The 125,784-nt window shown below is 35.7% G+C and overlaps 1 protein-coding gene across 3 annotated transcripts; it reads right to left on the bottom strand.

Moving 5' to 3' along the window:
- Nucleotides 1-33,593: 33,593 nt before the first annotated feature.
- Nucleotides 33,594-109,245, bottom strand: LOC149565587 (cell division protein ftsH). Of its 3 annotated transcripts, XM_089819111.1 has the most exons (6): nt 109,149-109,236; nt 108,851-109,114; nt 105,978-107,630; nt 60,726-61,049; nt 60,270-60,570; nt 33,594-34,227 (listed from the first exon to the last, which is right to left on the bottom strand). In XM_089819111.1, exons 3-6 carry the CDS (start codon nt 107,232-107,234, stop codon nt 34,031-34,033), a joined length of 2,079 nt encoding a protein of 692 aa, XP_089675237.1. In that variant the 5' UTR covers nt 107,235-107,630; nt 108,851-109,114; nt 109,149-109,236; the 3' UTR covers nt 33,594-34,030. The 3 variants fall into 3 exon arrangements, with proteins under 3 accessions (XP_089675237.1, XP_089675236.1, XP_089675238.1); XM_089819110.1 differs by having other exon boundaries at nt 108,851-109,245; XM_089819112.1 differs by having other exon boundaries at nt 108,930-109,229.
- Nucleotides 109,246-125,784: the final 16,539 nt, after the last annotated feature.

Here is a 125,784-nt window from a genome sequence, read left to right as displayed (position 1 = left end):
AGACACCTAAATCTGATTACATTGTTTAAGTAATTATATTTAGTCATCTCATAAGGCATAATTGATTAAGTATTTAATATTTAATTAATTCAATGTCATCCCTTAGTTAATTTATTTATTTAATTGACTATAGTTCAATTGATAAAATCAAATGATAATCAAAAGTCTAATTATCAATGATTTAATAAATTATTTTAAATCAAATCCCCAACCTCTAACTATTCCTAAATCTCTATCATTAGCTAAATCCAACCCATTCACCCATACTAATCTTGTTTAATCAAATAATTAAACCCACTTAAGTGGCTAGCCTACTTGCATCCCTCTAACAAGTCACTTGCCTCCTAATCCCCTCCTAAGCTAAGTCTGATCTTCTACCTAAACATGTGCACAACTTTAAGCAAGGGTTAAGAATTTCTAAGCCAAAGTGAAGTCAAACTCTCATCCCATCCCTCTTACATTCCTATCCATATACATTAAACGCTCTTACATGCATTAAAGGTTCTTACATAAATATTTAAAGCCTCTTACATCCCTCTTCCACACTTCATCTCCCTCATAACTCCTTTGACTATCCATTTTGCCCATCCTCTCACATCTAATCTCCTTTTGACACTTGTCACAAGGCTATGGATTTGAGAAAGCACAATACATGTGTGTCCCTCTCCTTGAATCCTAGCCTTCCCGCATCCCTCATCCATCCTTACATCTCAGCCCTCCATCCTCCCATCCTTGACTTATAAATGAACTTCTCCCCCTTCACAAAAATGAGGAACTCTTATGCAAACTTATAATGCCCCTTTGGAGAGCAAATCACAAAATCATACCCTTACCATGTAGGAATCCATACTCACCTCATACACCATAGTTTATCCCTTCAAGGCTCTCATCCATTGAAGGCTTGAAGCAAACTTAGAGCACACATATCACCATCTTGGGCACATCTACTCATCAAAGGAGGCTTGGAATGTCGATCATGTAGTTTGTATTCTCTTTTACCTTGTTTCCTTTTGTCCACTCATAGGGGTTAACCTTATTGTTTGTGTTAAATTATTTATTTAACCATTGCATTCCTTTGACACTAACAATTTGTAGGTGATACAATTAACACATGACTCCATCTCTTATTAGAATAAATGGAACACTTAGCACTCATTGGATCTAGGTGATACTCACAGAGGTGAAGCATCGAGACTTCCCGGGAGGTCACCCATCCCAATGCTACTCCAACTTGAGTGCACTTAACTATAGATTTTACTCCATGGTTAAACCCACTCTTCTTGCAACCCCATTTGCAAAATCTTCACCAAGTGTTTAGTCATAAAATTAGAAGATAATTTTTTCATAAAATTGTTTATCACATGTAATACTTACATAACGAGAGCTTTTTAATACTGAAAGAGGGGTACAAATTTATTAAGAAAAATGGAGAAACAAGAAGAAGAGCTCAACAAGGAGTTATATCCTCAGCAACAAGGTCATCTAACTCACGTGACAGATCCAAGGGTAGTTGCCCCCTATCCACAATATTTCAATTTTGAACATGATCAAAAGCCCATTTGGCCAAGCAATCAACAACTCTGTTCCATTCTTGTGGAATGTAATTAAAACTAATAGACTCTAAGGAAGTAAAGAAGAGAAGAGGTTGATTAACAACTGAAGCCAATCGAAAACTAACATCTTCAAGCAACTGCAAAGTAAGCAAATTCACCACCACTTGAGACTCAGATTCACAGATAAGCTTGTGCCATCCCCTCAAACAACATTGCTCCACAACATATAAAATGGCCAAGGCCTCCATGAGATTGTTAGTATGCCAACCCTTATGCACTGAGAAATGAAATTGAACTTCTCCATAGTTGCATTGAGCCACACCCCCAATGCCAACAGGACCTAGAATCCCCCAAGAGGAACCATCAGTGTTGACTTTAAGAACTCTAGATGGAGGAGGTGACCAATGAACCACACAGTTCACCCATCACTTCCTTTGACATCTAGGATGGTTTGGAACATTATGATACCATTGACCTGCAGCCCCTAACAACTCATCCTAAAAATGAAAGTTAAGGCGACTACAAACAACAAGGTCACAAGGATCCATGCCTCGTAACTTACAATTAGCTTGAATAGTTTCCTTAAGAGAGCGGTAAATCTTCCACCAAATATGCATGACTCCAATCCAGAAATCTTGAAATATGTGTTAGTTTCTCTCCAACTAGATATGCCAAAGAATAAAAGAGGGGCCAGCAATCCATAAAGCCTGAAGAGGAGAAGCCTTGGAGGGGGCATTCCCCAAGCGATCCCAAAACTCTAGCAAGGAGGAAGCATGCCGACAAGAGAAATCCCAAGCACTCCACCAAGATTTTTCATAATAATATTTTAGATCATATTTATAATCTATTATCCTGCTTAATATATAAAATATATATATGAAGTAAATTTTGCAATTTATGATGAGATTAAATTTGAAATGTTTATATTAAAAGATGAAATTTGTATATCCATGTTAATTTTTATGTGTTGGGCTTACTTCATTTTTATTTAATTATAACTTTATAAGTCATATATTAAATTATTATATTTTTACAATTTATATGAATAATGTCATAGCTTTTGGACTTGATTGTGTAACAAACATTATTGTCAATTTTTGGAATCACATTTTGTGATCTATTAATCGCACTCTATGATCCGTCATTATGCTCTCTTGCATGGGTGAGATTTGAGATATTGATGATAAAAAAATATCATAATTAAATCCAAAAACAATAACAACAAGTGATATGTGTTTTTGTATAAATTCACTAATGATATGATCATGTATTAATATCATTGTCAACAATCCTCACAAATTGGTCGTGATCCTTAGATCTTCCATTCCCCATAAATGGTCCTAATAGGATTATTTGTTCCCAAGATTTTAAAATTTGAAATCAAGTTATATTTTCTTACTCATCTTAGTATTTATGAAGAGTTGACCTATTTTATCTTTATATTGATACATGTGTTAGTGTGTTGTATTTGATGAAATGCATTTATTTGATTAAAGTTTGTGTTAGGAACCTAGAAGAGATAGACAAACAAGAGCTCTGAGAGAGCTGAAGTACATGCCTTAAAGGAAGAGTTGGAAGGTATGTCATTGTATAAACTTATTCAGAAGTAAAAATAATTGGGAAATAATATAAAATGATCAATGGATGTGATCTATATGATTTATTTGATAATATTGGATATGTGATAATTAATATAGAACATTAATAAAATTTAATTATATTTTTTTTTCATAAAACTAAATGAATGTTAAATCAAAGATATTAAATTTTTAAAATTAAGACAAGGAAAAGAGTGAAGATAATTAGTAATAACAACATATAAGAGTAAATATATCAAATTTAAGAATATATGCCATGATCAAATTTAATACAAAAAAATGTTTCAAATTGTTTTCTATTACAAAATTATTTCAAACTATATCTTTGCATACAATTCAACTAAAATGGAACAAAATTCCTTAAATTATTTATATACATTTTTATTTTCTTTAAATTATTTATACATAATTTTCTATTAGAATTTTGATAAACAATTTATAATTGTTTCATTCTAATTATAATTCAAATTCTTCCAATTTAGAGAATGGAAATCATTTTTAAACTCTATACTTTAGTCCAATCCTAGACTGATCCCAATATTTAGCATGAATCATAGATTGTGGTTTCAATGTTTTGGCTTTCTGATTTGCACTAAAAGGACACAACCTCATTTTTTAAAAAAATAACACCATCGTTACATAAGAATTTAGTATGCTGCATAGTTGTCCTTGCTAAAAGTGGCCTTCACTAAAAAAATTTATACCCGGCATCCACATTGGAAGACAACAGAATTTTGCTTTGTGTCACACGTACTTTGTATTCCTGTCAATTTTGTCAGTGCATTTAAGTCATGTCTATCTTTTTATGTCTTTTTTTTTAAATTTCATTTATTACAATGTTAAAACCCCAGCAAAATTATTATTGACCAATCAAAAATTTGAAATTTTTACAAAGAAATTATTTTTTAAATAAACATACACGAAACTTTATGGTTTTTTATTTTTTGAACTCCAAAAATTAATTGAAACGTGCAAACTGGGAACATTAGTTCCCTGCCTTATATAAGGCAAAGACTAATAATCAAATAACATGCATATACAAATAATCAAATAACATTCATATTAAGTCATTATAGCTACACTTATCAAATCATGGCCTATCGTAGCTATCCAATGTGCTTGTTTATTATCTTTAATCTTGGTTGAGGCATTGATTAATTTACCTAGGCATGGGTCTAACGAAGTAGAATATAAACATTGCAAATCAATAGTGTTAGTAAATTATTTTTCTCAAATTGTTTTGTATGCAAAATAGAGAAAAATGTAAACCAACAAATGAATTCCTTTACAGGACTAAGGAATTCTCTGCTTAAAGTTTCTTCAATAAAACACAAGCAACTACCTTTATTGCAAATAATGATTTTGATCTTTTAACTCAATAGAAAGATCTTTTTCGAAATACAATCTGCTGACAATGTTGAATCAACTTATTCTATCTCATCAATATAAAATAGATTTTTATGCTAAAGAACCACTCGATCTTAACTATCAATATTATCCACATAATTGAAAATTAAGTAATCGAGCAGGCAAATTCAATAAAACTCACTTCTCATAGCTTCCCATATTTTGAATTGGCAACTTTAGAATTGACAAAAAACACAAAAAAGCTTTTATATAAATAGTGTCTTCAAAACTACTGATTCAAACAAGTAGATAATAGTATCTACTTCCAAAGCTTTTAACAAAATCAAACTGCAAAGTTTTCTTTGTATTTGCTGAAATCTGAAATGCTACTTCTAAAACTTAAGATTAAGCCTAAAATAAAAATAGTTTTGTCTATTGGTCTACTGGAGATTAACCCTATGCCATACTAATTATTACATATTTATAAGGCATGGGGTTGGACAGTTGCCAAAATTACCCTGCCAAGAGTAAAATAGTCTTTTGGTTAACACAATTGTGCTAACCGAAATGCAAGAAAAGTAAAACAACAAAAAGAAAAACTAAGTGACTATGTGTAACTATATCTTTTGATCAGGTAGCACCATCCCCACTGGCCACGTTTCTTGCCACTTTCCATGCTTTGTAAGTAGTTGAAAATTCTGAAATAACAGACTGATGTGGTAGACCAATGCAGGCAAACCATTGCTTCCAGATTTCCTTTTCTTTCTTCAATTCTACTATCTTTTCTTCATGCATTTCCAAGTGTTTCAGATTAATTATCAACATGGCTTCAGTGTGTGCTACGTTCGAGAAGTCTTGCTTAGTTGGTGTTTTCTTGTCTTGAAGTTCTCGAAATTTCTTCTAAACCTCTTTGATCACTTCCTCAGATTGGGCAAAGGAGTCTTCTTCTTTTCCTATGAAGTGCTTGATAAACCACTTAAGGTCTTCCCAAATTATTTGGTGTATGACCTAAAGTTCTTGCAATGTTTCTTTGATTTCAATCATGCCTTGTATTAATGCTTCATTCCTCCATTCAATACAATCTTTGATCATGTACAAGGCTTTTTCATCTAAACCTACCATAGGACACTCAACCTGGAACTTCTGTAGTCCAAACTCTTAGATATCTTCCAGCCATATCACTATCTTCACTCGATTGTTTCTTTCCTTCTCATATCCTTCATTGCTTAGTTCCACCTTTTTAATGATGGTTGATATTTCTTTCAAAGCCTTATCTAGGAGATCTATATGTTTCATAGTGTCATCCAGAATGCCTTGCACCCATTCCCCTATTGTTTTGGCAACTACTTTGCATTTGTTCAAGTTATCAAGAGATTGTTGGTTGGTTGCAGATAACACATCAACAATCACTGACATCTCACTAATAAGTTTTGCTTCAAGATGAAGGATGGCATTGATCTACTGTGCCATACTCTTTATTGTCTCTTTCGTCTCCTATTTATCTTGTCCATCCTTCCATACCATGTGTGCAATTTTCTTGTTAGAGGCTTCAAAGAATTCCATATCCACTTCATGGTTTCCTTTTCCCAAATCAACCTTTGTTATCTGGTAGTCCTGAGGTGCCAGGGATTCACGTGAGCTTCCATCTAGTGGCATGGCTATTTCAGCTTACCAATGCCCTAAGTTTTTATCAAATCTAATCCTTGATTCTATCCTGGTTTTTTTCACCTTAGGTGTTTTTCCCAAGCATTTATTGACTAAATCATCAATTGGCATGGAAAGGGGAACCATGCTTCGCTTCTTTTCAACAAAAATCTCCAACCATTTAGGTGTGACTAGTTCTTTATCGATGGCAAAGGAGAACTTGGCTAAGGCAAGATTACTCTCTTGGCCTTCAGTATTCACCAGTGACTTCTGAGGTTTAGGTACACTGTCTGCCATAGGTGGTTCTTCTGCAACCTCGAGATCAATTGTCACTATACTTTTGCCTTTGGATTTTGATGCCTTCTTTTTGCTTGAATGGTTCACCCTTTTATTTTTAGGGGTCCTTGCTTGAACTTGAACTTGAAGTGGTTTTGGAACTGCTTCAACTTCAACTTCAACCAGACCTACAATAGGACCATGAATATCTTGATTAGTGATCACTTTTTTCTTTTGAGGAGCCTTTTTACCTTTGGTTTTTGAAGACTTCCCAGTCAGGTCAGGGGTAGCAACAATTTTTTATTTTATCCAATTTGCAATCCTAGCCAGCACATCTTTAGTGTGAGAGAATACATCATCCTCTTCTCTTCTTCCCCAATCAATTTCGGGAATAGGCATGCACTCAATCTAGTCAATGTAAAATGGGTCAAGCACCTGTTTAGAATCTTCCTCTTTTGGCCCACATGTATCAAGATCTAAATTAAACATATTGATTTGTTTAATTGTTAGCCTCAACCACAACCTTTTCCTTACTTCAAACTCATTAGGGCAATTTGCCCAGTAGTCTTCTAACTATGGTGTATGAACAAGAGAGACTGCATTTTTAACATTATTCTTGACAAACCCTGTATAATCAAAATCTTCCTGAGGGGAGAAGGGTTTAAAGAAGAGATGGGTCAATGATGCTTTTGTTAACATGACTTGCTTTAGACCAAGACATCTAAAGTGGCCAATTTCAATAGGAAAGAATATAAAAGAAGACCTCTTGGAAATCTCAAAAGACTCTATCACAGGGACAAATTGTCTGCACATTTTAGATATTAAAACAATGGAGTCTAAACAATAATGAGGAAACTTCAATGGTTCACTAGAAAAACCACCCATCCTGAGATATGTGAACCTAGGGAACTGAATGTAAAAGTAGCCATAGACTTGTATAGCTTGCATGGCTTCTTCAGATAGTCTATTGTTTTCATGACCTTGAAATTCAAAGGCCAGCCTTCCTAGAAAGACATCATAACCCTTCTGAACTCTTTACATGAAATAGTTTCTTGAAGGTCACTGTAATATTGGTAAATGGGCATTTCATCTATCCATGGTGAATGTGGGAGGTTTTCCCATTCTTTAGACACTGCTAGGACATAAATCAAAAAGGAAGACAAGAAAAATGGACCAAAGTTGTTGACAGCCACTAAACCCTTGTGTAAATTCTCAGCAATTAGGTCTACCTAGTCAATGAACCTATCTCCCTCTACAATCTTTTGGATGAAGAAATACATTCATGTCTCCCAATGAAATGCATGTTCATTTCCCTTAATTATGTTCAACAGAAGTACAATGTCTGTAATTTCCTTGATGAAATGCTCAATGGTTAACGATTTGGGCAACCTTGAACCACCCTCTGTTGGTTTAAGAAGCCAAGACTAAGCTACTTTATTATCATAATTACTCTTTCTTTTGGCATATAGGCATTCTGCTTCCAAATGTCCATGGTTCATAGGGTTCTTTGTGAGGGATCCTAAAGGTCGAATAAACACTGGTTCTGTTGATCTTAACTATCATTTGCCCAAAAAATTTCTTTATACACCTTGTGCTAGGATCATAATGATTTGCACACTCGATAACTAGCTCTAGGCATGTGATTGTTGTGGGAAAGGCGGCGGCTTCAAGTAACCCACTATTAACTAGTCTTTGGTATATCGGACCTAACTAGGTGTTTCTGGCTCTTTCAATGACATTCGTTAAGTTTTTATTAACCAAAAATGTGTCACAAATTTCAGGCAAAGAGCTAAGGAGGCATGGCTTTTCAAATTTGGGCATTTTGGGGCGAAACAATGCCATGGATTGCTATAGGATGATAGCGTCTAAAAGATACAAATGGAATATTTAAAAAAAAAAGTAAGCACAAATAAAATTGCAGAGGGCAATGGCGATACACTTATAGTTTGACAGAGCTATATCTTGCAACTCATTCTCCCTACCAAATGACACTAGAATTTCTTTTACAAATGGTAGAATGAGTAGTGAAATGGCAAAATAAATGCATTTAAGGGGTCACTTACAAAGGAAATTGTAGTACAGATATGGCAAGTAAACATAATAATTACTATTCATGTGTCGCACATCAAAAAAGACCCTTTGAGTGATATGTTATAAATGCTCATCAAATTTGCACGCCTATTAATGCTCCATGTCATCATGAAATGACAAATTTTCCTTTTTGCCAAATCTTGTCATATTAGAACACGTGCCACTTTAATGTTCTTATTTATTATCTCACATGCCTTGGGAAGTGTCTTTATTGGGACCCACCTTGCTCTTTTTTAATTCAAAGATTGAATGCCTACATGAAAACATAACATTAGTATACAAAATTGATATTGAAGTTGAAGTTGAAGTTTGAGATGATCGGACTTCAACTTCGACTTCGACCTCACTAAGACTGACTCAGGCGAAGTAAGTAAACTTTTTCATATGGAAGATAGAAGGGAGCTTGAACTTGAACTTGAAGTTAATTGAAACTTCAAGTTCAACTTCACGATTAAGAAATGACTCACTAATGAACTACCTTAGGATACGAGAAAAATATAAGTGGTAACAATTGGCTCTAGCTGGGGAATAAGATTGGAAGGATCATAGATGAACTCAGGATCTTTGGCTTTGCAGACAGACTCAAAAAGACAAAAACAGAAGAACAAAACAAGGAAAGAACAAAACTCAAAAAGATGGTATTTACAATGAGACAAAAAATAGACTTAAAATTGGTAGAGCTTGAGGTCTTGCCCGTTATAGGATAGGGGAAGATCATATCCATTAAGATACTGCAGCTTGAAGGCATTTGAGCCCAATTCCTCAGATATTACAAATGGGCCTTTCCATAAGCTTTTGAATTTGGTGTGAGCTCCTTTAGGTTCCTTCCTCTTGTCTCACAGTAGTACCTAATCTCCTTTGATGAATTTTCATGGCCTTTCTTTTCGATCAAAAATTCTTTTGACCCTTGCTTGATGGTTGGTGATATGATCTACCAACTCCCTTCTTTCTTCTTCTATTTTTTGGAGATAGAGTATTCTTTTTTCAATGGGGGAATGAAACACTTCATCTTCAATTGCTTTTTGTAAATTTAAGGTAGCCAATTCCAAAGGCAAGGAAAATTGTGCTTTGACTTCATACACCAGTTCAAAAGGTGTCATGTCTATGGCTCTTTTGGGAGAAGTTCTATTAGACCAAACTGCTTCAGTAGCTTTTTCATAATATTCACCATTTTTTTGTTCATGGACTCTGCCTATCCATTGCTTTGAGGGAAATAATTTGAAGCATGAGACAGCTAGATACCATGATCATAACAATACAATTGAATTTCCTGGGAAGAAAATTTTTGTGCATTATCAGTCACTATTTTGTTAGGTGTACCAAAACGGGTCAAAATATTTTCTATTAAGAATTTACACACTACTTGTGATGTTGTTGCTTTAACAAGAACTGTCTCCATGCATTTAGTAAAGTAATCAGTAGCAGTAAGGATGTGTGTATGTCCTGCACTTGAATTTGGATTAATAGGCCCTATAAAATCCAATCCCCACTATTGAAAGGGTTCTTCTATAATCATAGGTTTTAGAGGAAGAGCAGCTAATTGTGGTTTTCTAGTAAACAATTTACATTTCTCACAATTTCTCATCCAATGGTAGGTAGCCCTAAACATACCTGGCTAGTAGTATCCGCTTCTTAAGATTTTGAAGGCTGTCACTATTGATGAAAAATGTGCTCCGCGGGCCCCATCATGGAAGGTTTTCAATAGTTTCTCCTGCTGGTCAACATCAACACACCTTAAAAACATACCATCTAAGCCCTTTTTGTACAAGACATCATCAATGATCAAAAATTTGGCTACTCTAAGTTGAAGACTCCTTCGATCCTTTCCTTTTAAATGGTCTGAACATCTCCCATATGTCAAGAAATAAGCTATGTTAGAAAACCATTCATCTTTCAAGCCAACAAACAAACAATTGGGATATGATTCTTCTTTTGCTCCTTCTGCATAAGTTTACATAGTCCTTGCCCTTGAACCAATTTAGTTGGCCAAATATCCAAGTCAAATTCTTGCACTTTTGCTGCCCAAGTTGCTCGATTATTAACTACTACATCTTGTTGTGTGAGGATACTCTTGACTGCAGTGGATGGTACATACACTAAAGAATGTGAATGCAAAATATAGTACTGGAAATATTTCACTGCTTTCACAACAACAAAGGCTTGTTTTTCAAACAAGGAGTAATTCAGCTCATGTTTCTTCAATGGGACACTCATAAAAGAGATAGGCATTTCTTCTCCTTTGTCATTCTTTTGAAGCAATATTCCTGACATGGTATATTCTGATGCATATTAGTACATTATAAAATCTTTTTTGAAATCAAGATGAAAAAGCATTGGAGCTTTAACAATAGCCTCTTTTACCTCTTTGAATGCTTTGGATGCTAGTTCATCTCATTTGAAAATTTTCTTCTCACTTAACAACTTGGCCATTGGTTTGACAGTCTCTACAAAATTAGGTACAAATTTCCTAAGGAAATTGATCTGCACAAAGAAGGATTTAACACCATTACGATTTACAGGAAGACACAATTGTTGAATAACTTTTACTCTCTCTGGATCAATTTTGATTCCTTCTTTTGAAACCATGTGCCCGAGCAACTTTCCCTCAGTCATAGAAAAATTTGATTTCTTAGGGTTCAATGAAATTTCGTGTTCCCTACATTTTTCAAGTGTTTCTTTCATCTTCTACAAAAAATTGTCATGTCATCAAGATACACTATGATGCATCTATCCAACAAATGACCAAAGGTTGAATTCATGGCTCGCTAAAAGGTGGAACCTGCATTTATTAACTCGAAATGTATCCTTTTATAGGCAAAAGTGCCCCAAGGTGTTGTGAAAGTTATTTTGTGTTGATCTTCCTCAGCAACTTCTATTTGATTACAACCTGAGAAACCATCTAAAAAGGACATCATCTCTGAACCAGCAACTATTTGGAGAATTTGATCCATTATAGGTAAAGCAAAATTTTCTTTCAGGCTTGCTTGATTAAGGTTTCTAAAGTCAACACAGATCCTTATCTCTCCTTTCTTCTTTCTAACTGGCACTATATTTGCCACCCAGGTGGAATGATGAATTGGAAAGATGATGTGAGCTTTAAGCATTTTGTCTATCTCTTTGAAAATTACATCAGAAACCTTTGGATTGTACGTTCTCAAATTTTGACTAAAAGGGGTAGTACCTAGTTTTAGAGTGATATGATGCTTGAATTGGCCATTTAAAAAAAAATTTAAATCTTAATAAGACCAAGCAAAGACATCCATATATTCCATAAGAAGTTTTATGAATCTTTCTTTCTCGTCTTCTCTGCAATAGGTTCTCAAGTTGATAATGTTGGGATTATGTTTATCTCCCAAATTGACCTTTTCATAATCAACATTTGGATCTTCTTTAGGTGATAAGTTTTGGACTAGGAAAGCATCTCGCCTATCAAAGAGTCTTTCAAGCTCAATTAGTCCTTTAGGTATCACATTTCCTTTTAATTGTAACACATCACTTTCATCAGTGAGATCAGGACAAAACTCTCTACATTCAGAATTTGAACCTTCAAAATAATTAGTATAGAATTTTTCAATACTTTATAAGAAAGCAGTAATGTGAGCATCATCCTTAAATACTTGCCATGAATTGTTATTGTCTAGGACACTTGGCCTATGAATGATCTCAACTAAATATTTGTTATTTATGAAGTCTGGGTGAGGAATCAGTAAAGAGGCTGATATTGCTAGAGAGTCTACTTTATCATTTAATTCTCTAGGTATCGCTTCAATTGCAAAAGCTTCAAAATCCTCAATCTCATCCCACACATAATTCCTACAATGTTTTAGTCTTTGATTCTTTACTGAGAACATGTTTTTAACTTGCTTTACTATTAATTCAACATCCCCCCTTATTTTTAGCAGCTTAATGTTTCTTCTCTTGGCTTCTTCTATTCCTAGAAGTAAGGCTTCATATTCTGCTATATTATTGGTGTTTTCAAAAGTAAGTTTGTAGGAGGAAGGAAAATTTTGACCATCAGGAGATATTAGCACTATGCCAGCCCCAAATCCATTAGAGTAGCAGCTCCCATCAAACTCTAAAGTCCATAGTGAGTCTTCAACTTTTGATTTCTCACATATTTTCTCATTTTCAGACAAAATCAAATAGTTAGCAAAATCAATTTCTTGATAAAGGATCTGAGATTTGGGATCATCAAATGGAAAGACAGTATATTTGGATTTGGCTTCAGGTAACAAGGTTACTTTTTCTTTCCCCACAGGTATAATATCTTGAGACCAATCTATTTTAACTTCCCCTCCCAGGTCTCGGCAGAAAGTTCAGCTAAGAAGCATACCATAACTAGTAGGAATGTTTGCCACTAAAATAGTATGCTTAATTATTTTTTGAGGATAATCTGCTAACGAAACTTGGGCATCTTTAATCTAACCTATTAAAGGGACTTGTTTGGAATCCATGGAATAACACTTACCAAAGGTTTTAGTTAAAGGAAGATCAAGATCTTTTGCTACTACAACTGGCATTATGTTGTCAAAAGCACTTGAATCTGTGATGCAATTATTTAGCTTAAAACCATGAAGGAAGAGGGATACATAGAATGGATCGGGTTTTTGAGAAAAAGGAGCTTCAAGGCTAACTTTTTCTGGTTGAAGTATCCCTTCCTAGTTATCAGATGCTTGGGTTTCACATTTCTTTGCCTGAGGAATTTCACTTGTTTGCTTAGTAGACATTTCATTGTTCTCTGATACCCTAGTTTCATTTATTTGTTTAGTTTCTAAATTAGGGGAAGATTGATGAACATATTCAATCAGTTTATTGAGCTCTCCAAGGTTCATCCTTAAGTATTCAGCAGGGGAAATCTATATTTTAGATGCTTTAAAAAACTCAACAATGTCAAATGAAGAATCAAGATTGGACTTTTTCAAGATTTGGGGTGTCTTTGACTGCATGGGTGATGACTTATTTTCATTTTCTCCCTTTGTCTTTAATATTTTTTCCTGAGTAGGGGCTGCATTATTTTTAGAATCATCAACTTTAGTGGCCCTCTGCCCATGGGTTAAGACTGAGCATGCAACTTCTTCTCAGGTTAAAAGGATATCACCACTTCTATCAAAATCATATTCATATTCAAGATAATAGCTCACGGAATTGACAGGTTCTTTAGAAAGTTCTTCCTCTATTTTTTAGATTAGCTAAGGCCCCTTTTTCTGCTTCAAGTTGTTGATATCTTATATTCTCAGGACAAGAACTTCCCTCATGATCATTTCTAAGATGAAAAAAACACATGTTATTTTTATTAGGTAGAGCTTCAATCTGCAACCTTTGTTGATTTGGGGGCAAATTAATTTACTTTCCTTGAAAACTACTTTGGCCTGGATATTTTCTTGGAATGTCTATTATTGAGTGTTCATCTTAGGAATTTTCTTCTTGATAGTTATCACATCATTCATGAGTTTCTAAACTAATGGGTCTAATTTTTCAGAAGCAGATGGTTGTGACTTTGAAGTTTGTGGCTAAAAGATCATTCTCTAATTCAACAACTAGTCTTTGAGTAGCATCAACATCCATTAGCCTATCTCTCCTTAAATGAACACATGCCACCTTAATGTTCTTATTTATTATCTCGGATGCCTTGAGAAGTGTCTTTATTGGGACCCACCTTGCTTTTTTTTTTAATTCAAAGATTAAATGCCTACATGAAAACATAATGTTAGTATACAAAATCAATATTGAAGTTGAAGTTGAAGTTTGAGATGATCGAACTTCAACTTTGACTTCAACCTCACCAAGACTGACTTGGGCATAGTAAGTGAACTTTGTCATATGGAAGATAGAAGGGAGCTCGAACTTGAACTTGAAGTTAATTGAAACTTCAAGTTCAACTTCACGATTAAGAAATGACTCACGACTGAACTGCCTTCGAACACGAGAAAAATATAAGTGGTAACAAAAAGATTACTAAAAGATGTTTTAAAACACTGCTAGAACCCCTTATTGCATACTAGATATCAAAGTGAAAAAACTAACTTAGCAACCATTTTTTACTAGTTTATTTCTAGGAATATAGGTTCAAGTTTGCACACTAGCTCATTTCTACATGAATATATATAATTTAGCCCTAAATAACCTATTTGTAGATTCCATGGAAAATACGTACTTAAACTTTGAAATATCTAATATACTAATGAATTAATTCTTTATATATTTAGCATCATTTTCCCCTTCAAAATTCATCTAAATGGTACTTTTTGAAATTGCATGATTAATTTCAATACTAATCTCATCTTATACATATCTAGGTTAAATTTTCTTAAATTCCTTTTCAAATTTTGACTAATTTCTATTATTTTGTGTAATTTAATCTCTTAAATTTTTACTCAACCAATATTTTTGCATGACCTAGGAATTAGGTTACACACCTTTTTATTTTGATCATATTTCATTTATTTTATTTTTTATAAGGATTAATTGCATCTACCCTCATGCTTTATTGATTTAAGTTGATTACGTTTTAGGCTATTATAGCTTATTATCTCATTGATCCTAACCCTACTTGCGCTCTTCTATGCATTTTCATTGATAGATCTTTATTATGGATGTTTTCTCCCCATTTCTTACTAAACACACTTCGTTAAGTCACCAATATTTATTATTATACATATTTTTTGGCCTATGATAGTGACTTAGCTACCATCTACACACTTGTTTAAGAAAAGAAAGATATTGGTATATTATATACATCTCATGATAGTTCTCCTCTATTTACCTCTCATGATCCTTTCTTCCTCTTGAGTTCCATATTATGCACTTCATAGATGCATTAATTTATTATCACTTATATATGATGGTTATGCACATTTTCCCATATCTAGTATTGTATGCCTCTTTATGATGATCATCCTAGTGATGAGTTTTATAATGATTATGATAAAATGCATTTATCAGCAAAGCAATATGCATATACATAATTACACATTGTTAATGTTCACCTTCGCATAGGTTGCCACCCCATGTGGCTCATTATGATCCTTCTTCTTTATCATGTGGTCATGGTCTATTAATTATATGTTTAGTGATGAGCATACTTAAATTGTATTTATCTTCACATTATGAAGTTGATAGTTTTTCTTTTTCTTTTTGCAATGATTTGATGTATGATGTGGAACTTGATTGTGATCTATGGAATTTTTAATATTTTAATTTTTGTAACTTATCTCTTTAGATTTTAATGGTTGGGGGGGGGGGGGGGGAGGCACAGGGTGGAAAAGGAAGAGATAAAAAATGTAAAGAAAAATTATAATAAGCCTACACCAAAATGCAATCCTTCTACAACACTTTAAATCCTTTCTCATTGCAAAGCATAGTGTAATCAAAATCATAATATTGCAAGTGATAAAAAAAATATAGGAGATGATATTCTTATCCAAAAATTTATGCATTTTCATAAAAGTTGAGGCAAATTAAGAAACAGATAGTGGTGCTCATGAGTTCTTACAACACAAAGTGCCTTGGTATAACTATAAGACAAAAATAATACAATGTAGAGGCTAGAAGAGGAAAATTTGTTGTATTAATTCATGTTAAGAAATAATTGCAATGTAAATATCTCTAGAATGGAGTTTTTTTTATCGATAAATTTCTAAGTATTCTCAAGTGAAGTGTATCTAACTAGTCTCACTACTAAAAGGATATAGAACCCAATTTAAGATAGAGCCTAAATCTTCTTTTTTCAAATGAATAATCCCAAGCTTGAAAAACATAACCCAACAAAATACTCCCTATGTTTTTTCACTGGTAAAGAAACACTATAATTATGGACATTTTTCAATCAACATTGTCAATCCTTATGAGATGGTAATTTTAACAGGAGGAGATTAATGTCAAGATTGCAGATTTCTTATTTCTTTATAGGACCCCTACTTCCTACAATTAAAAGTATTAAACCATTAGAATATCATTATCATTCACTTTGGCTAACCTTATGAAAGTTCAACACACATTCATACATAACTGATGCAAGGATAATTGTGAAAGGGAGGAATAAGAAAGCGATAACTCAACTTAAACCCACCAACACTTCCCTACCAGAAGTTACACATGAAAGTTGTACACAAATTCATATAACAACAAAGAACACAAGGCCAGATGCAACATATTCATAGGTGTAATTATTTAACTTCACATACAAAACAACAACATGCCTGGCTGTGAGGCCTTCAGGGTTGCAACCTTATACAATATTAAGAATTACAATTTCAGAGTCTTAGCTCCCATCTTCTATTTTTATTCCTCTAAGAATGCTACTTTGCTACATTTATCTAGGCTTCTTATATATCTAGCTAAGCCACAAGTCGGCTAGTCAGAAATTTAATTACAATATAGGTCCGGTCTTGGAAGAGTAAACCAAAATCCAAGCAAAGAACAATGTAAAATCATGCACATTTAAAGGTAGGTCCACACGTGTGTTAGGAGTTATCTCCCAATTGCAAAAGACACCATGTAAACATAAGAAACCATTCCAAATGAAGCAACATGCCTCACTAGATGAAAACAACAAGAAATAGGGACTATAAATAATAATATAGAACTCAAGAAATATGAAACATTAGAACTCACACACTTAAGACAAGGATCTAGGATAGGTTCTCGACATGATATCAACTGCACACAATGAGAAATCAAAAGTAACAATGACTACTTTGTGAATAGAAGATTGGTATAGAAAATAAGAAATATTTTTGGTTGATTCAAGATCATTGTTGGCTATTTTTGCCCCCATGATAAATAACTGATATGAGAGATCTTCAATGGGTTGGATTCTTTGTAGGGGGTTAACACATCATATTTTTGGTTAGCATTTGTGTTGTTCGCGCTTCTCTTTCACCAAATTGCTCGATAACTGGCTCAATTTTTTCTTTCACTAAGTGGCTCAGTTTGTTTTGTTATTGAGTGGGTAAATTTTGGTGAAAGTTTAATTGAGTGTGTGTTATCCCATTGTGCTATTTCGTAGAAGCTCACTTTTGGTAGCTTGCAAAATAGAGAAAGTATTTTGTTGTTTCTTCCACCATTTATAGGGAATTGTGCCAACCATAAGATTTTAAAGTTTCTTCATCTACAGTTGTATTTTAATCATTCATTGCAAAGATTTAGCAACATCTGGGCCATCCATTTCAAAAGAAGGATCTACATCAATGGTTCCCCACTTTTTGGAGTAGATTCAATATTTTCCATGCAGGTCAACTCTATAGGTGTATGCGGGTGGGTTAACACTGCAGGTTATCCCTTCCCTCATTTTTTGACAGTGACACAATTTGACTTCTTACAACCATGTCACGTTAATAAGGACTATCTATTTAATGTAGAATGAATTTTGGAGCCTTGTAATAGTGACATTAATGCCTCCCTATGCTCATTTAATGTTCTTTGTGAACAAATGATTGTCCTTTCAACTATCAACTACATTCTTTTGGCACCTTTTGTCACATCTACAAATCAAGTTGCAATGAAAATTAGATTTTTATCCAATTCTTCAATTATTTATGCTCTTGTTAGAAATAGATAATACTGAGGGGGGTGGGGGAGGGTAGGGGTGAATTAGTATTCTACAAACTTTTGCTCACAACTGAATATTGTTACTTACTTTATAACTTGCATATGAAAGTAAACCAATAATGTTGAATAGTAAATATAACCATGCACATAGATAGCTCATAACACCATTATTTGTTAACTAAGAAACTTTGGCCAAGGGAAAACCCTAGTAGGGATGATACCTACTAGAAGATTCACTAAACAATAGGATCATGTTAAGGATATTGACCCTGTTAGGAGTATATGAAATACATATAGTGTCTCGAGTCCCTGTTAGGAGACTAGGCCTTGTTAGAAGCCTCAACCCTATAGGAGTTGGTAGAACAAATACAATGTATGCAAGAAGAGCCACTTCCCTAACATGCAATAATACAATTCAATTCTTCACAGGATAGGTATACATACAATACTTGCTTTCCTATTGTAACTTGTACTTTCTCTGGTCAAACATCAGATCTCGCACCACATAAGGCTTGCATAATAGTTCACATCACAATTGCAATAACTCATGACTTCACATTGCTTGCGCATACTTCCTCATAACTGTACAATATAAGAACTTTACTTATACCTTGCACATTCACAAAACTCTGCTCAGTCAACCTTCATGTGTTCACATGCTTGACATAATATAAAATAACATATGGATTAATATCCACATAGTCAGCTCATCTTAGCTTAGTGATTATTTTGTAACCAAAATAATTCCTCAAGTCGTATAGCTTTGTTTACTGATATGTTTTGTTCTACTCTGTTGAATACCTGCACTGGTATATTAATCATATCTTGTGTTGTACTATCCATACACATCCGTGCACTTAACCACATCATCATGATAGTATCAAAAATATTTCCTTAATTGTGCATAAGATAACTCTCAATGAGTCATCCATACACTTAAGATCCATTCTCTGTACTGCAACAAACTGTCTAATACTTAGACAATTTTCTAACTCTAAACGCATAAATGAAATACCGAATACATGTTGCCATAAATGAAAAACATCAAGATATCTAACTATCCATATTTCCAACAATCTCCCCCTTTGGCATTGATGACAACATTTGGGAAAATTGGCTAAGTCCCAAAATTATGTCATGCGTAACAAAAACAAAGTAAAGTAATTATGAAAAATGCCTTCAAAACATAACAATTTTATTTATGTTTCGATGGATCACACATTCCTTATCACTCCTTTACATTGATACATACATACTTAGCTCCCCCTTACATTTACATTTACATCTATACAATTTTCTCTACATACTACTCCCCCTTTGACATCAATGACAAAGATTTCAAAATGGTATCGCAAAACTTGCTACTTGTTGATGATCAACTCGTCATTTTGATATGAAATCTGCAAATCAAGCTTTGGCCTATCTAAGTCCTTCTTCCAGTTGCCTTGGATTGTATCTGATATATTGATGAGTGTGCAAAGTACATAAGATGTCACTTCAACAATGCTCAAGTAAGTATAGGAAAATTTGTCATAGGATGTCTTCATTGCCAAACATTCCTCCAACTACCGCTGCAAAATGACAACTTTGGGTGTCAAATATTCTCTGAGAATAGAGAATCTCCTTATTACCTTGTCCTTGTTAGATTCAATGTCTCTAATAGCATTGTGAATCTTCTCAATTTCAATTTCAAAATCTTCAATTCTGACCTCTGGCTGCTGCAATCTAGTAGTGAATGTCTAAAGCTCACTCATATGGCATTTGATCTTTGTATCAAAATCTGATAGGTAATTGTAAGACACTGTGCACTGTCCATATAACTTCTTACCATCAACTAAGCCCTTCCTTAGCTCCTTTATACATACATCTAAGGTTTTCATGTCATTCCTGACATTTGTGCATACTGTGTCAAATAGTGATGCATCATGATGTGTCTACGCTTATGTTGCTACTACTTCAACTAGGGTTGTGAATTCCTTATCAAAGGTCTACACCAACTCTTTTGCCTTAACCTGCAAGTCTAGGTTTTCTATATTTTTGGAAACTATCTTTTGCATCCACTCCAAGACTTTAGCAAAGAGTCTTCTCAAAAGACTTAACAAATTTGTTCTTCTTGAACAACTTGCTCAAGGTTCCCATCAATTATTTCTGATCTTTATCATTAAAAGCAATAGGTATAGTTGTTGATGTTCCAACTGTTGATACTACTAAAGGTATAGTAGGTTTTCTTTCCTTTTCTTTCTTCTTTTCCTCAATCTCTTTCATTTCTTCCTCTTTTCATCTACTTCTTTCTTCTAATCTTCTTCTTCTTTCTTCTTCTTCTCTTTTGCTTTCTTTTTCTCCTCCTCCTCTTCTTTCCTTTCCTTTCCTTCTTCTACTTTTCTCTTATTTTCCTCTTCTTCATTCTTCTTTTGTTCAATTTCTTTTCTTTTCTTTTCTTCTTCTTCATCATCTAAGATACTATATGCAATGATATTTCCAACATTAGATTGGCCAAATGCTGCAAAGGGATTTTCTTTGACATCTATTTTTATGTGCGTACTATCCACTTGCATGGATTTAGTGCCCATAACAATGTGAGGCGATGAAAGTGCATGTTGTGTCTCCTCTACATCTTCTTCAGTTTGTACATATACTAGACTGTCTGCTTTGGTTTGGGCACTCACCTTGGTACTGGTGATATATATTTTACTATAGTCTCCTATGCTTCTTGCCTAACATCCTCATAATTGCTTCTCATCAAAAGAATTGCTCTTCTTTTGTTCCTTAGCAAGGGCTCAATACCCTTGAAAACTCTATCTGATTCTTCTTTTGATCCAACATTACATAGCTTATTAATATATGTGATCCTCATGTTTAGATCTTCCTCTAGAACTCTTTTCTTCCTATTTACCAACCTATTGTATAGGTCTTCAAGAATCTTATTTTGTATACTCTCAAATATTTAATTCTTGAAAATCATATTTCTTATAATGGCATTCTCTAACTGTCTTCTATCCATATTATTGTACATACTGTCAAATTTATTCAACTGAACAAAATTATCATCATTAATAATCTACATATTTAGATTTTCTACCTCAGGTTTCCATGCTTTCTTTCATGTTGTTGTCCTTGCTTCCTACGCATCTTGTTCAACAGGTTTATCTTCAACATCATCTTCTAAACTTTTAGAACTACTTATCTACATGGTCTTTCTCCTCTTTCAAGGTCCACTTGCACTTTTCTTGACTCTTTTCTTTGCTTGTGATGTAGGTTCTTGCTTATCCTTTACCAATCTAAAAAACTTCCTTTGCATAGAAGCTGCTTCCACCTCTGGTTGTCTCCTTGTTTGTTCATGAGTAGCTCTTACTGGTTGCACTTGTGTAATTACTACATAAGGTGCAATAGGAGCATGCACACAAGGTTGTGCCATAGTATCTCCTTCTAAAGGTCCTACCACAACAATGGGAGTTGCTACCAACACTTCAGTTTGACCGCTGGCCTTCATCTCTAGTGTGATTCCTTTAATCTCATCAAACTCCTCTCTTGTCATGCCAGATTCTTTGAGAATAGAATCTATCTCTTTTTCAACCTTTTTCTTTCTCTCTTTACTATATAGTTCAAAATGAACTATCCTTGATCTCTCATCATAGGTTCCTCATTTGGGACATTTTGTATCCTGCTCAAATTTGAGTATGATCTGTGCATACCCTTTAATCATCTATGCGCTCATCTCATATCCCATAGGCTTATTGAATTTTACTCTAGGAATGACTGCTTACATGTAGGTGTTATTAGTCTCCACCATTAAGCATAAATCGTCCTTATACTTTTTCACCATAAAAGGAGGTATCTTATACCTCAGTTCCATCTTAGATCGGAAACTCTTCATCTATCTATCTACTTCATTATTTCTAACATTTTTGGGCTTTGATCTATAGCATTGAGTCACTATCTTCATTGCGCACTCACTACTATCCCAATTGATTATTCTAGGGAACTTCTTGGTAACATAGAAGAATTAGTGAGTCAATAGGGACTCAAATATAAATACCACGCTCTTCATTCTCTTTATCTTTGCAATGTTGTCCAACAATTGCAATCTGATAATGTCATACAAAATCACTTTCCTTCCTTCAACAAGCATCACATATGTCGCATTAAGAAAACAGAATTAACCCTTAATCCATGGTTCAACTTGTACCTCAATATTTTAGTTAACAACTTAACTCCTTTTTTCTGAATAGGTTCAACCTTCATATTTCTTCTGTCAAACTTCATTTTCAGGTTCGTCTCAACCATTTTCTTGGTATTCTTCTCATTATCATGATTGCAACCTTCATTTCTTAATCCTGTGACCTTGTAAATCAGGTCATTGTTAATGATAACCAACACATCACCTAATCAAAACATGTCATCCTGTACCCTACTCAATATGATTCGGGTCCATTCATGATTGTTGAATTCTATATAGAACATATACTTTACTAAATCCAATTTCTCTAGGTGCACAAACTTAGATTTCAGGGATAAGTCATTGTTACATATATCACCTAAATCTCTAAGAATCTCATCATCACCAATGCTCTCAATCTTGTAGTGTATATAACTTTTTATATCTTCTATGTGCGACACATTTTCCAATACTTGTGAAAATGTGCCTAATGGATCATCCAATAAAGAAACAAAAGGGTGTTTCTTGAACTCATACCTCGGTTCACTAGTCATAGCTCTGTAATTTGTAAACATTGGATTCAATGTTCCATAAAATACCTCAAATTCGTGATTTAGGGCTTCAACAATTTTTAGCTTTTCAAACTTTACTTCACACTTCAATTCGTTGTCAAGTTGCTCTTCAATTTTTTCAAGACACTTCGCATGAACAAATGGTACACTCAATCTTGCTTATGATCCTTAAATCATTTCAAATCATACTTTGCATTAAATTTGTATCTACCACAAATTCAAAGTATTGTCTTTGTCTACAAGTAACCTTGTTTTCATGATTTCTGCTTATTATGATAATATCAAGACTTGTGCACTCGACCATAGCTTTCTTTCTATGTCTTCTATCTTATGTTAACTATGCAACCTCTAACTCACTCTCTAACATCAATTCTGACCAACTAATGCTCTGTCTCTGCTAAAACTATTCAACTCAAGTAGAATGAACCACAATTAATCTGTGACATCAATTTTCCATCAGATGCATCAACGTACTATTCTTCCAATACTGTATGTGAACTCTCTGGGTTACAAAATTTCACAAATGCTTCCTTGAACTCATCAACATGTTCTTTAACTGCTTCTTTCTAACTATTGTCACTTCCATTCTCATTCCTTATGTTATCTTTGTTGGTGTTCCTTCTATAATTAGGATTCCTGTTAAGGTTCCTTCTATCCATTCTACAAAATTTTGTTGTGTGTCCAAAGAAATTGCATAACCGACATGCAAGTGTATTCCTTCTTTGATTGGTTCCATTTTGATTCTCAAGTGCTCTACAATTCCTTGCAATGTGTCCATGATTGTTACACTTGTAACACACGAATTTGTTCTTTTCTCCATTAGATGTCTCTCCATTATTGGATATATCATGTGAGCTCTCTCTCTCTCTCTCACATTACCTACAAGGTTAGCATTCCTAGACATTCTACTATTTGTATTATCACCATCAAACTTAGGTTTCTTACATTCTACTACCTTATGTCCATAACCATGACAATTATAACAATAGAAATTAGTTATATGGGTTTAAAAGACTTACTTGTGCAATCTCTCTTCATATGTCCAACTTCATTACAAATGAAGCATCTACTTCTGAATTCATGTCTTACTTCCTTGGGTGGTTCACCTTTCTTAGGCTTATCAACTTGCTCTTAGCTTCATTAGGTTTAACTATCAAATCAATTAACTCAACTTCCTTTGATATTTCAATAGATGTGCTTGATTCTACCTTACTTAGATTAGATTCTTTAGAGGATTCAATAACTAAATCTGGTTCTCTCCTAATTTAAAACTTCTTGGTTGATCTCTCTCTAATCAGATATCCAAGTCTTGTCTTGTCATAAGAAGGTCTCTAATGAGATATTTGTTGATCTATCATCTCACTACTAGAATAAAGTTTCTCTAATTGTTGTTTATCTTGTGTCAATTCTCCTTTCACAATAATGTTGTATTTCTCTAACTTAGCATGTTCAATCTTGATAGTATCTTATTCAGATGTAACTTGACTTAACTCATATCTAAGATATGCATTCTCGATTTTCAATCCCGGTTCACTAATGCCACCATTTTTCTTAAGACTTAAGTTCAACTATTTTCAGTTCATGTTTCCACATTTCATTTTTCCTTCTGAAGATCTCCTACTTCATCATTATCACTACTCTATGCAAATGATTCCTTGCCAAATTTCAGATTATCAACCTCATCTTTCAATTTGCCAGTGTACACTTTAGCATCTTTGTATCTATCTTTCAAGGTGTCTCTTTCTTCTACAAGAAGGTCAATCTACTCAAGAGCTCCTTCAATATTCTTCTTCAACTATTTTGTATTCACTGGGATCTTACTTAAGTTGTTAAGCCTCTTTAAAGTAACTATGCTTTGATACCAATTGTTATAAATAGATAATACTAAGAGGGGGGGGGGGGGGGGGGGGGTGGTGAATCAGTATTCTACAAACTTTTTCCCACAACTAATATTGTTACTTGCTTTATAATTTACATATTAAAGTAAACCAAAAATGCTAAATAGTAAATATAACCATGCACATAGATAACTCACAACACCATTATTTGTTAACTAGGGAAACCTTGGCCAAGGGAATACCTTGATGGGGATGATACCCACTAGATGATTCACTAAACAATAAGATCATGTTAAGGATATTGACCTTGTTAGGAGTCTATGAAATACATATGGTGTCTTGAGTCCCTGATAAGAGACTAGGCCTTGTTAGAAGCCTCAACATTGTTAGGAGTTGGTAGAACAAATACAATGTATGCAAGAAGAGCCCACTGCCCTGACATGCAATAATACAATTCAGTTCTTGACAAGATAGGTATACATACAATACTTGCTTTCCTACTGTAACTTGCACTTTCTCTAATTAAGCATTAGATCTCGCATCACATCAGGCTTGCATAATAGTTCACATCACAATTACAATAACTCACGACTACACATTGCTTGCACATACTTCCTCATAACTGCACAAGATAAGATCTTTACTTATACCTTCTACATTCACAAAACTCTGCTCAGTTAGCCTTCATGTGTTCATACGCTTGACATAATATAAAATAACTTCTGGATTAATATTTACATAGTCGGCTCATCATAACGTTGTGATTATTTTGTAACCAAAATAATTCCTCAAGTCATATAGCTTTGTTTACTGATATGCTATGTTCTGCTCTGTTAAATACCCGCATTGGTATATAAATCATATCTTGCATCATAATGTCCATACACATCTACACACTTAACCACATTATCATGACAGTGTCATGAATCTTTCCTTAACTGTGCATAAGCTAACTCTCAAGAAGTTGTCCATACGCTTAAGAGCTGTTCTCTGTAGTGATGTAAACTGTCTAATACTTAGACAATTTTCTAACTCTAAATGCTTAAATGAAATACTGAATACATGTTGCCATAAATGACAACCATCAAGATATCTAACTAACCATATTACCAACAACTCTATATCCTAAAATCCATTGTGGTTGGAGTTTGAACTCAAAGTAAGATCTGGGTTATGCCTACACCCCATAAAGGCAAGTTTTGTAGTTTTTCTCAAGATCTCTTTTTCTGGTCTTTTTACAATTTTCTCCTCTATAAATGTTGTTGCCTCTTTTCCAATATAAATTATTGTTATTGTATCTATTTTCAGCCAAATAAACTTGTGCAATATATTCTACCTTGTTTGTTTTGCAGGTATTTCAGCATCTACAACACCAGATGATTGTGTTATTTTAATCAATTAATCCATCAAGTGAATTTTTACATTCCTTGCATGGTTGTATTGGTTCTTGAATTTTCTTTGATGCTAGGGTTGATAAAATATAGATAGTGGTATATCTTGTGAGTTCTATTGAATCTTAGTGCAAGTATTGGGAGAAGTAGATCAAAAAATCTATTTTGGTGCATCACCCTATTTCTGTTCATCATTTTTAAATTTTGCAATCCTTCTCCCTTTTCCTTCCAAGGCTTAGTTTAGGTGTGCCCTAATAGTGAAGAAGTTGACTTTCTCCCAAGATTCATTCTCTGATTTCAAGTCCCACACTTTTGAGATTGTTTCCATGTTACACAATGTTTCTTGAGGATAACATGTCAAGAAAGGATGCAAAATTTTGTGTCAACAATTTTTGGAATGCTCAGTGGGACTACATTCAAGCTTAGTAAGAAGTCCACTGGTTTGTTGGTGTCAATTAGGACTTCAATTTCTATGTTGAGAGGGTAATGCTTCTCATAGTATTTTAATCTTTAAGAGGTTTATCTTCACGCACTTGGTGACTCCATCTCTACATTTTGGTTTTCAAACCAAAATTGTTGCAATTCATGCCCAAAGTTCAAACAAGGGCATCTTCTCGAGGTAATTTTCAGTTTACTGAACTCTCTCTTTCAAATCCTAGAAGAAAAATAAATAGACTTTCCCTATCACTAGTTAGGAGTTCAAAAGTAACACATACACCTTCCAGATCTCTTTTTACTCCTCTAGTTGATAGATCAAAACCTAGGGCACCATCTTTCCATTTGAATAGATTATTATTTCATATAGTGCTACTTAGAAACCAAGTTTCTACTACTTTTAATGGTGGAAACCCTCTTGTTTTGGCTCAAAGACATGATATATTAGTATCTTCTCTAAGAGTCTACCAGATTTCACTGGTGAAACTTCCATCTCCCCAATAGAACATATTCAAAAAGTTTCAAATATTTGCAATATACATGGTATTATAGAGGATGATGTTGTTGTTAGACTTATAGCTTCATCATTAAAGGAAAGGCCCTACAATGGTATAGAGGATTGCCACACAACTCCATCCACACCTGGGATTAGTTAGGAGAAAGTTTGTGCAAACATTTTGAAGATAAAAGTGATCATTTATCACTTATGGAGTAGCTAACTACAATCAAAAGATCACCCCATGAGTTTATGACAGATTTCAATTATAGATTCAAAAAACATGGGATAGAGTTCCTATTGTAGTTATGCCTACTCTTGGTAATGCTTTCTTGCATTATCTTAAAGCTTTTAATAGTGATATTTCTACCACATTGCAAACCTGTTAACATGAATGTTGACGGTATTCCTTTGGGGGAGTATCCTAAGCATTGATAGAACAAATTACGAGATTGTTAGCATGACTAAAGTGTTGTGTTCAAGATTGTGTTTTTCATTGATGTCAACATAGTATTGTTTCTATAAAGATTAGCAGAGTAGCAGACATAAAACGAGGTCGTATAGACTGTGTATTGATGATGAGGTTAAAAACGATTGAGGATATGTTTTACATTGTGTCTTGTGACATGGCCAAGTGTGCGTGCATTAAATTGAAGACATGTGAGAGTTATTGGTGATTTACAGAAGATAATTTGTAGACAGAGTACTTGAAAAGTAGTTTATGGTGTTTTGATTATATCTCTTAACAGGGATAGAATTGTGATGAGCGAAGTTAGACATTGACAGTAGAAAGCTTGATGATGATGTCAGTGAATGCGAAAGGTTAGAGGTTGCACATGAGAGAAGTTATAATTACTGTGAGCCAATAGTGTGTTGTAATTGTGAAAAGATGTAATGAATTGTATTATCTTAATAAAGTCCTATTATAATTAATTGTGAAAGTCGCAAGGCTGACTCAAAGAATTATTTTGAGGATATGGTATAAAGGAAGGTCAGTTTCCTTGTGATGAAGTGTGAATGTGAATGTAATATGTGTAAGTGTGAATTGTTCAAGTGATATGTGAAGTTGGTAAATGTGAGTAAGTGATCAAAGGGATCAATGTGATGTGAATTTGAAGATCTAGTACTGAGATCTGGAAGCTATTTGGTGTGGTATTCACATAGTAAGAGGATAGAGAAATAGTTCAAGTTCCGAAGATCAATTTCATTTATATTATTCTGAAATGAATAATATAGAGGTTAGTTGGATAGTGAGTTTGGTGGTATTTCCCTTGAAGTTATTTGGACAGTGGGTCCATCTACCTTCTACAACTCCTAACAAAGTTGGAATCTCCTCACAGGGATTCAAAGTCTCCTACCAAGGATTGATATGTAATGAATGTATTTCATTGGCTCCTAACAGAGTCCATGCTCTTACAAGGAACTTTTATATTAGTACATCATTTGTGGGTAACCTAGTTAACATATCTGGTGTTATTGTGTATGTTTATATTCTTATGGTGTTGATTATATTTTTCACATGTTTAAGGTTTAACAAGGTTGATTAAATTTATATTGATTTGATAGTTGATTCAACCCCCCCAGTTATCTTGGTGGACTTTACTTTCTAAAAAAACCATGGTAGGAGATACTCTACCAGTTGTGTATGACATTGATATAAGGGAAGAAAACACTCTAATTCAAGGAGGAGAATAATCCCCAAGGCCCCCAATGCCACTCTTCCCCGATATGCCTACACATCAACCTACAATGGCTCTTAGCCCTACAACTACAAGTCAACCTCTTGTTGTTTCTCTTTCAACCTCAACATCTTCTAATGGGATAGAAAAAATTGAAGCCATGATGCAAAACATAGATAAAAAAATTTAAGATCATAGTTCTGATATGGAATGGAGACTTCAAGATCATACCATGGTGGTACAAAAAATGAACAAAAAAATGGTGACTCTAGAGAGACAAAAGACTCAAGGTAATAATCCTTTTCAGCCCCATTATCAAAATCTTTCATTCAATAGGAATCCAAGCCATAATCAAGCTCAATGGAGCCAAAATAGACTCATGGGTAATGCTACCCCTGCAAACACAAATGTAAATCCAATAAGAACACTTGTTACTCAAAGTAATTTGGCTCAAGAAGAAGAATATCGTGCTACTTGTAACTTTTCAAATGAGAATTGTACATGCCATAAAGCAAAGCCTTCTCAAGCATTGGCCCCACAAGAGAAAACAACAAGGAAGCAAAATGATGCTAGCCAGTCCACTACTGGTTTCTAATCCCAACAACAAGGGGACTACACCTCTATGAATTATCATCTTGGATATTATTGCCATGTAAATCATGATGGTAATGATGATAGATGTCATAACACTAGAAGCAAAATGAGAGTTGTTGAGAGTGCCCCATCTTCTCCATCAAATAAAGCTTCAACTTCAAATTCTTTTCCACATGTTACAATTACAAATATACAACATGATGTTGTTGCTCCATTGCAAAATCAGAACAACAAGAAGCCTAAGGAGCCTCATGCTATCCCAATTCATATACTTGGCCCTATGGTTGCTAAGGTTCCAACCCAATCAACATACACTCCTCTCAACATTGTGGATCAAATGAAGAGGACTAATGTCAGCATTCCTAGGTGGGATGTTCTTGCAATACCATCTCAATTGGAATTACTACAACATGAAAGGAAGACCTCAAAAGTGCAAAATGAACTAGCTACCATAAACAGAGCAACAAGATTTGTGCAACCTATGAGGGAAGAAGATACAAGTAAGAAGAACAAACCTCCCCCCTTTTATCTCTCTTTGATTATAGGAGATAAATTAGTTTTCAATTGTATGATAGACTCTGGAGCTAGCAACTCATTTATGCCAAAGTGTATACCAAATCTTCTTGATATTAAGTATAAACTAATGACTAAAGTAGTTGTTCAATTGGATGGTAGTTTCATGTCCAAACAGTGGGAGTATTAAAAGATATAAAATTGGCTTTGCATTCATGTCCAGGTTGTACTATCATACAAGATACATCAGTTTTTGAGCTTCCTCCACGTTTTTCCATTTGCTTATCTAGAGACTTTACTACACAAATAGGTGGCTACATAGCATCTGATTGGTCCTACATATTCTTTAGGACTAGATATGGAACAAAGGCTTCTATAAAGGTAGAACCATTGACCCTTAATCACATAGAGACTTATACACCTAGCCCCATAAATATGTTGCACAATCCATTAAGAGGATGAGGAATGCATAACCCATGAACATGCTACTCTCTTAACAGAGGTTCTCGATTATCTTTTAGATGAGTGGGCTAATGCTTTCCAATTCGATCCACTACAAAAAGATGAAGAGATAGGCCTTAGAACTTATTGTATACTTGAGGAGGATGCTCCTATTCCCAATCTCATGAAAGCACAAGAAGATAATAATGGATTGTGGAATATGTTCTTTGATGGCTCAAGGAATAAGAATGGTTTAGGTGCTGGTATACTGCTTGTTTCTCCCAGTTTGGAGAAAGATTACTTTTCCTATGAACTTTAATTCAAATGCACTAAAAATGTGGCTAAGTATGAAGCCTTGATCCAAGGTCTCCAACTTGCACAACAAAGAGGTATAAGGCTCTTGAAGGTATTTGGGGATAGTGAGTTGGTTGTGAATCAAATAAGAAATCATAATGTTACAAAGAACAATATTCTTGAATCATATAAACATAGAGTTTGGGATTTACTTGAGGTTTTCCAAGCATTCAATATTCAAAGTGTTCCTAGAAATAAGAACAAATATGCAGATAGACTTGCAAAAATTGGTGCTCAATATGATATACTAGAACATGTTGCAGATATAAAGGAACACATATCATACTTGTTGTGAGGCATGTTGTCCCAAATAATTGTACAAATTGGAAAGTCTTTGATTCTGATTTGTAAATTATTAATTTTGTATAAAATGAAGCAAATTTCTCTTCTAAAAATCAATCTAAGCTACAAAGTCGCTATGGAGATCAGATCATGAATCTTAATTCCAACAAGTTGCCTAAGGGTCCAATCACTTTAGAGGGCATATTTAACTCTGACGATCAAGCAAGAAGCAAAAGTTTGAACCTAGCTGCAAAGAAGGATGACTACATACCTATCACTATTACTTATGGAAAGACTTTTAACTTGGGAAAGGTATGCTCTGAGACTGAACAAGTTTTTATTAATTTATGTCAAGAATTCAGTGATGTTATTGCTTAGACATATGAAGACTGAAAGGGTTTTTCCCCAAGCTTATTCCAACATAACATACCATTAAACCATGATGTAAAGCATGTTAGACAAAAGAAAAGACCTGTCAATCCCAAACTTGAACCCTTAATGAGAAAAGAGTTATCCAAACTTATAGAGGCTAATATTATTTTTCCTATTAAGCAATCTTCATGGGTGGCCAATCTTGTTCCTATTAGAAAGACGAATGCAGAAATCAAGTTATTAGTAGATTTTAGGAACCTTAATAAGACTTTTCTTAAAGAACGCCATCCCCTTCCTTCTATGGAACAATTTTTGTCCAAAGTTAGTAGCTCTAAAATGTTTTCTTTCTTAGATGACTTTTCAGGTTATAAGCAAGTTTTAGTCCAAGAGTCAAACCGATACAAGACAACATTCACTACTAAATGGGGTACTTATGCCTATTGAAAAATGTCATTTGGACTAACTAATGGAGGTGCTACATTTCAAAAGGCAACGGAGATGGCTTTTAAGGGTGTGTTGGAAAATCTTGTCCTATATCTTGATGATATAACTATCTATTCAAAGGATGCAACAAATCACTTTGATCATTTGAAGAAAGTGTTCATCAAATGTATACATTATGGTGTATCTCTAAATCCAAGCGTGTGTTTGCTATTGATCAAGGAAAGCTCCTGGGACACATTATGTCAAAAGATGGACTAACAATATATTCGAAAAGGGTAGAATCAATTCTCTCTCTTCCCCTACCCAACTACGAGAAAGGATTGCAGAGTTTTCTCAATAGGGTCAATTTTGTGAGGAGGTTCATTCCTAATCTTGCCACTATGGTTAAGCCTCTTACAACCATGCTGAAAAAAAAATGATGTTTACTTGGACCAAGGGAAGGCCAACTTTGAAAAGATCAAGAAATCTATTGCATCACCGCCCACTCTTGTCAATCCTAACTTTGATAAGAATTTCATCCTCTATTCTCTTGGACGAGAATCAAGTATATCGATTGTCTTGAAACAATTAAATAAAGAGAATTTGGAGCAGCCCATTGCTTTCTTTAGTGAAGGGCTTAAGGACTGAGAGAAGATATAACTATGTAGAAAAGCAAGTTTTTTTTTGTTGCAAGGGCTCTCAAAAAATTTAAACATATGTTATCCAATAACAAGGTCCAACTCTTAGTTCCACATGCAAGTGTAAATGACTTCCTTTTAAATAAGGATATCAATGAAAACAGCCCTGGATGGATCATTAAAGTCATGGAGTATGACATTGAAATCAAGATCATGAAGCTTGTAAAGGGAAAAGGATTATGTGAGAAAATGGTCTCATCTTTTGAGACACCTAAGAAGGTTTCCCTCTTATTACAAGATGAGCGACCAATAGAAAATGAAAATTAGAATGATTGGTTATATGACATGACTACCTTCTTGGTAGAAGGAAGATATCCACAAGGCCTAAGTAGAGCTAAAAGAAGATAGTTCAAGTTACAGCCTAGTCCTTATGTATTGGTGGATGGAATATTATTCAGGAAGGATTCTAATGGAGTCCTATTAAGATGTATCAATACAGATCAGATTAGCAAACTATTAAAAGAATGCCATGATGGCCCTGTTGGTGGCCATTTCTCAGCTAGGATTACAACAATGAGGATAATGAGTGCTGGTTATTATTGGCCAACCTTATTCAATTTTTCTCATAAGTGTGAGAAAAAGTGAGAAATGAGTCTTCTTAGGAAAAACAAAGATTGGTTGCCCTTCCTCTTCATTTTATTCAATCAAATCAGTCTTTTTCCCAATGGGGTTTGGATTCCATCGGTCCAATAAACCCATCCTCTAGTTATGGTCATAAGTGGATCTTGGCAGCCACATATTACTTCACAAGATGGAGGCAGTAGCCTTAAGATATGCCACAAAGGCTTCAGTGGTTGAGTTTCTTGATGGAATTGTGACTAGATTTGGTGTTCCTTCAACTACCATATTAGATAATGCCAAATCATATTACTATTTGAATGACATATTGTCAATGGAGAGGAATACAAGTCGAGAAAAGCTTCAAAAGTGGAACAAGGTGCTTTCAATCATTAGAAAGGCTATTATGCACCTCATTTCATTTAACCAATGGAGATTGAATTTTGTGTTATACATATTGCCTATGGAGTTGGAATGCAGAATTTATGTTTTTGTAAAATCCAGAGTACTTTATGCCTGTCAAGTTGCCTATTCTTTGCTGAGATTTTGTTTTGAAGAACTTGCTGTTGAACTAGTGTGAATGTTCCAAGACTTGCAGGCTTTGATTGTAGGAATTGGTTAGGGTAAAATATATGTAATATAATACAAGCAAAACAAATCTGGTGGAAAAATGGATCTATTAAATGATGGGTTTTAAATGGTATACAGCCAAATATCTTACGCTTGTTGCATCTCCCTTTTACCTCTTTCTATATTACATCTCTTGAAAAAAGTGTAGGCCAAAATGTTCTGTGCATTGAATCACAGATTCATATTACAAAATAACTGCATACATCATCATATTATGGAAAGTATATCCAATCTGCTTCTGCTTTTGAAAGGTCCATTGGTGGGACAAATAATTTTTACCAACCCCTAATACTCCAAGTAAAGGGGCATTAGGCATTTCTATAAATTTTGAAAACTCATAGTGGACAAGGAATCCAAATGATCACCCTCCAACTGTTTTATGATATTCAAAAATTAAGCATCGCAATAATACAGCGCCTTTTTTATCAAGAGAGAGAATGTCATTTCCCCTCTGTTGATTTTGATGCTACCTTACAAAGAATTGTTGAACATCATGTTCAGTAGCATGCCTTCAGTGAAGCCAAGTATTCCTCTTTATTCTCAAGTAATTGTTTGATAACCCAAAGGTTGTGCATCATCATTGTCATTTATTGTTTTCTGTGCTCTAGATGGGATCCATGGAAACAGCCGCCCTAGCTCCTTCTCTATAACTGCCGGTAATGCAACTTTATTACCAATCCCATATTTTGCTCTATTGACTGCTTCCCTCAAGTCTGCAACAGTAACAACAGTTTTTCCTACAAAGCACCAATATGGTAATGTTAGCTCTCATTGCCATTAACAAGCACAATAAAACAAAAGAAAACATCACATAAGGATACCTTATTACTAGTAAATAATTAACTGGAAATTGGCCAAAATAAATCCAAGACGTCATTTAATAAATAGATAGAAGAAGGCAACCAAAGGAAATGGGCCAACAAGATTTTCAAATTGTCTATTTCTTAAGAAATATAAGGATGTTACAAGTTAAATTCAATGATTTGTATTACTACGCATATTTAACATTGGTTTTAACAGAATGTGTTAACACTCACTAAAGATAGATTTTCAATAACATGCTTACCAATTGAATTATGCAATTCAACTCACAAAAATGTGACTGTTCTAATCAAATCTCCCAAGAAACACATTTATTATCCACCTATCAACTGTGATACCCAAATTGCATGCAAGTGCTATTTAATTGGGGTTTTTAAGTTGATTTTTAGCATGAAACCGTGCGCTAGCAGCTCAAACGTGGTTCACCATCAAGGACATGCAGATTTCCTCAGGTTTCTGAGGAAAATCACAAGTAGACAACCTTCAATGGACGTATATCTCTAAAAGATGTTATGGACACTAACCTTGAGACATGTTCTTTGGTATGGTTCTATGTTTGATTTAAAGGACATTACCATGGAACAGTAAAAAGATGTGCAGTTTTTTTCCTTGGTATTTAACATTATCATCATTTTCCTTAAGCTTATAGTGATGTTTTCCATATATACAAATCCAAAGACACAATTCAATAAGAAATAGTAGACTATCATAAATACAAAGGCTTCTATCTGATTTTTTGAACATAATAAACAAAAATTTATTGGCTTGATATCAACCTAGAAGATTTTTTTCTTGAAGTTTTTGTGATCACATCTAAAAGAATTTTAACATTTCAATTGTCGACAATTATACCAAACTGGTGGTTTAGATTTTCAAGCTTAGGTTGTGGCGAAATTCCTTTTCAGATGCTAACAAAGCATGATAATTAGAGGCTTCTTGGCACTAGCCATCAAGTTTTAATGACAAGCAAGTGGGATTAGTGGGAAACTACAAGTATGCATGTAACAATATACAGATATTGTGGAACGCGGAGCAGAATGGTTCCTATCAAAATGATAAAAATCAGCTTGCAGTGCTGTAAAAATGAATTATAGCAAGATTCTATATCAATTGAAGAATTGTTTTGGTTATATTTAAATTTCCTATATATTTTAGAGGCTTAGTGCTTAATTGGTGAAACTTTCTGCTTCAATACATGCCTTGCAATTATTAGGGAACTACATTCCATTTGGGCTCGTCATATATACGGAGGTTCAAAAGGCTTGCAATGAGGACAATGTACTACATGATTACTTCAAACATTTACAATAGCAATCCATGCATGTTACATAGAGAGTTCATGCCGTAGTCTGTGAGCTTATCTTAATCCCTCCCAAAGCAAGCCTCGTTTATTATCTCTTTGATGTTCTAAATAGCTTTCAGCAGCAAGTGTTTCAGTGAAAGGAAATATTCTTCATGCTTTAATTTTTCATCGAAACTGTACCTATAATCTCACAAATTCTCAATTCAAACTTCATCGATGTTTTTAACTACATCATCCATTTATACGCAAAATTGGGAAAAATTTACTTAAATAATAATAGCTAAAATTATGGCTTAAACAATTATTCAATTATTTTGTACTACCAGATCTTTATTACCTAATGCAAAAATACTTCACACTCCCTTATCATTTTACAGATCTGTAAAATAGTTGTCGATGAGAACATTTCAATATCATTTATGGTCGTTTGAGATGTAAGATGCTATTTCAAAAGCATCTTCTGTTACTCTGTCCCATGCTATTTGACTCAAAGTCTATAAAGTTGAACTTTACAATTGCTCCCTTAGTCCTATAGTTTCCCTTAACTCTCTTAATATAGTTCTCTTTCCCAATATTCAACAAAATAATATTGTTACATTTCGTTTATAATGGTCAAAAATATTATTAGGAAAGTATTTAGACACTTTCTTTTACTCTTCACTAAAATTTATATCCCCTGCTTTTATGAGTCATGAATCTTATCACTAAAATTTATATCCCCTTCTTTTATGGAAAACCTAAAATGGGAAAAATAATGGTGAGGATCACACTCACTACATGATATAACAGTTTTATAGGTTTTAGGCTGAGCGCAAGGAACTCCCTGCTCTAATGCAAAAGAGGCTCACTGCCTTAAATATTATTCTTCTGATATATTGAAAAGATTTTGTGTACTGACCAGACTGCATCCACAAATGCTGAATCTAATTCACTGCAATAGGCAAAATTCTTCACTTCTTGCTGCTAACTTTCATATCCTTTCTCTATTTCTGCTTGTGCCATCAACAATCTTTTACCATATAAAATCTTCTTCATCTCTGGTGTGTTTTCGTATATATATACATACCACAACTCTAAGATCATCCAACAAGTCAGCCAGGGCAAGTGGTAACATGTAAATGAAGAGGCGTTGGCCCAGAAAGCACTCTCCAAAACATGTGTTGGAAATATGTGACATGTCAATCATTTAAAATCGGTGCGTATAAAACACCAAGAAGTCCAAACACCTCACCACGATCAATACACATTACCACAGGAAACAAATTGCCTTAAGCCAGTCCAAAAAGAGTGGGAATTTACAATCAAGTCGGCAAGCCACCTTAAAAGGTAATGCAAACCATTATTCCAAGTAAAAACAAATCATTTTTACATCATAATAAGGTTACTTCTAAGCATCGCAACATAATAAATATCTGATAAGAAGTAATGCGAAGCATTCCTGTTCATAGTTGCACTGTTCCATGACTATCAGAAACTCGGAATGAAGGATTAACCAAATCCAGAATATGGAACTTATTGCATTTTTCTACAATATTCTCAAACCACCAGTAACAGATTTATCATGTAGTGAAAATTGGAGCAAACAAGGAAACATTTTCTGAACAATTACACAAAAATTCATTGCCATCCTTCAAAAATTCAACTCCAGATCACCGGTCAAAAGCAAAGACACTTGTGAAAATTATATACTGCTTTTCTCAACAATCTCTGATCAATGCTGACAATAGCTGTACTTAACATAAACAGAATATTTGATTATCAGTAATATACTAATAGCCAACAAATGTATCTGCAAAGCTTCATAAGACAAAACGTCCAGAAAGTAGCCTAAGCCTCTAGAAATCCCATTTTCAAGCTATTTCAACAACCTCTCTGTAACTCTATGCTGGTGAATGTGCTTATTTCAACCACTATATATCAATGGAACATGATCATTGCAATGGTACAGAATTTTCAAGCCCAAAACAGTTTGACATCAATGACAACAAATTAAGTGCAAAAAGATCTTTGTAATCTCTTATTTAAGGATGCTATCACTCCTTACTTTATAATCAAATATTCTAATCATTCTCCATGTTTATCAATTTATGCTTGAAAATTCGTGGTTTTATTCTCTAAAAATTGCAACTTCTTTTTCTGCTGACATTAACAGAATTTTTCCTTGGGTGGTATTTTTATGCATTGAAAATACAAGATTTTTTCTTCTTGAAAATCGTTGTAATCTTTTAATTAAGGAGGCTTCTTAGTCTGTCAATGAATATTTTAACCATCCCGTGTTTATAATTTTACTTTTTAGTACTGGTGGAACTCTAAAATTTAGAAAATTTTAGAGTCCCAAATATCATACCAAAGATAGAATATTCAGATCTTGCCCACTATTGTGTTCAAACAATATGCTTCAAAGTATTAAAATTCGTAAGCAGGACAGTTGTAGGTGGTTCGCAGAGATTGGAAGAAAGAATGAATAGACAGAAAAAGAGCAGTTAGTTAATGTAGATACTGCAACAAGTTCTCCAGAGGTTGAAACCGGAGGATCTCTTACTGCAATATCAAGTTTCTTCCAGCACATTATCTGAGGATGCATCTCCTAGACAGATGCCAGTTGCAAGCTCTGCAGATTATTACAAAGATGCAATGACATGTCTAATACGGATCATATAGGGCCTCCTGATATGGATTTAGAATCAAGAGCTTCTCCAGTTCCAGTGTTAGGAGTCCCAGTAGATCCAGAGTTGCATTATGCCAGCCAGCAAGGACAACAGAAGGGATTATGGATGCAGGAGGAACATCAAACTGCAAACTAATTGGGACTCATCATACAGCTGAAGACTTTGCAGTTAGAGGCAAGGAGCCAAAAGATGAAGTGCATACCAGTTAAGGGAAACGTTGTATATTTAAGTGGCATCCAGAAATTTTGTGTTCTTGGTATACCCGTGCAGAGGGAGTCCAGTTGTCTAAGAAAATTTTAAATTCGAACTCGGCATGAAATATCCAAACAAATTTAAAGGCATGTAAATGGACTCAATGAATCCAGTAATTCAGGTTGCAGGCCAATTCTCTGTGGCTTCTGGCAAAAGGAATATGGAAATCAGTACATAATATTGCAGAGATAAAATTCAGAAGATGCTATCACTATGTGGTCAAGGGATGCATTGCGTGGATAGATATCAACTCAATAAGTGCTAAGTTTGATTAAATGTTGTAATTCAAATTTTAAATCATTGCCAACATTTCCGTTGCCATGTATCGGAAGGATATTTCATTCTTGCACAAGATACTGAATCATCCGAATGCCATTTTCAGCGTTCGTCAAGAATGGATGGAGTCAGCAATCACATATACAAAATGAAGTATTGCACCAATCTGGATGTGCTTGTGTTTGAGGATACCGTCAGATATAACAAGCAAATGGTGTCTGAATGCATTTGAAGAGGATCAGCCAGTTACTTCACGTCACATGATATGGAGAGAACAGGAAGAACTTGAAGCAGCAGTCAGAAGCAATAAACCTTAGACAAGCCAGAAGATGTCCAATACAATATGCTCAATAGTGGAGATTTTGTTGCCCATATCTCACTAGGCCGCCTGATCAGGGAGATTATACTGTCTTATAATACTCGTTTTTTAAGTTATATCTAACAGTATTTTGTATCTGTCACAGGTCTAGCGACCCCGTGGAAGCAGAAAGTTCTAACCAAGTCATCACACCGATGAGGATGTGCAAAGATATATATATATATATATATATATATGCATGATGATACTGATCAAGGGAACACATGCAGTCTCCAAGAAGAATGTCAGTCAATCAATAAATTGGAAACTCACGCGAAGGAGGAAAGCACGATTCAAGACAAAATCACCCGCGACAAATCAGATAGAATCATATGTTTGATGCATAATGCGCAGAGAGATATAACTCAGAAAGGAATTTGAAGACTTGGTGTGATGACTTGGCATAGTTCAAATCCGACTCCATAACGGCTCTCTCTGCTTTCTAACGGCTCTCTCGAATATGGAGTTGGATTTGAACTACACCGCCATCCATATAACTGAGAAAGGAATTTGAAGACAAAATGTTTTAAGCAATACCTCTGTCATACGAAAACATCCCCATGCTTATATTGTTACCCTGAATAGAATACATACGGATGGCTTCGAAAATATTAGTTTTGATTTCTTAAAATATTTTCAACTTAAATTAGGAGTCATATTAAGGCTCATGTTGTACAAACAAGTAACAAGGGGTATGTTGTTTTGAGAAAGGACTCGCAACTCTTCGCATCTTATAAATATATGATATAAAAGCCAAACCAGAATAGACATTGTTACTCATTTTCTTTTTTAAGAAGAAAAAAAGTTCTTTGTATTCAGGCACACGTTTTAAAAATTTCTTCAAAGGCAGCGATAAAGTTTTGAACTGAGCAAAGAGGATTCAGATTTTTTGAGCACTAATTCAGACATTGTATGGATTGAACTGTGCTGAATAGAGCATCAGAAGGTTGAGTGTCTTCAATATAGTCTGTCCAGCAATAAAATCAGTAAGGATTATAATTGTTTTAGAGTTGGAATATATATATATTTCGTCCTTTGTGGTGTTAATTGTCTATTTTGTTTATGATTTACTGATTTGATAGGTACACTAAATTGTTTATTGCTATTCAGATTAGACAAGTACAAATAAGTGCAAGATATAGGTTCTTTCCTATTATTTGTATCTATTGTGTCCACATAATGGTCAAAGCATAATAGACTAATCTGAATACGCTAAAATATAACAATTTGTGGTGTCATAATTAGTGAATTATCAGCAAATATCATATCATCAATGTCATAAAGTTGTATGTAAAAAATATATGTTTGACTCTATTACCCAATTAGAATTTGACACTGATCATAAAATTGCTCATTAAATATTGAATCGAATGCTGGCATTTCTTTATTTTCTTTCTTTAAGGATTTTGATTTTATTTAATAACTCATTTTAACTCTTTCTTTCAGCAACACACAAATTTTAAAAAAGCAATCAAAGTTTGAAGATAAATAATCATTAATCACAATCTAGATAATTTCCTTGGCACTTGCCAGTTGAGGAGTTCGTTTTTGTGTTATAATCCACTATAATACATCTTGCATCCGAGTTTTGGATTTGGGTAAACAGGCCTTGGTCCAACGGAACCAAAAGCGCAGAGGATTTGATTCAATTTTGTCACGTTGGCCAAAATTAGTTAGATACCTAGCATCAAGCAGGCAAGGCTCATAGGTTTCTAACCAGCGATTTTGATAACCAACAAGTACTTCGCATATAACTGACGAAAGATTACCATTCCGTTACTACAGTGAAGGTACCAACAATCTTCTTCCTAGGAAGAGAATGTTAGAAAATTTGTTCTACTTTATCTATTTAGCCAAGGAACGAAGACAGATAAAGTTGAACTTTTGTCACAAATCTACTAGATTATTTGCCCTTGACCACTTGAACCATAAAGCAATGTCCACAAAGAGAGCTTTTTTCAAGAAGTTAAAACAGCATAGATCTCTTAGAAGAACTAGTTTTTCAATTGCTTTGAGGCTAAATTGCCTAACATCGTAGGGGTACAGGTATCTGTGTGGGTATGGTACATGAATATGAAATTATTATTTTTGGACAGGGATTGGGTAGGGTTTGTGTTTGTATTATTTGTTCGATAGAATATCAATATATATAATATTATAATATTCATAAAAAATAGTATATATTGACTATATACATATGTAGTCTATATAAAATTAAGTTTATATAATATTATATTGAGCTTTACTATTTTCAGTCATATAAACAATATTTTGAATAAATTTCAAAATATATAAAATTTAAATATACCATTTTAAATTTATAATTTTTTTGTATTTTAGAAATTCATACCTATTCATATGTATTGTCATTTTTTATTTTAATTGAATATTCAAAACTATCTATATTTTATTATTAATTAAATTTATATTATTTATATTAAATATATTACACTATATAAATTTGTATTTAATGAAATATACAACACACATTTCTGTCTATTGTCATGGCATTAGATTGAAGATTCACAGTTCACAATAGAGGAAAATAAAGATTCATTGTTTGCATCAAAAATATATTTTAAAAACACTTGGTTTTGGGTCAATGCTTACAGGTCTGAATCTTATCAACCATTTTAAGGTTTAATTTTTTATTTATTTTTTGATCTTTTGGAAGTCAAACAACATCCAAATATTTTTGGATTAGCAAAGTCACACATGAAATCAACTGGAAACGAAATCCTGCTCCCCAATGCATTTTGATGATAAAAAATGTGAATCCTACGCATACCCATAGGCAATTTGCCTCCAAATCCAATTCAGGAACATTTGGTACCCAAAATCAACAGAAAAGGGGCATACTTGGGCTGTAATGTTCCCGTCATAAAATAAATGTTTAATCAAACCTTTGTTAATGGGCCGATTGATTTAGTATATCTCAGAACAATTTTTATTTAATTGTTTCCATAGGTAGGTGTGGCCGTCGGCTATCTTTGTAAACCCTCGCAAAGTTTCTCCAACAAGTATTTAAGCACGGCATGTAGGTAGTAGTTCGCATGTGATTTGGATTATTTCTTTGTACTGCAAATTCCTGTTGGAGTTCTGGATTGCTTGTCATTTCGGAAGTGGAAGATCTTCCCTACTTGGCTTTTCGGTTTCGGTGGGACTCAATCCTCACCCTATTTCGTTCAAGATTCCTGGCTCAGATTTGGCAAATCGAAGCATCATTATTGTTTACAAGTAACATTATTTCTAAAATATTTGTGTCTGGACTACCTTTAGATCTATTATTGTTTTGTGTATTATCAAGATTGCATTCAGAATATTTTTGCATAGAAGGTGGTAAATCATCCCCGTCTCAAGCCATTACCATACGACCATCAAACCATCACCGTACAGCCTCCATCTCATTACCCTCAGCCACCCCACATATTGTACAACCTCTTTCTACCTCACTGTATAGTCTACTTCCCATATTGTATAGCCCTTCATACTAACCGTATGGCCAAGTTTGCTCCCCCACTGTTTCTTTGCTGCAGTATGGCCAATAGGTGTCTCTCGTATGACCATCCAACTGCTACCGTACGGCTCACACATCATCTACTCCTATCCATTGTACATTCCTCCATCATAGACCGTATGGCCCCTACCTACCTACCTATCTCCAATTGCAACCGTACGGCCACTTGGTGCTTCTATTACTGGCTACCAATTTGGGGTACAATGCTACAAACGAAACATTATAGTGGTACTAGAGCCAGTGATTCTACTAGCTTGTGGAAGTGAATGCAAGTTTATATCCGAAGGAGAACGCGAAATAACCTTGTTGGTAGAATGGCAGATCCTCAAGATCCTATGACAGAACTCATGAATCTTTTAAGAGAGCTCAGTAGAAACCAAATACAAATCAACGAAACCCAAAGGCTTCTGCAGGAAATGCTACAAAAATTGGTCAAGGGAAAGACAACAAGAGAACAAAATGGGCATAGCAACAACCCTATTTTGGGAAGGACAAACTCTCAACCCTCTTGTTCTTGACCCTCGATACCCATCTTCCTTCCAAGGACAGATGCACCACAAAATAAAGAGAGCCCACTTTTTAAGGAAATATAAGAAAAACTTTGGGAAGATTGGAGGAACGCGAATATGGAAGGTGATATATCTTACAGAGACTGTTGATCTAAGAATGAGATATTCAGGTGGCGGAAATCGTGGTTACTTTAATGATGATCTCAGGAGAAAGATCGAAAAAGTAAACTTATCACCATTTGATGGATCTAGAGCCATCACTACACAGGCATGGGTTTTGAAGGCAGACACCTATTTCCAACTCAACCCGATGCCCGAAGAGGAAGCAATCAAGTTCGTAGCACTCCATTTGGAAGGAGTAGTGCAAAAATGGTGGCACCATGGATTGGTTACTCTCGGCCATGACCAAGAAACCTCTTATGTCGAGTTCACTAAGAGACTGATTGACTATTTCGATGGGAAGGATCCTAAACTAAACTTCAAAGATCTAGCTCAGCTAAAGCAAATAGTAGACAATTACATCACTGAGTTCCAAAGGTTGTCAGTATTAGTCACAGACATCTCTGAAAGACGTTAAATCGTGTTATTCATGGATGGGTTGAAAGAGCCTTTGACAAGTTGGATCAAAGGGTTCAACCCGTGCACACTCAACGAAGCTATTAAGGTGCGTGAAATGGCCACATCTTCCTCCAAAACTCACATAGCTACGCCAACACCGTCCCCACAAGAATACAAAGACAAGGTGCCAATTCAAAAAAAACCTCCATTGGATGAAGACTCTCAGCAAGAGCTCCGAAGGAAAAAGCTCTGTTTCACGTACAAGGAACCATGGGGACCAGATCATCGATGCCTTGGGAAGAGAAAGATCCATTACATTGAGGTGTTTCTTGGTGACGATGAAGGACAAGTACCTATAGCGACTGGTGAAGAAAGTAACCAGCACGAGAGAATAAATGCCTTGATACAAAAAGGGGGTTTCATTGCTACCCTCACTACAATGGCTAGTAGTATCTTCAGGGTTCGTGGCACACTTCACGGGAAACGAGTCACAGTAATGATTGATAGTGGTGCCACACTCAATTTCATCAATTCATCTTTGCTCACTAGTAAGGGCTCGCATGCAGTAGAGCATGGAGGATTTGAGGTTAAGGTTGTTGGAGGAACCTTGTTACCTTAAACTCATGTGATCCCACGGCTAAAAGTTTCCATGGGAAACTATACCTTGATGAATGATTTCTTTGTCATAGATTTGGTTGATACATATATCATATTGGGCATCCAGTGGATGGAGACCCTTGACCAATACACCCAAAGTTTCAAGAGGATGGACTTCTCATTCGAGACGGATAGAAAGAAAGTATTGCTAAGAGGAATGTCAAATAAAGGATCAAGGGAAGTAACAATCAAGAAGATGGAGGCCATTTTTAAACATGACATGATCCCATACGTTACAAGTAAAAACATGGCAGTCAACACTTTACCCCATTCCTTGGATAATTGGCGGGCCCATCTATTGGCCGAGTACTCCTAGAATACTTTTGCATGTCAGTTGATGGATGGCTATATACATGATGAAAGATACCAAGTTATTGATGATATCATTTATTATGGCGATAAGATCTACTTGGTATCTGACTCGAAACTGAAGAAGCTAATTACAAAAGGTTTCCAAGAATCCGATTTGCATTTGCTTGAGGACGAGCAAATTTTGGGATAGAGGGACTATAATATTCCTATCCTCATATAAATATTTAATCAAACCTTTGTTAATAGGCCAACTGATTTAGTATATCTCAGACCCATTTTTACTTAATTGTTTTCGTAGGTAGGTTTTGCTGTCAGCTATCTTTGTAAACCCTTGGAAAGTTTCTCTGATGGGTATTAAAGCACGACATGTAGGCAGTAGTTGGTATGCGATTTGGATTATTTCTTTGTACTGCGAATTCCTATTGAAGTTCTGGATTGTTCGCCATTTTGGAAGTGGAAGATCTTCCCTACTTGGCTTTCCAGTTTCAGTGGGACTCAACCCTCACCCTATTCCACTCAAGATTCCTAACTCGGATCTAGCAAATCGGAGCATCCTTATTGTTTACAAGTAACATTATTTCTAGAATATCTTTGTCTGTAGACTACCTTTATATCTATCATTGTTATGTGTATTATCAAGATTGCATTCGGAATATGTCACATCCCAATTTTTGACCTAATTTAAAATATAGCCATTGAGGTTCACATGAAGTCAGTTGGCAATTTAATTTGTTACAATCTTGCGAAATGGTAAGATGATTAGTTGTTATAATTTCGAGTGAAGATAACAAGCTAGTTGATCATTTATCACGAATTCATGGAATTCAGAAGATGGTTAATCATTATGATTATTTATGATTAAATAATTTATTATGATAATATAATTTAATTACAGAGAATTTCCTTGCAGAAAACACGTCAAAGGGGTGGAAGCATTGTCAGAAAAGAATTAGGCATAGGAGCATCACCATCACTTGGTAGATGGATTGAGGACCTAACGACTTAAAAACAGGATACAACTGTGGGACCCGCATGAGCTATTTAAATAAATAATTTGAGAAACATAAATAATTGAGTTAAAATATAAAACATACCTCAAAGGATTTTAATTGATCTTTTATCATTATAATAACTATTAATACACGTGCATATAAATATTAAAATGAAATAGCGCCATTTTATTATAATAATTTAATAAAGTGATGTCACCCTGTTAATATATTTACATGTACATATATAAATATAAGATTATAATAATATTCAAAATATAATAACATTTGAATTATAATTTCCGAATTATAATTTTCCAACTCTATTCTTTTCTTTTTAATATTGTTTGCTTTTAACCGATTAAAACACTTGGCATGATAAATTGGCAATAATCAAACTATAATCTTTCCCACTTCTCTTCCAACCTTTTTATTTTCTTTTCCTTCTCTTTTTCCAATCGTTTTAATGCTTGGAATTTGAATGGGCAAATAATCTTTTTGTAACCAGTGGGAGCCAAGGAGTCATATTTTGCTCTCCATTTAAGGAAGCCGTGAGAGGAGCCGAACTTATTATTAATTCCATTCGTTTTACACATTTCTGAATTCCTTCTGCTGTTTTATTTCCAAATATCTTTAACACCCAACTTCATCTCAGTATTCAGTATTTTTACTCCTGCCAATACCCCATATTTATCAAGAAGTAACTTTGATCAATCAGAACGAAGTCTTCCCTTTGCCGTGTAAGTAATCCGGCTAAGAATCTGAGATTGTATGCCCTATAGGTGACGTCTCAAGCAACTGGAGGAAACCGATTAGATTTCAAGATCTTCAAAGCATTACCGAAATTCTTATCAGCTAAGTTATCATTCCAATAGGTTTATTTTCTAAGGCAGCCAGCTAGGCACAAGACTCTCTTATCTTTTGTTTAAGATCACGTTTTTAAATTCACTGTATTATCCCTATGATTTATAATGAACTTTCTTCTTACTTTCATTGTATCTAGTTGAATAGTATCTCCTATGGGAGAGATTTTCCAAATGCAATAAAACCTGAAAATGAAAAGGTATAATAACACTGAATTTCATAGCAGCAATTTTCAACATTTATCATGATGATATCTTGTTTGAATTTACAGATTGACCTTCTTTAAATTTAACCTTGTTCATGGCAAATGAAAGCCAAGTAACCATGGTATGGATCCATAAAATTATTATGCCACTGGAAATTAGAATCAATTTTGGAATCTTTAAAGAACATAATCATGTAATCATAGATTGTGAAATGGTGAAGAGGTGTAAATAAGACAAAATGATCATAATCTTTCAGGCACCTAGGATTCACTGGCAAAGAAACCATGAAACGGTGAAGAGGTGGAGTGAATCTGCACAAACGCAGAAGAGAAATCAAATATGATTAAATTAATTAATTAAACAATTAATTCTGCAATCTTAAAAAATATCTTTTTTCAAATCACAAATTGTGATAAGCTAGAACATAAAAGTTATTCATGAATTTGTTGGGAATCAATAGAAAGAACCGGTTGTTCTGAGAATTCCAAACACTTTGGACTCACCTGGCTGTGTAGCCAAGGAAAAGGGTGAAGAGGTGAGGGAAAGGAATCTGAAACAGAATCAAATATGACATAACAATGTTTGCCATTTTTAGTTTGAATTATTTAATAGCTCATACATGATCTTGTTATTATAATCTCCTGCTGTCAAATCGAGGGGTGTGATTAAACACCAGAATGCTCAGTGGATGACAAGATAATCCTTGTCTATTCCGGGTAGGGAGGGCCTTTCTCGTTAGAGACTGTGTGGGGATAAAGATTGGTCCAAGGTTGCGTGGTTAAGCCCCTGACAATGTTTCACCTCTCCTCAAGTTATTGGACGTGCAACAGACAAAGATAAGCTATACATTCAATTGTTTGTAGAAAATAGGTATTATCAATTTTATGATGTATATGCAAAAAGGTAAGATTAATTGAGTATTTCATTGTTACAGTTATTTTACACCTAGCTGTGAGAGAGAGATTTATGAATTGCTTTTCATTTATATGAATATTGAATATGAGCATATCTTCTAATCTTGAGTTATTGCCACAATTAAGCAAGCGGAAGGAAAGGAATGATACAATGGTATCTGGAAGCCCTAATTGTTTGTGGTACCTAAAGCCCTAATTGATGCAATGGTATCTGATGCCCTAAATGATCCAATGGTAATCGATGCCCTAATTGATACAGTGGTATCTGATGCCCTAAATGAACCAGTGGTAATTGAAGCCCTAAGTGATACAGTGGTATTTGAAGCCTTAAATGATCCAATGGAAATCAATGCCCTAATTGATACAGTGGTTTGTGATGTCCTAATTTTATATAGTGGTATTTAATAGTAATCATCATTTGATTTTGATATAGTAGTATTGAATGGTAGTCGTTATTTGATTTTGTTATAGTGGTATTTGTGGACTAATCTGGGTGATTGCAGAAGCCTTCTTACAACGATTTATCGATTCAAATTCCTCAATATGTGGATTTTAATTTCTATGGTAAATTCATTAATGGTGTTTTAAGTTCTTAGTTAAGAAATTTTGTCTAATTGATTTTAACAATAAATCTCATTCACATGAACACGACTAATATAACTGTCTTCCTATGAAATTGAAGTAATAAATGTATTTCTATGAGTATGTTAGTTGTTAATTTAGACCCAAGAAAATGAGTTATTACAGAATATTTCTGCATAGAAGGTGCTAAATCATCCCCGTCCCAAGCCATTACCGTACGACCATCAAACCATCATCGTACGACCTCCATCTCATTACCCTCAGCCAACCCACATACTCTACAGCCTCTTTCTCCCTCACCGTATGGCCTATCTTCCATCACCATACAACCTACTTCCCATACCGTACAACCACCCTTCATACTGACCATACAGCCAAGTCTACTCTCCCATTGTCTTCTTCTCTACCATACAACCAATAAGTGTCTCTCGTACGGCCATCCTACCGTACGGCTTACACATCATCTACTCCTATCCACCGTACATTCCTCCATAGATCGTATGGCCCATACCTACCTACTTGTCTCTAGCTACAACCCTACGACCACTCGGTGCTTCTATTATTGGCTACTAGTTTGGGGTATAATGCTACGAATGGAACATTACATGGGTTTAATAGCTTTGAGGGAAAAGCAATTCAATAAGAGGACACTCTTATGATCCTAGATCATATTTAAGTAAAAAAATGTTGGTGTTTCTATGCACCGTAAACTGTACTCAAATAAGTCATAGAGGAAGAACAATTGTGTCAACACATAAGAACAATTACATCCCATGAGAATGTTAAATAAACAGAAAGATTCTCGTCATAAAAGTCATAATAAAAGGATTATAAAGAGTCCAGTCATTAGAGCTGCAAAGAATGATGAAGTAGTTTTAAAGCTATGTTACCAAATTATCAAAATAATCCATCATTTTTGGGTTTAGTTTGTAAGCAGTCTAGTCTGCAATGGATGTGGACAACATGCTGTTAGTGGGCCCTAACTTCAGCTATGCACATATGAACCCAGGGCTCATGGAAAATTCGCAATGAACCAAATGTCATTGTTTTTTAACCTTTTTTCTTATTTTATTTATCCATTTGTGATCTCATAGGCAATTAAAATTTAAAATGACAAGAATATTCTTTCATGCACAGGTGGTGGAAATGGTCCACCAAGTGATTACTTCACCCATGTGTATTTTGATCGACAAGAAAGATTAGAAAGGAGAGACAAAGACAAACGATGAATGGTGAAGTTGTTTTCATGTATATAGGATAGTTATAAAAAAATTTATCACAATTCAATTTTTTGGCAAGTTTTGTCTATTTTATGATTCTCTTTTATTACCTACTACAAGATGATTTACCTTATTAACTTCATCTTAGTAACTTTTTCTATTTGTTACTTTACTGAGAGTTAATATAGTTAAACACTAATTACTATGTACATCATAACAAAATCCAAAATGGGAATGATACAATCCATGACCCTAATCACTCTAATAAACAAGATAATCAAAACTAGCAAGAACATAAATAAATTATCGGGTCTAAGTAAATTACTGGGTTAATACCATGAATTAATATACATGTTATGTGCCTATATCTAGACTTAAACCTTCGTTATCCGCTATTATGTGAATTATGATGTGTTTATAAATGGACGTAACCAAAAAGTGTCAATCTTGTAGCTTTAGTCGGATTGAATTGACCTAGGCATTATCATTCTATGGTTATTGGTTAATCATCAATTAGACAAACCTTCATATATCTACTTATATATATAGTCTAATTGATGATTAATTTATTATCATAGAGATATGTCTCTTCTACAGATATATATATATATATATATATATATATATATATAGTCTAATTGATGATTAATTTATTGCCATAGAGACATGTCTCTTCTACAAATATTTATCTAACATTCAAATCTGCATTTTGGAACACAAAGAAATAATCAGGAGTGTTATTACATTTGCAGAAATCGATCCTATATAATTGAACATGGTATCAAAGCTAGGTTGTGAATGTAAAATAGATTCACACCTGCAATAGAAGATATGGAGTCAGCGTACAAAGTCAATAATTAGAAAAGTCACCAAAAGGCATTCAAATGAGTCCTTTGTAGTCAAGCCTGAGAAAATATTGCAAATAAAATAAAAGTGTACTCTATACTCTGGAAATAAATTCATCATGGAAATAAATGAAATCCATTCTCAGGATATATTTTTCCATACCCATTTTTTATGAACACCTGTTTATATCGTATAATCTTCCAACCAAATCCTTACTACTGCCACAACCGTGTATGAGATGCTTTGGCAAACTAAGGCTCTGTTGAAATAGTCTCACCTGTTACTTGTGCCATTGTGATTGCTATCGCTTTCTGCATCTCCTCCATTAACCATGCTGAACAGACCTAAAATATCTTATTTTTAGAAGGGAGAGAATAAACGTTATGTTATTCTAGATAATCGGATGACGTGATTAAGATTTTGAGGAGAATATTTGATGAAAGTAGTGAGGTGACATTTCCTGAAGAAATTAATGATGTCTTGGTTGTATTGAATATTTACAACATTTAAAAGTGAAGACTTTAATGTTTCCTTTTGGGCCCAATATACCAAAGTTTGCTCACGCACCGAAAATTAAATCTTTTGAGATACATGTTTTCGTTGAAGACAATATATATTTATTGTGCCAATCAAATATGGCATTGTATCAAACATTCTAATACAAGGTGGAATGGATAATTGAGTTTTCATCGGAAGGAAGCAGCTGCTAATATCCCTAAATCTTATTAGCGCTGGATGAATATATACAAGTACAAGGCTTCTCTCAACGGATTTACATCTAACACAGGCTCAAACCAATAACCATTTCACATTGCAATCATGCCATGCGGCTTGTTATAACCATCGAAGAAGAAAAGGTGTCGAATGTGTTTCATACAACTGAAATACCATAGCTCAATAGAATGAATGCCAAGAAGGCGCCCACGTGTAAAAGTACAGAGATTCCTAAGGCATGCCTAAACCTATATATAATAAGTCAATCGAACATGGCTTACACTAGCGAATCATATTATACGCATCCCGTGGGCGGACAAAACAAGAAACATATCTACGATTCCTACGCATCACTGCCAAACCTGTGTAGGAAAGGCATAAAGTGAAAGGTTAAATCCTCTGTGCCATTGCCAGAGGGATAAAATAAGGACCACAAATGGTTATTAAAACAGAAAAAATACTGATTTAAAAGGGGGCAAATACCAAATGATATGAAGATATATAAAGGGCAACATATTGGATGCAAGAAAAAAATTAAACCCATATTTAAGAATACAAACAAAAACTCTCGCCTGCAATTTCATATGCAATGTGATTATAGAGGGACACACCCCAATCGAATATTAAATAGAGCAGAATAAAATTTAAACCATTCATCCATCAATTTCTATTGTTTTCAATGACTTACTAGCATGTGTCAAATCTCCACTTTGAAAATATGATACACAGAAATGAATGTTATAAATAGTGACTTGAGGGAAAGAATATTTGCATCGATTTATATTTGAAGAGATTATTGAATGCAACAATGAAAAGTACTCCAATAATTAGATTATCATTAGTAAGCAATTTCAACCAAAGATTAATTGAAAGGTGATATTATAATAAGAGAAAATATAATCAGAAAAAATACAAGTGATTCATTAATTCATTTGGAAGGGGTGCAATCATTATAAGCTAGGATAAATTGTTATTATGACACGAGTCCAGCGAAGGAAGATTCATACAATATAAGATGAGAATTCTATGTTGTGGAAAGAATAGTGTTTGTTTTCGAGCATCAATTACAGAAGGAAGAGTATGAGTCTGCAGATATTCTTTGAGAAGGAACAAGGATTGAGCAAGCAACTAAAATATTTTCAGCGAAATCGTCATTGCACATGCAAGCATTAAACAGATTGAATAAGACAAACAAAAGCGATATGAAGCTAATCATTGAAGGGCAAGGAAAACTTTTGCAATGTATTACTATGGTGTCTCATTTTACCTTAGCATCACAGTGAACAAGACACTAGCAGATCAATCTTCGAATACCAGTCCTTTGTTACCTAGCGTTGATCAATCAATCAAGCAAAGAATTAGCGAAGCTAATTTGAGTTCCTACGCGCCTACTATAGAACCAATGACCATGTCTGTATATGCTGAGATCACAAATAGATTGCAGGCTCGCTCTTAAAATAAATGTTCTGACTCTATACAATGGAATGAGTGGGAATTTTACATTGTGGGGAGTTAATAATAACCAATGTTCCATTTCCACTTGAACCATCTTTGGAGTGGAGATGTTTTATTCTCAAATAACCTAAGAAGGCAATTTTTGATTTTAATGTCTATGGACTTTCATATGCAGATAAGCATTTCTTATACTTGAGTGTTATATTTATCTACCCATTGTAGCCTCTCTCTTACATACCATGAAAGTTAGTTGCCTTGATCTTTTCCTTTGTGTTTGACGATGTTCTTGCAGGAAAAGAAGGTTGGCACTTTATACATGCTACCACAAATTGTAAAGAATTCAATCTTATGATAAAGTTATGATCTAGAATTCATTATTCATCTAATGAAATGTTGGATAAAGTGAGTCTCTTGAAGTGAATATCCTTGATGATTGAGATTGTGAAGTATCCTCCTATATCAAGTGGGAGTCTAACAGTTCATCAAAAGCAACCTTGGACAAAGAGATGGAGCAGCTAGAAGTTATGCTTCAGTCAAACTTTTGGTGATTTTGATCATATTGATTCAGATGAAGGATACCATGTCGAGATGGATTCTCCAGTGATCATGTATGTAGGTTGGAAGGCCTTATGCTATCAGGGTACTTGTTGAACTAGGGAAGCATGACACGACTTGTTGCTAGGAGATTAGAAAGATGATATCAGATTCAAAGGGACTCTGACACTTCATCAAAGACAACCTTGTACGAGGAGGTCAAAAGATTGATATCAGTTTCAAAGGGAGTCTAACATTACCTCAGAAGCAACCTTCGACTGAAAAAGTCTACAGATTGAGAGGGAGGAGTTTGAGGTGAAATTCCTTGAAATACATTCTTCTTTGTGAGAGAGAAGTTTGAGGTTAAAACCCTTGTTCCACCCCCTAGAAGTAGCTATGGTGGGTCCACCCTCTGACTTGGTTCATGGTGGATATCATGTGAGTTACTACATCACTCTGTTGGAAAACATCATGAGAGGTGGCGACCTTTCATCAATATTTGTGTTGTGAGGTCACTATTGTAGTGTGACGATCTTAACAATGGCTTGACCTGTTATTGTAATGGAGATTACATTAAGTTGTTTTCGCAGAATGTGTTGGAGATCATGATAATAAATGTATCACGATAGACTACATTAAGTTGTTGTCCCGGAATATATCAGAGATCATGATAGTTGTCATGATGGACTACATTAAGTTGTTGTACTTGAGATCATGACTATTATTTGATAGACTACATTCAGTTGTTGTCTCGAAGTGTGTCGGAGGTCAGATAACACATATCCTTCTAGAGTATTACTTTAAGTTGTTGAGATTATGATTGTATCTAATAAACAACATTCACTTGTTGTCCAGGAGTGTGCCAAAGCTAAAATAACACATATCATTTCTAGGATATTACTTTAAGTTGTTAATATTATGATTGTTATCTAATAGACTACATTCACATGTTGTCCCAGAGTGTGTTGGAGATTAGATAACACATATCCTTTCTAGGATACTATATATCCTTTTGGTAGGCATCATGAACATGATGCCAGTGCACATACCAAGAGAATATAAGTATTATAAATATCATACAATTGATATTTCTTGTTGAATCATACTTCGGATGATATCGAAAGATGACATCTAATTTGATGGATATATGTTGATATCTCTCTAACTTGAGATAACAATCCTCCCTAGCTAAGAGGGAGTGTTAATGTTGTAGCTTTAGTCGGATTGAATTTACCTAGAGATTATCATTCTATGGTTATTGGTTAATCATCAATTAGAGAAACCCTCGTATATCTACTTATATATATTATATATTATTATTATTTATATATATATAGTCTAATTGATGATTAATTTATTACCATTGATACATGTCTCGTGACGAGACATGTCTCTTCTACGTATATTTATATAGCATTCAAATCTGCATTTGGAACACGCTGAAATAATCAGGAGTGTTATTACATTTCCAGAAATCGATCCTATAAAATTTAACAAAAAGCTCCTATTCCTTTAAAATTTTCTGTACTGGCATAATAGAATCCTAGTTCCCAAACCAGTAACTTAGTTTTTATAAAGCATCTTAGCTGTAATCAGGAATTACAAGGAAACTTGTTGTAATGAATGATTTGTGAGCATCTGTCATGAACAAAACAAGCTATAAAAAGGATTTAAGCTTTAAGAGGCAAAGCATATTTTGAAATTTTAGGCTGTTAATATGTGGAGGTTGCAGTAAGGCCAAGTGTGGCAGCCATAAATCCGTTAGGAATGTTTAAGCTTGAATTGGTGCCATTTCCTTCACAAGCAAGATCTCCTCCTATGTGTAGTTTCATGTATTTTCATAAATGGTATTCCTCCCGGTGTTGACAACTCTATGCATTACTCTAGTTTAACTTACTTGTACAATCTTCAGTTTAAAAATGCAATCAGAAATTAATGTTTTCAGCTATGTTCCATGGCATTTCCAGGACTAGGCCAACAATGATAGAAGACTTTTGTTTTGAGATAGAAGCTAGAAAAATTGGGAAATAATAAACTTAAAGATATAAAAAGTATACTAGCAATTAGACCAAACCAGAAATTGGAGTTTAAAATTTCAAAATTAAAACTAAATCAGTGAATTCAAATGAGAATCAATAAATAATGTGTCAATATTCATTGATTCAAGTATGGTGGTACATGAAAACTAAAAGATCGTCTCCTCATGTCCTCTCATTCACAGCTAATTCAGTTTCCATATGATGGTGGTCTGCAAATGAAGATTCGAAGGCCAAAAGTTTTTCCAAAATGACAAGGGGCATAAAGGTCCCCAAGACACTTCTCTTCCGACTGTGACCACTGTTTCAAGGACATTTCCTATGTCCAGAAAACATCAGGGGCAGATGGAATGTGGCCAAGATTTTTCCCCTCCCAACTGCCCTCTTTCCCAGGCATTTCCTATATCCAACAAACATCAGGAATGGCCCAAACGATATTTCGTGGCGCTACCCCTATGACCTTAGTTACTGATTCCGATGAATGAAGCGGACGCGGGATGCACGATTGTTTCCTTTTTTGGGTGGGGGATGGTGGGGGGGATGCGGATGTGTATCGATGTGTGTGTGTTTGTGTGTACAGTTATACAATGTATATGCAAAGTGTTGATGTTTTGGTAACTTTAGTAGGATAAACCTATGAGATCAAAGAGAAATTAATTAAAACGATATATATATATATATAAAATTAAGTTTCCAATTATATTAATCATATTGTTGAATAGACATGTCCAATGAAGGGACATGTCTCTTCTCTTGGTTTCCTCATATAAATACAAGGACGCTGCCATTTGGAAAAGACATACCACATAGTATGGCAGTGTTAGTACATTTGCAGCGGTCCAGAAATTTAACATGGTATCAGAGCTAGGTTGAGAAAAATTTATTTAGACAAACCAATACAAAATATTCTTTCCTCCTCATTTTCGGTGAAAAGATTGTCATTTCTAGCTTAAACAAGAAGCAATAGCTTGGAAGGAACCTCTCGAATCTGAATTAGGAAAGACAAAGATATTATTAAATTGCACATTTGAAGCCTTAGTGGCTATCTATATCATTGCAGATATCCAGTGTAGCCATATACGCTCCCAAGCAAGCTACATATGCCTAGTAATGCTTGGGTTTCTCAAAACTTTCCAGAATATCTGAATAGATCAGAACTAAAGAGGCCATAGTTTGAGAAAGTGTTTAGCTGCAGTAGTCAGAAGAAGTCATACATTTGAGTTGCAGAAATCTTATTATTGGAAACACTCTAAGATAAAGATGAATATAATTATTGTATACAAATGTTATATATTGTAAATGTTTGAACACTTATTCAAGTGTATATCAGTAATGTGATACAATGTTCTTTTAAACAAAGTCAATGATTTCTTAATTTGTGGATCAGTTGATGAACTCTCAGTTCGAGGCACATAGTAATCATGCAAAACAAAATCTCTCTCGAACCAAGTCAGTCTAAGGAAGGTGCGTGGCATCATCAAGACAATGCCAACACGAATAGGTCGGTGGAGACACATGGAAGACGAGCATGGATAAAAATTTTGGTTACAATCTCCTTATTCAGCACCCGGAGCTGCTGCATTTTACGGTGTCTTTGTTAAGGAAAAAATCCTCTCAACCTTATTCTAAATTATCGATGTTTCCCAAATGACATTGAAAAATGCCATCAAAGTGAGCAGTGATGAACGACAAAATTCTTGTTTGCGATGTCCAATGATATTTAAATTTATAGAATGATCACAAATTATGATTACCTAGTAGATAAGACAGCAGTGATAACACTGTAGTTCATATTTCAGTTGTTCAAACCGGGGAAACAGATTAGGGCATGGAGTCAAAACAGTAATAAGGATAGAGAAGCGCATTGATGGGAGAAGATAGCAAAAAGAACTAAGTAATGTAAGTATAGAAATCTCGTGCCATGTAATCACGAAGGTACCCATCGTTAATATAAGAGTATGAAGGATATAACAAAGTTAAAGACATTGCATGGATCGTGGGAGTTACAAGCAACCCACCACTAAAGCCATCATTTCCACATGTTTAGAAGTATTTGGGGGAGGTGGTATATGAAGGAATCAGGTGCCAAGTCAGCATAGGACAAGGGACTTTAAGGTGGAATGTGATATGAAGATTACCTCATACAATCATCACACCCAACACATAAAGGTAATGAGGTAAGTTATCTATATTTTGTTCAGACATTATTACTATGGAATATTATTAATATGAAATATTATTACTAGCATTTCTTGTTATTGTGATGAATATTGAATATTCGGAAACCTATTATCAATGCTCATTATTGAATAGTTACAAGGGAGTGAGATTGGAATGAATTAAGTTTCCAAAATTCTAATATTTTAAAGCATATTAGGAAATGTCCAAAACAAGGGACATATCCTTGCCTCAAAACAATAATTATTATGTTTGATAATTAAAGTAGTGTCTCTTATTTTTGTATTTTGTTACGTATTATAAGAGTTAGGTGCCTTGATCTTTTCCTCCGAGAATGTTATTACAGGAAGAGGGAGATTGAGATTTAGAGGGAGTTTGACACATATGTCTGAAGGAGCGGATAGATGATATGATTTAGTCAACCTTCAGTGATCTTGATCATATTGATTCAGAGGGAGTAAATCATGTTGTGATGGATTCTCCAGTGATCAATAAATTATACCAGTCAAGAGGATTGTGATTCATGAATATACCTCGTGACTGTGATTTTAATGGGCCTACCCCCTGTGTACATCATAAAGAAGTGACGACTTCCATATGATGTCACTTGTATTTGCAGAAGTCATTGTGAAGTGACAATCTTACAATAACTTGTATTATGAGATCAAACAAATTGAGTATATGGTGAATGTCTTGCATCTCAACATTTTGGGAGGTCATTACTCAAAGAGTACTTGGTGAATATCATTGATATTCTGGGAGGCCAATACTCTTGATATCAGATGTGATATCAAACCTTATTTTGAATACTTGGTGGATATCATTGATATTCTGGGAGGCCAATACTCTTGATATCAGACGTGATATCAAAACCTTTAAAGTACTTGGTGAATATCAAATGTCAATATTCTAGGAGACCAAGACTCGTGATTTCAAATGTAATATCAAAATGGCGGATATCTTGTGATCAAAGATATCATAAAATTTGCCATACCTAATATTACCAATGGTATAATACATGTCATGTATTTATCCTCCCTAGCTAAGAGGCAGTGTTGATGTTTTGGTAGCTTTAGTAGGATAAACCTGTGAGATCATAGAGAAATTAATTAAAATTACATATATATATATAATAAAGTTTTCAATTATATTAATCATATTGTTCAATAGACATGTCCCATGAAGGGATGTGTCTCTTCTCTTGGTTTATTCCTCATATAAATACAAGGACGTTGCCATTTGGAAAAGATATACCACATATTATGGAGTGTTAGTACATTTGCAGCGATCCGGAAATTTAACACAAAGAAAGGAAAGAAATATACAAAATTAATACATTTCATAGCTTGAAACTTCACCAATACATATTTGAATGCCCAATAACATTATAAAATATAAACCATATCAATTATATGAATATCATATACTATCTTCACAATCCAGTGCAAATCAGCAAATCATCACAATTACAAAATCAAAATATAGTTCATCATTCAATGTTTATCAATCTGAATTCGAATCATACAAAATTAAATCATTTGATGGTATGATACTCCATCATTGATCAAGATAAATATAAATGTCAATTGATAGTTCACAAATATTCAAATTGAAATAAGCCATATTCCAATGGAAATACGAAAAATCATAAGATCCAATGATCAATAATGAAAATAGACAAATTAAGTTTCAAATGAACAAATTATAATTCAATTTATTATTTATCTATATATTTATTTTATTTCTATCGGTAAACAGCCAAAGCCTTAAGTTATATTAAGATTAATGAGTATTACAAAAGTTCCCATTCTGACGGGCACTAGTAGGAAAGAACGGAGAAAGAGAATCCCCAATCTAGCCTGGAACAGTAGTCCTTTATTATACATGAATCAAAAGGGCATACCCCCGTAATTTATCTATATTATTAACATAGCATAAAATAATATAACATATAAATCAATATAATATAATATAATATCATAATATTTTCGTAATACAATAAATTTAATAATAAATATAACTATATATTATATGATAATATGAAACATATAAAGCATATTATAATAAATATAATATCTTATAATAAATATAATATATTATATACAAACTAGATATAAAATGATGCTAATCCATATGCTTATGACTTACCATACGCATCCCTACAACTTACCGTCACAAACTCGACACCTCGAATGTGAGTACTATCTCTCCCTAACTTCTCTTTATCTGTTACCATCAGCCTCCACCTCCGCCTCTGTTAACTTCTCTTTATCTGTTATCCGTTCTTTAAAACATAGGACACCGTATCCTTTTTTCAATATGTTACCATCAGCTTTTCTAACAAAGACGAATTAAATCTAGAAGTTGTGCTTGCTACAGGAAAAAATCGCAAAATGTTGAAATGTTCAGTCCGACGCATCCGGCCAGCATCCAGGAGCATCCGCCTCCGGTTCCACTCATGGGAGGCACAAATTGGTATCCAAGCCTATGACCAAAATTGGTAGGGGATGATGACAATCAAGAAAACAACTGGGATACATTACCATGCGACCGCGGTTTCCAGTCTTTCTAAGTAAATTTGAGATTTTGAAGAATTGGGTTTCTGATGTAGGATTTTTAAGCACTCCTGATTTCAGCATTCCTTGTTTTCAACAGTTATTGTTTTCTACTAATGTTAAATATTTCTTTCAATTCTCTGTTTGAGATTTCTGTTAAGTTTGAAGTTGTAATTTATAATAGATATGGCAGGGACATACTTTAGAATCTAGATCATAACATTTAGCTTTAAGTGTTTTTTCTTTTCTTGAACAAGACCAAAAACAAAAAGTGTACACCAGCTTGAAGTTTTTAGCTATTTTTAAAAACTCTCTGAGCAGTTAAAGTCCAGCACTTTTTATTCCTATTATGGACCATGGATATATTATGTCTCTTAAAAAATTAAGTTGAGCACCAGCTTGAAGAATTCTTTTCTTTTCTTTTCTTGGGCAAGACAAAAAAAAGTTACATACCTTGTCGAGCAGCAAGCAATGCAGCCTCATTAACAACATTTGCAAGATCAGCACCCACAAAACTTGAGGTGATTGATGCGACCAAAGTGCATACCATCTCTGGGTCCTCCTCTAGAGGGATTCCACGCAAATAAATAGCTAAGATCTTCCGTCTTCCATCTAAATCTGGTTCTCTAACAAACACTCTTCTAGAAAACCGGCCTGGCCTGCATAGAGCTGGATCTAGGGCCTCTGGCCTATTTGTTGCAGCAATAACAAGGACTCCTGTGTCTGACTCAAATCCATCCATCTCTGTCAATAACTGCATATCTCAAATTATAAATAAAACTTACTAAGATGATACTTGGAAATCGCATGGTAACTAACAATATAAGACACCTAAACAAAAATCAAAAGTTAGAGACAGCCGGTTGAGCAGCATTTGTTAATTAGAGTTGTATAAAAATAAAACTATACCTGATTCAATGTCTGATCACGTTCGTCATTAAAACTTCTACCCCGGCGCCCTCCAACAGCATCAAGTTCATCAATGAATATGATAGATGGTGCACATTTCCTTGCAACACTAAAAAGATCTCTGATTCGAGCTGCTCCTCTTCCCACAAATAACTCCACAAATTCACTAGCAGAGGTAGCAAAGAAAGGTACTTCAGCCTCTCCAGCCACTGCACGTGCCAAAAGTGTTTTGCCTGTTCCTGGAGATCCTATAAGAAGAACACCCTTCGGTAGCTTTGCTCCCAGTTTACTGAACTTAATGGCACCTTGTAGGCATGAAACAATCTGGAATACGGAATTGTATTGCACAACAAGAATAAGAACCATCTTTAAATGAACCATAAACCACAAATGTTCTTTTAAACTTCCAAGCACTCATTAACTTTCAACAGATGTTTGTATATCACTAGCATGGAAATGTTAAAAACAGTACTATAACACTGAAAGTATTCTGACATATAATTTAGTAACCTGAAGCTAGTCAGAAAATCAATTTCAGTAAATACTGAATGAAAATGCTTATATAGAAAAATAAAACTACACTTTTTTTGATTATATATAACTCGTACTAATATACATTACCAAGAAGTAAAGGAGGTAATGGAATAACTGCAGTTCAAAAACTTCCTTTAATGCAAGAAAGAAAATAATTATTTCCCATCCACAACTGACTGGAGTAGGTCAGTAGGACTAGAAATCACATCCAACTAAAACAGATGACATCATGACCAACATATATTCATGTCCAAAAAGGTTCTAGAGCAGTCTCACTATTTTCTTTTAGCTCATTAATATCTACAAAATGAACATTCCCTCCAAAAGTCAAGTAAAGAACAAATTATGAGATAAATGAGTGTACTTATGGCAAGGTGTTCGCAGGAATTGTGTATCTGGTTGCATAAGATGTGGTCAGCACCTTATGTAATAGATGTTCACTTTTTCAGTGGCAATACAACCTAATAATCAAGACCAGCAATAAGGATATGAAGACATCTGTGTCAAGCCTTGTCTTGAATCGCTATGATTATGACTCACTAAAACTCATAGTTACACCGCCCTGAGGGATGGGGGGACAAGTTTCCGGGACGAGGGGACAGAGGGGCCTTAATTTGGGGACGATGGTGGGGGACAAGAGAGGGGGTATATATATATGGTACTTAAATGCTAGTTATGAAAATATGTATTGCAATATAAGATATAAAGATGTAAAAGAGTAAATACTTGAACATTGCATTGAATTAGAACATTGAACATTAAACATAAATAGTCGAAACTGCAAATAGTCAACATTGGGATGTCCCCCATCCTTGATGGAGGTGGCGGAATTTGGTCGCGCAGCTAGGGATGGGGGCACGGAGTCCCCAAGTCCCTGGTGCATTGAAGTCTTCGGAACATGGGGCAAAAAGGGGGGGGGGGGGGGGGGGATGCATCCCCGTGTTACTATGCAATAAAACTGCAAACTTCACATCAAAGTGATAAACAATGAATTAAGTTATTTTATTGTAAAAAGAATTAACAATATGAATATATTGAAAACATGAGAAATATTGATCATTCCCACCCTTATATCTTAAATTGGTTTAACTTAAAAATATCCAGTTTTAAGATATTTATGTTCAATGATTATTAAGTCTATACATTTGGACATTTTCATCTAAGGCATAACATATTTGAAATTGCAATATCCATATGGCACCCCCAGCACTTGAAAAAAGCAAGCATAAAAGACTGACGGTTGGAACCAAAGAAATCTTCTCAGCATGTTTACAATGGTAGCAATAAAAGAAAATCTTGAAGATGTAGATCCTTATCCTTGACTACTTTTTCCTTACACATACTATTTACCAACCCATCTTTGCTTAATAATTTAGAAGCGAGTTTTCGAAAAGGATTAGTTTTAATGTGTAGAGTCTGCTTACCATCGTCTAAATATTTCAACAAATTGGACTTCAAGATAGCTAACAAGAAAGAATGACATCTCTCAATAAACTTGTCATAAGCCTTTCACAGTTTATTCTTGAATCTTTATGGTATAATTGGCCCCCAAAGTGGTACTGAATAGAATTTAGTCAAATGGCAAGAAAATGAAATTAGATAACTCGTAGGTGGCCTCAAAATAAGGAAATTAGGATTGATTATTCTTTCTCTAATAAAAAAAATCGAGCACTGGCATTTAACCTGATCAGCTCATTTAGAATTATTTGGCTCAAAGATATGCCTTATTTGAAACTCCCACACTTTACCCCATCTTAAGTTATTTCAAAGGGATTGCATATAAGAGACTGTACAATAAAGCTGAATTATCTAAAAAAATCTATTCTGGAAAAATTCAAATTGAAAGTTTTTTAAGCTTTGGCTTGATTTTTGCCCCATCTGGTACAGTTTGCATTCCACCTGAGGATGCAATTTTGTTACATATTACATTTATATATATGTAGATCAGCTTATTTGGTTTGTTTACTCATTTACTAACTCTTTAGATGCACATCCTTATTAAATTTTGCAAAAAATGCATTTCTAATTAGACATAAGTCATTTTTTAAATTCCTGATATTTTCCCGAGAAGTTACCGATTTATTTGTCGAGAACTTTATTTGTTGCCTTGCCGATAAGTGGCAGAGAATGAGGTTTTGAACTACGATTCATCTTATTAGATTTAAGTTATCTATGCAAATTATTATCTGGTACAGTTTCAAAAATTTCCATAGTTACTCCACTAGTTCATAATAATGACTATGTGGTGGAAACTACAACACGTGATTGCTTAAGATCTTGTAAGGATACATAGGCACATTAAATACTTAATTCACTATATAAATTCCCACAGGCAGCTTGAGCTGGCCCTCATTGTCAATCAATCAAAGGGTACAAATGCCAAGAAAATGAACAAGCAGACTTCATACAGGGCTGAGACACAAGACACAATCAAACTAATGCATTCCCAGATCGGGTACCCACAGCAAGTAGCCAACTTAAAGGCCATATAAAGTTACAAACTAACAATATATAATCGAACAATCAAAAATTCAAGACATAACTGTTTAACCTTATTAAAGAACGGTTTGCGGGACTCATTGTTTGGTCCCAATTTTCTTTAAAGGAACAGTCAGAAGAGACTCCAAACAATGCAGCCATCCTCTGTCATAAAACTCATTGCAGAAAAATGAGTCCACTCATAAAATAATCATCCCCCTCATCCTATTTGCTCCCAATTTTCTTTAAACGGACAGTCAGAAGAGACTCCAAACAACACAGCCATCCTCTGTCATAAAACTCATTGCACAAAATTGAGTCCACTTATAAAATCATCATTCACCCTCATCCTATTTATTCTATCTTTGCCAGGCAAGAATCTGGAATCCCCTCTTTTAAGCCAAGGTTGGACTCACTAAATAGCCTATCTCAGAATTGTCTCCGTCTCCCAATCTTTTTCCTGAAGACCGAGCCCTATAATTGGGAGGTAACCAAAAGGCCAAGTAATTGTTGAGTTAAAGATAAACCTGTGAATATAAAAGTGTTGAATTGAATTTATAATTACTGAGAAAATACTCTGCTCGAAATGTGAACATTCAGAAATTCCATCAGAAAGGGAAAAAAATTTCCACTGATGCTAGGCATAGACAAAGGATGGCAAATTGCTTTGGAAAGGAAAGCAAAAAGAGCTTAGAATTGCAGGCCAAGGAAGGGTGGAATAACAGAGGGTCAAGCTGGAACAATAGTGGACTCAAGAAACAGATGTGGGCAATTCCTGTAACAAGCCATAGACCAGATCTTGCCATGGGCGCCTCGAATTACAAATGGTACAAAGGGTTTCGGCCAGGCAGAGGATACACTAGGGCATAAAAGCAGAAAATCTCAATATCTCCCTGTTTCAAAATGTTAAAAGTTGTAGTTTCAGTTGAATTGAAGCATCTAGTGGATCATATTGTATATATAATAATATATGTATAGTTGCATTATATATATATATATATATACTCTTACACACACACAGATATATATATAGATAGATACAGGAGTAGATTGAAATATATTCAGATCAATTCCTGTTTTATATATCTGATATTTCATAATAATATTGCTAATGTTATCGGGCACCATCCAAAGAGTATGGAGTGTGTTCAAAGTAGCCAACACACTTATCTAAAGGAAGTATTAGTTAAGTCATGTCACGTAGGGACATGAACTTATGTGGCAATAGCCATGTAGAGTCATGTCTCTACGTGAGCATGACTCTTGAAATCATTATAAGTAACCGATCACTGCTGATAGAAAGATACCAATTAAAAAGACAATATTAAGTATATTCAAAGATTACCATTTGAAACCTTCGATCAAGCATTAGAATAGCATACTGATATTTAATCAGAAGCCTTATATGCTAAATTTAAATTATTTTGTACCATTGCATCACAGTCAATAACTGATTCAATCTACTGTTATTCAGATCAGACTCTCTATCAGAGATCCTGCAAACATTTACACAAAATCTCTCCAAAGAGTTGCTCCGCAAAATTATGCTGTTCTGGACAAATTGCTCTCTTGATCGTCTGCGACCTCCAATTCTCAGTCAAGCCAAAGACATAAAAATGGTTTCTGGCAAATTGATTCGTCAAACAGTATCAGATTTAGGATGGAAGGAAAAACTGCAAGAGAAGAGGATCTTTCACACTCAAAGATCCCGCCCATATGAAAAGACCCAAACTGCACACAATTATCATGCAATGAATCATCTAAGAAATAGAAAGTTAGTTCCACATGCAGATAAAGTCAGCCATAAAAGTTGGGCACGGCAGAAATCAGATTATAGTCTCTGGAGAAGCGATTACACAGTCCTAGTCATAAGGAATCCAATGATGGAGGCCATAAAAATCACTATAACAGCATGGATTATTCACCAAAGTGGTGTGCACAAAAGAATACGGGTAGCACACCTATAGGACAAAAGAGGAAACGTCTTCTATACACCACATTATGCCATTGGGTTTTTTCTCAATGCCACTCACACGTAGATGCCACACGGTGAATTGGAAGTCAAGCCAAAGGGTAGTTTGGCACTTGGTGAACCCTTTATTTTTATCTAGTGGCATTTGAATAGGGGTGGTACACCTACAAGACAGGAGAGGAAGCGTCAACTGGTTTCCGAGTCCAAGTCTGAGGGAGATCTATATAGAGATTGAGAGGACACAAGTGAAACTTCAAATGGGTGGCAGTGATAGCTAGGCATTTAAGGGAGAGACAGTCGATGCAATAGTAGTTGCAGGCCAGGCCACACCCATACTCTCGGGTGGTGGTCTTCCACACGTTTTATTTTCTCTACCAATTCTCTCGGGATCAACCTCATTGACCTCACCAGCTAAGACAAGGCATGCCAAGTTGAATTACTTTCATTTTATTAAATTTAAAATAAAAATAAAAATTGTTGCATATGTTTTCAATAACATCGAACCTTGTAATTATATATATTATAGTATGTCACTTACTACATTTTGGCAGAGAGAATGGTTGAAGTGCTTGAGCCTCTACAATTGATAGTGGTGAATCCTGGACCCAATAGTCTAACTCTCTCCTGAAGGAATATCAGTCATGCAAAAGATCCTTGATAATAGTTGCTGGAGCACAATGAGGTAAGTTGTTGATTTTATTCAAAATAAATAAATTAAGCATCAGAATTTAGGTTGTTGATTTTCATATTAAATTAGAGTTTCTGATTCTGATTATAAATTTATCAATCTTTCAAACTTTTTTTCATTTTGTAGGTATCTTTGCTTTGTCATCTCACCTATTGTAGATGTCATTGATTATGTTGATATAGATTCTCCTAGTCTTCATGAGATATATAAGACATTTGATAGTATGTTGAGAAAGATAAAGAAACAATTTTGGCTAGGAATCCCATTGTGACCCAAAGGTGGAACATAATGAAAACCCAACATCATATATTAGAATATGTTTAAAACCTCAAATGGTATGTAGAAATGGATGAAAGGGTGACTCCATGTGATGACCCAGAGGTATTAGATGGGTTCCCACAAGCCATTGATAAGATGTTTTCAGGGAATGAGGCTTCCATACTTTGCACATAGTTCCTAGAATTTGCAAAATTTCATAGTCCAACATTTAGTAAACCACAAGCAAGGTTTGATGGAGCATAGTTTGAAAACTCAGGCTTGCCTCGGACTTAGCAAACCAAAAAATTGGACTTGGACTCAAACTCGGATAAGACTTGGGAAAGGACTCGACAAAAGACCAACCAAAAAAAATTAATGAATTTAGAGAACATGAGAGCCATAATTGAGATATTGCACATGTTATATGAATCCTAAACAGTGGAACACTCAAAATTTGATATTTCATCATAGCTTCGAACTTAAACATGTATGTCAATAACATAATTTGAGATATCATAATATGTCCAAATGTGAAAGATGACAGACTAAAGGCTACACCTTCCTTTCCCCTCCCACAGTATAGCTCAATTTTTTAAGCCTCAAACTATGTAATGATCCTTACTAAAAGACTACTAACAACTACTAATGCTGGAGTACGGAATTTTGTCAAACACTTGGCAAAATCTGACCTGTAGTGCTGTAGAATGGAATTGAATATGTACTACGGGAATTCCGTCAAACACTTGGCAAGCAAACTGATTTGTACTGTTAAGGTTTAATTCCGTATTCAAGAATTTGTTGTGCAACAATCCCACAGTAAACCAATGTAATTACAGTGCCAATATGCATAAGATGTAGTGATCTAAGAACAATACCAAACAATGATGTATTTCAGGAGGGTTGCCAATTACAACATTCAGATGTTACAACTCCAATACATGAACAATGAAACTATTGCAATGTCAAGACCTCATCCATGCACTTAACATTTGCTAGGACATTCCAAATACATATATATATGATTCCAATGAATAACAGTGACTGATTCTAATACATATGCTGGATTGTTACAGTCTGTACTATTTTTTCCCAATTAATAAATAACAGACCCTTATTGCTGAACACATTAATTTGGAACCTGGAAATTGATGCAAGTTATTGTTGACGAATGCTGATGAAGAGACACCCAAACTGCTTGCCAAACTGGTCCAGAAAAAACTGCACTGTACCCTGCTGCTGAACCTGGCTGTACAGTACGGACATGTACGGAAGCTATAGTAATCTTTTTGCAACTGTTTGGCTGCCGAAAATGCTATGTTCAGAATCGCCTGGGGTTATATCCTAGCCTCCCAAATGCATAAAATCGAACTCCCAAGGAACTAACGACCTCCTTCAAATGAAATATCAAATACCTCACAATCTGATTTCCAACAAGATAGCAATTACTATAGCCGTGTCACTGTAGCCCTCTCACTGTAGCTCGGCACTGTAGCTCGACACTGTAGCGCTGTCACTGTTCACCATTCACTTTGCATATTAGTTTCTGATTTGCAAGCACCAAATAAACCCCCAGACTGTATATTGCAATAGCGTGGAGATTGATAGCTGAGAGGGATTTCGTCCTCAAAGCCCCAGGAAGATTATCTCCAAACTAAACAAGTAATTTCTTCAATCAACCAAAGCATGCCTCAATGGAAGCTCTTCCACCTCTTTTATTTTGTTCTCACAAAACCCATGCCTTTGTCTTGTCAATGTGGGATAAAACATAACTCCCTTATGTAACTTATGTCTCCAATGTATTATAAAATAAATGGGACTCTTTTATTTAAATATTTTCCACCAACTATAGTCTAAGCATTAACAAAGTTAAATATTTGAATTTAACTTTATAAAATGACTTTATTAATGCAAAATAAATCATATCAATAATAAATGAATCTTTTTGTTGATTTTAAACATTTACCATCAATATGTTGTTGCCATAGGATGTCCAATCATATCCAGTATGACTTACTATAAATAGTAAGTATGCCCAAAACTACCTCAAAACCCCTCAGAGACACCTGCAACTAAAACTGTCTAGATCAAATGGCCTCTAAGTCCCTTTGATGTCCTGGTTAGCCTGTGGGACCATGGGGAAATAGGCTAACGACACATCATGCTATGAATGCTAGAAAGGGGACATTACAAACTAGTAGGGGTTGAGGTATTTATATGAGTTAAATTCTTCTTTTTCATTAGAGTCCTCGTCTTTGTCATCCCCCATTTCATCAAAATCATCCAATGTTGTTGCTTCTATTTCTTTTGTTGCTGCTCTCTTTAATTCTACAAGATCTTCAGTAAGGACATCATCACCATCATCTTGTCCACTGATGGTCCAATCACCATACAAATCAATTTTGTCCAAGTTGATGTACTTGTGTAAAACACCATGAACCTTTATAAAGATGAAGGTTGTATTGAACAAAGACAAGATCATTGAGTAGTCTCTTCTAGGTCAAATTTTTTGACTTGCTCATGTGAATGTTCTCAAACAGACTCCAATTCAATTCACACCCAAAAGAAATACATGGCTGAGACAAATATGGATGGTTACCTTCTAAAGATTAGACACATTTGCACCATGATTCATCCACCATAAATCTACAAAAGAACACTTAGAAGTATTAGAAATTTAGAATTAACTAAAATATATAAGTTTTTAACAACCATTATCAAGCTTCTATTGTTTTCTTCTAGTTTTGAACAAAATGTTTTACCCGGTGGTTGTATTTCTCTCCTATCAATTGCTTGTTGTGAAGAGAAGAGTCTACCCACTACACCCTTGTAGATCTTGAAAGATGAGTACTTCTAAATTCATAGATAAGAATTGTCAAACTCCACAACGAACATTTCCAAATTAATGAATAAGATATAGAAGGTATCAAATCTCACCTCCAACTCATCAAGCACCTTGTCTCTCAAGTCACAATCAGGAGTCGTCTATCAATGCAAATAATAACACCTCCCATGACCTCCTCAATGACCTCCTCAACCTTGAATGAGATAGAGAACTAGAATCTCAGGTTCAAGAAGTACATTGAGAAATTTATCGGTTAGAGTTTGTTTGTCCACCTACGATCATTGATGCGCCAAAGAATTTCATTTGTTTTTTCGAATTTCTGCCATAGTAATATGAAATGGCCTCTTTGGCCCTATTCATGGCCTCAAATAAAATCCTAGCATGCCCTCTCCATCCACCATACAAAGAACCCTTACTAAAGGTTTTGTCACCTAAAAAAAGGAAAACAGATTTTGAATTATTACAAAATTTGTTAGAAAGTAAAGTCCACCAAGATAATTGAGAGGAGGGGGTGAATCAATTATCAGATCAAAACAACTCTTATTAACCTTATTAAATCTAAAACATGTAATCAACAAGTGCAACAACCATAAGAAGATAACCATACACAATAACACCATATTTTTTTGTTAACTAGGGAAACCCTTGATTAGAGGGAAAACCCTGGTGGGGATGATACCCACAAAATAATGTACTAATGTTAAATTTCTTGTAAGAGGATGCACCATGTCAGGAGTCAATGAAATACATTTAGTACATATCAGTCTGTAATAATCCTTGCTTAGTTTGATCAAAGAAGTTGAACTCTAGCTAGTGAAATTTTGTCAAACAATTGGCGTGTAATCCAAGTATTAAACTCTGATACTATTGTACTATCTTAGCCCATATACGACTGGTCTTAATGAAGTGAATTGATAACTGACTATAAATTACCGCGGTTGGTTCTCAACAAGATTAAATATGCTCTAACTAAATAACCATAACAATACAGAATAAATGAGTACTTCCAGGCGTTGAGTTCAGAGTTTAAAATGTACTAAAATCATACATCTAATCACTAAATTACACTCACTCTCGATCCTTTCATTCCATAAGGTTTTACGTTAATAATGTATGACATAACACATTTAAAATAACGCTTCAAACAGCAGAACATATAATGAGGGTAAATGATGGACATACAAGTGCAGATGTTATCATTTGACGTTCACATGAAAGCCTTGACAATCCACCAATGTTGGGTTGTGGCCTTATATAATGGACCTATCCTACCCAAGAAGAAAGGATAAATTGCCACTTGGGCTTACATCAAATGATCTAATATAATTCTACCCTTTTCTTTCATCTTCTTAGCCAAGGCAATGAACTTGGCTAGCCTTGTCATTAAATTCCTCCATGGGAGGGCAAGGCGTGTGCTTCATCTTGAGCTCAGCTGAATTCATCATGTTGCTTGCTGCTTGCAGTGTCTTCTCATGATCCTTCTCATATTCTTTTGCATATCTGATAAAGGCATTGAGAGAGGCAAGATTGCCCAAATGCTTCCTCTTGATGACAACCTTCCCCAACTCATCCAATCTCGATCCAAACTATGTCTCATTGGTGCTCTCCTTTTAGATATCTTCAAAATCAAGTGCAACCCCAACAACACCCAACATAGTTGAAATGGAAGTGTAAACGCCTGGGCTATGCTATGCAATCTCATTCTGTATCTCTTCAAGTATCCTCAATATGATGGTCAAGGCAACATACGAAGACTCCACTGTACTCATTCCTCCATCCACCAGCTTAGTTCTTTCCAAATATCTCTCTGATAGCCCAATAAATGCTCAGAGCCTAGAAATGGCTAAGTCCTTGAATGGAAGGAAATCCTTCCACTCCCCTTCAAATGTTCTGAATTTGTCTCTAATAGCCACCAATGACCTAAATGTCGAGATAAAGGAAGGCAAGAAATTTCGCCCATCTGGAATTATATCACTGATCCAATCATTGATTTCGTGCAGCTGAGCCAATATCTCTTCTATGTTGCTCCTGCTATCTTGCGGAAGGGTTGCCTGATGCAACTATTGGATAGGCTAGCAATCTCTCCAATACTTGTTTTCGGCTTCCAACTTTACAATCCTCTTGTTTGCCTTCCTCATCCTTTCTCTAATTGAAGCCATACCTTCTTGGATCCCCTCACACTCCATGTCATCTGTGATTCTTCCCAAGTTATGCTCTATTATCTCATATTCCTAGGCTACAATCTCATCCACTACCTTGCTAACCTTTGGTATAGCAATTTGAACTTTTCGGTGACCCTCATCATCACTCCTGATTACCTTTGCCACCATTTTGCAATTTGTCTCTGTTTCTCACTATCTTCCTTTTCCACTACCCCTTGAATATCTTCAACTGTTTGGACAATCACCGCCTCGCATCTTGGCATAAGCATTTGCCTTATAACCATAGTGGTGCAATGCATATCCCCAAATCTAGATTCGGTTCGATTAGCAAGCATCACCAACGGCCTCAGGCGCCTAGCTTACTTCCTCACTATCAATTGGCCTATCCTCTTTTTCACCAGTGACAGTCATATCACCTCCATGTTGGTTCTCTGAGAGAGGAGAGTACTCGGTACTATCACTGTAACCACCTAATTTTGAATTAGAGCTCACCTCTACTAAGACCCTTTGTCCACTTGTATTAACATCTCGACACCTAGCCTCAATTATGCTCTCCCTTGATAGTGTTGCATTTTGCCTCTCTACTGGAGGCTCCTAATTTTTTTTTACTTTTCTCAACCTCCAAATTTCTCTTCTTGCTCTTAATTGCTCTTTGTTGTCGGCTACTGCCTACACCTTTCTGTCTAACTGACTCCACTGGACCCTCTTCCTCTAGTTTCATCTTCTCATAAGTAAGGCGTACCTTCCGAATTTGTAATTGCCTTAACTTCTCATTGTACCATGACTCAGTTTGTCGATCAACTATCCTTGTAACTGCCTCTAAGGAAGGATCCTAATGATCATCCCAATCCACTGGACCTAGTTCTGTTCCATCCACTGTATCATAATCTTCTTGTACCACATTTTCATCATCTTCCAGTCGATCGGGAATATCAAGGCCTCTCCATCTGATTTCCCTCATCATGCCCACTGACAATCGTGAGAAAGCTAGCTTCCTCACATGAAAGTCATCCTGTGCATTGGCCCAAAAATCTTCTATAGTAGGAATATGTCTGAATGCGTTTCTGTGAGATGCCTTGATAAGACCATTAGGATTGAATCCTTGTCTTGCTCTATACCATTCTAGATGATACCATTCTAACTCCTCCACAGCTGCAATCCCTGTCTCATTTTTAAGTTTCATCGTCTTGTCATAATGCTCAAGTTGCCTAGCCAACTCCATCAAAACTATCCTATCAAGTGGGTACCTTGGAAGTCTCTTGCAACAAACTGTACTTCCCGCTACTCTAATATATGTGAATTGCAAAAATTGGATGAACCAACTCCCATACTTCTTAACTTTTGCTTCCGCTTCCAATGAGAGCCTCCTAGCAGGTGTCCCTTGTAGTATCCTTACCGTCTTCATGGCAAAGGCATCATAAAACATCTTATAATCTTTGATGTTGTGCAAATGAAGCTGTGGATAGCACTCATGCACCAAGCATTGCCCCAGCCCATTGCCAATCACTCCTAAGGCCTTAAGTCCAAGACTTTCATATAGTCTGGCAATCAAATAGAAAAGATAGGATCCCGTGTAGAGTTGCTTTTGATTCTGCATTCTCCTAAGTTGCAACTCTAAATTTTAACTTATAATTCTAGCCCAATCAAATGTCCTCTTTCCATTTTCAATTTCATCAATAAAATAGTACATCCAGTTCTCGAATTGCATACCTTGAGCAATGCTCATGATCCAACTAAGAAGCATGATAAGATCGCCATACTCCGATTTGAAATTTGACTTAGTGAGCTTTGACGACTTGGTAACTCCCTTGTCGCCTTCGTGTAACCAATTCTGCTTTGAATCAATGAAGTAGGCCTCTTGATTATCCTGAAAGAACTTGGTCGTTTGATCCATCGTTACCACTATCATTCCTTTATGCTGGGCAATACTGAATACTTCTTCAACCACTTGTCCGCTGATGTTAGCCAACACTCTCTTCCCTTGATGAAAAATGATGGACTTGGTCACAATATCAAACCGGGATGCACACTCCATTACTAATTCTAGACAAGGAAAGGTAGGAGGGAAAGCCACCACGTGTACAATTCCGCTCTTGTAGATCTTCTTCGCCATGGGGGAATTGTCCTTCCTTCAACTGTGCCATGTTCATCATGCCAATATTGGTATCACTGATTTGCCTCATTTTCGAGAAGAAGGTGGTTTTAGGCATCATGTTTTCCTTGTCTTTTTTGGTATCCGTTCCCTTTGGGTTCTTGCTTGCACTAATATCTATCATCCTATACACTTACTTCTGCCCCTTCGTTCTAAATGATATGGATGACACCTATCAATCTCCAAACTTCTTTCTATCGATGGAATCTAGCTTATTTCTGCCTCTCCAAATCCTATCTCTACACTTATCAATCTCCAAATTTCAATCCTAGGGGTAGGACTACCACTTATTTTTGCCTCTTCGTTACCTTAGGCTGGACTACACTTATATCTCCCAACTTCAATCCTAGGGTGGTCTAGCTTATTTCTGCCTCTCAAAATGTCCTATCATGAAATCTACACTTATATCTCCCAACTTCAGCCTATCATTGGAAATGATGAAGTGGTGGATAAAGAGTGCAAGAAGAAGATAAGGAATCAAACCAAGCAAGAACAAGGAATAAAATCTGCCATTAAAACTAATCTTCACCTCCAAAAATGAAAGAGAATCATACCTTAAATCTACCTTCTACCAGTAATCGGGCCCCTTTAAATTCAAATTTGATCTCAGAAATTTCAATCCTCCTCCAAAATGTGATGCCCTAACAAATGAATTGCTTGCAAAAAATCATCCCTTTTCAGAATTTCGACTTCCCAAACTCGCCCACAAATGCAAAAAAATCAAACCTTAAATCGCCTTGCCTCCACCCCAAACAAAATCGCCATAGCTGGCGGAAGAATTCACTGCCAAAGAAGGAAATCTCAGACCTCAAAAAATTGCTCAATCTTGCAAAAATCGAATATGCTCCTCCAAATTGCCCTAGGGCAGAAATTGCCCAATTTGAAGGAAGAAAATCGCTGCCAAAGAATGGAAAATCTGACCCCAAAAATCGCTACTAAGGAAGAATTCGCCCAACTGGAGGAGAAATTTGCACAACCAAGGAAGAGGAGATGAAATGGATGAGGAAATAAGATGGGGAAGCCCCTTTTTATATCCTCCAGTTGATCTCCGGAGTGGGCTGACCTGCCTGGAGGGTAAGTTAAAACCCCCAACGATGACGTAGTTTTAAATGAAACATCAAAATAACAGAGCCCTACAGCAAAATTGACCCATTTAATTGCCAATTTGATCCATAATTGCAAAATTAAAACAAGGTAAGCCTAGGAGATGTCAAAATTTTCATTTACCAACATTTTGGCAATTAAAATATCATTAAAATCGAATCTGGCAAGCCAAAATCAATTTTCAATTCCAAATTACCAATTACCTTTAACATTTCTAAAATCCTCTAGGCAAAATTTCAACAAAATTAATTTCAATTTTGCAATTTAATCCAATTTCAATTTTGTAATACACTTTCAATATTTTAACAAAACAAATCCTTTTCCTGGCAATCGAAATTCAAACTCCAAATGCAATTTCACAATCAAATTTCTTTTCACCGAAAAATTTCAAGATTTTCCAAAACAACTAAATCCAAAATTCATTTTGAAAATGCTCAAGCTTATACAATTATATCAAATTTTCAAGAATCTGTCTAAGTGCAAAATTTGCAATTTTATCCTGTTAGATATCATTTTAACCATTGAAACAAAATGTTGTCGTTGAAATGCACTTGGCCTAAGGACAAAATTACATGTTCCGAAAAATCTAGTTTAGCACCGGATGAAAACAAACCAAATCCCCTCCTGGCCCGAAGGCGTCCAAGATGTAAAATTGTCAATTCAAAAAAACCTCTAGACAACTCCAAATCTTGTTAAGGCAACCAAAAAATTTCAAAAATCTGCAAAAATTGCTAAGGCTTGCCCCAAAAAGGGGGTCTTCAAAAATTTTGGGGCGATGGTGTGAAAACCTCACAACAACTGCATTGTTTCCAACTCTAACAATTCCTCCATCACAATTGTTGAATTCAATCAACTTGTTCATATCTCCAGTCGCGATGTGAACAACCACTATCTATGATCCAATAAGATTTCTTGTTTTCCATTTGTGACGTTAAGGCTCTTTCCTCTCTAACTTCTTCCTTTTCAGGACTTTCCTCTTTAATAGCAACAAATCCTATCTCATCACTTTTGCTCAAAAATCTTTCCACACAAGCTTCCAAATCTTCATCATTTGCATAAAGACATTCTCTAGTCTTCCTAGGCTTGAAATTCCTTCTATACTTCTTTACTCTTTTAGGGCACTTAGAAGCATGACCATTTTCATTGCAAGCCCAACATTTAAAGATTTTCTTACGTTCAGGTTCTCTTCTCATAAGTAGGGCAATTATTTCTTCAATCTTCTTGTCTTCTTCTAATTTTCTTTACTACTACTAGCATAATCTCCACTAGTACTCACACTTCTTGACAATGTAGATCTAAAACTTAATGCATTGAATGTAGTCTAAATTACAGGTGGATCTACACTTTATTTCAAACTAATCTCATCCAATTCCAATCTTCCAAGAAGAGTTTCACTTGTGAAATACTCTGTGCAAGGTACAACCTGTTCAATCATCTATGCTATTTGCTTACATGCAGGTGTCAAAGTTTTCAAGATCTTCCATACAATTTCATCTTCATCTTTCTTTCCATTACAAGCCTTAATTCCTGCAACAATTTATGGTATTCTACCAAAATAACTTCTTATAGATTCATCTTCCATCATCTTAGCCTCTTGAAATAAACATATCCAATTCTGCAATCTAATCTTTCTAGCATGCTTATCGCCTTCAAAAGTAGATTCCAAAGTTTTCCAAATTTCATGTGCTAAATTTAAAGATTTTACCTGATTGTACTCATTTTCAGGAAGAGCTATCAAAAGTGCTTCTCTAGCAAGCATATTGCACATAAACAATTCTCTCTGAGGTTCGGTACATTCTTCAAGCTTATCTTCTTCAATCACTTATTTCTTGCTCTTAGTTATCAGCCAATATCCTCGACCCATGCATAGCAAATTTGTCTTCATCTTCTCCTTCCAACTATCATAGTTAACTCCATCAAACTTTAGACTTTCTTTTCTGAAATGACTCACCATAGATCTCCTTAAGTTGTTAAACTTTTCCTTCAAGGACCTGATGATCCGATACCAATTGTCAGAAAGTATAGTCCACCAAGATAACTGAGAAGGGGTGAATCAGTTATTAGATCAAAACAATTCTTATTAACCTTATTAAATCTGAAACATGTAATCAACAAGTGCAACAACCATAAGAAGATAACCATACACAATAACACCAGATTTTGTTAACTAAGAAAACCCCTGATCAGAGGGAAAACCCCGATGGGGATGGTACCCACAAAATGATGTAATAAAATATAAGTTCCTTGTAAGAGGATGAACCATGTTAGGAGTCAATCAAATACATTCAATACATATCAGTCCCTATTAGAAGACTTTGAATTCCTGTTCGGAGTTGTGCCAACCCTGTTAGGAGTTGAGGAAGACAAAAGGACCCACTATCCAAACAACTTCAGAGCCAAAACCACCAAATTCACAGTCCAACTACCCTTAGTACTATCCTTCTCAGAATAATACCACCAAATAATTGTCCACACCACCTCCTTGAACTCAATCAAAATAAACATGAATGTTGAATGTTTAAAATGATTGAATGTTAAATGTTTGAATTGGATGTTTTGTATAATATTTGTAAATAATGGATTTGATGCTTGTAAGAAGGAAATTATAGTTTGACTCCATAATAAAAAGATCAGTGCCTCTACTCATCCTAGCAACAGAGTGAACTTCAATGAAGATTATCACGTACAACTTTATAAAGTTTTATGCACTAATACTGTCAACAATTTAATAAAAAAAGATGCAACAGACCAAATATGTATGCAATCTTAAATTAGTCCAGATTGAACTTTAACTCCTCTCTCCTCGAATGTCCTCCTCCACACAATCTGCTCCACACTCTGGATGTTTCTTCTCACAAGAAAATTTTGAAGGCAATTGAATTTCAGGATCTTCTTTCTAATTAGATAGGATACTTCGACAATTTTCAGAACTAGTCTTCAATACAATTTTTTCTCATCGTGCTTGGCTAATTCCATCTCATTTTCACATATTTGATGCACTTCTGGCTCATAGGATAAACTGAAAAATGTCTCACCTTTTAAATGAATTTCATGAATTTTTATCAACTTAATTAGGCTTGCTATCTTCATCATATTGCTGATAGACTTGATTGCATAGAAAATCTTCTTCGAACAATGGATTGAGGATCATAGGGAATCTAGGTATGCCTTCATGGGAGCTTTCATTTGGGACATCAGATGTTTCATCAGTAAGACTAATATCTTCATTGACATTATCTCTTCAAACTTCCTCCTATTTCATATACCGTATTCAGTCATATTTCAGCTTCACTACTTGATTCCTGAAAATTATCATCTCCTTCATTAAGCACCTCCTGAACATGCATTGATCCATCAACTTGTTTATTTTGGTGGATTGAGAAAAAATTTGGGCTATTTTTCTCAAAATGTTTTTGATATTCTATATCTAACAAGGCTGAAATTTCTTCCATGCTGAGACATTCCTCTCCCTCATTCATACATTCATTGTCATCTATTGTCACATTGGTTTCCTCATGGATGAACTCTTCTTCAACTTGGCCCAAAACTTCTTCCCCATTCAAATTAGGAACATCCTTGCGTGTTTGTTTCACTTCGGTACCACCTTCTTCCAATCTCTGAAAAAGAAGCTTCAAATCAAGGTCACTTGGCGAGACTCCCAACTCAAAAAAATTCCTTATAAATTCCATATATGGAGGCTTGATGTTTGATGGTATCTCATGATAAATGTTTGTCATCCTCGTGTACAAATGTGCCAAAGACTCCCCTTCAAATCTTTCTAAATTGCATCAAGTGGAGACATGTCAAGATCCTCTTCCATGTTGCAATTTTGGTCTTCATTTGTTTCATAACGCATGTTATCCTCCATGCTACCATCATGAAATTCACATAGGAACCATTGTTCAAATTGTTTCCAAGATGAGATACATTGTGTAGGTAATAATTCATGCGCATGTCTTGCATTGTCCTTCAATTTTCTAACAAACAACTTCATCGCCTAATCCTCTGCAAAAAACTCATAGTCCTCTATGAATGTATAAAACGCATCCAAATGTCGAATTGCCAATTCATCCCATTCTCCATGGAACTTTGGTATAGGTTGTGAAAGCTTTGGGGATAACTTGCTAGGTTCATAATCAAAATTGTTCAAATCCAATAGCCTAGTGCTATCTGGTATAAAAGGCTTTCTTTGAAATGATCGATACATTCGAAAAAACTATCTACCATCTTCTTCCGAGTCTTCTCCCTTAGCAGAGCTACCAACTGAAATTTTATCGCATAAAGTCGCCAACTCTTTCAAGGAATGTATTAATTGTGTTGATCTTCTAGGTTCTTACTTCTAGCAGAGTACACTTCCAAACAAACTGATACAACTGCTTATTGATTTTGGTCTGCAAAATTTGAAACTTTGGGTAACTTCACAATGTGTATTGCAAGAAACTCTACTCAATGGAGTCGCTAATCTGTTGGTTCCCAAAATTGTAGATTGGAAATCCAAGAGTTTGCCAATTCTCTGATAGGATTCCACAATCAATTCTGGCCAACGAACAAGAATCACCTTGATACCCTTGCACTTTAGGCTCCACTACACCCAGGCAAGTAGACCTTTACCTCAAATGCTGATTGCCTAGTTCAAGGCTTTTCCATAGCGAATTTAAGCTTTGGAGTTCTCTAACCGCAAGGTCTTTGAACTCGATTAATATGGAGTTATGCGATAGTTTGAAATGAATGTTTTGTATAAGGTTTTTAACAATGGATTAGAGGTTTGTAAGAAGGAAGTTATAGATTTTCTAAATTCAAATATGAATCCAATACTTCAATGATAAAAAGACCAATGCTTTAGCTTATTCGAGCAACAAAGTCAACTATAATGAAGATTATAACATACAACTTTATAATGTTCTATGCACATAAACTATAAACAGTTTAATAATCAAGACGCGTTGGATCAAATATATATATGTTCAATTCTAAACTAGTCTTGATTGCGCTTTAACTCTTAAGGTCAGAGAGATAGATTGGACAGATATTCAGAAACAATTAAATATTTCACAGTATTTGTGATGATCGAGTTTAAAATGCCATAGTTAACCTCGTCCACTTATCTAACATAAATTGTTTACAGAATTTAAAAAAATGATTACAAAGTACGAATCATGCAATATAAATCCCCATGCCTTTAATAAAAATAAAAGGCTTTTTATTTATCATTAAATTATTATATTTGATTTTATATTACAAAACCATATTATAAGCACCTTATTCCTCCCTACAAATGTTTTCCTCCTTCTCTTATATGTTTTTCAAATATGTCTTGTTTGCAAATAAGTTATCCCTTATTTATACTTTAGCTATTAAGGTGGATGTAACTTTTCAAATGAAAAATCATTTCCTTCACAAAATTAAACCGCACCTTTTCATTAATAATAATTTAATTACACTTCTTCCAATCGCCTGTTTTTCTTGTTGACTTGTATCTCTTAATACTATTACCTTCAATAAACAAAATATTGTTGTCGTGGTTTAATATTGCCATAAATCTTTTCTTTAGTTTAACATAACTTATATTAAATTGTATTATTACTAAGCGGTAATCTTGTTGGCATCTGAACATCAACCAACCTGTGCCTCCTTTGTTTTCTATTTTTTCCTTCAATTTCTATTCTGACACTATTGCAAGATGCATACAACGATCTCTGAATATCTTTTGCTTGATAGTTATCGCTCAAAATCCCTGAGTTGGCTTTGATGTGAAATTCTTTAAACGCTGCATACATATTTTAATCTTTGCGGCGTAGATGAACTTGTGATTCATTTATCTTTTATTAGCCTCATTATCACCGCTGATGGAAGGCTCACAATAATAGGGATTTGAGATTATGTGAACTTGCTTTCATATTATTCCATTCCAACAGTTGATAGCATTAATATTCTAATGAATATATTTCTAAAGTGTCGCAGCATTGTATCTGGAAATTCACGATGATTGGCAGGCTGCAAACAACTCCAGATTTGATGGCACCAGTATTCACACATACTAAGTGTTATTTGATTCTCTTTATTAGACTCCATATTATTCTAATTTTATGATTGGAAGCCACCCTTATTAGTATAGGCTCCATCGTTTCTTTATTACAAGATTCTCCATCTGTGTAAGAAGATTGGTGCATGCCTTCTACAGGTCTGCGTATACAAGCTTGACTTTGCTTACGTCCATTTGTTTCTTAATCAAGAATAAGAGATACACTTGCATACTATAATGTCTTGTAGTTTTACACTGTTCTTCAACAACACAAGTACCAATATTGTCAACTGGAAGGATCATTTTGACATCTTTCTGACAGTCATCATTTAGATGTAAAAGGTACTCAACACCATGAATGCATTATTTAGATGTATAAGGTATTCAACACCATGAATGTCTGAAACCCAAGGTACTGCAGGCGTAGGCTGAGAAAGTGGATCTTGAATTCTAATTCCATAATTTTCACACCAGCTAGTAATCAAAGTTTAAATACAGTAGTTGGGAGTGACTGGAAGATGTAATATTTTTTTGCTGTGTCTTCTTGCTTGAGAAATAATCATTGACGGGATATATATAATCCCCAAACTTTGTTAATATGATCAGACCTTTTACATCGCTGCTTGTTATGTATCAATTTTAAAAATTATGTAAAATTTGTGTCGCTGCTTGTTATGTATCATGTGCTCTGCTGCTGATCACATAGTTCTGAGAATACACGACTGTATAGAGTCTTACTTCAGAACTGCCGATTGTACTGTGGTCTGCAAATGCTTTAAGCTCTCTTTCAAAGGCTATAGTTGAAGGATCAAGGTTCTGTGATTCTCATAATTTCCATGTAACTTGTGGACTTCTATTTCTTGATTTGGTGTTCTGGTCATCAGATGTAATCAGTGTGTTGGTGATAAAGGAGGTTGATGTTGTTCCCGTACTCACTGGTCATATGATTTCACTACCCATATGCTATGCTGCTTCCTGTGCCAAGCCTGCAACTGCCCTTACTGAATTCATGTGCAACTTTTCCTTTTTCTTTTGTGTTGAAGCCTTTTAGAGTGACAACCATCAAGGCCAACTGCATTGAGCTTGTGCTCTATTGGTTTGCACCCATCAAGGCTGATTCTGGAAGTCTTTAAATGCAATTTTTTAACCTTATTCCACAAATGGAGGCCCAAATTTTTAGGCTCCATCAGCCAACTTCCTAAATTATTATCAATTCCTTGAGATCTGGTTCTACCCCTGATTGGAAAATTAACTCTAAGCTTCAAAATACTATTGGATTGCTCAAATACTTTAATAACATTTGTATCAACCATATGTATAGAGAAGGTAACTGTAAGGCTGATAAACTAGCTAACCAAGGGGTGGATGGTTCATTAATCTTCGAACTTTGCTCTAGGACCCCCTTAGCCCTCCTTTCTTTACTACAGGTTCAATCCACCCCATTCTCTCCTTTTCTTGATCTTAAATCCTATGCCTAAATTACTCGGTTATCTATTCATAAAATTAAAGAACAAATGAGTAAGCAATAAGGATTTATAGTTACTGTTTAAGACTTGTTATGAATGCATAATCACATCAGGATTTGTAATTGGGGTCATGTGTCCGTAACCGTAATTTAAATAACTCCTATGCAGACTTATTGTTTTACTCACCCCGCTCTTTAATTGGATGAATATATGATCAAGCAAATTGGGCCCTTATCCCCAGAGAACTTATTAGTTTTAATTTGTATTATCTTAAATTAATATCCTCTATTTTATTTAGGATACGATATATTACTTGTACTTGGATAATTTAATTAAGATACACAGTATTTAGAATCAAATATTTATTTATCCTTTGCAAATTATTCAAGTATACATAAGGTATCAGATCTGCATGAACAGATATATTCTAATAACAAGTACCATGTGTGGTATAGCTGCTCCCCCACCCATCATAACAGGTACCATGTTGGACTTCAGTGCACACCCTTGCATTATTACACACGTTCTAATTCATTAGTAAATTGGGTAAGGATGAGTAATCATGTTAAGACAGTTGGATCATGTTCTTAATGATCAAATTGGTCATGCGTTTTGCACTCCAGAACTTTCTTATGGGGATATGTATTCCTTTCAGCCTTCAAATTGCAGTTGCTAGAATGGATACAAATGTGAAACTCTTTAATTCCAGGGGCTCTCAGGAAATGTCCTATCTCGGTCCTGTTACACCCAAGAGATGGAACAGGATCCTCAAATCAAAGGATGATTTGGTCAGGAGAGGCATTATGAAAGCAATTGGTGAAAAACACTTCAATTATAGTTTCTCTCTCAGACGTAATGGCGATATAGTGGGCTCCTTTGTATCCTGTCTGGTAATTGCTGGGGTTAGCAAGCAGGAAATTATCTTTCTCTGTAAACAAATCTTTGTGAGTAAGATTTTAAAGGGTCTCGAACAAGCTGTATTTAGCATTGATGACCATCACCACATTCTCTAGCCAAAATGTACATGAACGCTGAGGTACGGAACTAAGAGACAAGGAATTTATAGTTCGTAGGCCTTTTCTCTGCTTTAAAGACAAGGATGTGTTCAATATCCATTGGCTTGAGATGAAAAGAAATTATCTTTTCTTGGTTCATTGGATGAAGCCATCCCCTTCAAGTAAGTGACACTGAGTGGGTATTTCATTACCTATCAGCAGAAAAATATTTTGTACCATTATCCTTCAAGAAGCTGGATTGAAAAGCCTTAGAATCAAGCTAAGGAACTCCTTCAAAAGAAGAAGCCCCAGGAAGAAAACAGCAAAATATCTTCTTTATCTCCTTGTGTCTGACTCAGAGAACAGTTCTGATGAAGAGTTGATAGTTACCAAGCATAAATAGTCTTTGTTTTGGTCTTCAGTTGATATATTAGCCTCCCTCCAGTTTAGCCTTGTTTTGTGTTGGTTTTAGCTTGCTCTGTATATTGGCACTGTCAGGTGTTTCTTAGTGACTGTCTCCGGTATCCACATGTATAGTCGTATATAGTGTATATAGATTATAAACTCCTACAGTCGTAACATTACCATTCTGGGGGCTGGTAATCACCATTATAGAAGTTTATTATACTCTGGATTATTATCATGGATACAGTAGTTGTCGAACAGTCTTCAGTTGATCTCTTAGCATAAGATTATATAAAACTCATCCCTATTTTGTGGCTGTTTATCCTTCTCCTTTCTGCAATTTGAAAGGCCTTGTATGGCAGGATTGGTTTATTCTCATTTAGTCCTCTAGGGATATATGAATTTGTTTTATTTTAACTCACTGGGCACATGATAGAGTTTATGCTTATTGCTCTCCCAGGACCAGGTGGATAGCAGCTTTGAATGCATGGTAACTATTGCTTACAGTTGTTATATTTTTACACAAACGTTTTGTTTTTAAACTGTCAATGGCTCCAGATGACGGTATTGTTTTCCTTGTATGTTAAAGTTTTAGAATTTTACCTTAATCTCTAATTATAAATGAATGAGCGTGGTCTTCTGAGGTATTTGTTGTCGATAGTGGGACCAAGTTTCTCATTTCTGCATCCTTATATTTAAAAGGTTTAAGTTGTTAGTTATTTCTTTCCTATTTACCTTCTTGCTCATTTAATCCCTATTATCATGGTTCACTCACCAAATCCCCTTCTGATTAGTATAATTCCTGTATTGAGTGACTTGGGCGTAGGTACTACCATTTGTTTTACTACATCTGGCAGGGCATATTTCACTTTGGCCTTGCTCCCAACTTCAATTAAAACCAGTTAAAGAAATGGAAACAAAACGGAAGTGTTCTGATATTTCTGATATTTATCAGAGTGAGGATAGCTAATTTTGGTATGATATTAATTAAATTAAATTTTAATTACTTCAGCTTTGATAGTCTCTTACATGATTTTAGCTTGGGAAGTTAAAATCTGTTAAGAGCCTATCAGGCTACATTAGCATTAAATTCCATTTAATTAGTATCTTACATTGACTCTGAATATTATCAATAGAAGGAAATGATATATGAATTATTACTGACAAATCTCCTGCAAGTCCTGTAGCATCAATGTGGATTTTATGAATTTACTTAACATAAACGAAATTTGTGGTGGTAGCTTGCCTATTTGTGCAGGACAGGTCTCCAAGCCTCAAGACTATTTACATAAGCCATTCATTATATTTATTTTCCTAATTAATGTACAAACTGCAAGAGTATGCCCTGTTAATGCCTTGTAAACAAAGATAGATAGATAGATAGATAAAATTTTAAACATCCACGAGGCTAAAAATAGCCTATGGGACAGCAAGACAACTCAAGCAGACTTAAGTAGCAATGTTCATTGCTTGTGCAGGATGATGATGAGCCCACCCAATTGCTCAATGTACTCTTCGTTGAATAGGTTATGCCAAGAACTGTCACATATAGTGTCCGCAAATTTATCTCTACTACTCTTGTAGGCTTCACATTCTAAAATAAAGTGCTGTTCAGTTTCTACTTTCCCAGAATTGCAGAATCTACAAATTCTCTCTTCCCAAGCCTCCTTTGGCCTCTTCCAACGTCCGGTCTCACAACGAAGTTGGTGAGAGTTGGTTCTCAGCTGAGCAATAAAAATTTTAGCCCTCCAAGAAATGTTGGCTCCTATGTATGCTTTTTGGAGTTGATCACAAGCGGGGTTGAATTCATTTATATAATATAATTTCTTCCTTCTGATCTCGCTTCCCCAATTTCTCTTGTAAAATTTCTCCGTGACAAAGACCTTTATTTCTTTATTATTTGTGGGGCACATATTGGATTGAATATTCCATTTACTCATCCATTTGATGTTTTGTTGCATCCATGTCCTTTTTCGCTTACATAGTGTGTCACTAAAGACCACTTTAGGCCATCTATCCTCTTCCATTTTTTCGATTCTTTTTAGATAGCTTAGAAGGCGAACCATAGCAAGTGCCTCAATAGGAGCAGCCCCCATTTCACTTAGCATGATATCATATGGAACAGTGCTTTTGATTTTAAACTTGTTTGTGATCAAGTGCTTTTGGATTCCTTCGATTTGTTTCCATTGTGCTATAGTAGTGTTGCTGGCCCATAATTCACCCCCGTAAAGAACAACTAGCAGCACAAGAAGACCGAACAAGGTTTGAATAGTTTTCCAATCCCACAACTCTGCTTCACGGCACCTATTCTGAAGAGCATAAAAAGCCGTCCACCCACCTAATATCCTTTTATACCTGCAACTAGACCAACTTAGTTTTTTGTTGAAATCGATGCCAAGGTATTTATACTCCGCAACTTCTTCAAGAACACTTCCATTGTAATAAAATTCATGTTGGTGTTGTTTTTTATTATTAGAGAAAATCATAACCTTAGTCTTGTTGATATTGACCTGCATCCCCACCATTCCGCAAAAGCGCTCGAGAGAAGATAGATGATCGTGCAAACCATAGGCAGATTTGGCAATTAAAATGAGATCGTCCGCATATAGGAGCAGCTTTATAACAAATTCACCTAGCTGAATGCCTTCACCCTTTTGCATGTTTAACCACTCTTCCAATTTGTCAATATATAAATCAAACAAAGTAGGAGATAAAGGGCAGCCCTGTTTGACCCCGATATCGCTCCTAAAACATTCTGAAATGCCATCTGAAGTTCTGATTTTAACTTTCACCTCTTTGTACATCCTATGAGCAGCAACTCTGAGATGCATAGGAATCCCCAATTCTTCCATTCTAAACCAAAACTTGTCTCTCGGGACGGTGTCAAAAGCCTTTTTAAAGTCGACAAAGCAACAAAATACCTCTTCCTTTTTCTCCCATTCTTTTTCAATAATGTGTCTCAAAGTGACACTGTGATCCACTGTCGAGTGCTTTGGCCTAAAACCAGCTTGCCCTTTAGCACGTTTATGGTTTTCTTCTGCCCATTTGCTTATCCTAGTTTCTATCATGCTGCCAAAAAGTTTAGCAAAGAGGGGATTGATCATTATAGTCCTGTAGTTGGAGGGATTGTTAACATCACTACTCTTAAAAAGTGGTATTGCAAGGCTGATTGTCCAATCTTTCGGAAACCCTTCTTGGCAAATTTTGTTGAAAATTTCAGTGATGTGCGGTGAAAGTGCAATCTAGGATTGCATCATAATAACTGTTGTATTTTAAATGTAAACAAGGGTATGCCCTTGTGAATTAATGTAAGCACTATGTAAATGAGGAATTCCTCATCAAATCTGTATGTACTAATGTGCTAGACAAGAGTCACAAGCAATACCAGAGGTTATTCTTGCATCCATTCTTTTCTGCTGGTGCCCGCACTAAATAGAGGAATTGTAAAATTATTTGAATATTACTACAAGGCTTTTCCTTTTACCTATCAAAAAATAAATTACCTATTCAATTTGTTAAGGAAATGAATCTATGGTAGAGTTTAACTTCTGATTCAATGGTCTGATTTACTGTGACTATGAACTCTTACACAATCTTCTATTCAGCAATAGTACAGTGGCTGAAGGATGTAATGCTTCAAGATTATTCTGATCTCTTATTGTTGTGTTCAAACTATACAATGGATAATACTGATATTGTTGTTTGTTGCAGGTGTATCATATGCAGATCGTTAGAAATAATGAGTGTATTGAGATCTTTTTAGCGATCCACAAAACTCAATGTGTGTGTGTGTGTGTGTGTGTATTTGAATGGACAGTCTCGCATAGAGACATGACTCTACATGTCCCTCTAACACGTAGAGCCGTGCCTTTACATTAGGCGTCCCTTGGCAAAACATAATTAACAAATCTGTTACCATAATCATGATCGCTGATGGCATATTGAAGAAGCCCGATTTCCATTGCTGATGATAGCAATATGTTCACAAATCGTACATGATCCTTAGTCATGATTACAGTATGTGCAGATCGTATGTGATAGTTACACAATTTGATCGCTTTGCATCTTGGGTTGATCACTATCAAGATCAGATTGAACAATATGAATAATCATCTTATGCTGATATGCAAACATATGCATGTATGTGTGTGTGTGTGTGTGTGTGTGTGTGTGTGTGTGGATCAATATTTTGAGCGCCAACCAGTCATTTAAATATCCAATCGATGCTATACATTCAACACTCCCTCTTAGCGAGGGAGTGAATGATTATCTCACAAGATGGTGGTCTTAGACTCTTATCAATCTTATCAATAAGACACTTATCAACACAGATGTCTTAGAAGGATGCTAGTCATCTGATCTCCGACACATTTTAGGACAGTACTAAGTATAGTCTATCAGACAACAACTTTGATAGAATCATTATCTCTAGTCCATTCCAGGACTAATGTAGACTATCATGATTTTATTGTCATAGTTTCCGGCATAGTCCAGAATTAGTAATATGACAATAGAAAATCAACACAAGTCATATCATGATCTCCAGCTCATTCTAAGACAAAAAATCAATCATGATATCTTTGTTATCGCACGATCCAACACATTCCGGGACAACAATTTAATGAAGTCTATGATAACAAGTCAATCTATTGTTGAGATCGTCACATTACAATAAAGACCTAACATCTCATAAAATGAAAGATCATCATCTTTCCACAAATAAACACATGTGCATAATAGTAACTCTAATTTTAAGATAACACACACACACACACACACATATATATATATATCACAAAATAAACTAAGATTGTCAGTCTCAGGAGTTTACAGATACAATCAGAAAGTTACCATACCAAGTTTTTCTCTGAAGTAAATTTACTTTCACTTTAGCAAGAGGTTTGGTAAATATGTCGGCAAATTGTTCTTCAGTGCTGATATTTTCCAACTTGATGACACCTCTATCTACCATATCTCTGATGTAGTGAACATGTATCTCCATATGTTTGGATCTGTTGTGGAAGACTAGATTAACTGAGAGTTTGATGCAACTTTGATTATCACAATGAATGACTATAGGTTTTAAAGGCTTTCCAAATAGTCCAACCAGCAACTTCTTAACCACACTGCTTCTCTAACTGCCATGGATGTAGCTATGTACTTTGCTTCAATGGAACATAGAGCAACAGACAATTGCTTCTTGCTAAACCAGGATATCATTGCAGAACCAAGGCTAAAACAGCATCCTATAGTGCTCTTTCGATCAGTCAAACATCCGGCCCAATCAGAATCTGAATATCCATGAAGTTGTAACTCAACTCTTTCATATTTCAGTCTAAGTCCAATAGTGCCTTGTAAGTACCTCAAGATTTGTTTTGCTGCCATGACGTGAATCTTCTTAGGTTCACACATACACTGACTTAGTGCATTTGTGGCATAACAAATATCTAGACGAGTGTTCACTAAGTACATTAATGATCCAATTATTTGTCTATAATATGTAGGATCAATGGCCTCAGACTCATGTGCCTCAATTTTGAGTTTATGGAGATTTGTTTGCAGTAGGTATGGATAGTGGTTTGTAGTCCATCACGCCAAATCTATTCAATATGTCAATGGTATATTTCCCTTGATTTAGGAAAATGTATTATCTCTTTTGCCTTACTTCTAATCCCAAGAAGTAGTGTAGAAGCCTTAAATCTTTCATTTCAAATTCAGCTATGAGGTCTTGCTTACAAATGATAATAAGATGGTCTTTACTTGTAATCGGAAGATCATCAACATAAAGAACTAATATTAACATATCTCCCTCTGATTTCTTGAAGTATATATTGGGATCTGCTTCATTTCTTGAGTACCCTAGTTCGGTAAGGTAGCTATCTATTCTTTCATACCAGGCCCTGGGTGCTTGTTTAAGACCATAAAGAGCTTTCTTCAATTTGCATACATGTGACTCTTTCTTGTGGATGACAAACCCTTCTGGCTGTTCCAAGTATACTTCTTCATTAATAACTCCATTCAGGAATGTCGTCTTTACATCCATTTGATGTACCTTCCAAACTTTGGATGCAGCTATTGCAAGTTAGTTCTAACAGATGTGTACAGAGCAACTGAAGCAAAAGTTTCATCATAATCGATCCCTTCCTTTTGTGAGAATCCTCTGGCCACAAATCTGGCTTTGTGTTTCTCAATACTGTCATCAAGTGCCTGCTTGATTTTGAATAGCCATCTTGAGGAGACAACATATTTGTCTTTGGGTCTTGGCACAATATCCCAAACATTGTTTTTTATAATAGATTGATATTCCTCAATCATGGCATCTTTTCGAGCTTGAGATTTTAGAGCTTCTTCAACATCAGAAGGTTCAAACTTAGTGGATTCATTTATGTGGGTAACATAACATAAATGATTTCTTGTCCTCTTAGTTTCTCTAAGCACTTCATCAGGTACCACATTGTTTTTTTCAAACATTTTTCTTTCCCGTAAGGGTCTTTTCTTGTTAAGTGGATTTGAATTTTCTTCAGGATTAGATGTAGTGAGTCCATTATCTTCTATTTCACTCTCCCTCTCAATCATGGAACTTTCATCATTTTCAGGAATGGAATCATCATTAGGTTCTTCTATATCTTTAGAACTTTTGAATGCAGCATCTTCATCAAACTTGACAACTCTACTGAACTCAATTGTTCTTGTTCCTAGCAAATATACTTTATAGGATTTAGAAGAATCACTATAGCCAACAATTGTGCCTTTCTTCCCTAATGGCTCTAGTTTAGTTACTTTTCTCCTTAGGAATGTGATGCAGGAGCACCTAGCCATCATATAATTAAAAGAGATCATAATTGATTCTTCAATGATTTATGTTCATTCATATATGTTTCAATGTCATTCTATGTAATAATGTTTCAATGTCATTCTATGTAATAGAATCCAATTGAAAAGAAAAGTTGTAACAAAAATGTAATATTGTCCACATTGTCATAGTTAAGGTCCCAATTGGTTTAATATGTCAAAAGTTGTAAAATGACCCTTGAAATGATAATAACCATGTAAAAGGTTATTAAATGGTCATTTCAACATGTCTTTAATGTTTATGCAAAGTCATGTCATCACATTTCTCGAAAGTCTCAAAAGCTTTCAAGAAGGTGAAGAGTTGCAAAAAATGCAACAATATAAAATTGTATTAAAGTTGTAAAATGAAGTCCAATGGTCATGAGTGGTATTTGTTAAGTCTAAAATGGCCAAGAAACTATAAAATTCATTGTAAGGTCGAACAGAATTATAATGGAAGGAATTAGTAACATTTGAAGCAAATTTAGAATGATTCTAACTTGTTATTTTGATTGGCTTTTTAGTTCTCTTGTTGTTTTCGGGCTCTGTACATCCATGTACAGCATGAAAACGATGTATTATTGATATGGTAGAGTAGGAAAATGAATAATCCTTCCATTGTTTTTTCTTTGAGTTTATTTCACGCAGATTTGAGAAAGTTATGAGCATTTTGTGGATGATAGGTTTTTCAGATTTTCAAATTACAGTCATATTGAAGCAATGTGTACGAATGTTTAATTGTTGTTTCAAAGGATGAAACTTATATTTTTGGAAAGAGGAATGAATCAGGTTTCTAATGAAATTTATTTTGTACATTTTTGTTAAGTTATGACTGTTTTAGTGAAAACTAGTTTTTAACCATCTTCAACAAAGTCTCAAAAAATGGGTCTCGGTGTAGAGACCATAACTTTGGATTCTACTGTCGGATCTTTCTCAGTTTTGGATATATTGTTGGAAACCTAATTGTGCATAATGCACACAATTAGATAGAAGAAATAATATGTGGTTAAAAAGTTATGAATCTATGTATGCAGGCCTATCTCAAAGGGCAGAATTGAAGTCTACGTTTTCAATATTGATTTGTTATTTGATAATGGTGATTTGATGGATGATTGTATTGGGAAATATGTATTGATTCCTCTAGAATGTTGAATAAATTGTATTTAAGATGGAAATACATTAAATATTTGAGGGTTCTCGAAGGGTTATTATATGATACTTGCATCAAAATGTGGATATATATTGGACAACCAAATATTCGAAGATGACTTAGATCGGGTTTGTTTCCTGAGAAAACTTCTTCAGGAGTTATGTTTTCTAGAATTGCATGAGGACATCTGTTTTAAATATATACAGCAGTATTAGATGCTTCAACCCAGAATGATGTATGTAGATTTTGATCGTGCATCATTGCTTTAGTTGCTTCAATGATTATTTTTTTTTTTTCTACTACTCCATTCTATTGAGGATTATACGGTACAGTATACTCCCTCTTAATCCCAATAGATATACATAAATCTTTAAAGTTCTTGGAGATATATTCTCCTCCATTATCAAATCTAAAAATTTTGATCTTCTTCCCAATTTGGTTATCAACTAAAGCTTTGAATTCTTTAAATTTGAGTAGGACCTCATTTGATTCTTTTAATTTAAGGAAATTTATCCAGGTTTTCCTAGAATAGTCATCTACAAAGATGATATAGCATGAAAGTCCTACTAGTGAAGGTACTGACATGGGTCCATATAGATCAATATGAATGAGTTCAAGAATGCTCTTAGATTTATGTTCATTGGAATGGAAAGGAGTTTTAGAGTTCTTTCCTAATGCACATCCTTTACATATTCCTCCATGTTCAGGTTTAAGGTTGGGTAGACCTTTTACAATTTTCTCTGTAGAGGGTAATGCTCTAAAGTTTAAATGTCTTAGTCTCCTATGCCAAATCTCATTAGTCTTTCCAGTTTCATGATTTAGTGCTAGATTTGTGGAATTACAAAGTTTGTATAAACTTCCTTCTCTAACTCTAATAGAAATAGAATTTTTAATGTTTGAATTTATCGTCTAGCACAAAACTTTATCTTCTTGAAAAGCAATTCAATATCCTTGATCTACTAGACCGGATATAGAAATAAGGTTTATTTTGATTCCAGGAACAAAGAGGACATCTTTTAAGGGCAAGTTACCTCTAGTACTTAGTTGTACTGAACATGTCCCAATTCCTTTCACAAGGTAAGTGGAGTTGTCACCTATTGTCACTTCTTAAATTGAATATTCTTTCGAGAGTCTCAAATTTATCTCTAAATCCAGTTATATGTTTGGAAGCTCCACTGTCAACTATCCAAGTGTTTTTATTGGTGTTTATCTCACTAGATAAGGCAAGGTAGAATAATGAGTATTTTTCATTCTTGTCTTCTGCTTCCTTGACTTTGGCCATGTTGATAGGATTTTTTTTCCTTTTTGGACAATAAATGTGAGTATGTCCAAATTTGTTGCATTTATAACATTGAACTTTTGACAGGTCTCCTTTCTTACAGGTTTTCTTTCCTCTCTTCCTTTTGAATTTTCCCTTTTCATTGCTTGATTTTATATGTAATGCTTGAATCTCCTCCTCTTTGTTAGAGATGATACCTCTTGAGATCAATCGAGCCTCTTCTTGGGTACATACATTTTTGAGTTGATCAAATTTGGTTATATACGGACGACTGATGCATTGAATAAATGATTCCCATGATATTGGTAATCCTCTAAGAGCTATTAGGGATAATTCGACATTTTCAACATTGTTTCCAAAGGTAGAGAGTTGATCTCTTAATTCAGAGATTTTGGAGAGGTAGGATGTGATTGTATCTCCTTTGTCCATCTTGATGTTTAGGAATTGTTAATTTAAAGTAAGCAATCTACTTGTATTGTTTATCTCAAATGTTTCTTGAATAGTTTTGAACACATCATAAGCAGTTGTAAGTTTTTCTATTGATGGAAAAATATGATCTTTAACTCTATCAATGATAATTTTATTGGCCTTATTATTCTGTCTTTTCCAAGTTATCAATTCTAATTCATCTTTAGGTAATTCCTTGTTTTCCTCTATAAATGACTCCAATTCAAGTTCTTGAAGTATCATTGTGATTCAAATTTTCCATGAAACAAAGTTAGAGGCACCTTCCAGTGTATCCTCAACTCTTATATTGTTTACCATGGTTGTTATAGAAAAGAAAAAAAAAATCAGTGATATTGAATCAGCAACAGTCGATTAAAGCTTGTTCTACCCCAGCCAAGCTCTGATACCATGTTAAGGAAATGAATCTATGGTGAAGTCTAACTCCTGATTCAATGGTCTGATTTACTGTGAATATGAACTCTTACACAATCTTCTATTCAGCAATAGCACAGTGGCTGAAGGATGTAATGCTTCAACATTATTCTGATCTATTACTCTTGTTTTCAAACTATACAATGGATAATACTGATATTGTTCTTGTTTGTTGCAGGTGTATCATATGCAGATCGCTAGAAATAATATGAGTGTATTGATATGTTTCTAGCAATCCACAAAACTCAATATTTGTGTGTGTGTGTGTGTGTTTGAATGGACAGTCTCATGTAGAGAGATTGGACACATAGAGCCATGCCTTACATGAGGTGTACCTTTGCAAAACATAATTAAGAAATCTGTTACCATAATCATGATCACTGATGGCATATTGAAGGAGCCTGATTTCCATTGCCGATGATAGCAATATATTCACAGATCCTACACGATCCTTAGTCATGATTACAGTGTGTGCAGATCGTATGTTATAATTACACAATTTGATCGCTTTGCATCTTGGGTCGATCACTATCAAGATCAGATTGAACCATCTGAATAATCATCTTATGCTGATATGCAAACATATCTGTGTGTGTGTGTGCACGCGCGCGTCGATATTCTGAGCACTAGCCAGTCATTTAAATATCTGACTGATGCTATACATTCAACACAATCTAATGGCATTTTGGCAAATTAACAACATTACCTATAAAGATACAATCCAATATCCCAAGGCCTCAATATAAAGACAAATGTAATCTAAGAAACCATAAATGGTTTTCAATCTAATGGACTCAAACCATAAGTCAACAAGTCAACATGGAAAAAGAAATTGTGACATTTTTGAGAGTTGCAAGCATATTTCTTGAAGTTTGAAGAACTTTCTCACAAGTTTGATTGTCCAGCTTCAATAAAGGGCACAACTAACCAGCTAATGGACAAAATAGTGACCACCCAAGTCCAAAAAATACACTTAGTACAGATTATTATAAATGCTTTCTTACAATTACATTATCATAGATGTATCCTAGACATCTTTCAAAATCAAAAATTGTCATAGATTCCCTTCCCGTTCATCCCAAGTGTCTAATGATGCCTTACAATGCTTTCTCCAACATTATTCCTCTTACACAAGTATTTCAAATCATGGAGAGATTAACAATTGATTAATAAACACAACATAAACTTGTACAGGCATCCAAGTTGGCCCTCTCCATTATCATATAAGATGTAATATCAATTAAGAAAGTATTCAATAATTGTACTCCAATAGTCTAGATAATTGCAAGGTGAATATAATACTATTCCTAACACCTACTACTATTTTATCAAATGATAAATGGTTGTAGGTATTATCATCCATGGAAATGAAAGTACATAAATAGTACATTTTCTTAAATTGTTTTCAAAATCTCTGATATTAAAATATTGAATGGTGTAAAGTACAATCATACAAAATCTAATAGAGGAGTCTCGATAATGATACAATTTCCACTCAAGATAGAACCTAAAGCTGAATACATATTAAGATTCATTGTCTATATTAAAAAATGACATACAGTAGTATGACTTTCAATAAATTTCATTTTCTTTAACTACATTGCTTACATAAATGAAAAATTTTTATCTACATTTAGGCAACATGGACATCCATCCAAGGACCATACCTAGTGGGGTGTTTCTTATTGTTAGGTTATTAAGTAGTTAGACGGTTGGCCTATCCAAGGGAGTTACACGGTTGTGATGGTTCGCCTCGCGACCCCTTGTACACTTTATGTATGCATCATTTCCTTATTTGAGACATGTTGGTATGGAGTACATTGGTGTACGTGATCAATGAATAAATATATATCTCTCCTTACATTTCAATTTGAGTACTTTACTTTTTGTATGCAGTTAGTCTTTGTTACCCCACAAGGTTAAACATTTGGCATCGTTGCCGTTTCAAATCTAGGGAAAGCGACACGACCAATGGCATACCACAAATAGAGTAAATGGGAATACCTCTGGAGGAGAGCATGAGTGAACAAAAACTGAATTCCTGAGTTATTCGAGGGGGAGCACAAACTAACGGAGAACTTCCACATTTTGTTCCGCTTGAGTATTGAAATCTTTGTCCAGAGAGAAGCCGTATGGAAAGAAGTTCTAGAGGACATTGCCTGGGACTCACTGAACGTGATCCCCACCGCCAACCAACTGTTGCATTAGTTTCCTAGACTGTTTGCAAAAGCCTTTCTGGCGCAAAGACGGCAATGCGAGGAGATCGAGCGGGAGCAGCGAAGGCAGCAAACCCTTCGGAACTTCTAGGAACACAATTGTCGGGCAGCAAAAGAGCATGATGAAAATAGCCGAAGTCCCACCCATGAGTCCTAGGCCATGGGAATGTGACTAAAGTGAGTGAAAAAGAGCACTAACCTCTGTAATTGTCGCATAGACGACCATAATGATGTACGGAGACTAACATAAATAAAAGTGTTCTTGTTAACTATGAGAATTGTACCGCTAATATTGTACACCAATGTGTACAATAGAGCAATGAATTTGGAAAGTGAAAGCAAAACTTTAAAGAAGAAAAAGAAAAGCAAGTCATCATCCAAGAGCGACGAATCATCAGATGAGGATAGTAGCAGTGAGGATGAATCTAATAAAAAGGTACAAGCATTACAAAAGGATATGGAACACATGATGAAAGAGTTTAAAACAATGGAAGGAGGCACAAGGGAAATGTGGTGCATGGAATGCAAAGAGAACAGACACACAAAAGGAGCGTGTCCCAAAAAGTAACTATGTGACATCTACCAGGTGATGGGTCATTCCATGAAGGAATGCCCGTATAACTTAAAGACAAGAGGACCACAAGTCCTTTTCACTCAGAAACAACCATCTACCTCTGGGGCTGCCAACCAGAAAACAAACAATGCATCATCTGGCGGGTTTCGAAATAACTAGCGAGGAGGAAGAGGAGGTAACGAAAATAGAAGCCAGATACAATATGATTCGAAGGGCTGGTCGATGATTCAATTGATAAGTAGGAGATAATTTCCACAGCAAGTCAAATTGTGATATTGCTATCAAGATTTAACTATGTGATTTTGAGTCAAACTCATTGACCCATGTTTCATAAGTAGTAATTCAACATGAATCCATCTCTCATGAGAATAAATGGAACACTTAGCACTCATTGGATCTAGGTGATGCTCACAGGGGTGAGGCACCAAGACTTCCCGGGAGGTCGCCCATCCCAGTACTACTCTAGCCTCAGCGCGCTTAACTATAGAGTTTCCTCCATGGTTAAACCCAAAGCTTGCAACCCCATTTGCAAAACCTTCACCAAGTGTTGTGCCTAATGATTCAGTGTTAGGCATGCAACCAGTGGGGCCACTTCACCCAAGTCTGCGACAAAAAGCAACACGCCATAGAAGTTGTGTCGATGGTGTCGTCTTGGAGATCACGAAGAAGCCAATTGCCCGAAGCCTCAGGTGAACTTACTCAATATTGAGGAAGAAGTCTTGGTAGTCACTCGTAACCAAACAAAATAAGCCATGTACCCTGACCCCATATAGAGAAACAAAGAGTACAGGAGGCAAAAAAAGAAATAGAGAAGAAGTTAATAAAAATGGAGGATACGCCTATGGCTACGAGTACCTCTGGACGAACAGAGACTGAGAATAACATAATAGGGTGGATATTGCAGATGGAGGTTCCAATTAAAGTAGAAGGCCTCCTCCACACCATACCATGATTGAAGACGACATTACTAAACACCTGCACCGCACAACCAAGCGCCAACACCATACAACCAATTGTTTCAAGAGGATCAGTGGTAGACCCTATGCTACTTGCATTGAACAGAGGACGGTACCCCGCGGTAGTGGAGATGGGTATCCTCGGGACAATCCTCACCGATACCATAGTTGATGGTGGGTCGGGGGAAAATGTGCTTCCGAAGGAGACATGAAAAAAACATACCCTGTGCCTCACCACCTTCAACTTACTCAATGCAGACCAGCAGGGAATCAAACCTCTGAGAACATTGATGGCTCAACCAGTCACCATTAGAACCCGGTCATTCGTACTAGATTTTGTCATGATTTCATTGAAGAAGAAGAGATATGATGCCATTCTTGGAAGGGGATAGCTAGTAACAGCAAGGGAAAACCACAATTAGAAGAGAAATACACTTCCATTGGAGAGCAGTGGAAGGAAGTTTATTATTGACCTCCGGACATAAATGGTAAGTGAGGAGATGGCGTCAAAATCTAAGTTCGACGGAGAATTTAGGGGAAGGGACGAGGGACAAGATCGGATGGAGCCTAATGACAAAGGCGTACTGGAATTTGAAAGGTTCGGAAGATAACTGCTTGAATGGCCTTTTCCATTGGCAAATGGAGAATTACGAGTTATTTCCGAGCAGCAACATGCTAGGAGTGGAAGGAATGGATGCAGAAGAGGAGGTTTTTTCACTAGAATTTGGAGAGTAAAAAGAAGGAGAAGCCCGAGTGAATGAAAGCCCTACTCACAACTTCGATGCAGGGAAACCAATCAAAAACGAAGAACCATCTGTAAGTGTCACAAACCTCAGGAATGAAAAGAGTTCGCACAACATCGTGGTTGGCGATGATTGGAATCCTATGTTGAAGGCGACAACATTCAAAATCTTCATGGAGTACAAAGATGTGTTTGCTTGGAGTTACAAGGACCTAAAGGGTGTACCACCAGAGTTGTGTACACCGAATACCCCTAGTATCTGGCGTGGTACCCATGCGGAAGAGACCGTACAGAATGAACAAGAATTACGCAACTAGGGTTGACAAAGAGATCCAATGCATGTTGGAGGCAAGAATCATATTTCGAGTTGAAACAAGTGACCTATTGTGATATCATTGAAAAAGGAGGCAAATCAGATCAGGATCTATGTTGATTTTCGTTGCTTGAATGTTGTCACTATAAAAGACCCCTTCCCTATCTCCTTCACAGATATAATCCTAGAAGAAGTTATCGGGCATTAAATGTACTCATTTATGGACAGGTTTTCTAGTTATAACCAGATATTGATAGCGGAGGAGGATAAGCTAAAGACCACTTTCGTGGTAGAAGTTGGCGTATATGCATATAATCGGATGCCCTTGGAGTTGTGCAATGCACCATGGACCTTCCAAAGAATAATCCTCCATATCTTTGATAAAATGTCTGTAGGAATTTTTTGTGTATTCTTGGATGATTGGTCTATCTTTAGTGAACAAGACACGCATTTGGCAACACTCAGGGAATGCATGGAAAGGTGTCATCGAGCCAGGCTGGTGCTAAACCCGAAGAAATGCAAATTCATGGTACCCCAGGGTAAGCTGTTGAGGCACATTGTATGTAAGACGGGCTCAAAATTGATCTTGACAAGATACGCGTGATTGTGGAGATGGAAGTGTCAACCGATGTCAGTAGAGTCAAATCATTCAGGGCATATTGGATATTACAGGAGGTTCATTAAGAACTTTTCTCAAGTAACATGACCGCTCGACAGGCTGACAAGAAAAGGGGAACCCTATGTTTGGGGTAAGAAGCAAGAAAGCTCCTTTAAGGAACTAAAGGCAAGATTGCTAGGGGCACTAATTCTGGCATACCCGAATTGGGATAAAGAGTTTCACATGCACGTAGATGCATCTAACTTTGCAATTGGCGCAACACTTGCATAAACGGGTGATCATGGCCTCAATCATCCTATCTACTTTGCTAGCAGATTGTTGTCAAAAGCGGAGAAGACCTACAACACGACGGAGCGGGAGGTTCTAGGAATGGTGTATGTTGTACAAAAGTTCACACTCTATCTTTTGGCAACATCCTTCACATTTTGCGTAGACCACTAGGCATTGATGTACTTAGTAGAAAAACCCATCATTTAGGGGACAGTGAGTAGATGGTTGTTGCTACTCCAAGAGTTTACATTCACCATGGTGATGCGACCGGGGAAGAGCCACATTATAACCAATCAACATCTCGGATCAGGTCGGGGGAGCCGTCAAAAGGAGTTGATGATAACTTCCTAAATGCACATTTATTTCGTATAGCCATCCTTTCGGAGTTGTATAAAAGCATCGGCGAATATTTATCCACTTCACAATTCTGGAGGGAGATGCCATCAGGCGAATGACAGAAGTTGGCATTAAGGAGCATAATGTTTTCCCTCATCAATGGTCTGTTGTATAAAATGGGGCCAAACCAAGTATTGAGAAGATGTGTCATGGAGGAAGAAGTACAAAGCGTCCTTCGAGAAGCCCATGAAGGCCCAGCAGGAGGGCATATGGGACCGAACACGACGGCAAGGAAAGTGCTTCTGGCAAGGCTATGGTGTCTTGTGCTATACAATGATGCCAGAGAGTGGGTGGTTAGCTATGACATTTGTCAATGCACGGGTAAACCCTTGAAATGGGATTTTATGTCACTCAATCCATCACATGCACGTGAGTTGTTCGAACGATGGGGTTTAGATTTCGTGCGACCCTTGAAGCCAAGTCAAGCTCACAAATGCCACTACATCATGGTAGCAGTAGAGTATCTCACAAAATGGGTGGAGGCACAAGCGTTGCATGACAACTCAGCAATAAGTATAGCGAAATTCATTTATGAGCAAATAATCACACGTTATGGCATCCCTATCCAGTTGACCAATGACAAGGAAGGTCACTTCGTCAATCATGTGATCCGATTGCTCACGATAGAGTTCAAAAAATTTCACTACCTGTCAAGCCCTTACTATTGAAGAGCCAATGGCCAGGCGGAAGCAACAAACAGAATTTTAGTGTCCGTCATTTATAAGTCATGCGAGGTGGAGCAAGCCGAATGGGAAGAGAAGCTACCATCAACACTTTGGGCATATAGCACAACCTACAAAGTCACAACAGGGCAATCACCCTTCCAACTCATGTTTAGGCAAGAAGTGGTCAAGCCGGCAGAATTTATGATCCCAAGCCTCTGGATAGCAATTGACAATAGACTTGGCGATATGGAAAGTCTTAGCAAGAGATTGTATAGGCTGAACAACCTAAACGAATGATGGCTAATGGCGTAATGGGCAACTAAGGTAGCACAAACTTGTCGTAAAGCATGGCACAATAAACATTTAAAGTGGACAAGGTTTTAGCTAGGACAGCTGATGCTAAGGTACAATGGGCGAGATGAGATCAAACACGGAAAGTTCAAGGTAAAATGGCTAGGACCCTACAAAATACGGGTAGTGGGCAACAAGAAAGCCATTAAGTTATGGACTCTCAATGGACAGGAGATAGCAGACTTAGTGAATGGCTCGAAACTAAAAATCTATCACCAACGGTATGAAGGATGGAGCGACCCACCAAGTGAACTAGCTAGGCCAGAAAATTAAAATAATAATTTATTTTTTTTAAAAAGCGAAAATTGAAACAAGCCCACGGACACATCCCACAGAGATGCCATGTCTCATGGATGTGTTACCGCGGACAAACCATGTCCCACGGACATACCATGTCACGCGGACATGCCATATCACATGGACATGCTCCACAAAACCCAACACATCTCGCAGCCAAATTATAACTCCGGTGGACACACCATGGTCGTGGACACATCACAACCCAACAAAGACACCACAACTTCCGCAGATACCTTGCAAACCCCACGGGACATCAAACAACATAAACACCACGACCAAGTTCCATAATTTTCACCAATCGAAGGGTAAGTAGCGGAAGCTGCAGTGAACAAGAGAAAATCACAAAGAGGGGGACACCATAAAAGCTGCAAACAAGGTTGCGGAGCGGAAGAGAGAGGGAGAAAACATAGAGCCCCGCAGACGAAAAGAAGAAGTCTGTAGCAGAACTAGCGCAGTACGTCGTCAAGGGATACATAGCACAAGATCGTTAGTTGTTCGCGGAGAAGTAGCAATTGCGGATAGGCCACGAAAGAGGCACGAATCCATTCTCCGAGGGAAGAGAAACCAAACATCAAGCAAGAAGATTGTGAGCACTGCATCCAAATGACAAGGAGACATGATCCAACCCTAACCTTTTTTTTACAACACAACAAAAGAAGAAACAGTTAAGATATGCAATCAATAGGCAAGAGGCGGTAGTGGAAGGACCAATTTAAAGTAGACAGTCCCAACATGGACAAGAATGCACGAGCCTCGGCTTTAGGCATTCGTGTTACAAGCCAAGGAGCCACCTCCAGTAGTAAAGAACGAAGTTTGTCCCAAGGTGCAACAAGCATCCCAAAAGGAAGGCATTTCCCATCACACAGTTCAATTTGAGAGTCTGAGCGGCCTCGAATGCCGCCAATGGTGGCAAGAGACCCCGAAAATAGACCTCATCAAACAAATACTAGTGCGCGCGCAAGTGCATTGGGCCATCTAGATGCCAGTGTTTTCCATCAAGCTTTTTAAGCAATTATTGAGAACCATGATTGAATCATATGACAAACATAGTAAGGGGAGCTCATTCGAATACAAAAAACACCCTATCACTCTTTCGTTCAAAGCTCGCAATTTTACTAGAGTTTTTGGTATCCGAGGGTAGGGAGGCTGCAAGGTAGCAATTATGAATCACAAACTTCCCTAGGACCGGAAGGAATATTGGGTTAAGCTAGAGGGTCGAGAACTTCCAACTGACGAATTTGATTCAGTCATAAAAGGCACCAAGAGTAGAGGGCTGAGACGTGACTTTGTCAGGGAAGGGCCTTGGCGGTGTATCACGGATGTCATGAAAAGTCACCTAACAAGGGCAAGTAGGGCTTCCGATATTGCCTTACTGTAGATTGTTTTCATGAAAGAAATCATGAATAGGGTGGTGTATGATTGGGCATTGATCAAATGGAGGAGTTTATGTTGCAGCACCGCACTTTTTACATGCCCTACTACACTATCGAAGTATTTTTAAAGGCTGCACTTCATCAAATTCTTGCTGATATATTAGAGGTACCACCAAAAGACAAGTTGGTGCAGGGAGACACCTTGTCTTTTATTGGAGACACTTAGACACAGGTGGCATGATGGCTAGCTAGAAGAGGGTGATGCAAAAATTGAGCACCAGTGACACTGACAGTGGCCGAGAAGATACTTCGGAGAGTGATGAGACTGCTTCAGAAAGTGATAGTTCTCAAGCAGAGGACGAGGCAGACGTGACCCAAGCAATGTCTCTACCTAGGTCACTCTTCGCACCACCTTTATTACCTACGTTGGCACACCTGGTACCCACCACTTCCACTCCGTTCCACCATTTGGCCAAAGGAGACCGCCTATTGTTATGACACCACCCCCAACAATAGTTGAGACCACAGTAGTGGTAAATGAGCAAATGATAGGGGAAAGGGAAGTAGTCTTTCTAGAGATGACAGCAAAGAGTCAGATGACAAAAGCTGCCCTAGATCAGACTTCCCCAGATGCAGTGGTTGTAGTTCTAGCAGAAGGTGCAATGGAGATGCACTAGGAGACAGAGGCAGATGAGAGCCGAACACCAAAGCCTCAAGTCAAATTAGAGGTAATTGGCATGGAGGTTGTCGTCACCATTGCTTCTACCTTGTTGGTTGAACTAGTGAGCATGGGCAAACCAGAGGCTGAGGAGGTCCAGGTGATGGATAGGGCGAGTATGTTCTTGCGATAGCAATTCCGACTCACCCCTGCAGACACTAGTCCATCCATCCAGTCCCCAAGATGGGAAGAGGTTTTGGCTAGGGTACCGGCAGCACCACAGGAGAAGGGAATTCCACTTTTTGAAGATGCATCAAAAGATGAGGGGGCTACACTGGAGGTGGAAGTGGCTGCCATAGGAGGAATGGAGATAGATATGGACCAGTTGGATGAGTAGGAGGATGCGGAGAGGTTCTCCTATGGGTCGGATGAAGAAAGATCCACAACATACATTAGGGCTCTGGAGAGTGTACTGGAAAGAGGTCGAGTACTTGGGCATAATGCCTTGACCAGAACGAGGGAATTGCACACCGCGAACGTGCCTTGAATAGTTCCGCTCCTGCTTTGAGGCAAGAGGCTAGCCAACAGTAGAGACACCAGAGATGCTGGCAGATTGGGCTACCGAACTTGAATTGGGACCAATCACAAGCACCATGGAGAGGCTTGCACATGAGATAGTAGCAGTGTATAAAGACGCTTACTATGCTTAGCGATGTGTGCAGGCAGACAGGGGTTGTAGTTGAGAGGTCCAAAGAGGTGGAGGCGAAGGCTCGAGAGGAGCTAGCCAACAGGCAGCTTGGATGGCAAAGCAAGCAGCACTCTTACAGGACAAGGAACAAATTGAATAGGGGCTAGCTGAGGCTAAAGCAGCTTATGCATAGAAGGAAGCACAGGCCATGGAGGCAGCACTTTTACTGAAGGAGACTATGGAGGTCAACACAAGGACACAGAAGGATTTGCACATCCACACGGATCATGTCTACGAGTTGCATTGATTGTTGAACACTCTAGGGATGCAACCTCCTCTTTTGTCTCTATTTTTCTTGATGTATTTAGATAGTTGTCTTCTATTTTATCAATTGCAAGTCGCCTGGAGACGACTTTTCTTTTGGGGGGGATGATATTGTCAGGTTATTGGGTAGTTAGATGGTTGGCCTATTCGAGGGGGTTACACAGTCGCAATAGTTCGCCTTGCGACCTGTAGGACACTATATGTATGCATCATTTCCTTATTTGAGACATGTTCGTATGGAGTACATTGGTGTATGATGATCAATGAATGAAGATATTATCTCTCCTTACATTTCATGTTGAGTACTTCACTTTTTGTACGCAATTAGTCTTTGTTACCCCACAAGGGTAAACACTTGTATCTACATGCCTTTCCATTCTTCATCCCATAAGACTGAGTAGCCATTATTTTAGAGTCAAAGAGAAGGTCAGAAGAGGATTCTTAATTGTCCTGTTCAAGGCCAATAGTGGAATTTTGGCCTTATTGGCCTCAGTGGCAGGCAATCTAGATGGCAATCCTTATGATCCCTCTTCCTTACACCATCTTAATCCTATAATACTGGGGGTTTACAAACAGATTATAGTCATATGCATTTCTATCCAATCACACATAACTAGTTATAAAACTAATTCATTATCAAATAATATATAGGCAGAGATAATACCACAAGAGCTGATATAAGATTACTATATGTTGTGACAATCTGAAACAAGAGGAGAATATATATGCCCGCATTGGGTATACCTTTGATTGTCTTTGCTCAGAGAATTATGTATTGCTGATGAATAATTCCGATGGTGTTCCTTTATGTGGTTGTATAAATTATCCTCTAGTTAAAATGCCTCTGACATTTTCTGCTGTTCATATTTCTTCCTTATTTCTTTCTTCCATGCCTCTTACTCATTTAATGGTGAGATATGCATATTCATGGAGAGGATGTATGGTCAGAACCCCCAACTAGAGTCAACATCTCTTCCGAAGAGTCATGTCTTTTCTCCTAACTAATCACTATCCATTTGTTAATGCAAATAGTCACATTAATATTTCTTAAGACCATCAAGTCTCTTAAACATCTTAATTCCATCAGTTTGTAAGTCATTACATCCCAATCATATATCATTGGTTGTATCATCAGGGGCTCATGACATAACTAGTTTTCCTAAACTAAGGTCTTTTCACTGAGTACTTCTCTTCTGTAACTGATTGTAGTCTGTGGTCTCATGAACAAACATTGGTAACCCAATTACAATAGCATATTTTCTTTCATAATTTCTACTGTTGGCAACCTTGCCAAGGGAATAACAGTAATAGTGACACAAACTTATCAATACCGGCATGTATGATAATTAAATGCGCTGATCCACTAAGCTATGGCACAAAGAAAACCTTCTTTATCAGTTTCAAAGGTGAATTGTAAAGAAATAAACATTCATGTTTCAAAAGGAATAATGTTGGACAAAAGTATGCCTCTTGTGCTTGCAAAGTAATGTAGCATAATTCTATATTTCCCTGTACTGTTGTGCATAGTGCTCTAATCATGACAAAAATAAATAAACAAATAGATAAAAAATAACAAAGATCTCGACTTACCTCCATAAGTTCTGCCTTTGCAGCATCAACACCTGCAACATCCTCAAACCTTACCATTTGCTTGCTTGAACGGCGCTTTTTTGCAGATGAGGAGTTGGGAGAAATCTGCCTAAGTAATATCCATATCATAGGAGTTAAAGGTATCCAAAGGGACATTACCGTGATCAAAACAGTCCTTAAATATGCACTTAATGGTTGGGGAGCAGAGCTATATATGGTTCCATGCTCTCTCATTAGACTCAGAAGATAGCCCTCATCATGTTCTACTCTTCTTGTAGAGTATTGCCATGTTCGATTTTTCATTTGGGTGAGTTTGGAGGAAAGACTACTACTTTTTCTATTTTGCTCCTCTAACAAGACCCTGTTGGTTTCTCCAGCTAGATTCCCACCATCTTGTGCTGCATGAGTTTCTAGGACATTTCTGGCATCTTCTAACTTAGTCTCATTCACCGCAGTCATGTTTATTTCAGTGTTATCTGCTGATTTTTCTATAGATTGCAGCTTATCTTGAATAGGATTATGTGTATTAAAAAATATTCTGCGAGAACCTTCTTCAAACAAAACATTTGTTGCATTGCCAGCTTGCATACTCCTTACCAAGTCTGAATAAGGAACTATCTCAGAAGAAGGCACTGATGTGAGCTTAAAGCCCAAACAACAAAATCCAAGGGCAGTACCGACTGCAGTTGAAATGGCTACCTGTCTTGAATACTGCAGCAAAAAAGCCATCATAGCTTTTATAATAGCATGCAGTGAGTATTTCCTTATACTTTGTAATAACATTCGCGCTTTCCCCTGCAATATAAACAGCAATGATTCCTTTGGATGCTGATGCTTTTTTTTATTAGAAGGAAGATTCTCTTGGTTGGGAACAGATGAGTTACCCAAAGAATTGCCCTTACCACTGTGTTTCTCAAAATTACACCGAATATGTAGTTTGTATCGCAATTCAGTGACTTGAAGCTCCTTCCGGAGAGTTAAGGTCTTCAAAGCAAGACAAGTATGCTGTCTACTGTGTTCAAACAACCAAGAGCCTTCAAATGTCTTTGAACCCTGCAAGGCTAAAGCTTTAACCACCCTGACTTTTAGCAGAGAAGATAATAAAGAATTTTTGATGTATGAATTCTTCCTTATCTGCTTGCATTTTAATGAATTATCTTTTGGAGATGCTTCAAAACACACTGAAAAACCACTCCAATTTTTTTTATTGCTAGAAGGAACCAGGCAAGGAGTGGCTAGTGCTGGACACTGTGCCATCTGAAGAGCTCCTGTGCTAATCAGACACTTAGGAACATTTTCTACTCAGTTCAAAGGTAGTCATATCCTTTCAGATAGATGGTGCCCATGATCTATAAGAAACCACTCTTGGCTGATAACCCTGTTGTTGTTGTTGCTGTCAAGGTATATTTGAAGGATTCAAGTGCTAATAATGATCAATGGCAGATGTGGCACTTACAACCCCTGATATGGCAGTACGGAATAGGATAGTCTGAATCCACAAAACTACTTGCAACTTATCAAATACAATCTATACATATCAATTTGGGAGCTGTCATGAAATTCTGTGATCTATAAGATTGTTCAACCAGAATCTTCATTGGAAGCAAAAACACAAACTGATACTTTACTGAAGCTCCGACCATAAACTGCTACCTGCATAAAATACGATTGGTCTCACTACATCAAAAATTTATGTAATGGAAACATTATACAAATTTTGGTAGACAAATCGTTTCGGTCCAAATGAGTAAAAATTATGTGTATTGTAGGCACATTATGTAAAAAGACACAATTTCTATTGATACATGCATATCTTGGCAAAGCATCTTGACAGATGTAACATGTTTATGTACATACCAATAGATCGAGTTGTTAAAGCCCAATACAACCACTGGACTTATAGAAGACATAGGAGGCTATTAAACCATGTCAAGAGTTCGGAAGAAAGACGTTGGCAATTAGTCCAACAATGCCCCCTCAACGTCACCCAAGAGGATTTGAACTTGTGACCAAGCTCTGATACCACTTGTTAGAGTGGTAGCTCTTGTTGCACCAAAAGATCGACTTGTTAATGTCTGATACAACCACTACACTTCTAGAAGACACAAGAGGCTGTTAAACCATGTCACAAATCCCAAGGGGAGATGTTGGCAATTAGTCCAACACACTGTTTAGCAGAAGTTGACCAAAAGTTTATCTCGATAATTTTCACATCTCCTGAGCTCTCTTTCAATCCTGATGATGGATCACAGAGTGTGATCAATCAGAACGTTGATGCTAAAACACAATTGATACCAGAAGCCTAATGGATTGTAGAAATCTGATTACATTGATTGACCAAAAGTTTTTCAAAAATTTACAGAATGGAAAAAAAAGTCTTCAGAATTTTATGAAAAAGTAGCCACTTTGCAAAAGCTACTCATCCAAAAAAAACAGCAGTAATGAGCCATGGGTTGTTCACACAATTAGTTAAAATAACTGGAAAGAACAACCATACCCGACGAGCTTTGAAAAATGCCTTCTCTGTTCTAAAATTACTATACAATTGAACATTCTATACCTAAAATAAGTCAAATCATAAACACCCTGAACCCTAAACTAACTCAACTATTTAGTTGCAAGCTAGCATCTGCAAAGAACCTGTTACAAATTTGTCCAACCCTATATTTTCATTATTCCTAATCTATTGAGTACATCTTAAAATAGCTCCATAATTTAAGAGTGCCTATTCAGACGCTCCCAGGCTACAAATTTGAAAACTAAATTCGCCTTCCAAGCTTTTTTGGCTGTAAGTGAAAAGATATCTTGATTCTTAACAGTTTACTGAAAAGACGGATACTACATGAATACTCAATAGCTTTGTAAACACTAACCTGTACAACGCCTCGTCACTCGTGGATTGAACACGGCAAATAGGTTAATGTTTGAAACAGGGGATTGTTGCAAACCAACCTTTCTGCTTTGCTCTGCGTTGATAAGATTCGAGATTGGATTTTTACGAGGTGATAGTAGAGTGGATATTTGTAATCTATATTTTCTCCTGTGCTAGATCCTATTCCTTTGTACCGTATTTCCCAGAAGTATTGAGGTTTAGACACTGAGGATATTTAATGATGGTCCTCTTCACTCCTGCGAGCCTGGTTAATGATGGTCCTCTTCACTCCTGCGAGCCTGGTTATCTAAAGTTCGTGCTAACGTCAGCATCCCTCGGGCTTCTTGTTATACGGTAAGTAGATTTTTCCTTAATTTGGACCATATCTTTGAGAGTTGTTTGTTGTACTCTTGTTATATTTTTTTATTTAAAAAAAAGAAAAAGAAAATGTGATGTCAGGCATTTTCTTATCTAAATTTTTTATTTCTATCAATTATTTTGTATTAATCTTTGGTGCTGTTTTCAAAATTTGGACTATAGTTTTCCATCAACTATTTTGTATTAATCTTTAGTGCAATTTTCAAAAATTGCTCTTTACACTATGGTCTCATTAAAATTTCTTATTAAATGAATTTTATTTTCTACTATTTATTCCCATTTTGCACGAAGACTTTTCATTTTCTCTCAAGGAAATTTAAGTAAAAGATAAAGCTGTGACATTTGGCAAAGGCTAAATCTTCAATTTTTTTCCATTAAATGTTATGGTTGAAAGTGCCATAATCTATTAGGTTCAATTTAGTATTCCAATAATAAATTATTATTATTATTTTTTGGTCTTTTTTTAATAATTAGTAGCATTCATAATACTACTAATTACTAAATATTAAATATTTGTTATTAATTTTTTTGATTATTATTTAGATTTCAATAAATTTTATCTTTATTAAAATTTTACTATAAAATAATTGAAGATTCACTAATTTTCTTTTTTTTTAAAGTACACATTTCAAATGATAAATACTAACTATTTAATTCAATTCTTAATTTAAATAGTTTTACATAAATATATACACTTTTTAATGAAATTGATAACTCTCTCTCTCTCTCTCTCTCTCTCTCTCTCTCTCTCTCTCTCTCTCTCTCTCTCTCTCTCTCTCTCTCTCTCTCTCTCTATATATATATATATATATATATATATATATATATATATATATATATATATAATTCTTCTCGCTCTAGATTTATATTTATTTTTATTTTTACTTCCATTTCCAATCTATGCATTGCATGAGGCAGGACAAATACTTACATAACAAGTGCTACTGCTATGTAGTGGGCATGTATTTATCGTTATAGTTTTTATAGTGATTAGAAATTACAATATAAATAATAAATTTAACAAGACTTAATTTTAGTGCAAATTGAATAGCATTAAATTGAGGAATAGAATTGGTGTTGTCCATGTATTGTAGTATAGAAATTGTTGTAGTGCTTATGAATCGACCGCCTTGAACTTGGCTATTGTATGCCTGGATGGCCATGTAGTAGAGCTCTAGGGTTTTGAAGTGGTTAGGAACACATCCATTATTTGACCTGGTTGTATTAGCACTATGTAAGGCATTCACTGCCACAACTTTGAGTTTGTGATTTGCAATTTCGAAGAAAAATGCATGATTCATGTCAACATTCACCATCCTCATCAAATAGGTTTTGCATCTCTTAATCAAAACCCTTGACGTAGTTGCATTCAATGTTCTTTCAATCAATTTGAGGATGTTGTATTTTATTCAAACTGCTAAAATACCAAAAACTAACATAATGCTTTACTTGATTAAATCACTTTGAATAAATAAAAGAACAAAAATTTCATATTCCATTATAAAAATGAAGAGAATAGTGATGAGAAAATCTTAAAATGTTGAAATGAGACTATAGTCAAAGATCACACTATACAATGCATGATTATGATAATATGTGTCAGGTGACACCTTATCAATGATAAGGCTACTTGTGATCTACCTATGATACCTTATTCAATGGTTCATTATTGGTGTGATCAATCTTTCTTTACATATGTTAATATAGTATAGAATGTTATTCAATTATATTTAACAATTTATTACAAGGAAGAAAAATATGAGTAGTATATTGAAATTCATATTTGACAATTTATGTTTAAATGTGAAATTTTATTTTAAATATTATAGAAAATATTTAATATTTTCTAATGGTAAAATATTTTAGCAATTTTTATTAATGTTCATTTATGATATTATCATTAAAGTAAAATTAAAATAAATATCTCAAATCAAACAATATTATATCTAATAATAACACTATTAAAATAATAAATAAAGTTAGTATTACTGATACAATAAAAAAAATTGGCGAAAAAAGCAATCTTTCACAAAAATCGCTCTCAAGCATATCAAAAACCCCTCCACGATAAAAATGAAATATTCAGACATGGCAGCAAAACATCAATACCAGCCACAGAACTAGCTTGAAGGTAGGCGCACCCCTACATTCCAATCAGGAACAAATTCGATGTGTTAGCAGTTGGCGATCGGATGGAAAAATATGCACAAAATATGGCGAAAGAGATTAAAGCTTGGACAGCTAAAGAAAAGCCTAAAACTGGACTTCCTTCTCAATCAAGGATAAGAAATTTGAAATTAGCCAGACATCAACCTATTGAATTAGAAAGTTTCCAAGGGTTTCAACAAAAACCTAGAACACCCAAAAAAAATCTATGGGTTTTGAAACCCTAATTTGTCTTCATTTTGAATGCAATGTAGCCATTCAAAAATCACAAAATAGTAAGAACCAACAGGAATGGAAGACTGTCGTCAATAAAAAGAGAATGAGGCGAATGTATAAAAATTAGAATCCAGCGACAGATAAAAGGAACGAAGGCTTATACCAACGCCTTAAAGACCAAGAGGTATTTTTCTTCAAAACAAATTATCCTAGTAGAGCAGAACTAACATCTCCATGGAAACAAAGTAGGAATTCAATTTAGTCCCCCTAGATTTTTGAGCCAAACAACATACCTATTGGCCATATCTTGGTGCAAACTTGGGATCCTACAAATAAGCAAGAAGCCGATGATTCTAGGCAAAAAAATATGGAATCAATTCAGCAAGGAACCAAGGCAAGATCAAAATTAGTCTACATACCACCCCATTGAAAGATGAACAACATATCAATAAAGATGAGTGAAGGAAAAAACCCTAAAGCGAGAAACTTTGTGGAGGAGGACTATACAGACACCATAATCATTAGTAATACACATAGTGAAGCTAAATGAAAGGAATGTGCAGAAAAAGGTGTTTATGTTCATTGGAATGACCTAGATAAATACAGAGCCAATCTGGAAATGTATTTAGCAAAAATCTCCCAAGCATAGGTAAGTACTATACTATCCCATGATAAGCATTATTGGTTTTTTACAATGTCTAAATATAGAATCTAGGAATGAAATTTTGGATTTAACAAACTGTTATTACAAAGGATATCACATAGATTTCCTAGAATGGAAACCAAATTTCAATGTTAATGATAATAAACATAAACAGGAAATCAAATGGATGGAATGTTTAAACATACCACTAGAACTAAATGAAAACCACATTCTAAAAAAAATAGGTCAATCTTTGGGAACATTAATAGGGTTGGAATCAAACAAACACAAATCACATATAATCAGATTTCTAATGAAAACCAATCATAAGGAATCTATAAAAAAGAAAATTATAACAAATAGATCAATATATAACTTAAAATTCACTAGATATACATGAGAAATTAGCAAGATAATAGGTTGTGATATTGCTATCAGGATTTAACTGTGTAATTTTGAGTCAAACTCATTGACCCATATTTCATGAGTAGTGATTCAACATGAATCAATCTCTCATGAGAATAAATGGAATACTTAGCACTCATTGGATCTAGGTGATGCTCACAGGGGTGAAGCACCGGGACTTCCCAGGAGGTCACCCATCCTAGTACTACTCTAGCCTGAGCGCACTTAACTATGGAGTTTCCTCCATGGTTAAACCCAAAGCTTGCAAGCCCATTTGCAAAACCTTCACCAAGTGTTGTGCCTTATGAGCCATTTATTAGAAAGCCCTTTAAGCTCATCAATTGATAAGTAGGAGATGATTTCCACAGCAAGTCAAATTGTGATATTGCTATCAGGATTTAACTATGTAATTTTGAGTCAAACTCATTGACCCATATTTCATGAGTAGTGATTCAACATGAATCCATCTCTCGTGAGAATAAATGGAACACTTAGCACTCATTGGCTCTAGGTGATGCTCATAGGGGTGAAGCACTCAGACTTCCTGGAAGGTCACCCATCCCAGTATTACTCTAGCCTGAGTGCGCTTAACTACAAAGTTTCCTCCATGGTTAAACCCAAAGCTTGCAACCCCATTTGCAAAACCTTCACCAAGTGTTGTGTCTTATGAACCATTCATTAGAAAGCCCCTTAAGCTCATCAATTGATAAGTAGGAGATAATTTCCACAGCAAGTCAAATTGTGATATTGCTATCATGATTTAACTATGTAATTTTGAGTCAAACTCATTGACCCATATTTCATGAGTAGTGATTCAACATGAATCCATCTCTCATGAGAATAAGTGGAACACTTAGCACTCATTGGATCTAGGTGATGCTCACAGGGGTGAAGCACTGGGACTTACCGAGAGGTTACCCATCCCAGTACTACTCTAGCTTGAGCACGCTTAACTCTGTAGTTATCATTTGACTTGCTATGGAAATTATCTCCTACTTATCAATTGATGAGCTTAAGGGGCTTTCTAATGAATGGTTCATAAGGCACAACACATGGTGAAGGTTTTGCAAATGGGGTTGCAAGCTTTGGGTTTAACCATGGAGGAAACTCTGTAGTTAAGCGTGCTCAGGCTAGAGTAGTACTGGGATGGGTGACCTCCCGGGAAGTCTCAGTGCTTCACCCCTCTGAGCATCACCTAGATCCAATTAGTGCTAAGTATTCCATGTATTCTCATGAGAGATGGATTCATGTTGAATCACTACTCATGAAATATGGGTTAATGAGTTTGACTCAAAATTACATAGTTAAATCCTGATAGCAATATCACAATTTGACTTGCTGTGGAAATTATCTCCTACTTATCAAGATAATAGGTACTGATTTTAGGAAAAAAATAATAATAAACAACATTAAGAAGTTACCAAGGGCGGGTAGAAAAGAAGATGAGAGACTTGAGAAAAACAAGATAATAAGGTCACCAAAAAAGGCTAGAGTTAAAGATGCGAGAAGAGTAGAAAGAGAGCAAGAAATTTAAACTAAGGATGTAGAAAGAATAGAAGAGGCAGAAGAAGGATTGATGACAAATATAGACCATCAACATTCACTTGAGATATATAGGAAATGTCAAGATTGTAAAATAGAGTTGGATTCAATAGATGAGATTGAAAGCAATATCAAAAAGATAAAGAAGCTCACTCATGACATCTTGCTATTACAAAATGAACTAGAAGACCAGTACATCATAGTGGAAGCAAATCATAGAAAACATAAAGGAAAAGGTATTTTGGAGTCTGAGGCAGAGGAGATTGTTGTCACTTAGGTTTGCACCCTTGTCCAAAGCCTATGCGTGGGGACAACCTAGTGAAACATGGAAACAACCTCCAAGCTATGGGACTTGAACTGTGAGGTTGAGTCTCCAGAGAAGGCCGACTTCCTCTTACTATCAGGATGCACCTAACTACTCTTAGAGAGGAAAATGGAGAAGGAGAGCATGAAAGCAAATCTACCTAATCTAATCTAAAGAGGTGATGCACCAAAATAGAGTGTTCAGACCAACCTTTGTCCATATATGCACTATTGAACCAGAATGAAACTAAGGATATACACATTCAAACTTTCTTTAATCAAATAACCACATGCATATCAGAAGACCAAGATGAATGACACAAGGAAAGAGATATTCACTTATATTACCATTTATAGGCCAAGGAGATACAGTCATGCAGATTGCAGATTTCCACAAGACACTAGTGGAGGCAAAGAGTTCTTGCACTTTCACACTAATGGTCGAAGGAGATAAGGCAGAAATCATATAGTTTAGAGGCACAGGGGATTTTACACTAAAATTGCAGAGCAATAGCAGAGAACAACAGAGAATGATCAACCCTATAGAATTCATAAAACTTTGCCTTTATAGTTTAGGCATAATTGAGATGTCCTCTAATTGTAGTTATTCTACAAACACTGCATTGAAGTCCAACAGAGAACAATCATGGGGATCTGAAGAAAATTTGATCTTTTGGCAGATCTAGACGCAATGATTTAGAACGGGGCCTCGAGAAGACAAAAATGGTGCCATAACTATGCTCTAACCAAGTAGATGGATTGGATTGGAGGTGGAGTGTTCTTCCTTGTCTCGCATTCACTCCAGGGTGGTTGGAATTGATCATAAGATCGGATTCACAAAAAAAAAATTCTGGCCTCCCCTTGTTTTGGTTCATGAATCAGCATGATCAGCAGGTTAACCAAACCCTGTTAGCAAAATAGGTCACGTGGACCAATCAGTTTATTTTGTTCTGCCACCTAGCAAAGTCCACGCAGTTGACCATGTTTGTTCACTAACCGTGCCAACTTGCAAACCCTGATGGCGACAGTCACAATAACTGTCAGCCGCTAATCGTCAATGCCTTAACCAAACCCACTGGGACACGTGTTAGCAAGGTGCTATGTCGCTTTGTGTATCCTTCAAGCACTTTCTCATAGTGAGATAGCGCCCACCGTTGATTTCCTTAGATCTGACAATCATGAAGACTCGTCGTATCACTACGCTTTGTCCTTAAAACTTCTGGGCCCACGAAACACCTCAGCACACCTGGCATCTGACTTGGCCTGAACTGGTACCATCTCTGCAGTTTTATAACACTTGGCCCCACTGATACACATGGTGAAAGGGTGTTATGTCGCTAACGATAACATCCTCACAATTCTCCATAGCGAGATAGCACCTGCGATGAATTTTCTTTAGGTCTGACGATGAGGGCTCATCAAGTTTCTTCCTACAAGGGGGGCGGGCAAATGACGTCACCTGGGACACGTGCATTCCACCCGCTTTCCTGCATTTTTTAATTTCCTCGCATCTTGATAATGCGGGAAAGCACTAGCCCTTGATCTATGAAGATCCGACGGTGCTCAAAACATGCACTCTTTGAACCTGCACGACTACACTCCATGACACCACTTGGATGCGTGTCAACAACCTGCTTTCCTGCATTGTCAGAAGGTCTGACAAAGCTCAGAATGCGGGGAAGCAGGCACCAATAGAATTTCCAGCTCAACCAGCCACACGTCACAAAAAGGCTTTCTCGCATTATTTATGGGTCACGCATCTTGATAATGCGGGGAAGTGGGGAACTGTAGATCATGGAAGATCTAATGGTGCGGAAAGTTGCAGGCTAATGAAAATAAAACATAAGGTTTCATCGTTCAAATTCTTTGATATTTCCTGGGCATTTAAAATAATATTAACTTTGGAAACTAGCCGTTGGACAGGCTGGGCATACAAATTTGAATTTTTTGGCAGGAGGCAAAAAATGGCAACAAAGATATCAAATAGCAGTAACATACATTTTACACAAGCAGAGGAAGAAATTAGCAATAACTAGTTAGGAAAAGAGAACCACCAAGAAGTGGAACCAAAACAAGGAAGCATCCTAGAACAAGATCAAACAATGAGGTAGATAGAGCAAAATCTATGCATCTCACCAGCAGACTCAACTCAATGGAGTAACATAACCATCAAGAAAAAGCAAAAAAGAAGAGCTACAAATTTTGGCAAACACCAAGTAATGGTAAGGACATGTTAAATCAGGATGAAGAGGAGTCCAGGAAGGAGCCAAATACAGGTAAAGAGGCATCAGAATTAGAACATATAAGAAAGCAAACAATTATGCAAGAAGATAGACAGGAAAATCAAGTAGTAGAAGCAAGGAAAGAATTTAGACTCTTGGTAGAAACCTCAACTAGGAAGAATGAAACAAAAGAAACAAGGTAGGAGGATTATAGAAAAATCCAAAAGTAGAAGAGGACTTAATGAATAATCTTCTTATCAAAGAAATCCTATCATAGGATCAACAATCACTAGAAGTATTAGAAATAGCACCAAAACTAATCAACCAAACAAGATTGGAAAACTTGGGCTTAGCAATGAATCAGGAAGGCATAAAGACACCTCTATGTGGTAAGCTAAAATAGAAAAGAGGACAAAAATCATTGAAAGAATTGAGGGAAGCAGCAAGGCAGGTAAAGGATCAAACTAAAATAAAGGAAATTTTGCAAGGAGGGAAGGGGAAGAACCTTCCCAAGGAACAATGAAAATCACTACATGGAATGCTAGGGGCCTAAACACCCCTAGCAAGAAATGCTTATTAAATCATAATCTAACAACTGTTAATACAAGGATTCTATTAATCCAAGAAACAAAACTAAGTAAAGAAGAAGGCATCAGACTACTATAGAGACTACAAACATGGAAATCAGATCTTAAACCATCATAGGGAGCCTCAGGAGGGTTGGGCATTATTTGGAATACTCATAAAGTTAATGTGGAAAACACCATTTCTCAGTCAAATTGGATGAGCAACAGAGTGTCTAGCAATAAAACAAACCTACAGATGATAGTAATCAATGTCTATGGACTTATAAAAATAGCAAAAAATTCAATAGTCTGGAGTGAGATAACCAACTACATTAGAACATACAGGAAGAAAACATCATTATTGGAGGCGATTTTAATGCAATTTTAAAAAAAGATGAAAAATATGGTGGAACTAGAACAATATCTAGAGCTACAAAAGATTTCAAAGAATGGACAGAAAAGAATTCTCTCACTGACATTCCAACATCTAATGGAATGTATACTTGAAATAATAGGAGAAAAGACTTTAACTACATTGCAGATTGATTGGATAGATTCTTCTTCTAAGGAGAATTAAACAAGTTGAACAGAGAAATCAAGGCAGAGATACTACCTATGGCAGGATTTGATCATTTTTTGGTAAGAATCAAAATCAAAGAACAAAATAAACCAAGCAGAAACCCATTTAAATGTGAAAAGATGTGGTTTATGGACAATTTTTTTATGAATAATATAAAAAACTGGTGGCAAGAAGAACAATTTCAAGTATCTAAAATGTTTTGCTTTGTGTCCAAACATAAGAGCATAAAAGAAAAAAATTATAAAAATGGAACAATACACAATTAAAAAATATCTTCAAAGAAAAGATAGATATAGAAGAGAAATTGGAAAGTTTAAATAAAGAAGTTATCAAAAAGGGAATGAATAATGAAACCTACCAACTTGAAAAAGAATACCTAATAAAACAAGAATAAATATTGGCCAAAGAAGAAATATTCTAGAAGCAAAACTCTAGAGAAAAATGGCTAGCAGAAGGAGACAGTAACACGAAATACTTTCATAACAGTACATTGCATCATAGGAACAATAATAACATATCAAAAATAAAAGATAAGCAAGGAGAATCTACTGATAATCTAGATAGCATAGCAAATATCTTCGTAGAATACTTCAAAGATATTCTCAATAATTATGAAGCATCTAATAGAACCATGCAAGAAGAATTGTTGAAAACTATTCTCAAGCTCAATACACTCGAGGATAACAAAATCCCTAACAAACCATTTACGCTACAAGAAATCAAAACAACCCTCTTTAATATCAATCCAGATAAATCTCCTGGACCTGATGGATTTCAAGCATTCTTCTTTCAAAAATGTTGGGAGACAATAGGAGAAGATTTATGGAAAGCACTAGAAGCAACTAGGAATAGAGGGAAACTTCTAGCAAAAATCAATCACACCTTTTTAACCCTCTTACCCAAGAAAAATAAAAGTGTAGAACCAGGAGGCTTTAGACCTATAGCTCTTTGTAACACTATTTATAAGGTATTATCCAAAACTTTAGCTAATCATCTTAAAATCCTTCTTCCTAAGTGCAGGACCAGAAAACGGGTTAAATGCATAACATACTATGAGCAAATCATAAAACTCAATCATCATATATTAGCACCCACTAGTCTACCATGTTAGCCAAACTAATAAAGAAAGCAATGGAAACCCCCTCTTTTGTTTGTAGCTCCCATGTCCTTCTTTCTTCTCCAAATGATTGTAACTCCAATTTGCCTATAGTACACACAAGATTGAAGCAAAAGCGAATGATATGAATAATGCCATGAGAATACTAGAAGTGTGATTTTAAGCTTGAGAGAAAATGGTTTGAAAATGCAAAGAAATTAAGGATCTAATGACTTCCAAGACAAAGACTTCAAGGATTCAAGGACCCGAAATGAGAGAAAGAGTGTCCATTTTATAATTGACATGGAGGATGAGAGCATTGGATTTGTCACCCATAGATATGCGATGTGGCAAGAGATTCCTTTGAGAATCCATGACGCATATGACAAAATATGCCAATTGTAAGATTCTATGACACATGAAAGTCAAACTTGGCTAAATGTGGAAGAGAATCTATGATGCGTCATAAGACACCTCAACCCACTTACAGCCAAGAATCTATGACGAATAAGCCAACTAGGGACATGCGTAAGAGGTAAAAATATTTGATTATGAAAAATCTTAGCCAAGTGTCAAAGGAGAATCCACAAGGTGTCATATCCAAGTGTCATGATGATGCAATATTTTATGAAATATTTGAATTAAAAATCCTTTTATTCCACAAAATAAGAATTAGTAGGAAATGGAATTAATGATGGAAAATGGAACTTAGGAAATTAAGAATTTCCATGGTTTGCAAATGATGACCCAATTAATTAATAAAAATAATTAATTGAGGATGATAATTAGGAAGAATAATTATAAAGAATAATAGGATTAAATTATGGGTTATTTAATCCTATAGAGAAAATTAGTAAATGATTGGCCAAATTGATTAAATGAATGTGACCGTATCCTTTGATGAAAATGTGATGATGATATAGATCGAATGAGATGATGAAAAGGTAGACCAAATCCATGGTCAAATTGATTGATAGATCAAAATTGATAACATGCCAAGGACACATGACATGAATTGGTTGATATGTAACATTTAACCGACATTGTAAATGCTACAGGATTGAAATTGATTGAAAAGGTTTGATCATAAGAACATCGACGGACACTGTCAATATTATTAAAATGGTTGATGATGCCATGATCTGACATTGAAAGCCTCAACAATGTCAAAGATTGAATGACATGAATGATAGTTTGACCTAGCACTAAGAGCCACTACAGTACTAAGGTCAGATTGGTAAGATTGATAGGTTGATAGGTTTCCAAGGCACTGAAAGCCACAAAAATACCTAGGATAAGATAAATGATGATTGATTTGGGATGTTTGATATGTTTTGGGTTGATTAGGACTGATTTTGAGTGATTTCGAGTTGATTTGGGGTGATTCCAAGTTGATTTGAAATGGTTTTGAGTTGATTTGATATGATTTCGAGTTGATATGAAATTGACGTGAAAGGGGATACAAATGATAAAGTATGATCAATTTGGCCAGAAGATTAGAGTTAGTAGAATGAGAAAATGGGACAAATTAGTATGAAGAAGTGATGAAACCATAGATGTGAACCATTTTTGAGTGTCTACATTTTGCCCCTCTTTGATACAATGTGATTTAGAGCGTTGTATCAAAGAATAACTGATGAGAAAGCCACAACATGCCCCAGTAGGGATGATATATATGGGTGCCCCCTCAAGAAATTGACTAAGATAAACATATGATAAGTCAATTTTTCGACAAAAACAAGACTAAACCATAGCAATTGACGGATCACAAATCAGAGCTAAGATGTGAAAGTTATGAGGTCTAGAGTGTAGAACACGGTCAATCGGGAGCTCGAGAGTGATTGCATGGGTTACCACTCAAGAAAAACAAAAAATGATGAAAATGATAGTTCATTTTTTCCACAACGAAGATATGAATCTGATGCAATTGACAGATTGCAAATCCGAGTTAAAACGCAAAAGTTATGGGCTCCCGAGTGCAACCTAGAGGCTCCGAGAGTAGTTCTGGGTACCCTAGGTCCCCAACTGCGCCCAAAACTCAACCAATTGCATCATTGATGTAGTTGGTAAGCCCAAGTGCATCATGACAGTACCAAGTGTGTCAATGATGCACTTGGGAAGCCCAAGTGGTCTCAAAAAGTGCAAAATGAAGGCTCTGGGGGCCAAAATCAACATGACGGGGGACAACCAGGAGGCCAAGAGTAGTCTCAAGGATTACCACTTCATATAGTGACCAAATAATGAAAATGATAGCTCATTTTTTTCACAAGAAAGATATGATTCCAACGCAACTGACGGTTTGTAAATTGGAGTTGAAACGCAAAAGTTATGGCCTCCGGAGTGCAACCTAGGGGTTCTAGGAGCAGTTCTAGATGCCCTAGGTCCCCAAGTGCGCCCAAACTCTACCAAGTGCATCAATGACGTAGTTGGAATGACCAAGTGTGTCAATGATGCAGTTGGGAACCCCAACTGCACCTTGAAAGTGCAGATTGTGCTCTAAAAGGCTTCGGGGCCCAGAAATAGCCCGATTGGACTTGGAATGCCCCGAAACTGTGCGTGTATGCCCAAAATGATGGAAAGATGGTAGAGCATGAGTAAAATTATCAAAAATGGTCATATTTGGTCAAATATGATGAGACAAATGTTAGACTGAGGCTGAACTAGGTGGAAAGCCACAAAAAGTTGATTGACAGTGCAGGATGATGCAAGAATGCATGAATGCAAGATGAAGATGATTTGGTGAATCGGAAGACATGATTATGGTGATGGAGAATGAGATGAAGAAGAAAGATGAGATGAGGAGATGTTAGTATGATGGAAAGACTTTTGCTTCTAGAAAGTGCACTATATGTCAAATGGAGCTTTATTTTGATATGGCAAATGGAATGCAACGCATCATGGCATAAAGGGCCAGAGCGCAAATGCAAGCCTTTTGCGTAAACAAGCACAATGCAGACAGAGAATGACCTTGTCCTTCCTAAGGCATATGTGCATGCCCCAAACTCTCAAAGGTACATTGTAATAGATAGAAATAGAAAAAGATGACCATGAACCATCCCGGCCAGTCTCATAGATTAGTTTTATATCATCGAGTGGCACAGGAACATGATCAAAAAGAAAACAAAGCAAAAATAAATCACTCACTAAACAACGTGAGCCAACAGCCATTCTTGTCCATTATTGCTTACTTTTTAGTGTTTTAGGTATTGAGATGGTGTTTGATAGGTTGATAATGTGATAGTGTTGATTGTGGATTCAGTTGATAGGTTTGTAGTGATATGTTGGATTGATTGTTGGTTCACGTTGCTCAGATAGTGTGATTGTCTTGAAAGTGTAGTGCTTTGAGTTTCAACCTGCAAAGTGCAAGTGTGTACGCAAAAGGGATGGTTATCCACAATGAATATGTACAAGGTTTATTGCAAATTTTTTGATGGTTTTGTGATTTTTAGGGTTTTTTTGGGGATATTTGATTTTTTTGTGTGACTAGTTTTTTTAGGACATTTTACAATTTTTAGGGTTTATTCAGGACATTTTATGTTTTTTAATGCTTTTTTTAGGACATGTTATTTGAACGTTTTGGATTTTTTCAGGACATTATGTGATTTTTAGTGATTTTTTCAGGATCGTATTTGAAAGTTTAGGATTTTTTCAGGGCATTATGTGATTTTTAGTCTTTTTTTCAGGATATTATGTGATTTTTTCAAGATCGTATTTGAATTTTTAGGATTTTTTCAGGATCATAAAAGCATATACAGGTGTTAGCTCCAATCCATTATGCGATAGGTCCAATGGATAAAAAGTGCTTAGGGATATGCCCCCAATTCAAGTTCAAACTCCTACATTGTGTAGGTAATATGCCCCCAGACAAGACGCAAACTATGTACAAAGGCCAATGACAGAGTGTGTACAGATTGGTAATGCTTGGTAAGATAACAAAGGACATTAACAAGTTTGTGAGCCATGGTCAAGGAGCCAAGGATGTCTTGCAATAGGAAGAATATGATCAAGGAATCACAGAGGGGAAAAAAGACCAGATGGAATCCTGATAGATGGAGGAGCAACAACTGATTACACATGGTGCTTGTTTGACAGGTTTTCACCATGGTACTTGCCCAAAGTGCCTGTTTGCCAGGTTTTTGATTTTGGACAAAAATTTTCTCTTGACTCAAATTTTCATGCCAAGATGCCTGTTTGCCAGGTTTTCATCAAGGCATCAATTTTTTCATGACTATTTTCACTTTTTCTTTTCTTTTTTTCATGACTTTTTACTATTTTTTTGATATTTTTTCATGACTTCTTTTCAATTTTTTGGTTTTTTTTTAGGACTTTTAGATGGAATCAAGAATGTCATTGACAAATGTTGAGAATATATATGTTTTTGATGCTGCTAGCTGATGAGCTCTGGATCCATGACTGACCATAACTATATAGGATTTGTTCCAAGTCTGTAGCTAAAATCAAACCACCAAAAAGGCCTCGAGATATACCATCGTGTACCATATGTAAGACAATGTTTGTCTCTTGTGAATCAAGGCATTTGAGGATGATTGGGTCAAAGGATGTTGTGTATGGAATATCACTGATGATGACATATGAAAAGGCTTGTTGGATAAAGATTTGATCTTGGGTATTGGGAAAATTAGGTAGCTGGATGTGGGGATAAATAACTAGATATAAGGGAGGGTTGAGACCAATGACCTTCCACATGAATGCCGATTGAGAGAGCTCCAAAAGACTTTGTGGCATGTTGAACAATGGAACACTGATATTCATGGCATCATATTTTTCATTTTGTATCCTTGGGAGCTGCTTAGCTTTTGATTTTTTACGGTCTAATGGTGCCTTTCGATTTTCACCAAGAGATCTATGCTCATTATTTTTTTCTTTGCTGTCAAATGGAGTTGACTCCCAATAATATGCCAATGTGTTCACTTCAAGAGAAATTTATTCTTTATGATCTTTAGTCATAATGCCTTCAAAGTCTATTATGAGAGTGTCATCATTGTCGAATTGATCAAAAATTGGTGGTCCACGTTGGTCCCAATCCAATAGTTCAGGATAACTTGAGGAGATGTCATCATCAGTGTTGAATGGTTTTTGATTAAAGCTATGGATATGGGCATTAGATTCTGTTGTATTATTGGGGTTATGCTCAAAAGGGAGAGGATTTTTGGTTTCAGGTGGGATATCCTCAGATGCCTTTTCATCATTCAAAACATCCATAGTCTTACATGTAGGTACCGTGTTACTAGGAGGACCTATTCGTAATGGTTTAAATCCAAGCCCCAAACTAGGAGGTTGTCCTTTTGTAGTGATGGGTTCAATTATACCTTGTTTCTGAGATCCAAGACTACTATAGCCATCATAGCCTTATTTTTGCATGATAGTAAACGCAAGTCCATAATTGCTAGGAGATATCAAAGTGGGTTCTCATTCTTCTTTTGCTTGCTCAATACATACGGATGTATTCTCATTGATAGAAGTATCATTCTTTGTATTGATCTCTAATTGTGCTTGAAGTGGTTGTGATTTACCATGAGATTGGGGAGAAACTAGTGACTCCCTAATGTGAGAGACTTGAGACATAAAGTACTCTCCACACCCATTGTCTTCAATCTTCATATTTTCCTTGGTTTTACTAAGAAGTATATCACCATCCACATACTTAGAGGAATTTGTGGGTTGTGCTTCAGTGTTTGTTGGGATTTGGAATGCAATAGCATCTCTTAGATTAGCACAAAATTGGAAAGGATCTAGATCACCGGGGATGGTAACCTCTACGTTGTGATAGGAAAACTTTAGACATTGATGATATGTAGAAGGGACTGCTTTCATAGCATGAAGCCAAGGGCGTCCTAGTATCAAGTTGCAATTCATTTCTATATCGAGGACATGGACCAATTTATCTTTAGTAGATGGACCAACTCTGACAGGTAATGTGATGATGCCCTTGGAGAAGCGTTCACCATCATCATAAGCTTTTATTATGATTCTTCGAGAGGGATCTACATCATCTTCAGAATAACCCAAATTTTTGACAACCTTAAGAGTATAGATGTTCAGTCCTGCTCCTCCATCTATTAAGATACATCTGACTTTGGCACTATGGATGAAGATTTTGAGGTGGAGGGGATCATTGTGGTTAGATTTTTCCTTAGGAATATCTCGGGGTGAAAAAGTGATATGTTGTGACGCAGATAGGTTCCCAACCATGGCTTGGAACTGGACAATATCCATGTTATCTGGGACTATTGACTCTTTAAGGGCTTGTTCCAATATCTTCTAGTATGGGGGAGATGCATGTAGTAGGTCCAAAATGGATATTTGCGCAGGGGTCTTGTCGAGCTGTTCAACAAGGCTATAATTAGATGAAGTAGGAGCAGTAGGTCTACTTGGGGGTGCCGGTCTAGTAGAAGTAGTAGGTCTAGATGGGGCTCTAGGTAGGGTGATCTTGCTATGACATGTAGTAATAGCACAACAAGGGTCTTCAGCCTTCAATGTGAATGTAGATATGCGAAAATTAGACTCATTAAAGCAATTGATGGTGTAGTCATAGCCGATGCGTGTGTAATTCACATGACCTTGTGAGTTTGAGTTTGAACTTGAGGGTTTGTCTTTGTCATGATTACCCAAAGGATCTTTGGATATAGTGTGGTCAGAGTTGGATGCTAATAGTGATGGGTCAATTGTGATTACACCATCATCAATAAGGTCTTGTATTGCATGTTTTAGTTGGAAGCACGATGAATTCTTATGTCCTTTGGTGCGATGGTAATCACAATACTTTTTGTCATCCCACCAATCAGCTTTAGTCAATG

Source organism: Cupressus sempervirens, chromosome 3 (genome assembly GCF_028749045.1).
Source record: "Cupressus sempervirens isolate cs-2001-9-10 chromosome 3, ASM2874904v1, whole genome shotgun sequence".
NCBI lineage: Eukaryota > Viridiplantae > Streptophyta > Pinopsida > Cupressales > Cupressaceae > Cupressus > Cupressus sempervirens.
This window is presented reverse-complemented; position numbering and strand designations above follow the sequence as displayed.

Excerpts from the sequence above, each read along its gene's own strand:
- LOC149565587 (XM_089819110.1), bottom strand. The coding sequence starts at position 107,234 with ATGGCACAGTGTCCAGCACTAGCCACTCCTTGCCTGGTTCCTTCTAGC. Across the intron at positions 61,050-105,977 it reads CAAAGGCAGAACTTATGGAG|ATTGTTTCATGCCTACAAGG; the intron begins GTAAGTCGAGAT and ends TCCGTATTCCAG. Across the intron at positions 60,571-60,725 it reads GTGATCAGACATTGAATCAG|TTATTGACAGAGATGGATGG; the intron begins GTATAGTTTTAT and ends TGAGATATGCAG.